At 40.0% G+C, this 143,955-nt stretch overlaps 1 protein-coding gene and 1 pseudogene across 4 annotated transcripts; both read right to left on the bottom strand.

The window, feature by feature from the left end:
* Positions 1 to 15,471: 15,471 nt before the first annotated feature.
* Positions 15,472 to 112,070, bottom strand: MELK (maternal embryonic leucine zipper kinase). Of its 4 annotated transcripts, XM_055302743.1 has the most exons (18): positions 111,960 to 112,070; positions 104,694 to 104,789; positions 101,992 to 102,077; positions 101,294 to 101,410; positions 92,549 to 92,692; positions 90,817 to 90,885; positions 88,763 to 88,855; positions 82,198 to 82,296; positions 59,976 to 60,044; positions 58,005 to 58,103; positions 47,194 to 47,280; positions 40,446 to 40,577; positions 36,692 to 36,814; positions 31,518 to 31,749; positions 27,464 to 27,560; positions 26,283 to 26,451; positions 18,294 to 18,397; positions 15,472 to 15,970 (listed from the first exon to the last, which is right to left on the bottom strand). In XM_055302743.1, the coding sequence occupies exons 2-18, from the start codon at positions 104,749 to 104,751 to the stop codon at positions 15,793 to 15,795; spliced, it is 1,956 nt and encodes a 651-aa protein (XP_055158718.1). In that variant the 5' UTR covers positions 104,752 to 104,789; positions 111,960 to 112,070; the 3' UTR covers positions 15,472 to 15,792. The 4 variants fall into 4 exon arrangements, with proteins under 4 accessions (XP_055158718.1, XP_055158719.1, XP_055158721.1 ...); XM_055302744.1 differs by lacking the exon at positions 104,694 to 104,789; XM_055302745.1 differs by lacking the exons at positions 15,472 to 15,970; positions 18,294 to 18,397 and adding an exon at positions 19,919 to 21,058.
* Positions 91,231 to 91,724, bottom strand: LOC129494922 (interleukin-1 receptor-associated kinase 1-binding protein 1-like; annotated as a pseudogene).
* Positions 112,071 to 143,955: the final 31,885 nt, after the last annotated feature.

Raw genomic sequence — 143,955 nt, forward strand, 5'->3', positions numbered from 1 at the left:
AGCAAGCTAAGAGAAGAATTGGAAGTGAACCAAAAGAAGGGGGAAAGACTCTAGAGAAGGCAGGCAAACAGCCTCTTTTTCAGAATCCCCATGTCCACCAACAAAGTGTCAGATCAAGCAGTAAATGATTTGATAGCTTCCCATTACCCGCCTACTGTGGCTATGTTTCACAGCATCTGATTCTGAGTTTAAAAACAAAAACAAAAGACACCACCTGAGCTACTGTCAGATCAGATTTTATTTTAACCTGGTCTGGCAATGTTAAGAAGGTGAAAATGTCTCCAATAGAAAAGTGGTATAATGCCTCTCAAATAAGCCTTGACGGGTCTCCCCAGCTCCTTTGAACACTTTTGGAAGCAAGAATATTCTATTCTTCCCCTCCAGGCCACACACACACACACACACACACACACACACACAGAGGGTCTAATGAAGGCAGACTGTTGAGCTGTCCCTCTACTTAATGAAGATTTAAAACATCTAGAAAAGAGCCTTTGATAGGTTCTGGTAGTCCTGGGGTCCAGTACTGACCCTGCCGCTAACTAGTCATATGACTTTGGTCAAGTCCATTCACCACACTGGGCCTTAATTTCCTTATCTATGAAATGAAAAGAAAGGGCCCAGACTTTCCAGCTCTAATATTCTATGGACTCTAATTCCATCCCTTAACTCCATCTTCATGTCCTTTCCTTGACATTTATTGAGCAGGCCAGGTTCTGTGCTTGGCACTGGAATATCAAAGTGGATAAGGTGCTGTCCCTGCTATCCAGGGGCTCAATCTACTGGAATAAGACAAACAATACAGAATTGGGAGTTCAGCAAGAAAGGGTTTAAGATAAATATGAAGTTTCTGGCACCAGCATTTAAGTGACTGGTCATGTCATTGTCCAAAATGGATAAAGTGACCTTATAATGTATCATTCAAACAGAAACATTTCTGAGGAGAAAAGAGGGATTATTAATAATTATGCTGGGACAATAGGCTTACACTGAGAATATTTCAGCAACCTGGGATGTATGGTCACCCTAAAGAAAGGGACAGTGGGGAAAAAATAGAGTGAGGGGATAAGTTTGGGCCTAGAAATGATGACTTTTGGGTTCCTATGGAACATCCAAATGGAGCTGTACAGTGAAGGTGGACTGGGTAGGACTTGGAGCTGATAAGAGAGGTCTGGGCCAGAGATGCAGATTCTGGAGCCATCACAAGGCACAGGACAGATGAGAATATCTAGAGAAATGTGAAGAGCAGGAAGAGAAGTGGCCAGAGTCAGAAGCCTGGAATTAACATCTAAGAGGCAGATAGGGGACAAGGTTGAGGCATAGTTGGAAAACCAGAAAGGAATAAAATCAAAAGCAGAGAGAATTCCAAAAGAAGGAAATGGATAATAGTGTCAGGAACCAGGTAGAGCTAATGTGGTCACTGAGTTCAGCTACAAGCACGACAGTGGTACCCTCAGAGACCTGACCTCTGGGCGCTTCTCTCCACAGCCATGCTCCAATAGCCCCTGTAAACCAAAGGATTTCTCACCTTCTCTTTAAACCTAGTCCCATCTGTATGGAGTCTATTTGTGGATCTGAGAAACAGATGCCTTCTCTCCCTTTCCCTCTCTCCCTCTCCCCTACCCAACATCCTTTCTGCTTCCAACATCAGTGTTTTCTCATGTTGCATCCCCTTTCCCTTCTGCCTTCAACCTTCACCTTCATAGGTCTTACCTATCTAGCCTCCATCCCACCACTCTTGCAGCCAAGTCCATGAGCATGGGACCTGAACCTTTTGCCTCTACTTCTCAGCAATTCTCTTGCATTCCTGAGGTCAAGTTTCTGCCCTAGCACATTCGTGAACCTATCCCTGATTCTTGCTTGACAGATCCAATGTCTCCTCATGCCTTGTCCTCCTGGTTCTCTCAGCAGCCTCCAAGACTGCTGTCTCTGCCTCCTTCAAAGGCCTCTCCTCTTAACTTTGATGACTTATTGTTTCCTCTCCTGTCTCTTCAACTCCTCCACCTATTCCTCAGATGTGCAGTTGACAATGGCAGCAGTTTGCCTGGGGCTTAGACCCACTCATATAATCCTGAGGCCAGAGATGATGCTGGGCCATTGGAAAAGTCTCCCCTTCCTAGAGTCAGATCTTAGACTTGGGCTTTCAACCAAGAAACCCCTGGGATTCCCACTCTACAATGTAGAAATGGGATCAAGGATTCTCATATCAAGAACCTCATACAGTTATTGCCCTTTGAGGTGAGAAAAGAGCCTCAAGTGATTCATTTCAGACATCACCTAATCTTTACACCCCCTCCCCAACAGTGCCATTTGGGGGACTACCCTGCTGCTGCTGGAGCACTCCAGGGATGGGACTGGCCACTTTCCGGACAAGCATGTTTTCTTCTTAGATAGCTAAGAAGAAAGGCCTACCTCATACCAAACCAAATCCAGCTTATTATACCCATGCATTTGGTCTTCTTTATACTTGACAGGTCTACCCAGAAAAGTTCAAATCCCTCTTCCACGTATCTTCAGATTTGTGAAGATGCCTGTCACATCTCCTCCTCAGTCTGATCTCCATAAAGCCTTGACACTTCCATTCCTCCTGCCGTCCCTCATATCACACAGCTTCCAATCTCCTCATGACCCTGACTCACTTATTCAAGTGTAACCATATCCAACAGTGAAGTGTGTGTGTGTGTGTATAAGTGAACAAAGGGAATTTCTTCTGGTTTTCCTTTAAGTAGTTCATTTTTGCAAACATCAGGGAACAATTTCCAAGAGGCAGCATGACATATGATGACATAGGAACAAGGTTACCCAGAGCCCAGCACATCAGACAGTCTGGAAAACCCTTAAGTGAAGAATGCTTGTCTCCATGAAACCTTGATAATTTAAAAGGGACAATGACTCTCTGAAGCAGTCAAGGTCTCCGTTAAATCCAGCAAAGCTAGGAGACTGGAAGGGGGGGCTTCTCATGCAAGGGGACCCTTTGGTCTTTAGCGACATCATTATCTGCAGGTTATTATCATTACTACAAATACTAATACACTTTTATTAAGCACTGGCAATGACCCAGGGCAAGTGAGTTTAAGTTCATATTATATCCATTTTCATTATCGAGAGAAAAGAGGAGAATGAACAAAGGACTATAATGTGAAATTCTAAAGTAGGAAAAATGAAAAAAGGTTAATTAAAAAAAAAACCCACAGAGTAAAGAGAAAGGCTCCAACTGTTCGTGGTCAGGAGCCATGATGGATGGTGGATCTTGTCACCCTAGACTTGTCCCCTATGATTTCTTTCCATCTCTCTCTCTAAAAAAAGATCCTCCTCTCAGCTAAGGACATGGCAGGGACGGGGTAGGGTGGAGAGAAGGGCAGTAGACTTTAGACTTTTATTTCAAGGGCTGTTTCCAGCTCTGAAATTGTAAAAATCATATTTCCTCATTCTAATATCCAGCCCAAAACAGAATCAAGTTTAACATTAAAAACATTAAAATATAAAAATAAAAATGTTAAATCCTGAGAGATACCCCTTTCCCCAGAGGTCATTTTTTGTACTTCTGACACTAAAATATCAAAGTGTATCACTCTCACCTCTGAGTATACCCTTCCCTTCTAGATGGTTTCGGTCTCTTAGGACAAATGCAAGAAATTTCCCATTAACCACCAAACTTCGTTGAAAGTCTCCCTTGAAATTAAATCTTTCTGCTCTATAACTCTGTGCTTGGTAATTCTAAATATTTTCCTGTGCAAGTTATTTCTCTCCATAAAGTGAATGCCTGAGGCTTCTCAAAGTGTATAAAGCAGACTGGGAATTCAGAACACCAAAAAGATCAACAGAATGAACACCTAAACATAGAGGAAGTGTGCTGTCCAAGCCAGAGCGTCCTTTTTAAGGAGTGTTGTATTTTGAGTATATACTTAAGTCACATGGTAAGGTGTCTGTAGCTACTCTGTTGGAGCTACTTATCTTAGTCAAAACTTGAAACCATCACTCCTTTAAAAAAAAAAAAAGATTTATTTATTCATGAGAGACACACACAGAGAGGCAGAGACATAGGCAGAGGGAGAAGCAGGCTCCTTGAAGGGAGCCTGATGTGGGACTCAATCCCTGGACCTGGGATCACACCCTGAGCTGAAAGCAGACGCTCAACTGCTGAGCCACCCAGGTGTCCCTGAAACCATCACTCTTAATTACACATCAAACTTCAATGCCATTTGTGGTATTAGCTAGGAGAGACCCTTAAAAGAGGTTTGTACCTGTTTGCGTGCGTGTCATGTTTATAGGAACAAATCCAGAGATGGTCAGTAACTTACCCAAGGTCATAAGCAGAATCAGCTCTAGAGTCCAAAGGCCTGAGTCCCAGAATCCAGCACTCTTCCTGCTAAAGTGCAGTCTTGTAGATAGTGATACAAAAAGACACAGCTAGTCTTAAAGAAGCTTTCATAATGCCTTAAGGTAGGAATAAGAGGTCATACCCTGGATCTTTCTTCTCATATGCTATGAGAAACAGGTGCCTCTTGGAAAGTTGGCATAGAGGATCATGCGGAAAGGTTACCCCAAAACCCCAGGTGGGAACTTCAATGCATCTTGTTGCTGCTCAATGGGTTTCTCATTGAGACTCTAAGCAACCCGATGGCAGGATAATACATGTATTCTTTCCCATATCTCACCTAGCACCAATACGAAGTTTAAATTCAACAAATGGTGACTGAGCAACTGAACTAAATGAAGTTAAAAGTGAGTCAAGAGGGACGCCTGGGTGGCTCAGTGGTTGAGCGACTGCCTTCAGCTGAGGGTGTGATCCTGGAGTTCTGGGATCGAGTCCCACCCTGGGCTCCCTGCATGGGAGCCTGCTTCTCCCTCTGTCTAAGTCTCTGCCTCTCTCCTTCTGTGTCTCTCATGAATAAATAAATAAAATCTTAAAAAAAAATGAGTAAAGAACGAATACATATTCAACAAATGGCATCAACTGGCTAATCATTTGGGAGCATTAGATTTAGTACTGGAGGGCACATGGGTAGCTCAGTGGTTGAGTGTCTGCCTTTGGCTCAGGTTGTGGACCTGGGGTCCTGGGATTGAGTCCCACATTGGGCTCCTTGCAGGGAGCCTGCTTTTCCTTCCCTCTGCCTCTCTCTCTGTGTCTCTCATGAATAAATAAATAATATCTTTTAAAAAATAATAAAAAAGATTTAGTACTGGAAGGCCTGGGAGCAAGCATAAAATATCAGATTTTTGTTTTGACAACACCACTCCACATAGAGTCCAGTTAGAAGGATACTATAAAGCTCATCCTCTGGGCTTACTTAGGACAGACCCTGTATCATGAGCACACACATATTCTGACAGTTCTTACAACTGCCCTCCCCAGAAGAGGGTACTATTTTTTCTTTTTAATAACTGAGAACCTGAAGCTTTCAGAGGCCAAGCAAGTGCCCAAAGTCCTTCTGCTCAGACATAACAGAGCTTTCACAATAACTGCCATTTCAAACACCTTAAATTTTTAAAAATCTGCCAACAATCTCCACTTAATAACATATTCCTATCAATGTGAGTGTTGCTGCTATTAGCACTACCTTACTTTCGGGCATTGTGTTTCAGACTCATTTTGCGTATTTCCTACCCCAGTCTTAGATAGAATCAGCCATTTCTCCAAGGAGTCCTGGTTCCTTTTGTTGGAGAATGGTATTAGAAACAAGATCTGGGTACTAGGTCTATTTGTTGCTACCAGAGTTGTCTTTCAGAACTTCTCAGGTGACAAAGAAATATAAGTGCTAACACTAAGCTCTGTGTGTGTGTGTGTGTGTGTGTGTGTGTGTGTATATATATATAATCTTTATTGTTTTTTAAATATTTTATTTATTTATTCATGAGAGACAGAGAGAGAGAGAGAGAGAGGCAGAGGGAGAAGCAGGTTCCATGCAGGGAGCCCAATGCAGGACTCGATCCCAGACTCCAGGATCACGGCCTGGGCTGAAGGCAGCTGTTAAACCACTGAGCCACCCAGGTGTCCCAAATAAAATCTTTAAAAACAAAACAAAAAAAACAGAATTGTTAACTTGTACTCTCATGGGAAACAATTTTATTATCTAGAGTACAATGCTTATGTGTGATTCCTTTTGTCTTGAGTCTTACATACTCTGCCCACTTCCAAAGTTACTCAGGTCAGTAGTCTCCCCCCACCCCCTTCAGTGAAGTAATTGCATACATTTTTTAATAACTAGATTTCTCTTGTCACAGTATACATTCTTCCCCAAAATATCCCAACTTCTTAAATGATTTAATTTACATACAATAATACTGCTGATGCAAAGTCTGTCTGCCCTCTACCCCCAATTCATATGTTGAAATCTAATCTCCAGTGTCATGGTATTTGGCAGTGGGGCTTTGGGAGGTGATTGGGTGGAGGGATAGAACCCTCATGCATGGGATATGTGCCCTTATAAAAGAGACCCGAGAGCTCCCTCACTTTTTCTACCATGTTAAGTCACAGAAAGAAGACCACTTCCTGAACCAGGAAGCAGGCACCTGCCAGTACCTTGATCCTGGGGATTTCCCAGACTCCAGAACTGTGAAATCTAAATGCTATGTAAGACACCCAGTCTGTGGTACCTTGCTATAACAGCCTGAAGAGAATCAGACTACCAGAGTTTACTCTTTGTGCTGTAGAGTTTTATAGGTTTTCACAAATGCAGAATATTATGTACCCACCATTACCATATCGTACAGAATAGATTCACTACCCTAAAAATTCCAGTGCTTCATTCATTCAACACTCCTTCCTATCCTACAGGCAACCACTGATTTTTTCAATGTCTCTTTAGTTTTGCCCTTTCCAGAATGCCATATAATTATAATCGTACAGGGGGTTGTCTCTTCAGACTGGCTTCTCTCACTTAGTAATATGCATTTAATGTTCCTCCAGGTCTTTTCATGGCTTGATAGCTCATTTCTTTCTTTTCTAAAAAAAATTCTATTTATTTATTCATGAGACACACAGAAAGAGAGAGGCAGAGACATAGATAGAGGGAGAAGCAGGCTCCATGCAGGGAGCCCAATGTGGGACTTGATCCCAGGACCCCAGGATCATGCCCTGAACCAAAGGCAGATGCTCAACCGCTGAGCCACCTAGGCGTCCCTAGCCCATTTCTTTTTATTGTTGAAAAATATTCAATTGTATGGATGTACCACAGTTTATCCATTCACATATTGAAGAATATTTTTGTTGCTTCCAATTTTTTATAATTATGAATAAACATTAACCTATGCGTTTGTGTCAACCTAAGTTTTCAAATCCATTGGGCAAAGACCTAGGAACACAATTACTGAATTATATAGTGACATTATGTTTAGTTTTGTAAGAAACTATCAAACTGTCATCCAAAGTGGATGTGCTGGGGTGACTGGGTGGCTCAGTTAGTTAAGTGTCTGCCTTTGGCTCAGATCAGGATCCTGGGGTCCTGGGATCAAGCCTCATGTTGGACTCCCTGCTCAGTGGGAAGTTTGCTGGTCCCTCTGCCCCTCCCACTGCTTGTGCTCACTCTTCCTCTCTCAAATAAATAAAAATTTTAACACCTCCCCCCAAAAAAACAAAAAATCCAAAGCAGATGTGCTATTTTGCATTTTTACCAGCAATGAATGAGTTCCTGTTGCACTACATCCTTGTCAGCATTTGATATTATCAGTTTCTTGGATTTTAGCCATCCTAATAGGTGTATAGTGGTATCTTGTTTTGATTTGAAATTCTCTAATGAGAAGTGATGTTGAGCATCTTGTCATACATTTATTTGCCATCTGTGTATCATCTTTGGTGAAGTAATGTGTTCAGATCTTTTGCCCATTTTTTAAAATTGTGCTGTTATCTTGTGGTTGAGTTTTAAGAATTCTTTTATATTTTGGAGACAAGTCTTTTACCAGATGTATTTAGCAAATATTTTCTCCCATTCTGTAGGCTGTCTTTCTTTTCTTTCTTTCTTTCTTTTTTTGATGGTGTCCTCTGAAACACAAAAGTTTTTTAACTTTGGTGAAGTCCAATGTATCTATTTTCCCACTTGTTGCTTATGCTTTTCATGCCATGTGTAAGTAACCATTGCCTAATCCAAGATCATATTTACTCCACACTTTTTTCTATGAATTTTTATCATTTTATCCTTTATATTTAGGTTCTGATCCATTTTAAGTTAATTTTTTAGATGTTGTGTGGGACAGGTCCAACTTCATTTTCTGCATGTGGACATCCAATTATCTAACATCATTTGATTTTTATTTTGTTTTGAATTTTTTATTGGAATTCAATTTGCCAACATATAGCAATAACACCCAGTGCTCATCCTGCCAAGTGCCCCCCTCAGTGCCCATCACCCAGTCACCCCAACCCCAACCCACTCCCCCTTCCACTACCCCTTGTTCATTTCCCAGAGTTAGGTGTCTCTCATGTTTTATCAACCTCACTGATATTCTCACTCATTTTCTCTCCTTTCCTTTTATTCCCTTTCACTAATTTTTATATTCCCCAAATGAATGAGACCATATAATGTTTGTCCTTTTCCGATTGACTTATTTCACTCAGCATAATACGCTCCAGGTCCCTCCATGTCGAAGCAAATGGTGAGTATTTGTCATTTCTAATGGCTGAGTAATATTCCATTGTATACATAAACCACATCTTCTTTATCCATTCATCTTTCTTTTTTTTAATTTTTTTTTTAATTTATTAATGATAGTCACAGAGAGAGAGAGAGGCAGAGGGAGAAGCAGGCTCCATGCACCGGAAGCCCGACGCGGGACTCAATTCCGGGTCTCCAGGATCGCGCCCCGGGCCAAAGGCAGGCGCCAAACCACTGCGCCGCCCAGGGATCCCTCCATTCATCTTTCGATGGACACCGAGGCTCCTTCCAGTTTGGCTATTGTGGACATTGCTGCTAGAAACATCGGGGTGCAGGTGTCCCGGCGTTTCACCACATCTGTATCCTTGGGGTAAATCCCCAGCAGTGCAATTGCTGGGTCGTAGGGCAGGTCTATTTTTAACTCTTTGAGGAACCTCCACACAGTTTTCCAGAGTGGCTGCACCAGGTCACATTCCCACCAAAAGTGTAAGAGTGTTCCCTTTTCTCCGCATCCTCTCCAACATTTGTTGCTTCCTGCTTGTTAATTTTCCCCATTCTCACTGGTGTGAGGTGGTATCTCATTGTGGTTTTGATTTGTATTTCCCTGATGGCAAGTGATGCGGAGCATTTTCTCATGTGCGTGTTGGCCATGTCTATGTCTTCCTCTGTGAAATTTCTGTTCATGTCTTTTGCCCATTTCATGATTGGATTGTTTGTTTCTTTGCTGTTGAGTTTAAGAAGTTCTTTATAGATCTTGGATACTAGCCCTTTATCTGATAGGTCATTTGCAAATATCTTCTCCCATTCTGTAGGGGTTTTTTTTTAGTTTTATTGACTGTTTCTTTTGCTGTGCAGAAGCTTTTTATCTTGATGAAGTCCCAATAATTCATTTTTGCTTTTGTTTCTCTTGCCTTTGTGAATGTATCTTGCAAGAAGTTGCTGTGGCTAAGTTCAAAAACGGTGTTGCCTGTGTTCTCCTCTAGGATTTTGATGGAATCTTGTCTCACATTTAGATCTTTCATCCATTTTGAGTTTATCTTTGTGTATGGTGCAAGAGAGTGGTCTAGTTTCATTCTTCTGCATGTGGATGTCCAATTTTCCCAGCACCATTTATTGAAGAGACTGTCTTTTTTCCAGTGGATAGTCTTTCCTGCTTTGTCGAATATTAGTTGACCATAAAGTTGAGGGTCCACTTCTGGATTTTGTTTTTGTTAAGATTTTATTTTTAAGAGACATCTGGGTGGCTCAGCAGTTGAGTGTCTGCCTTCGGCCCAGGGCATGATCCCAGGATCTAGAATTGTGCCCCACATTGAGCTCCTTGCGGGGAGCCTGCTTCTCCATCTGCCTATGTCTCTGCCTCTCTCTCTCTCTCTCTGCGTCTCTCATCCATAAATAAAATATTTTTTAAATTTACTTTTAAGTAATCTCCACACCCAAGGTGGGGCTCAAATTCACAACTCTTGAGAGATCAAGAGTTGCATGCTTGGGATGCCTGGGTGGCTCAGCGGTTGGGTGTCCACCTTTGGCTCAGGGTGTGATCCCAGGGTTAGGGATTGAGTCCCACACTGGGCTCCTTGCAGGGAGCCTGCTTCTCCCTCTCCTCATGTCTCTGTCTCTCTCTCCGTGTCTCTCATGAATAAACAAATAAAATCTTAAAAAAGAAAAAAAAAAAGAGTTGCATTCTCTGTCAACTGAGCCGGCTAGGGACACCATTTGAACACCATTTGTTGAAAAGCCTATTCTTTACCCCACTGCACTTGTCCTGGTATCTTTGTCAAAAATCAGTTGACCACTGTGACAAGAAGAATACCCCCACACTGGAGACATTACATCCTAATTCCTGGATCTATGAAAATGATATGTTACATGTGAAAGAAGTAAGCTTATAGATGGAATTAAGGTTGCCAAACAGCTAATTCTAAGACAAAGAAATACTCCTGCATGACATGGGCCCAATGTAATCATTACAGTCTTTAGAAGCAGAAGAGGGAAGAAGAATAGTTCAGAGTCAGAGGGAAATGCAACTGTGGAAAGAGTAATACAATGTGAAAAGAGTAATAAGATACTCAACTTGCCTTTGTGTGAAGATGGAGGAAGAGAGCCATAAACTGAGAAACGTGGGCAGTCTCCAGAAATTAGAAAAGGCAAGGGAATGGATCCTAACCCAGAGCCTACAGAAAGGCTTTTAAATATATAATTCTATAGGCCTATATTCCATAATAATCATAATCATAAAAATAAGCTCTTTAAAATGCATAAAATCACTGTGGAATCAAGCTGAAAGTCTTTCAATTCTTATTTCCTTAGTAGACTATATTCTTAGCAGAGAAAGACACTTTGAATTTCTTACTTTCACTAAGAATCACATAACAAACTCAATTGTAGTAAATTACACCGTAATAAGGTCTGAATTAGTGAAGTTTTCCTACATCTTAACCAGTTTGTGTAAGATTGCTGCTTTCAAAAAAGCAATCTTTTGATAAGTATAATATATAATCATGCTTTCCTATATGGTACAATTTCAGGAGAGAGGTATTACACCTATTTCTAGTATAGGAAAGAACATAGACTATGGAGTCTGTCATGCCTGATTCAAATCCAATACGCTTACAAGTTTTATGACCTTGAGAGAGTTATTACTTTGCCTCTCTGATACCCAGCTTTCTCCTATGTAAAAAGGGATACCACCAACCTTGCAGAGTTAAAGACTAAATGAGTTAACGTGCATGATTTGAAAACATTTATTTAAATCCAGGGTCAGCAAACTTTTTCTGTAAATACTTTATGATGGTAAATACTTGATAATAGTAAATACTTTATGCTTTTCAGATCATATAGTCTCTGTCAAATTTACTCCATTCTGCCACTAACACAAAAGCAGTCATAGATAATATGAGTACAGCTGTGTTTCAATAAAACTACCAAGAAAGGGTACAGGGCTTCAGGGGTGGCCCCGAGGCCATAGTCTGCTGATGCTTGATATAAATCATCCAGTGTAGTGTGTGGCACATAGTGGGTGTTCAATAGTAGGCAGTTACTATGATTATTACTTTATTTCTCCCTATCTCAGTCAACAAACACAATCTACTATTGCTCCCACAACTCATTCACCATTCTATCATTCCCAATTTGCAAAATATTTAAAATTACCTGAAATGCTGCTGCCAGAACTTCTGCGGTCACCTACTCCCAATAACCAAACAATTGATTATCTTCCACACTTCCACACTGGACCATAGATACTACAGCGGAGAGGAGCTTTAGGGCTACTGGTTTCAGTTCAATACTTAAAAATCCCTTCTGTGACCTTTCCTATGAAAGGCTGTCCAACATGTCTGCCTCCAATGACAGGGAAACCACTATATGCCTAGGCGCCCTCTCGTCACATAGCTTGGGAGTTCTTCTGAAAGCTCTTTACCGTGAGCTTAACTGCAATGTGGTTCAACTTTGTAAGTATACACTAAGTCCCTGCTGTATTCCAGGCACTACTAAGTGCTGGAAACACAAAGAGGAATAAGATATGACCTCTACCTCCAACTTCTCACTGGACTTTCCTTGCCTGTTACTATCACCAAAACAAGTTTCCTATTCTCCCCTCATGATAGACTTCAGGTATTCAAGGGTTAATGCCCTAAGTGTTCTCGAGGTTTCAAACTCCCAATTCCTTCAACCATTCTTCACAAGTTCCTTCATCTCTTCACACTGCCTTCCTCCAGACATAAAATTCACACACACCCTCCAAAGAAGTCCAGGTGTGGCTGGACAAGGGAAAGTGAAGCCAACTTAAAGATATGTAGATTTAGTTTAGTGTCAACAATCTAAACCATTAGCAGGACACCTGGGTGGCTCAGCAGTTGAGCATCTGCCTTCAGCTCAAGGCATGATTCCTTATCTGGGGATCAGGTCCCATATTGGGATCCCTGCAAGGAGCCTGCTTCTCCCTCTGTCTGTATCTCTGCCTCTCTGTGTCTTTCATGAATACATAAATAAAAATCTTAAAAAAAAAAAGCAAAATATATTTGCCTCTTAGGAACTAACCCAGTCTCATTTACTCAACTCACAACTATACCCCTTTAATTTTTCAAATGGTTCTATAAAATTAGAGCTAAGTGATAGATTTTAGATGATATGACAATCATTAACCTTTATTCTTCTTAAAGAAAGCAAGATTTAGCCTAAATAGCAGTCAGGGTACCTAGTTTTATTTGATCCAGTCTGATGGGTAGTAGAGTCAATAACAGCATTTCTAAGCTGAATTAATTCCCAAAAAAATATATTTAAAATTTTTCATTTTGGGGGAGCCACCTGAGTGGCTCAGTGGTTGAGCATCTGCCTTCTGCTCAGGTAGTGATCCCAGGGTCCTGGGATCGAGTCCTGTATCAGGCTTCCTGCAGGGAGCCTGCTTCTCCCTCTGCCTATGTCTCTGCCTCTCTCTCTGTTTCTTCATGAATGAATGAATGAATATTTATTTTTTTTTAATTTTTAAAGTAAATATACTAAAAACTCTAAAGTAAAGACTGCAATGACCAGACTAGATGTTTACAAAATAGAACAGAAAATAGTATCACATTTAGAGTAAGGCTAAGTAGTGTTTTATATTTATGTGTGATGCATCCCGAAGTAAAAACGGACTTCTAACTGTGTTCACAGTCAAAAGTTTTTGTTCCAGAACATGCCATCTGCCACAGGAATATAAGAATGATTCTTCTCTTATGCTTTATAAAAATAGACGGATTGGACTTCAGAAAATTTAAAATGTTTGTTTTTCAAAAGACACCATCAAGAAAGTAAAAAGACTACCTACAGAATGAGAAGAAATATTTGCGAATCATATATTTGATAAAGAACTTAGAGCTAGGGCAGCCCGGGTGGCTCCGCAGTTTAGAGCTACCTTCAGCCCAGGGCCTGATCCTGGAGACCCGGGATTGAGTCCTACATTGGGCTCCTTGCATGGAGCCTGCTTCTCCCTCTGCCTGTGTCTCTGCCTTTCTCGGTATCTCTCATGAATAAATAGATAAAATCTTAAAAAAAAAAAAAATAACTTAGAGCTAGAACTATAGAATTCTTGCAACTCAATGATGAAAAGACAAACAACCCAATTAAATATGGGCGAAGGGCCTGAATAGATATTCCTCCCAAAAGCTGTACAACCAATAAGCACATGAAAAGATGTTCAACATCATTAGTCATTAGGGAAAAGCAAATCAAAATTGTAATGAGATACCACTTCACAGAGCCAAAGTAAAAAAGACAGACAATAACAAATGTTATAAAAAAAAATAACAAATGTTATAGACAATGTGGAAAAATTAGCACCCTCATAAATCACTGGTGGGAACATAAAGTAATAAGCAGTTTGTCAGTTCCTCAAAATGTTAAATGACTCAGCAATTCCACTCCTAAGTATGTATATATAAGAGAATTGAAAACATATGTCCAAAACATATTTGTATATAAATGTTCATAGCAATGTTATTCATAATAACCAAGTGTAAACAACCCAAATGTCTATCAATTGATAAATGGATAAATAAAATGTGGTGTATACATACGATGGAATATCATTCAGCTGTAATATGGAATGAAGTGCTGACACATACTACAACATAACGAATCTTGAAAACATTAGGTTAAAAAGGTGAAAGAAGCCAGACCCAACAGGCCACATATTGTATGAGCCCATTTATATGAAATGTCCAGAATACTCAGACCCAGAGACAGAAAGTAGATTAGCGGGAGCCAGGGGCTGTGAGGTGGGCGAATTGAGAGTGACCACTAATGGACACAGGGTTTCTCTTTGAGGTGATGAAAATGTTCTAAAATTAGATTGCAGTGAGAGTTGCATAAATGTGAATATAATAAAATCCAATGAATTAAACACTTTAAAGAGGTGAATTTTATGGTATGTGAATTTTATTTCAGTAAGCTGTTATAAAAAATTTAAAACCCTTTGACAGCTTCCCTTTGCCAAAATAGTTTAGTGGAGCATTTGAGTTCTTTCAAGTTCTTTTGTCACACTTATTTCCAGCTAAGTGTTCAGCTCTCATTTCCGCCTATTTCCCCCTAGCACCACCTTCTGCTTCCACCCTAAACAAGGCATGCCATTTTATAATCCCATGCCTTTGCACATTCTCTTATGGCTGCCAAGAATGTCATGTTTCTTCTCTTTCTGATGAACACCCATCTATCCTTTAAGAACAAATACTGGTTCCTCCAAGAAATCATCCCTTACTCCTCCAGACAAAGTTGGTCACCCTGTATGCTATAAATACACCTGCCCCTAAGAGATTCTGAACTCCCTGAGTTTACTAGACAGTATCATCTTCAGCCTCAGAACCTAATGTCTGTAAGCACTTAGTAAATGTTTACTGAATAAATGAGTGACAAAACACTCCCTCACTGCTGACTACAAGTAGCGCTATTTTTCTCCAACTGTTTTAATTGGTAAAATCCATACAAATAAAACTTGAGTGCTAGCCTTTAGAGACCAATAAAATGAAATAAAAATACAAATTTGGGACCAACATTGAGATTTAAGGAAAATTACCATAAAGTAACATTTCATGGGGGTTCATAGTTCAGATACTTATCATTGTTGACCGAACATACTTACTGAAGTCAATACTCTTTTATTCAACATATTAAATGTGTTGTTTAACTCTGGTAACCACAGCTGTGACTTAGTTAACGATCTCAATAAATCCTACTTAAATCAGAGACAGGAAAAAATTATGCAAATGAATTCTTATCTGTTTTTCTGCCCAAGGCATATTTGATAACAGATAAAATATCTCCAAATAGTCTCTACTTAATAGTCAGGAAGCCCATTTGAGGTTTTATTTGGATCAAAATCAAATACAAAGAAGAGGAGAAGCCTGCCATATCCACAAATGATTTTATTTCAGAAAGAAATAACACATTAAAAGGAGACATTGTTAAGAGCTTACTTTCACATATGGAAGTGAATCTAGGAAAGTCAACAGTTATTAATATACAAAACCACATGATTAAAAAAGACAGTAATAGATAATGACAGATGGGCACGCCTTAGATTAATTTGCAAAATACCTTTGTCTAAAAACAGAAAGATATTGGTCTTTAAGACGGCTCTTTAGAAACAAGTCTGTAGTTCCAATGGACTTTAAAAATCAAACCGATCACACTCATATTCATCCAGGAGGGGGAGGAAACCATCCAACAATTACACCTTGCAGCTAGACAGGATGTCTTCCACTAATCTCTTGTAAACCCAGGCATCACCCTTAAGCCGCTGCCGCCTGATACCCACCACATCGGGTTTTTGAAGCTGGCACACTTCTAGTTCAAATTGCATTGTCACTTTACCAAAATCTGACTGTGTTTGACACTTCAGTGTATAGCTACGAAAAACAAGACAAGAAACCAGTTAATAGGAGAACCATGAATATTCTGCATAAGAGATTTCTAAGCCTCTAGGAGGCCAGTGGAGAAAATGAACCCTTATTTCATATTAAGCGATCTATTACTACTTACAGTTTCCAAATGACTTAGCTATACCCTAGTCATGGAGCATGACTGGTCTTTCCCCAGAAGCTGAACTAGGATCTTACGAAAGAATAAAAATGGAAGGCTTTATCAGAATTTTTCTCTTGTCCAAAGAAAAGCCCTTCTTTTACAGCTACCCATGCCATTCATGCTCAAGAAATCTTCTGGCCTTCTTTATGCATCTCTTTCAACAGTGTAATTCATAAACATTAGGCCATTTCCACAACGTTCACAACAAAGGAAAGTGTGGGGAAGATTAAGAATATTTTTTTATGTGCACCTTATCAGGAAATTCTTTCATATAAATAAGACTGAAGCCACCACCTTGTCAGAAGGGTGTAGGTTTTAGAGATTTTTCTAATAGTAGTAAGAGGTTATGATCATTACACTTTATTATGGCAGAGTTTTAACAGAAGGTCCATAGAGATGGTATATTCCCAAGACTGAAACACATGGTATATGTAATTAGAACTGCAACACAACAACTCTGATGATGGAAAGGCCCCCTCCAAATGAAGCCTTAAACATATCTTAAGAAACAGGTACACTCCTGCAAAGTTAGATAAATTGAATTCATTTAAATCAATTTTTTAATTAGTTTGTCTGATATTTTAATTTGTCTTACTAATCTCTAATAATAATATTGATTTTAAATATTAGTTCCCTAAATATTTAGGGGCAGATAATTCTCCACAGAAATGTGAAGAAATTACTTGTATCTGTTGTGTGTTATGAGGATTCACAAAATATCATCCTTTGGCTTGCTAATTTAGTTCTGTGTTTGGGGTCTTGATTTCTTAAAAATGGGCAGTCATTTGGATAAATGCCAAAAGGAGTACCCTATAGTTAAGGTTCCCGATGGGAATATGAAGCATAGAGGAATTCAGTCATATGGAAGAGAAAAACCAATTCTTCTGCCTTGGAAAAAGATAATAATGGAATATACCCAAGATTAGTAACATCACACCACCAAAAAACTTAGCTTTTGTTCTGCCTTGTCACAAAGAAGTTAAAAACAAACAGAGAAGTAAAAAAGAAAAAAAAGGGTCAAGGCAGAGACTTTGCAGTTGATCAGGAAGTTAGAAGAGTAAGTTATTGGTTAACAGCTAGTTGGTGATCTGAAAGAGAGATCATATGCTGAAGGAAAGATTATTGAAAGCTTTCTGATACAGATTTGGCTAGAGATTCTGGAACCATCACTCAAACCCAACCATGAAGAACAGGCCAGAGTGAGTTATTATGTGTTCTGATGACGCCTAAAGAAGAAAGCCAGGGTTCAGGTAAGGAATGCTTGCCAACATTTACAGATGAAAAATAAAATTACTTTTCCAAAAGATTATTTGTTAAACTCTTACTCTACATTGAATATTCTAGTTAAATATTTTGTTAAATCCATTAGTGGCTCTTTTTATCTGCCTCAATAGTGAAATTTTAAAGAGACATGACTGGAAATACTTATCAATAAGAACCTCTTAGGTATAAGTGCTTTGACCATTCAGACCATATGATCATAGCCATGGAGGTTTTGCTGGCAGCTCACTCAACAGTGGGAAAGAGTTCAGGTGAAATAATTTCCTACTAAAGTGCTGAAAACCCAGTCTAACAACAAGTCATAAAGGAAAGGGTTCTACATAAATCCCTAATTGGTTTGAGGTATCTCACAAATCTAGATTACAATTTATAAACATTATTGATGGGCAGCCCGGGTAGCTCAGCGGTTTAGCGCCGCCTTCAGCCCAGGGCGTGATCCTGGAGACCCGCGATCGAGTCCCACGTCGGGCTCCCTGCATGGAGCCTGCTTCTCCCTCTGCCTGTGTCCCTGCCTCACTCTCTCTCTCTGTCTCTCTCTGTGTCTCACATGAATAAATAAAATCTTTAAAAGAAAAAATATTGAAAAGCAGAACATCAAAGGAAAATAGAGTACTGAAAAAGAAAACTTGAAGAAGTTCAGATTTTTCTATTTTGAAAAGTCTAACTTTGAAAGTGGTGCCAATATGGCACTAGCTCTTATAACACCAAAGAAACAAAATTATGAACAATGACACCACCATAAAAGCTTTTTTGATGAAAATGAGGTGGGAGAAATATTTTTTAAAAAGAGAAGAATCAGTACATGTCATCTCGAAGTTCAAAAGACATCAATCAATAAATGCAACAGCCTCTAAGTGTGCTTCTTACCCCTTTTGTACAAAGTCAACGTGCTTCTTTGGAAGAATAGACATTATTTCATTCAAGAGTTGATCTGGATTCACTAATCTGGTTGTAGTCACATTATAGTGAAGCTTAAAAAAAGAAAAAGAAGGGGTAAGAAGTAAATCTTTACATTAACACAAAGACCATCCTAATTTAAAGATCTCAAATTCATTACAGTACCGGTTCAAAGGGAAACATTTCCAGAAAAAATTTACAACCAACTCTTAATAAGCTGAAGTAAGATGGCACTGGAAAGCTTGAAGAAATCGTGTCCACTAGTGACTACATTCATATCATCCTTTTTAACATTTCATCCTCCTCTCCTACCAATCTTTTTAAAGAAATACATAAATATTAATTAACAGCCATCTGTTTGAGCTGGTTTCTCCCTTCCCATTCTATGCTACAGATATTAATAGTCCTAAAATGTAAACTATAGGAAATGAAACAAATATCCTAGAAAATGTGGTTTGTATATATAGTTGACCTGTAAACAATGCAGGGGTTAGAGGCACTGACCTATAAAGACAAAAATCCACATATAACTTTGGACTCCCCCCAAACTTAATAGCCTACTGCTGACTGAAAACGTTATAATCAATTAACACATATTCTGTATGTTAATGTATTTTTTTGTTATTTTACTTTTATTTTTAGAGAGAGACAGAGCATGTGAGCAGGGGCTGGGGGCAGAAGGGGCAAAGGGAGAGAGATAATCCCAAGCAGGCTCCATACTGAGCAGGCCTCCACCTCACAGCCCCTGAGATCATGATCTGAGCCGAAATCAAGAGTTGGATGCTTAACTGAGCTGCCCAGGCGCCTCTATATGTATTATATACTATACCTCTATGATGAAGCAAGCTAAAGAAAAAAAATGTTATTTTTAGAGAATAAGGAAGAGGGTATCTGGGTGGCTCAGTGGTTGAATGTCTGCCTTTGGTTCAGGTTGTGATCCTGGGGTCCTGGGATCGAGTCCTGCATTGGGCTCCCTGCAGGGAGCCTCTTCTCCCTCTGCTTACGACTCTGCCTCTCTCCCTGTGCCTCTCATGAATAAATAAATAAAATCTTTAAAAAAATAGAGAATGAAAACACATTTACAGTACTGTACTATGTTTATCAATACCATAAATTTATATTGTTTACAAGATGAATCCTCTATTATCTATTAGTACTGACATCAATATTGTCTTATGACATAAAACACTATAGATATTATATGTATTACTAACACTAGATATCAAAAATGAAAAAGATATGAAAAAGAAAGTCGTACTTATTTAGATTCATAATGATTCATACATTGATAACAAAAAAGCAGCAATATTATTGCTTCATGGTAGCCTAGTGTAATCAATACGATTGCTTCACACTAGCTTAGCCTATACACTAATGAATAAATGGTTACATAATTTTTATGGGATATAGTAACACAGTCATATTCATAATATGGTATTAGAAACACGGTTTTATTTTTTTCAAAACCATCTGCTGGTGATGATAGGCTGATAATCACAAGAGAAGCATATTCCACAGTAACGTAATTCTTTGAAAGTAAAGTTATACAACAGTAAGAAAACTAACACATTATTAATTTTATATTAAATCACTCACCTTATGTCTAAGTAAAGATAGGCTATCCACATCTATGAGTCTGGCGCACAATGTTCTACACGATGAATACTTAGGTAATGATGATGACACAAAAATGTCTCATATGATTGTCGTACAGCTATTAGATGTTCACAAAGACACACACACATACAATAGATAAATTTATTAACTGTATGGCATGATTATTTACTGCTCATTAAGTGAAAGTGGATCATCACAAAGGCCTTCATCCCCATCTTCATGTTGAGTGGGCTGAGAAGGAGAAGGAAGAGTAGAGGTTGGTCTTGCTGTCTCAGGGGTGGAAGAGGTAGAAGAGCAGGTGGGAGGGACAGGCACATTTGGTGGAACTTTATGGAAATATATCGTAATTTCTATCTGACTTTATGCTTTTCCATTTCTCTAAAAATGGTCCCTTTATGGTACCAATCCTCCTTTAACGGTTTGCTTTCGTTTCAGTGCTCATATCATAAAGAGGTCCATGTCATAAAAGAAATCAGAAGTAGTCTCGAATCATCGAAACCCTTCTGCCAGATTGCCTAATGTCAATTTGCTTTCTGGCAGTGATTCTTCTACATCTTCTTCCTCATTATCTGTCACTGGTTCAGAAGCACTTATCTCTACTGACGCATCTTCTGTTAATTCTTCTGGTGTGGTGTCCATCAGCTCTTGAATTTCTCCAAATCCATATCTTGAAACCTTCCCCATACACACCTTTTTTTGCCATAACCACAAACCCTTTCATGATTTCCTTGCTCGGCTCTGTCATAAATCCTGTGAAATCATGCACAACATAGGGACAGTTTTCTCCAGCAGAAATTTATTGTTTCAGGGTTGATAGCTTTCATGACTTTTTCTGTTACAACAATGGCATCTTCAATGATGTAATCCTTCTAGACTTTCATGACGTTCTCTTCCATAACACTGACAATCCTTTCCAGAGAGTACTGGGTGTAATGAGCCTTAAAAGTCCTTATGACCCCCTTTTCTTGATGCTGAATTGAAGACATTGTGTTTGGGGACAAGCAGACCACTTTGATACCTTCAGTGTGAACTCATGGGGTTCTGGGAGGCCCAGCAGCATTGTCCAATATTAAAAGAACTTTAAAAGGCAGGACCTTACTGGCAAGGTACTTCTTGACCTAGGAACAAAGCACTGATGGAATCAATTCAGAGAAAGGGTTTGGAGTGCCTAGGTGGCTCAGCTGGTTAAGTGTCTACCTTTGCTCAGGTCATGATCCCAGGGTCCTAGGATTAGGCCCTACATCAGGCTCCTGGCTCAGCGAGGAGTCTGCTTCTCCCTCTCCGTCCCTTCCCCAGATTGTGCTCACTAGCTCTCTCTCAAATAAATAAATAAAATCTTTTTTAAAAACAGGAAAAGAAAAAGGGTTCTCATTGTCCAGACCTTCTTGTACAACCAAAAGATAAGCAGCTAGTGGTCACCTTTTCACTTCAAGACTCGGAAGTTAGCAGCTATATAAACAAGGGCAGTGTTGATCATAAACCCGACAACGCTGCATAAAACAACAGAGCTAGCCTATCCCTCCCTACCTTAATGCTGGTGCTCATTTTTCTTTCTTACTAATTTAGGTCTTTTGTGGCATTTTCCCCCCAGAATAGAGTATTTTTGTCTGCATTAAAAATCTGTTCAGGAAGATATCCTCCTTCCTCAATGATTTTCTTAATGGCATCTGGGAACTGGTATCTACTGCCTCTTGGTCCCTATAGAAGTTGCTTCTCATGTCATCTTGACATTTTTTAAGCCAAACCTCTTTCTAAAATTATCAAACCATCCTTTACTGGCATTAAATTCTCCAGCTTTAGATACCTCACCTTCCTTTTGCTTTAAGTTGTCATAATATGACCTCATCTTTTCTCAAATCATATTAAAGTTTATAGATATGCCTTTCTGTCTTTTATTTTATTTTTTTATTTTTATTTTTTTTTCCTTTCTGTCTTTTAATCCTGTATTTACATAAAAGCTGCATTTTCAATGAGATTTTTTTTTTTAAGTATTTTTGCAAAAAGTAAAGGTTTTTGTGCCTGTTGGTACAGCCGCAGCAAGGGCTTCATGAAGTTCCCTTTTTTTAAAAAAACAATGGTCCTTATACTGGATTCATTTATCTTGAAATGGTGGGTGACTGAAGCTGCAGACCTCAATCTATGATATATATCAAGCAATGCAAATTTTTCTTGTAATGTCATGACTTTTCTGTGCTTCCTCGGAGCACTTCCAGCACCACTAGGAGCACTTCATATGGGTCCCCTAGTGTTATTCAAGGTTTATGTCATTGCACTAAACATGATGGAAAATACGCAAGAACCACAAGAGATCATTTTTTACTGTGATAACAATTTACTGAAGAGATGAACACACACATGGAAGTGATTAGCACCACACAGCAGTTTTAGTAGGATATTATTTAACTTTATTTTTTTAATTTATTTTTAAGATTTTATTTATTTATCTGAGAGAGAGCACCAGCAAGGGGAGGACCAGAGGGAGAGTGACAAGCAGACTCCCTGCTGAACAGGGAGCTTGATGTGAGACTCAATCTCAGGACCCGAGATCATGACCTGAGTTGAAATCAAGAGCTGGACACTTAACCCACTGAGCCACCCAGGCACCCCCACAGTGTTTTTAAGCAAATATTTGCAACACAAACTCACCACAAGAGCAACATAAGGTAGCTACGAAATTATTACAGTAGTACAGCATGTATTACAGTTGATTTTATGCAGTTAATACTGCATCTTTTTTTTAATTTTTATTTATTTATGATAGTGAGAGAGAGAGAGAGAGAGAGAGAGAGAGAGAGAAAGAAAGAGAGAGAGAGAGGCAGAGACACAGGCAGAGGGAGAAGCAGGCTCCATGCACCGGGAGCCTGATATGGGATTCGATCCCGGGTCTCCAGGATCGCACCCTGGGCCAAAGGCAGGCGCTAAACCACTGCGCCACCCAGGGATCCCCTAATACTGCATCTTTAAGCTTCTTCACATTTCTTTCAACTGTGAATGGCTCCATGTACAGTATATTTGTGTGCATAGGTTTTGATAAATTTTAACTTTTTATAATATATTTGTTTATATCTTATGGTAGTAAATGATAAAATAGACTAATATCTACATATATCTTATGCATTCATGACATACCTTTTTCTTAATTTTTTTAAATATTTCTAGGCTATGCAGTTTTTGAGTTTTTCCAAAGTGTCGTAAATCCCCCCAAATTTTCCTAACCTATTTGGTTTTTTGTTTTTGTTTTTGTTTTTACCTATTTGTTGAAAAAGTACACCACACTCAAAGTGACCCACACGGTTCAAAACCATGTTGTTCAAGGGTCAACTACATTTTTATTTTAGTATTTGCATATTTGTTCCAATCTCATTTAAAAAAATATAACTAGGGCAGCCCGGGTGGCTCAGTGGTTTAGCACCACCCTCAGCCCAGGGCCTGATCCTGGAGACCCTGGGATCGAGTCCCACGTCAGGCTCCCTGCATGGAGCCTGTTTCTCCCTCTACCTGTGTCTCTGCTTCTTTGTGTCTCTCATGAATAAATAAATAAAATCTTAAAAAAAAAAAAAGAAAAAGAAAAATACAACTAGCAAAAACTAATAAATTATAGTTTCTTTAAAAATAATTCAAGGGGCTCCTGGTTGGCTCAGTCAGTCAAGCATCCAACTCTTGATTTTGGCTCAGGTCATGATCTCAGAATTGTGAGACCACACCCAGTGTCAGGCTCCACACTCAGAAGAGTCTGCTTGAAAATTCTCTCCCTCTCTCTTCCTCTCTTTTTCCCTTTCTCTCTTCTCTCCCCCTCTCCCCCCACTTGTATATACATGTTTTTATCAACCTCTCTAAAATAAATAAATAAAACTTTTAAAATTTTTTTAAAAATAAACCCAAGTTTTTAAAAACTTAGTCACCTTGATTGTGGTGATAGCTTCACAGGTGTCTATATAATGCCAAAGTATATTAATCATCCATTTCTAATATGTATAGTCTAATATGTATAGTTATGTCAATTATACCTCTATAAATTTTTTTTTTTTTAGAGAGTCACTATAAAGAAAATGCCAGTACAGATGATATGCCAACGTGAAGGTGAGTTAAATGACTGCAGTTTAGGGACACAGCTTCATGTTAAAAAAGCAATGACAGGGCTGTCTGTCTCCTGGGTCCCCATCTAGGGCTGTTTCACCAAACTAAATTGGCTTTGTCAAGATAATAATAAGAACACTTCCAAATCACAATTTTAGTAATTCTTTTTGTAAAATAATTAATCCTAGTTTATCTATTTAAATTTCAGATTTTTACAGAGTGCTTCCTACAAGAGGGCTTAGCTACATATGGTTTGCTAACTTAACAAACAAGGTATTCTTTGTACCATCCTTTTATGTTTTCTGTGAGTTTAAAATTTTTTAATATAAGAAGTAGGGAGAAAAAAATGAAACTAATTCCCTAAAGCAAGCCATGCAGTTCTCAAAAACTTAAAGCTTTATAAAGGGTTAAAGATCCAAAGTTAGGTCAAGTTTCCAGTATTAGGTGTATGCTAATTAGGACTGCGGTTCTGCTCCATTAGGGTTAAAATGCTCAACACAGGGATAGAAACAATACTACTCAACACTAGAACACCTTCTATAATATATAATAGAGTGTTTCACGTGCATCTCACAGAGACAGCTTTCTTCATATCCCAGGCCTGTGAAGTTGTTGGGGTAGAAATTATCTCCAGTTTTCACAAACAAGGAAATTGAGGCCATCACAAATAAAATGACTTATCCAAGCTACATAGGATGAAGCTGAGGCTAGAACCATCTTCTCATTCCCAACCTACATCCTGGAAGTATTAGGGAATACCTGGAAAGCCAACTAACACAGCAGTTCCTACTGGAAAATGCATTCAGGTTCCAAACAATTTATACAGGTGAACGTTTTTAGGATATTATCCATCAGTATTTGGTAACTGCTTAGCTTCTCAATAATGTACATGATTGGACATGTTTCCTTAATTTTCTTTATCTAATGTTTTTCAGGGAAATGACACTTTGGTTTTCTTAATCCCAATGTCAGGTTTGAAATATTTCATAACTGTCTCCATCTAGAGAAATCTTACAACAATAAGACAAAATATACCTAATAAATAGCCATGTGCAAAACTTCTCAGTGCATTATTCAAGTTCAACAAGCAACAAATATTAATGTACAAATAAGTCCTATCTTCTTTTTTTTCTAAAGATTTTATTTATTTATTCATGACAGACACAGAGAGAGAGAGAGAGGCAGAGACACAGGCAGAGGGAGAAGCAGCCTCCATTCAGGGAGCCCAATATGGGACTCGATTCCGGGTCTCCAGGATCACGCCCTGGGCCAAAGGCGGCGCTAAACCGCTGAGCCACCTGGGATGTCCTTCTTCTACTTTAAAACAGGACATAAATGAACATCCCCCCCGAACCACACTCCTGCCCAACAGTTCACCATTTTCCTTCCCCAAACCTGCCCAGGTTTGCTCCATAGGAGAGTCTCAGTGCAAAAACTAACCAGACGCATTCCCCAAACCACAGGGAACAGTGCCATCTGCTCTGCCTTCCTCCGTGCCCCACACCTCTTGGAACATGTTTTTATACAGCACAGAGCAACAACCCTGCCGTCTTCATGGCCACTCCACCAGATCCTTGGTGACACAGGCTGTATCTTATTCATACCTTTATCTCTTACTTCCCCCAAACAAAAATGTCATTCATTAGATGTTTGAAGAAATGCAGAGAGAATTTCAGAGAGTAAGAAGGATTTGAGACCCACTAATAACCTCTTTTTCCTTTCCTTTAAAACCTCTTTTTCCTTTCCTTGAAAATACTGTCCACACCACTGACATATTAAGGCTTTTAAAGCATAATAGGACTATCAAACGAGGTCCAAACCTGTTAGGCCTGTGAAGACCTGCCAGCCTACCTTCCTAGTCTACTGCTCACTATTTTCTTCACATACATCACACTCAAAGTTCAAATTCACTTCCCATGCATTCAAATATTTGTGAGGGCCTACAAAGGTACCCACATGTCAGGGACTCTTCTATAGGCCAGAGATATAAGAATTAAGCTAATATCTGCCCCATGTTTCCCCAACTCCATGTTGCCTTTGTGATTAATCGCTCTACCTAAGTATTTGCATTATAGTCATTTGCTCCTTGAAAGGAACAAGTATATATAATTTACCTCTGCATCCTCAAAGCCCACTGCAGTAAAACGCATGAAATAAAAAATTATCAATTCATTCAATTCAGTACTTCCTTTAGAAAAAAAAAAAAAAAAGTCCAGTTAGCAGTCAGCTTCAGAAATCCAGATTGCAGAATTCAAGTTCACTTACCTTTAGTCTTCTTGGCCCGTCTTTGGCAGAGCCCTTCTTTTTGCTCCTGGTAAGCACAGTGATAACCTTATCCAACCCCCTTTCAAGGCTCCCAAACACTTTGGTTCCTTTTCTTTTTGGAGTGTCCTCTACATGTGCTTGGTTGAGATCTAGTTCCACTGAGCGACATCTTAAAAAAAAAAAAAATTTTTTTTTAAACCCATGAGTAAAGAAGGACCTCCTGCCAGTTGGAACTTTCACAGGACACTCGAGTATACCAAGGCCAGACCACCTCAATCCTTAGGGAGCACTAAAGCCATCTCCCACTGGAATGAAGCCATCACTCTGCCTCTGGGCCACCTGTCACTTGGCAAAACTATTTTGCCCCTAGCCTTTTATTAAAAGTCAATATACAGAAAAGTTGAGTGAATAGCACACAAAACACCCACATATCCTCTTAGATTCAACAGCTGTTAATCTTTTATCACATTTGCTTTCTCTACTTATATAGACAAGTAAATATATTAAATATATATACATCTTCCCTGAACTATCTGAAAATACCTGCCTGAAGACATATGAAACTTCACCCTGAAACCAATGAATAAGGACACATAACCAATGAATAAGGACATTTTCTACATAACCAAAATACCAACACAACATCAAGAAATTTAATAATGATGCCATAGTACTGCTTAATATCTAGTTCACAATCTAATTTCCTCAATTGTCCTCAAAATGGATCCTGCTTTTAAAAATAGCTGTAAAAGACAAGGAAGGGTCACCAATGCTATAGAACTGTCCATATAAAAGGAATGAGTTTTCTTTGAAACTTTCATTGGTATCTTTACTATTTGGGCAACTGCTATCTGTGAGTGGATGCCTATATTCTACTGGCAGAAGCATGGGAAAAGATGAGCCTCAAAAATGGTATTATGTGTCTGGGCCCAGGGCCATTGTTTCCAAGCCTGCTGTATGTCAAGGTGCCTGCCAGTCCTACTCCTGATGAGTTTCAGAATTCTATCCCACAAGGAAGGCAGCAGCAACAGCTCCAGGAGTGGCCACAGACCGTCGTCATTCTGCTAAACATTCCTACATTTATACAATGGTTTGTTACTTTAATCAGGTTTATCATACATGAAAAAAGGAAATCTGGTTACATATACTGAGAATCAAAGAACAAAAAACAGAATACTTACCTCCTCTCAGGGCTAATGACACCTGTCATTAACTTCTCTGTCCCTGCTGAATTTATTGGCATTTTATTTGGGGTTTCTTTCAGGCACTGGTTTCTAGCTATTAGAAAAACAAAAAACACAAACCATATGCAGGTGACATATTATGGTTTCAAAACTTCTATCAATAACACATACATCACTTATTCATTGATTCAGAAATATTGTAATCACTTGGCCAGTGCTGTTAAGGCTCTAATTATTTAAAGAAATGTTTCATGTGATTTATAATAAAAACAAAATCATTTTGCTTTGCATGTGTGGCTCTTCTTTTCCTTCATTGCAAAATGAAGGCCATGCTTAAATTCCTATTTTAAATATTATATGACAAATTTAAATAGATCACATTAATACAGATTTTATGACTACTGATTCTCCTTTTTTTTAAAAAAAAAAAAAGATTTTATTTATTTATTCATGAGAGACACAGAGAAAGAGGCAGAGACATAGGTAGAGGGAGAAGCAGACTCCCTGCGGGGAGCCTAACGCAGGACTCAATCCTAGTACCCCAGGATCATAACCTGAGTCAAAGGCAGATGCTCAACCACTGAGCCACCCAGGTGCCCTGATACTTTCTATAAATAAAAATCAACCTGTACTTATACAAGAATCCAATTTATGCTTCTAAGTGAAATAGTATTGAGAAGTGTTAATTCAATTCCTAATCCTACTCAACTCCTGTTAGGCAAAGAAAACAGTCCCTGTGAAGGCTTGACAAAAGTTATTAAACAGCTTTGGCTATTTTTATATTCCCTATTCTAGAATTTTGTGCTTGATTCTAGTAGGGTATCTGTATCCAGTTTCTGACAAATTCACAATAACAAATCTGGTTACCAATGATTAGCTAGCTAACTTTCTGTTCATGATCTAAAAGTTACATACCCTTTAGAAATAATAATACTTTATAAGTATATGATATCAAGTTTTTTAAAAGACTTATTTTTCTTTATGACTATTCAGTACTATTTTCAGTGGTTCCACAAGAACAAGAAAAGATCACTGAAAGGGTATCTCTGAAAATAGTTTTCATCTTGGTATACAAAGAGTATCTACTACTATACATAGTTAATCTTGGATAAACTGTCACTGACTGGATTGTACAAGGTTCAGAAAAGTGATTAATGCTAATGGCAAAAATGACTCAGAGTAAAAGTCAAATGCAAAGCGCTAATGAAAACCATCAGTCGGAGCTTCAGCTACTAGCTTCCGTGGATGGCTCTTGTGTTTAAAGAAAAATAGCCAATAATTCCTTTTGACCAACACAATCTTTGTCACAGGGATAAGACATGCAAACTGATGACACTTTGAGACTAAATTCCAAACTATCCAAATGTCAAAACCTTCAGAACTACATAAAAAGTTAAAAAACACAGGGGCACTTGGGCAGCTCAGTCGGCTGAGCAGCTGATTTGATTTCAGCTCAAGTCACAATCTCGGGGTTCTGGGATTGAGTCACATGTCGGGCTCCAGGCTCAGAGAAGAGTCTGCTGGAGGATTATCTCTCCCTCTGCCCTTCTTTTTTTTTTTTTTTTAACTTTTTTTTTTTTTTTATGATAGTCACACAGAGGGAGAGAGAGAGAGAGAGAGGCAGAGACATAGGCTGAGGGAGAAGCAGGCTCCATGCACCGGGAGCCCGACGTGGGATTCGATCCCGGGTCTCCAGGATCGCGCCCTGGGCCAAAGGCAGGCGCTAAACCGCTGCGCCACCCAGGGATCCCTCCCTCTGCCCTTCTTCCTACCGCATAAACGCATGCACATGCACACACATACACATACTCTCTCTAAAAAATAAATGAATAAATCTTAAAAAAAATTTTTTTTAAGTTAAAGCATACACACACACACAAAGAGTAACAGAAGGGATTATAAACATTCAAAGGCTTAAAAAAAAAAGGCCTCAATAGCTAAAGTCCATCTTATCTTACTACCCAACTCCCTGACTCACAAAGGATGTTGTAGCTATATTAACAAATAACAGAAGAGGAACACCTCTCATTAGGAAAAAAACGCAATAGCAGCTACTACTAAGGTCCCACTATATCCAAGGTTATCTCACTGAAACCTCATAACAACACCAGGCAGCCACAAATGCTTATCACAGCAAACTAGCCTCACAATTCTGGGGAAAGCGTTGTCTGAGCTGATGAATGAGAAGGCCATTAACATAATAATAGAACTCCCAATAAATATTCTGGCAAAGTTTTTCATACTTTCTTTATAAGAAATAGAGCTCTGGGGGATCCCTAGGTGGCTCAGTGGGTTTGGCGCCTGCCTTCAGCCCAGGGCGTGATCCTGGAGTCCCGGGATGGATTCCCACGTCAGGCTCCCAGCATGGAGCCCACTTCTCCCTCTGCCTGTATCTCTGCCTCTGCCTCTCTCTTCTCTCTCTCTCTCTCTCTGTGTGTGTGTATATGTCTCTCATGAATGAACAAATGAAATCTTAAAAAAAAAAAAAAGAGAAAGAAAAGAAAAAAAAGAAAAGAAAGAAATAGAGCTCTGGAACTGGCTATCAGCCACATTAGTAAACTGAAAGCATGAGGGAAGGATGTGATTTAACAGCAGTTCACAGGGCAGTCTCAGAATTTGGGTTCATGAGGCTCTTAATATAAAACAAGTAGGTCAGGGACTCCTGGGTGGCTCAGTCAATTAAATCTCTGACTCTAGATTTTGGCTCAGGTCATGATCTCAGGGTCATGAGATCAAGCTTCATGTTGGGCTCTGTGCTGAGTGTGGGGCCTGCTTGAAATTCTCTCTCTCCCTCTCTGTCTGCTCCTCCCACTTGCACTTTCTCTCTCTCTCAAAATCAAGAGAAGGTCACAATTGCTGGAAATACGGCCAAAAGTTTAGGGGTCATTTTAATGTGACAGACTATATTACAGTAAATAAAACCCCTCAGGGGGATCCCTGGGTGGCTCAGTGGTTTAGCACCTGCCTTTGGCCCAGGGCACAATCCTGGAGTCCCAGGATCGAGTCCTGCGTTGGGCTCCCAGCATGGAGCCTGCTTCTCCCTCTGCCTGTGTCTCTGCCTCTCTCTCTCTCTCTCTCTCTATGTCTATCATGAATCAATAAATAAAATCTTTAAAAATAAATAAATACATACATACATACATACATACATACATACCCCTCAGGCTCTAATTTTTGTATTCCTTCATTCAACAGGTATAGTCCCACCACACACAAGGCAATGGGAATCTACTACGCACCAGACAATAAACACGGCTCTTCCTAGACTACACCATGCTGTCATAAACACAGCAGACACAATCTCTACTCTTGTGACACTTGCTGTCTCATCCTTGAGACTTGGTACTAGAGGAGACTTGGTACAAGAAAACTGGGTTCAGTTCTAAGCACTGTCTTAAGAGGCACAATGACAAAACAGAACATGCCCAAATAAGGCCAGGAAGAAGACAGTGAGGTGTCATAAAGGAAACAGCTTATATAACTGGTGATGACTGAGCTGACCAGGAAACCAAAGGTAATGAGAAAGTTGTAACATCCGGACACAGATCTAGATATCTAGAAGGACATCACAGGTCTCTCCTGTCCGCTGGAATATGGGCAAGAGCAGGATCAGATCCCAGAACTGGAGAGCTAGACAAGTAAGAAGGGCTCAGCAGAGACTTCAGCTTTAGCCATGATAAGTAGAGGCAAAGGAGAAAGCAAGTCTAACTCTGGATATATGACCTTGGGCAAATCAGTCTTCTGAGGTTCAGGTTCTTCAGCTGTGAAAAAGGCAGGTGGATGAAATGAGCTCTAACTTGCCTCTTGGTTTTGATATTCTATGATGCTATGATTCAATTCTATATATGTGAAAAAAAGAAAAAAATTCACTTAAGAAAAATTAGAAGTTGACTAATATGCTTTCATTTCAATCAATGCAATTAACATGATAAAGAAGCAGAAATTCCTGAGAGCAATGCTAGTCATTTCTGATCTGCTCTAAGTTTATTTAGATGGTAAGAAGAACGGAATTTGAAGTATGTTGCCACTGATTAGTCCATATAGCAAATACCTTTTGAGGGTGTAGTGTAATGATTTGGTGTACAGAGTATTTCTCTCTTATACTGGCTCTTATTAACTGGAGTCTTTGGCTCAGGAAATACAAAGCAGTCATCATCCTTTACAGCAGACTTAGGCATATATACATTCTCTTTGTTCTTTAATTTATCAGCAGATGCTCTGCATAATACTGGAGTTAATGATTTAGATTCCAGACCATTTGATTCTGTCCAATGCTTGGCAAACTGGAAAAAAAAAAAAAAAAGTTACTGGATAAGGCACACTGACAAAGAAAAAAAGTCAATTTCTCTACAACGTGCCTTAATCATTTGCAAATTACCTTGCATCATTTTTATTAAAATGAAATACTCTCAAAAGGATATTATTGGCAATACCAGGGAATTTGAAAATGTATATTCAGTTCTCTTTAGTACATGTAGATTACTTTAGTCTGTTCTATTGACAGATCATTTCAACATGTTTCAGGCTAAATGTTAAATCAAACATACCCAGATCTCAGGCAATACTGAGAATGGCCATAAATAAATCCCTAAGAACTATTTCCCATGCCTAGATTGCCATGGTTTGTCTCCAGTATGTACCAAAAAATCAAAGTTTAGTCTATGATTAGAGCAGAAAAACCGTGTTAAAATACTCTAACGGAAAAGTTGGATACTAAATATTTAATCCTTTTGAATTTATGGCTGAGCTTGCAAAAAAATAAGGAAAATCCTCAGAGGCTAAACTAAAAAGAGGAGCATGAATCCAGAGACATAATGAAGGCCAAAACTGTCCTAGCTCTAAGGGCACCTATCTACTCTATCTTGGATAACTAACAGCATGGGCTGTAACAGCCATGGAAGCCTTAGAGTATGCAAGGTGGTAAGTTACAACCAAACCTCTCAAAAAAAGCCAGACTGGGCTACAGTTAAAATGAAAGAGTGAATTAAATATGAATCTGCCCTGGAAAGGAGTTGGCGCGAAATGTGTCTGGCCTGGCCTTGGCTCTAGAGAAGCAAAAATCTTCTTTAATAATTTGTAATTTCAAATAATAATTATAATTTGTAATTTCACATAGTTTGGGTACCAAATTCATACTACCTGCATGGTCCCCCCTGCATTCAAGGAAAATATAATCCCTAGCTCTTAAAAAAACATTCCAGGAGGAGACCACCTGGGTGGCTCAGTCAGGTAAGTGTTTGCCTTTGGCTCAGGTCATGATCCCTGGGGTCCTGGGATGGAGCCCTACTTTGGACTCCCTGCTCAGTGGGAAGTCTGCTTCTCCCTCTCCCTCTGCCCCTCCACCTACTCATGCACTCTCTCACTTGCTCTCTCTCTCTCTCTCTCTCTCTCTCTCATAAATAAATAAAATCTTTTTTAAAAAAATTCCAAAGAATAAAAAAGGAACACATCCCAATTCATTTTAGAAGACTAATATAATCACAATACCAAAATCAGATAAGATTAATACAAAATGGAATGGAATACAAGGAGAGGAAAGTCTTTCATTATTCGACATTGTTCTATATTGTTTGAATGTTTTATAAGATGAATATATCTATGTATTACTTCTGTAATAACAAATAAATTTTCAAAGAAAAAAGTATAAGAAAGAAATTATAGGCCAATTTCATTTAAGAACATAGAAGCAGGGGATCCCTGGGTTGGCGCAGCGGTTTAGCGCTTGCCTTTGGCCCAGGGCGCGATCCTGGAGACCAGGGATCGAATCCCACGTCAGGCTCCCGGTGCATGGAGCCTGCTTCTCCCTCTGCCTGTGTCTCTGCCTCTCTCTCTCTGTGACTATCATAAATAAATAAAAATTTAAAAAAAAAAAAAAAAAAAGAACATAGAAGCAAAAATTCTGAACAAAATGTTAGCAAACAAAACCAAACAATGTATTAAAAAAAATAGTTGGGATCCCTGGGTGGCGCAGCGGTTTGGCGCCTGCCTTTGGCCCAGGGCGCGATCCTGGAGACCCGGGATCGAATCCCACGTCGGGCTCCCAGTGCATGAAGCCTGCTTCTCCCTCTGCCTATGTCTCTGCCTCCCTCTCTCATTCTGTGTGACTATCATAAATAAATAAAAATTTAAAAAAAATTAGCCTTTTAAAAAATAAAAAAATAAAAAATAAAATAAAATAAATAGTTAACTGGGCTTACGTAAAGAATACAAGGCTGGTTTAACATCAAAATTGTTGATATACAACAAACTACCTTAACTAATGAAAGGAACAAAAATAGATGATTATTTCAATAGGTAAACCTTAATCTGTTTTCTGCAACAGAGATTTGTGATATTTAAACAAATCTTAGCAAACCAGGACTAAATGAAAAACATGCCTTAATCTGAAAAATAAGAGATGGGGAGGTGCAGTGGGGAGAGCAGAAGAATGACAGAGGGGGAGAGGGAGAAAAAGAGTGTGGAGGGGAAGAAGGTATAAGAGGGAGAGAGAGAAAACAAACATATTTAATGATAAAAGCAGCATTTTTTTTTTAACAGTTGGGAAGAACACAGAGTATCTGCTATATTGCTAGGTCTACTGAATATAGTAATAAAAGAATATTAAAGGCATAAGAATTAAAAAGGAAGAAAAAAACTGTCATCCATAGATGACATACTTTTCTATATAGAACACTCAAAAAATATACAGACGGGAGTCTGGGTGGCTCAGCTGGTTAAACCTCTGACTGTTGTTGTTTTTTAAGATTTTATTTATTTATTTGAGAGAAAGAGAAAAAAAACAGGAGCGGGGGGTTGGGGGAGCGAGGAGAGAGAGAGAGAGAGAGAGAGAGAGAGAGAGAGAGAGAGAGGGAGAAGCAGACTCCCTACTGAGCAGGGAGCCCAATGTGGGGCTTGATCCCAGGATCATGGAATCATGACCTGATCCAAAGGTAGATGTTCAACCCACTGAGCCACCCAGGTGCCCTGACTCTTCATTTTGGCTCAGGTTGTGATCTCAGGGTTATGAAATCAAGCCCTGCATCAGGTTCCCTGCTCAGCATGGAGTCTCCTTAAGATTCTCTCCCTCTCCTTCTGCCCTTTCCCCAACCCCCACCCCGACCCCACCACCTTCCACCCCACACTAACACACTCTCAAAAAAATGAATAAGCAAACAACATAAGAACTTAAGAGTTTAGGAAAGTTGTATATAAGATCAATAAACAAAAATCAATTTTATATCTATACACCAGTAGCAGAAAATGTGATTTTAAAAAACCTACCATTTCCAATAGCAATAAAAAATAAGAGTACTTAGGAACAAATCTAATAAAAAATACAAGCCTTTTTTGGGGAAATGTATAAGACTTTATTGAAAGCAACTACCTAAAACCTAATAAATGAAGAGATTTACTGTTTATGGGTAGTGGGATCTGAGGGTCCAGATTTCAATTTCTACCAAGTTGAATCTTTTTTTTTTCAAGTTGAATCTTAAATTCAATGTAATTTCAATTTTTCAGTGTCCATGAAATTTGTCAGAATGATTCTAAAATGTATATGGAGGGGATCCCTGGGTGGCTCAGTGGTTTAGCGCCTGCCCTTGGCCCTGGAGTCCCAGGATCAAGTCCCACATCGGGCTTCCTGCATGGAGCCTGCTTCTCCCTCTGCTTGTGTCTCTGCCTCTCTCTCTCTGTGTCTCTCATGAATAAATAAATAAAATCTTTAAAAAAAAATAAATAAAATGTATATGGAAATGCAAAGGGGCAAGAGTAATAGCCAAAACATTCCTAAGGAAGAATAAGATGGGAGGAAATTGGCCCACCAACAGAAGAACAATTATAAAATTTAAGTAATTAAGAAGTATAGTATTGGTGAAAATAAACCAATAAAACAAAATATAGCCCAGAAACAGACACAACTCCTACAACAACTTGATATATGATTGAAGTATCACTGTAGACCTGGTGGTGAAAGAGTTGACTTTTCAACAGTGGAGATAGAACTTTATACTCACTAGATTAGAAACTATTTAAATATTAAATAGCTAAAAATATCAATATTAATAAATATGTGGAACAATGGGAACACTCTTCTACTGCTGGTTGAAGTAAAATTAATACAACCACTTTGGGGGAAAAAATTGGCTGGTAAAGTTGAAGATACTCATTCCACTCCTAAGTATACACACAATAGGACTCTTACACATATGTAACAGGTCTTGCTGTGCACCAGAGTTAGCATAGTAGGTCCCGGCTGGAAGCTGGGAACTCAGGTTTTAGAAAGTTCCAAATACTGTTGGGATAAGTCTGTTTGCACAGCTGGGGCACCAAACCTTGCTGTACTAGGCTGTACAGACTACAAGCAGTGTGATTAATGATGAACACCAGCTTTCCTTCTAGCAATCTAGAATTTCTGTAATTATGACTGATTACACCGACAAAGAGAGCCTGTGTAACCAGCCCCCAGTAAAAACTCCGGATTCTAAGTCTCTAGTGTGATTCTCTGAGCAGAAACATGCATACCTGCTCCTGCATTTCACTACTGTAGGAAGGAGTACACTCCTTGTGGCCCCCTCAGAGAGAGCAGAGGAGTAACATTCACTGTACATCCACTAAGTTCAACAAACACCAAGTAAGATTTAAAAAAAAAAAATCATCAGAAGGAGAAAAAAACAAATCAGTTGCTTCTCTGAGTTGGGAGGAATATGGAGTTGACCACAAAGACGCATGAGGGAATTTGAGGGTGCAACAGAACTGTTCTTGATTTTGATGAAGGTTACATGGTATGCATTTGTCAAAACACACAGAATCATACATTAAAATGGTGAATAATTAACTATATGTAAGCTATATCTTATTTTTGGAGAGGGTAGGGCAGGAGAGAGGAGAGGAGAAGAAGGGAAGGGAAGGGAGGAGGGAGGGGAGGGAGGGGAGGGGAGGGGAGGGGAGGGGAGGGGAGGGGAGGGGAGGGGAGTAAAAAGACAAGAAAAGCGAAAAGAGGAGCAGGAAAATGCTCCAAAATGGAATCTTGGCTTTCTTCAACTTGGAAATAACTGGCTTCCCTTCCATTTATATTCCAACAATTTCTCATTAATGTTTTCAATGATTTAGGAATTCATTAAATTCACAAGCACATACACAATACTGCATATTACACAGAACTACTACTATACATATCACATTAGAGTCTGAATGTTTTTATAATTAAGATAACATATACTGCTTTAAATAGTAATACAAATAACCAACCTGTGGTGTTTGTGGAGTGGCCACACCTGTTGATGAACTGTCTCCACACCAGTCATAGTCTATCAATCCAGCCACACAGTTTTCATCACTTGTTGTCATATCTTCTAGACTCAGATTCTTTGACTATTGAAAATCAGAAGAATTTAGAGACAACAGCATCATGATTCAATTTTTAAAAGAGTATGTTCAAGGCAAAGGGCAAGGCCCTGACGCAGAAACAAAGCAGAGATAATATACTTAAGGAGCTCACCATCAAAGGACTACTACTCAGCCATAAAAAAAAAAAAAAAAGAAAAGAAATCTTGCCATTTTCAATGACTGTGGATGGAACTAGAGGATATTACTTACGCTAAGTGAAATAAGTCAATCAGAGAGACAATTATTATATGATCTCACTCGTGTGTGGTATTTAAGAAACAAAACAGGATCATAGGGGAGAGAGGAAAAAATAAAACAAGATGAAATCAGAGAGGGAGACAGACAGAAAAGACACTTAATCGTAGGAAACAAATTGAGGGTCGCTGGAGGGGAGGTGGGAAGGAGATGGGATAACTGGGTGATGAATACTGGAGACAGCATATGATATAATGAGCACTGGGTATTACATAAGACTGATGAATCACTGACCTCTACCTCGGAAACAAATAGTATATGCTAATTAATTGAATTTAAATTTTAAAAAATTTAAATTATAGTCACGTCAGTGACTTATCCTATCTTGTTCAAAAATCAATGGTTCCCATTACCTATAGCATAACCCTAGTTATAACCCTAGCATACCTAGTCTAACCCTTCTGATACGACATTTCAAGGTTCTCTATAATCTAGATCTCCTGTACCCTCCCAGATCACTTCCTCCTCCTCTTCCTCTCACCTTTCCCCTACTTGACCTTTCCATCTTAACTAAAGTCTGGTGACTGCCAACAGACATATCAAGCACAGTTAGGTGCCTCAGATTTTGCTAATTTATTTACCCTGCCTTGAATACTGTGTTCCTTCTTTTCCATTTTTTTCTAGACTTGACCACAGATCCAGCTTGGATCACCTGTGGTGATCACTCCCTTCCTAAAGCCACTAGAGCACACCTCTAGGCCCTTATTGGCACCCATCAGCTACTATTCCAGTATAGTGTTAACTTATGAATGTTTTGCCTCAACTTAACTGTTACAGAGCAAGCATAGGCCTGAAAATGCTAATGGTATGTTGATGATATAGTCTTCTGTGCTTCTTGGATCAGACTGTATTATTGTTTCACTGAAAACACCATCTATTAATTAATAGCTCAGGATTACCTACTTTCTTATAAATAATACCCCAGAAAAAAAGGGATTCTATCAAGGGGGAGAAGAGTACAAAGGAACCTTGTTTCACATTTCAATGATTTGCATAAAACCAGAAAACAACCTAAAATTTGATTTCTGCTCCATTTTTTGTCATTAAAATGTCTGCCTACCGTAAAAATTGATTAAATAACATAAATGCCCAAATAATTACATGATCAGGGTCAATGCTCATTAGTGGAAAGAGAAGAGTAAGCATCTTCCCAGACTGTTTCCATTTGAGTACTTCATAAATGTTATAAGCAGATGAACTGAGATCAGACCAATCAGATATAAGAAAATTCAGTGACTTAGGAAAATGTCTCATGCCTATTAACTAAGGTATCATAAATGTAAAAATTTAGCTGAAGTTAATAAGGTTTATTATAAATTAATATATATCATTTGTATATAATTTAATATAAAATTAATTATAAGTATACACTTATCTAATTCCTTTCTGAAACTACCTTGATCAGAAACAGAGTTCATGGGGCACCTGGGTGGCTCAGTGGTTGAGCGTCTGCCTTTGGCTCAGGTCATCATCCCAGGGTCCTGGGATCCAGTCCTGCAGCAGGATCCCCATAGGGGGCCTACTTCTCCCTCTGCCTATGTCTCTGCCTCTCTCTGTGTGTCTCTAATGAATAAAATAAATAAAATCCTAAAAAAGAAAAGAACAGAGTTCATGATTTTGTATCCTCCCGGACCTAAAGGTATTCACTTCAGCCTGAGAGATTAAAGGGTCCAGCAATGTAGGCAGGGTGAGTGATAGGACAACTCATGAAGTCCATGGGTAAAAGATCTGTCTGGGCATGGGGTATTCACCAATCCAATACAACTCTTCAAGAACAGACAAGAGGGACAGACACCTGGGTGGCTCAGTGGTTGAGCATCAGCCTTTGGCTCAGGGTGTGATCCTGGAGTCCTGGGATCAAGTCCCGCATCAGGCTCCCTGCACAGGACCTGCTTCTCCTCCTTCTGCCCATGTCTCTACCTCTGTGTGTCTCTTGTTAATAAATAAAAATAAAATCTTAAAAAAAAAAAAGAACAGACAAGAAAACCCAACCCAGGAATGACATTATCTCACTTCAGAGATTCCTTTACATAACAGCTACTGACACTTTTAATGCTTAGTTTGGTCAAAAGATCAACTAGGGAAGGAAGAAGGGACTGGCAGGATCTGGGAAGAACAGAAGATCCCTTATATCTGCAGCAGAGGATTGACAAGTACCAAAAAGAGAGTTCTAAATGAAGCAGTAGGGACGCCTGGGTGACTCAGCGGTTGAGCGTCTGCCTTCGGCTCAGGGCATGATCCTGGAGTCCCAGAATCGAGTCCCACATTAGGCTTCCTGTATGGAGCCTGCTTCTCCCTCTGCCTGTGTCTCTGCCTCTCTCTCTCTCTGTGTCTCTCATGAATGAATGAATGAATGAATGAATAAAAAGAAAAATAAAATAAATGAAGCGGTAAAGCAAATCAGAGGGGTCAGAGGGAGATTAAACACAAGCTCATGAAAAAGGTGGCCTTTTTTTTCTTTTTAACAGTTTTGAGACCTAAAGGAATAAAATCGCCTCACCTATACAGTCATTTGGGCTATAATGGAATTCTGTAAAGAGAACTAATTACCTCTCTCTGAGAATAGTAAAAGTACAATTTCCTAGTGCTGGAATAACTTAAATTGCAACCTAAATTAATCAAAGGGAAGATTTACTATATTACAAAGTTCCACACCCAGCCAGCAAAGGATTTGGAAGGCAGGATTTTAGATAACAAAGAATCAGACAGAAGACAAAGACTAATCTTAGGAATGATACAGTGCTTCCAAAAATGTAAAGCTTTTGCACCATTCTAAATGCTCGTGACAAAGAAAAATGAGACAAAGGAGACAAAAATAGAAAAAAAAATAATATGGTCACCACAAATTCATACAAGGAATTTGAGTTACATAAGCTATAATTACTTCTCAAAACAAAACCTAAACAATCAACACAAATGAATATCAAAATATTCATTAAATTATTTTATGTGGTACAAAGTATAATATATCCCCCTTCAGAAATCTTAACAATTTTTAGAATTTTTATCCATGATGCAGTAATATGGTATCTTTTAAAAGCACTTGTATATACATAAATTACATAAATAAACATAATAAAAAGGACCGGAAAGATACAGTCAAATTAAACCTACAGGTAGTAGGTTCATAGATAAGTTCTATTTCCTTTAGCTCATCTGTGGCTTAAAATTTTTCTACAACAATCAGAAATTACTTTTGTGAAAAACAGAGGGGAGGAGAGGATTAGTTCAATGCCATGTAAAAACTCTTATTATTTTTAGAGTTGTATATAATAAATTTTTAAAAAGATTCTCCCTCTCCCTATTCCCCCCTTAAAAAAAAAAAAGCAGCGAGTGTTCACACAAAAGGTCTGACATTTACCTTGATGTTTGTGAATGGGGTGGTACTGGCTAGTCCACAGGAAAAAGAAGGAAGCCTTAGACGAACTGGTTTTCCCCGAGCCTTCTTGGCTAGAAGCAGAAGATAGGTAGCAGTGAGGTGATCATACTGCCACTGGAAAAAAAATAAAATCAATTTATTTAGAAGACTAAAGTTGTTTTTCGAAATAATGTTTTATTTTACTTTAATTTCTTTTTCCATTCAAAGAAATTGCAATCTCTTATACCATCTCTCTCTCTCTCTCTCTCTCTCTCTCTCACACACACACACACACACAGAGTTTCTGTTCCTCAGAGGGAACCACCTTTAAATACTTTTAGTATTTCTACTGTTTCTATGTTGTTTATATAGCTTTAAATTTTTTTTCAGCTTCACATATTATCTGTGAATTTCCTAGTATGGAAAATAAGGATTTAGTTCTACTACAACTCCTTCCTGCCCTATACATTCTTCCTCCTTGCATCCTCCTACTATAATTTTATCACAATTTTTAGTTAAATCAATATTTACACTATTATGATTATGTAAATAGTATTCACTACTGAGTAGGGGGAATGTTCAAATACTTAATTGGTACCCTGAACAGAGAACTGAGAGGTGAGTAGGGTCCCGAGGCACCTTTGCCATGACAATTATTAACCTTTTAATCACTGGGTCCCAAGGAGGTGCCCAGGGGACCTAAGGGAGGTAAGAGATAACAGGGAGGGCACTCAGAGTAGGAGTTCTTTATCAATGAGTAGATAAATATTCTAATATCTTAACAACCAGTACAGAACTGCAGCTAAACTATGCAGGGTGCTACCCTTGCATTTCTTTCCTTTGTATCTTGGTTTTTCCCAAAATTAAACATAAAAAAGAGGCAGTTACTTGTCTTACTAATTCAACTCCACACTCTCCAGCACTCTTTACCTTCTCAGCATGTCCATACACACCAGCTAATCTGTTCCCTCTTCCATTGCCCTTTTGAAGATATTCCATGTCTGCATTCCTTGCTCCACTCTGGACTGGCTTCTTTTTCAACCTGCAACTCAACTATCAGTCTAGGGATGCCCTTCACCTCTAATCTACAATGTGTCCCCAGTTTCCCTGATTCCAAATATTCCTCTCTCTTGTTTTGGTGGAATAGCTCCTCCAGTAACTTTCTGAGGGTGGATGAATGGGAGGTAAATTTGCGTGATCCTGCACATCTGATAAATGACTTCATTCCATCCTCACACTTGATTCTAGTTTGGCTGAGTACAGAATTCTGGGATGATAATAATTTTCATAGTTCTGAAAATATTATTCCATGGTCTTCTCATTTCTTTTCTTTTCTTTTCTTTTTTTTTTTTTAGATTTTATTTATTTATTCATGAGACAGAGAGAGAAGCAGAGACATAGGCAGAGGGAGGAAGTAGGCTCCCCACAGAAGATTGAGCCCTACTCAATCCTGGTACTCCAGGATCACACCCTGAGTCAAAGGGAACCACTCAACCGCTGAGCCACCCAGGTGTCCCAGGTCTTCTCACTTCTAGTACAGCTACTGAAAAATCTAGTCTTTCTGACTCCAAGCCTTTCTTTATGATCTTTTGGGTGCTTTTTTAGTCTCTGGAAACTTTTTGGATATTCTCTTTCCCCTGGTTTTCTGAAATTTCACTTCGTGTGGATCTATTTTCATTCATATCTCCAAACCCTGACTAAGCCCCTTCATTCTTAAAAACTCAGTTCTACTAACTTAGAAACCATCCGTTCTGGAATATTTTTTCTTCTTGTATTATTTCTTTGATGCTTTCTTCCCTTCCCTCCTTTCTTCTGTTTTATCTTCCTGCAACTTCTATTATTTGTATGTTGGACCTTTCTTACCCATTCTGTTCTATTTGTGCATCTCTTTGTCTTTAGATTCTACTTTTGAAAGATTTTCCTTTAATTTTATTCTCAATCATTTCTACTAAGCTTTTCATTTCTGTGGTCATATCTTAAATTTTCAAGTGCTATCTCTTGAAATGTTCCTTTTTAGTCATTTTATTCTTATTTCAAAAAAGAAATAGCTTCTCTTATCTCTGAGAATATTATCATTTCTAGGCATTTTCTTCCACTCCCTGCATTATCTTTTATTTCTGAATATCTTTGCTTTTCTTCCTTCTCCCCCCCTCACCACCCCTGCCATTTGTTTTGATCTCTGATTTTCATTTTAGAGGCTTTCCTCAAATGTCTGGTAATCTTTGGCTGCCTGTCTCTATTTAAAGGTAAAGAATTATAAAGCACAGCTAACTAAAGGCTCTATGCATAGTTTGAGGCTGCTTATCACCTTCAGGGCTTTTCTCTATGGTAAACAGACAGAAATCTTAACTCCCAATCACTGGTATAGTAGGTCCTCTCTCTTGGCTCTTCCCCAGAACTGAATCTTCCAATATTTTCCCCACTCCCACTGCAAACAGGATAAAATCCTGGGTCTAGCATTCTAAGAGTTGAATAGGGAAGGTGGTTAAGTGGTTCACTACTGAATATGAAGACCACATGTGTCCATATATCCATTTCAGAATGGCTCATCACCCCTACCCCTGAGCTGTGTATGGTGCACAAGTGCTTCTTGTTCAATGTTTCCCATCTTCTGCTAGGGTAAGGAAGAGATGGTAGTCATGCAGCATAAGGTAGAGAAAGGGACCTTGAGTCCAATTGCTTCTAATACAGACTTTCAACTGATCCTCCTGTTTTCTACCCTACTTACTTCCCTAACTTCAGAGGTTCCTAGTATTTCTGGTTCCTAAGCCTAGGGATCTAATCACTTATTTTCTTTTCCCCCTTGCAGGCACTTAGCTCTCAGCTTTCTCTAAAACGCTATGTCAGATGCCATTTATCTATTTTATAACTCCCCCAATGTTATTGACATTACTTTTTGTCTCCTCTTTTATTCTCATCATCTTTGTGAATTTTTTATCTTTTTAGCTCTTTATTATTATTTTATTGAGGTTTTAGGAAGCAGTGGATATATCTGTTCAATCCACCATGTATAACTCAAAGTTTCTAAGTATGTACTCATAAGACTAAGTAACTCTTTACCCTACTAGAGTGTTAAAGTTTAATAATATTGAATAATATTTAATACATGTATGTATCTCCTCACAAGGCACATGATCCAAAGGGGACTACTACCAAAAAGGTGTAAATAAAAACTGTTTGTTTGTTTGTTTGTTTGAAGATTTTTTTATTCATGAGAGACACAGAAAGAGGCAGAGAAATAGGTAGACGGAAAAGCAGGCTCCCCATGAGGAGCCTGATGTGAGATTTGATCCCAGGACCCTGGAATCACGACCCAAGTCAAAGGCAGGCGCTCAACCACTGAGCCACTCAGGTGTCCCAAAAACTGTTTTTATTAATACATTTCATCAGTTAATATTTTAGATGGCCACAATCATTGGGTATGCTTTGAAATTTATATAATGGACCTATCAATCTAGTGGAAGAAGTATATAATACTGTGATAAATTATCACAGAATGTGGCTTTTAATCCAAAAAGGATGAGTTGGAAGGAAGGACATAAAGTTTCTTAGAGAAAGTACTTGGGAGTGGGTAAACACCATGAGTCACAATCTCTCTCCAGTATGACAGTCCTACCCTTTTGAAAGAGATACCATAAACTGATTACAGACAATGGCTCAGAAACATGTTGCCTCTTGTTTATCAACAACGGTATGGCACAATCCAGGCATTGTAAACAATACCTGGACAGTTTTAGATGGAGTCCTCTAAAACTGCCTAAGAGTTTTATAACTCTAACCCCTCTTTATCCCTAAGCAAAAAAAGGCATCCTTTTTATGACTTTTGCCATAGCTACTGCACACTACTCATTACAAGTAGATACACGGGAGAGTTATGTTCAATAACAGATTAATCGGCATATTAGTTACGCTTTCAGTGCTGCCAACCACAAGTCTAACACAACCAATGTCTCCCTTATCTTTTAAGCAGTTCCCTGTTTTGAAAGTCAAATGTCTGAAAGTGAAGCAATAGGTTTACCTATCATAAAGAAGGTTCCATTTCTAAAAAACAAACCATTTAAAAATCCCCAGTTATTGTTCACACAGGCTACATGTTAAAGAACTACCCAGGCACCTGGGCTGAGGACAGTTACTGGTACAGAGTGTTTGAGAAATTGAGGAATGGCTCACTATCCTTCTCCTGACTTTGGTCGTGAGGTCCTCAATCTTTAAACTTCTGCCACCAGAATACATGAGGATTTGCACTGCAGTGGTGGGGAAAGGAGCTGGTGGGAATAGGTTCTCATATGCACATGTAATCCTCAGTGAAGACCCTCGACCAGATGATGGGCTGCTCCCACAATCCACAGCCACTCACAGTTGGAAGAATTGGGGGAAAATAAGGAAAGCAATCAGGTGGAAGGAAGCTCTAGTACCACTACTAGGAGTCTCAAGAGGGCTACAGTGAGATAGCTCAAAATCAAAACACATATGAAACTCTAACTTCTGCATATCAAAAGCAGTTTAAGAGTGCTCATGTATAGGGGGTGCCTAGGTGGCTCAGTCGGTTAAGTGTCTAACTTTGGCCCAGGTCATGATTACAAGGTCCTGGGATCCAGCCCTGTATCAGGCTCCGGGCTCAGTGGGCATCTGATTCTCCCTCTTCCTCTGCCCCTACTCCCATTCACGTTCTCTCTTTCTCAAATAAATAAGATCTTAAAAACAAAGGATTCCCATGTATATGATATAGAGGAGTTCTAGGACTCAAATATTTGAGAATAATATTGTTTCTGTCTCTGCACAAAGATCAACAGTATCAGTATGGATCACACTAAACTCAACTCTCTGTCCTAACTAGCCCCCAAAATAAAGGCAAAGCTCCCAAAGTGCCAGAAAAAGTGTAAGAGACCACAGCTGACCTAAAATCTTTTTCTGTATCAGAATTAAACAATTCCTATTTCCATTCCACTCTTAAGTTCGTAATTTGTACGTAAAGATCACATAAAGGATACCAATTTAAGAACTTTTTTTCAATAGTTCTTTAAATTCCAATGTGGGGCTCGAACTCATGACCCCAAGATCAAGACCTGAGCTGAGATCAAGAGCCAGACACCCAACCAAGCCACTCAGGTGCCCCACTAAGCATATTACTTTTAAGATTCAGATTTTAAGTCTGTGGATCTCACATCAAATTTTTTCTCAAAAAAACAAAAAAACAAAAAACAAAAAACAGGATGTCAGGACTAGCTTTGAAATATTGTAGTTTAAAAGGACAGATGGGAGAGGGAGCTGGAATACAGATAAAACAGCAAAACATCATTAACTGTTGAAACCTGATCTCAGCATGGAAGATCTCTGTTAAGCAATTCTACTTTTGTAGGTGTTTGAAAATTTCTAGAATCAAGTTTTTTAATTATTTTAAGATTGTTATTTATTTATTTGAGAGAAAGAGAGAGATCACAAGCAGGGGGAAGCACAGAAGGGGAAGCAGACTCCCCACTGAGCAGGGAACCCAACATGGGACTCAATCACAGGACCCTGGGATCATAACCTAAGCTAAAGGCAGACATCAACTGAACCACCCAGGTGCCCTAAAATAAAAATTTTAAAAGAAATCTTAGTATCTGAAGATTATATTTCAGATACATATTCAGAAATATAGAAGACTACATTTCAAATACATAAGATTTCTAGTCTTTCATCCTAAAAAAAAGTCTTATTTTTTTTAAAGTTACTTAAATGGAAACTTCAGACTTTCATTATAAAAGACCTTGCAGCAATTCCCAATTCTTGCTATTCCTTTAAAGGCATTATCTGGGGCTTCTCAGTGGCTCAGTTAATTATGCCTCTCCCTTTTACTCAAGTAAAAGGTAAGGGTGATCTTAAGGTCCTAGGATCGCCCCATTCATGTGGGACTCCCTGCTCAGTGGGGAGTCTGCTTCTCCCTCTCTCGCAAATAAATAAATAAAATCTTTAAAAAAATAAAATAAAGGCATTATCCATGAAAAACTAAATTATCATTCTGTTTTCCAGACACATTCCTGAACCTTTATTACATCATTCAAAATAAATCCTTTATATCTCCTCACTGAAAAGAACTGTGGTTTAGCAAAGCTTTGTTTAGTAAAAAAATATTTTCTTAAGGCCTTTACCTTGCCAATTAGAAAAGAGAAAAAACACAAATCATAGTTGATGAACAGTACTGAACCAGGAGCAAAGTTAGGCACAATCTCTGCCTATCAGGTTAGATTATACTCAAAGTCAGCTGTGAGTGCCTCTGTCTCTAGGAAAAAAATCTCGAGATTAAGCATCTGAAAGAGCTAAAACAATCTAACACAGAAATCATGATAATGATTTCATGGTATTTGGTTCATAGCTTAAGGGTGATGTGATGCTATGGGGTTGCTTTTAGGTAAGACGAAAAGTGCTTTGCGTTTACCTATTCCTACAGCAAAATCATAGTTCCATGTTAGAGAATTTCAAGGAGTAAAATAAGAACTCCGTCAATTCTCTATGGACTAGTTTCTTCTGTTGCTTCATTTTTCTCCCACTATAATATTCTGTAATCAATGTTATTTTTAAGAGGATATCTAGCAGATATGAGTAAAGAACAGAGTGAAAATCACACATAAATATAATATTTACACCCATGAAAAAATCACAGGTTTGAAAAACACTATATTATTTTTAATGTACTTTATCAATACATTTATTGTATCAATAAAGAATAAAACAAAAGATACTATTCTCAAATTCATGTTGTATTTCTTACCAGTGAAATTAAATCCTCCATTGTTTGCCTGTTATTTCTGTGATGTACAGAAAGTTCTGTTATGCAATCCTCATCGAGGTGAATAATCTACAAAAAAAATTACAAACTTTATTAACAAAAAATTACAAAAATATTTATTGCTTTCAAATCTTAAAATTAGCATAATTGCTTTGTAAAATCAATACCAATATGTCAAAATAACAAGAGTTCATCAAATTCTTTTTTTTTTGAGTTCCTCAAATTCTTAAGTAAGAATAAACATTCTTCATAATTTTTAAAGATATTAGCAGGTGAAAATAAGCAGTTCAAGAAGAGGAAGTTTTGGGCAGCCCAGGTGGCTCAGCGATTTAGCGCCACCTTCAGTCCAGGGTGTGATCCTGGAGACCTGGGATTGAGTCCCACCTCAGGCTCCCTGCATGGAGTCTGCTTCTCCTTCTGCCTGTGTCTGTGCCTCTCTCTCTGCCTCTCTCTCTCTCTCTCTCTCTCTCTCTCTCTCTCTCTCTCTCCTCTGTGTGTGTGTCTCATGAATAAATAAATAAATCTTTAAAAAAAGAAGAAGAAGAGGAAGTTTTGCTTAGCCCTTTACATTCCATCATCATATGATTGTTAAAATTATGTGATAAGCCAAGGCACTATGTCCTCCTTCCCTGCTGTAAGACCTGTAGGCATTTTCATCAAGGAACAGTCATCTAGGCACTAACATCAGTGGCTATACAAGAGACTGGTAAAAGAATGGCTCAGACTTGTAGCACAATGCGCAATGTGCCTCAAGCTACATTTGGGTTTAGCACCAATCCAAGGAGCCCTCATGATGCTGAGGGTACTAGCAAAGCACAATTTTAAAAACTAAAATAGTCTCTAGACTAACTTTATTTTGCTTAAGGAAAGAAATTATCCAAGTATCCTGATCCATTCATGAAGGATCAGAAATAAGTTCTGAGAACCGAGCACAAATCACTGAGAACCAAAAGGTCAAAGGGCTTAGACTGAACCCAGAACAGGAGTTCAGAAGATCAGTGTTCAGAAGATTACAGTGGAAGAGATTCATACAGAATGTAATTTAAAAGTTATCTTTACCATGTATGAATCCTCTTCACAACAGCCCCAATAAGCAATCTTTCACTTCTGCCCTAAGTCCCCCTCACCAGGAGCAGATCAGCTGGGAGGGCTTCTTCTCCAATCTGTCTCCTAAAATCTGTCTGCCTACAATCTCCATTCAGGGAGTCAGTACAATCTGACAGCTAACAGGCTTTGGAATTAGAAAGACCTTGGTTTGAATTGTGAAGTCACTAAATAACTGTATGACCTTACATAGATACTTCTCGGAGCCTTAGTTCCATCATCTGTAAAATAAAAATAGAACCCACCTTGCAATCCATGTTATGTTGATAGGCTTGTACAACATCTAAATAGAATAGACCCTCAAAAAATTATTAGTAACAGTTGTTTTACTTCCTCTTTGATGAAGAGCTTTTCAAAAACTTGAATATTCCTATTACAACCAACGTGTCCTTGCCAAGTTTTCTCTTTTCCAGTTTCTTTAACCACCATTCCAATGATTACCGCCCCTTACCATTCTGGCCCTTTCTTTAGTTCACACACTCGAGGTTGTCACCAACCCTCAGCATAAAGCGTTCAGAACCAAACATAATATGCCAGGAGAGGTCTGCCTAACACAAAAGTAGAGCAATATCATGAACCTTCCCTTGTTCTGGAAACCACACTTGTAATAATGGATTCAAGAGAAAGTCACACTGCCATCATTAAAATAGAGGAAAACTAGACATAACAACCTGCATGACTGGCCAGTATAAACACAACCTCATGGGTTACAGAGAATATGGAGCCCACAGAGGCTTATACTAATGGCACTATAAGAGTCCAAAACGTTAAGATAAGTTTTCACTGTGTTGCTTTGACCTTAGCAGTTCCCCCAACTGTAGATTCCTCCTTCAGAAAGGTCTCAACCTCAGAAGCCCAGACACTTTACCACCAGTTGGCATCTTCTTTGACACCGTTGATGTGACCACTGCTCAAGTAAGCAGTTTTCCCAACTGTAGATTCCCCCTTCAGAAAGGTCTCAACCTCAGAAGCCCAGACACTTTAACACCAGTTGGCATCTTCTTTGACATCAGTTGATATGACCACTGCTCAAGTAAGAAGATTTCTGGGGTTCCTTCCGTAATCTTAATGTTACTCTCCTAAAAACAGGTGTGCTTAAGTGGCTCAGTTGGTTAAGCATCCAACTCTTGATTTCAGTTCAGATCATGATCTCAAGGTCAAGAGATTGAGTCCCCTGTCAGGCTCCGTGCTTACAGAGCCTACTTAAGATTCTCCCTCTCCCTCTCCCTTTGTCCTTCCCCCTGACCTGCTCTCTTGAGAGTTTTCTCTTTAAAAAAAAAAAAAAGTTACTCTCCCCTAAAACAAACAAACAAAAAAATCCCTTTCTCTCTCTCCCTGGCCTTCTGCTTTGTACCTTTACCACAAGGTGTGCGTGGGAAAGGAGGAGAGGGTAGAAAGAAGGTGCTAGCTTCTTTTCAGGACTCCTAAACTAGAAAGGATAAAGAGGGGTGGACAAGACTCCAAAGTTTGAAAAATATGATTTATCTCAAGCTGGGTTTTCCAAAGAAACGCAATACTTTTAAGTATAGATGGTCCCAGACTTATAATAGTTCAACTTACAATTTTTCAACCTTATCCTGGTGCAAAAGCGATATACATTCAGTAAAAATCATACTTCAAATTTTGAATTTTTAATCTTTTCCCAGGCTAAGGATATACAGTATGATACTCTTTTGTGATCCTGGGCAGGGCAGCAAGCTGCAGCTCCCAGTCAGCTACGAGATCATGAGGATAAAGAGCCAACACATTTATAATCAATCTGTACCCAATTGTTTTTCACTTTCTGTACAGTAATTAATAAATTACATGAGATATTTAACATTTTATTATAAAATAGACTTTGTGTTAAATGACTCTGCCCAACTGTGAGCTAATGTAAGTGTTTTGACCATGTTTAAGGTAGGTTAGGCTAAGCCATACTGTTCAGCAGGTTAGAGGTATAAAATGCATTTTCAACTTACGATACTTTCAACTTACGATGGGTTTATTGGGACACAACCCCGTAAGTTAAGGAATATCTGTATCTGTACTCTGAATTCTCAGCCACACATACTCAAGTTAAATTAAGTACAAAAATGAGTATCAAAAGCCAGCCAATTATTTTGGATTATCCGTGCCTACTATATTTCCTGTTCAGTAGGGCAGAAAATAGAACTGAATATAACTTCTGTTTGATACAATACTTGGGTACTAGAGCTATGTGTGAAAATGACAGAAGGAGATCATGCATAGAGTTATAGAATAGCACCTATACATTAAATATCCAAGTAAATCTGAATTATTTTTTATAATACACTCTTGAAGAAACATAATACTGAGAGGAGAAAAGCAAATACTTTGAAAAGCAACAATAATTGCTAATAGTTCTGCTGTATACTACTCATTTGATCCCTGAAGTAGTGCTACAAGGCAGGCAAGACAGATGAATGACACAACACATGAAGGCACTCTATAAATGGCAAAACATAACCCAAACATACATAAGAGGCTGACATTAGAATACCCATTTTGGAGGTGAGAAAATGAAGATGCAGAAAACTGGCATGTTTCATTCCTAGCCCAGAGTTGTTCTATCACACCACAATGCCACCTCTCCACAATTCTGCTCCAGTGGCTATTTTAACAGTGACCAGACAAGCAATCCTCATCACAAAGGCCACAGCTCACAGGATGCAGGCCCTAAATTTGAATTATTTGACCCATTAGATCCATCACATTCTGGAGCCCATCTAGGTTCAAATCCTGGTTCTACACTTACTAGTTGTTTGATCTTGGGGAAGTTACTTTATGATTCTCTGTCTTAGTGGCTTCATCTGCAAAATGGAGACAATAATAGCATCTACCTCAGAGGGCTGGTATGAGGATTAGAAGAGAAGAGTTAAAACACAAAGCCCATGGAATAGCACCTGACTCTTAAAGGGAATATCCTAAGAGCTCTATATTATACTAGAATATAATATACTAGTATATTCTAGTATAATATAGGATATATTAGTATAGTATATTATACTACATATTAGTATACTATATATATCCTAAGAGCTCTATATTATACTGGAGTATATTATACTATAATAGCATACTATTTAATTATATTAACTATTCAGTAAATATTAGCAATTATTATACTAAAATATAAGGAAAACGACACTTTTTTGAACATTCAAAACTATATATTTTACTTCATACTGCACCTAAATTTAAAATAATTTTTATATTAATGAAATCAGAGACTTTCTTCATTTTGATATCTGTTCTATTGCAAGCAGTAGTGTATTCTATCCTATTAGGATCATGGCTGGGAAGACCTGCAAAGCCCTCCCACACATGGAGAAATGATGACCCCCAATGGCTGAACACAGGCATTTGTACCACCCACTCCCTCTGCCTCACAAGGGACACATCCTAGCTTCCTTGGTCCTGCTATTACACTCATCACATATCTGCACACTGCTGTTCTTAGACTCTCAATACTGATATTTGCTAGAATGAAGTTGTTGTTCAACCACCTAACCTTACAGCTAAAGGAGCTAGAAAAAGAATAATGAATGAAGCCTAAAGCCATAGAAGGAAGGAAATAATAAAGATTAGAGCAGAAATAAATATAGAAACTAAAAAAACAATAGAAATAAGGAGCTGGTTCTTTGAAAAAAAATTAATAAAATTGACAAACCTCTTGCCAGAATTGTCAAAAAGAAAAGAGACAGGACCCAAATAAATCAAATGAATAAAATCACAAATGAGAACCGAGAAATAACCAACAACACAAAAATACAATTATAAGAGAATATTATGAAAAACTCTATGTCAACAAATTGGACAACCTAGAAGAAATGGATAAATTAAAGAATCAATCCCATTTACAATTGTACCAAAAACAAAATAAATTAAAAAATGGATTAAAGACATAAATGTGAGAAACCATAAAAATCCTAGAAGAGAACATAAGCAGTAACTTCTTTGACATTAGCCATAGAACTTCTTTCTAGATATGTCTCCTAAGGTAAGGGAAACAAAATAAAAAATAAACCACTGGGATTACATCAAAATAAAAAGCTTCTGCACAGTAAACGAAACAACAAAACTAAAAGGCAAACTCTGGAATAGGAGAAGATATTTGCAAATGATATATCTGATAGTTATCCAAAATATATAAAAAACTTATACTACTCAACACCCAAAAGATGAACAATCCAGTTAAAAATGGACAGAAGACATGAATAGACATCTTTCAAAGAAGATATACAGATGGCCAACAGACACATGAAAAGATGCTCAACATCCTCATATCAGGGAAATGCAAATCAAAACTACAACAATGACCTATCACTTCACAACTTTCAGAATGGCTAAAATCAGCAACATAAGAAACAACAGGTATTGGTGAGAATGTAGAGAAAGGCGAATGAATGCTCTTGCACTGTTGGTAGGAATGCAAATATAGCCACTCTGGAAAATATTAAGGAGGTTCCCCAAAAAGTTGGAAAAGGGGGTAGGGGCACCTGGGTAGCTCAGTTGGTTAAGTGTCCAATGCTTGCTTTCGGCTCAGGTCATGATCTCAGGGTCCTGAGATCCAGCCCTGCACCAGGCTACACACTCAGTGAGGAGTCTCCCCGAGATTCTTTCCCTCTCCCCCTCCCCCTGTTCACATGCTCTCTCAGATTAATAAATCTTTTCTTAAAAAGGTTAAAAACAGAACTACTCTATGCTCCAGCAATCATAATACTAGATATTGAGCCAAAGAATACAAAAATACTAATTCAAAGAGGGGTGCCTACCTGGCTCAGTCAATGGAGCATGCAACTTTTGATCTTGGGTTGTGAGTTCAAGCCCCATGTGGTATGTGGAGATTACTTAAAAATAAAATCTTTTTTTAAATGGGGGGAATTGAATGAATGAATGAATGAATAAATAAATAAATAAATAAATAAATAAATAAATAAATAAATATTTTTTTTAAATGCGGGGATTGAAACACCTGAGTGGCTCACCAGTTGGGCATCTGCTTTCAGCTCAGGGCGTGATCCCAGATCCAGGATCAAGTCCCACATCGGGCTCCTTGCAGGGGGCATGCTTCTCCCTCTGCCTGTGTCTCTGCCTCTCTCTCATGAATAAATAAAATCTTTTTAAAAAATAAAGTAAAATAAAATGGGGGGATATATGCACCCCGATGTTTATAGCAGCACTATCTACAACAGTCAAATTATAGAAACAACTCAAATATCCATCAGTGAATGGATAGAGAAGATGTGGTGTGTATCTATACAATGGAATATTATTCAGCCATTAAAAAAGAATGAAATATTGTCATTTGCAACAACATGGATAGAATTAGAGAGCATTATCCTAAGTAAAATAAGTCAGAGAAAGACAAATACCATATGATTTCACTCATATGTGGAATTTAAGAAACAACAAAACAAGCAAAGGGAAAAAAGAGAGGAGGAGAGGCAAACCAAGAAACACACTCTTGGAGAACAAACTGATGGCTAGAAGAAGGGAGGTTGCGGGGGAAGGGGGAAGTAGGTGATGGGGATTAAGGAGTGCATGTGTTTTGATGAGCACCAGGTAATGAATAGTAGTATTGAATCACTATATTAGGGATGCCCAGGTGGCTCAGCGGTTTAGCGCCGCCTTCGGCCCGTGGTGTGATCCTGCAGTCCCCGGATCGAGTCCCACGTTGGGCTCCCTGCATGCAGCCTGCTTCTCCCTCTGCCTGTGTCTCTGCCTCTCTCTCTCTCTCTCTCTCTCTCTCTCTGTGTGTCTCTCATGAATAAATAAATAAAATTTTTAAAAAAGAATCACTATATTATGTACCCGAATATTACACTATATGTTAACTAGAATTTAAACAAAAACTTTAAAAAAAAAAAAAAAGAATTAAGTTGCTGCTCTAACTGCATTTGCTCAATAGATACTAAAGATGTCATGGAAGACCAAAGGGAATATGAAGAAGAGAAATTTTAGGAGATGACAGTCACAAGAGAATGAGAAGGGATTTCTTTTTTTTTTTTAAGATTTTATTTATTAATTCATGAGAGACACAGAGAGAGAGGCAGACACATAGGCAGAGGGAGAAGCAGGCTCCATGCAGGGAGCCCAATGTGGGACTCGATCCCAGAACCCCGGGATTAAAACAGAACTACTCTATGCTCCAGCAATCATAATACTAGATATTTAGCCAAAGAATACAAAAATATTAATTCAAAGAGGGGTGCCTACCTGGCTCAGTCAATGGAGCATGCAACTTTTGATCTTGGGATTGTGAGTTCAAGCCCCATGTTGTGTGTGGATATTACTTAAAAATAAAATCTTTTTTTAAATGGGGGGATTGAATGAATGAATGAATGAATTTATTTATTTATTTTTAAAATGGGGGTTGAAACATCTGAGTGGCTCACCAGTTGGGCATCTGCTTTCAGCTCAGGGCATGATCCCAGTCTAGGATAATGTCCTGAGCTGAAGGCAAACGCTCAATCACTGAGCCACCCAGGTGTCCTGAGAAGGTATTTCATAACAGTGGTCAGACTACTGAGAAGGAGCTAAAAACAAGAACACCCTGTTTTTCCAAGACCAGTTGGCCATTGGGAAGAGTATTTCTATTTATTAGTGTGATTATCCCAGAAAGCAAATACCTGATGGTTATACCAAGTCCACATTGTGGCATGTCTGAAAAATCACCGAGCTATTCTGTTGACCTATGCACATACCCGACTCCACTGCAGAAATTTTAGTGGATTATCAGACAATGTGCCCAATTATCTGAAAAGGCCATTAAAATACTTCTCCTTTAAAGTACTAAATTAGTGCTTGCTTCAGCAGCACATATACTAAAGTATTAAATTACTTTTCTAACCACATATCTATGTGAGGCTACATTTTTTTCACATGCTTCAGAAAAAACAACATATCAAAACAGACTGAATGCAAAAGAAGGTAAATATCTGAATGTCTTCTATTCAGCCAGATTCAAAAGTAATCTGCAAAGATGTAAAGCAATGCCAGTCTTCAAAACTAATTTTTTAAATCATTGTTTTTCATTTCTTGATTCCCTTATCCATATATTAGGGATAAAAATTGTATTGATTTAGAAGGACACACCTTTCATGTGGCTTGCTTTGATGAATGGGATATTAGCAAACATGATGCAAGCAGAGCTTGAAAAAGTAAAGATTGTTTGCCCACTTTCTTGCCTCTTTTGGAATCCAGGCAGCATTCCAAGAAGCCCAGACTAGCCAGCTGCACACAGTGTGGCCCAACAAACAGCCAGTACAAATAGCTGCTCTTTTGAGTGAGGTATAGACCATCCAGCTATAATCAAGTCACCAGATGACTATAGTTACATGAGCGACTCCAGGTAAGACCTGCACAAGAACTGCCCAGGTAAGCCAGCCCAAACTGCTGGTCCACAGAATTATGAGTTATATTATTGTTTGAAGACACTAAATTTTGAGATTTCATTTTATACAATAATAGTTAACCAATATCAAAGCATACATATCCCTTAGTAATATTTACATTTTGCCATTTGGTAAGGAAAAAAAGATTTAAATATTAATGGAAGAATATTTATTTAAATAACTGTTTAAACTCACATGGGACTCTGTGTTAAAGTTCTTTCACATAAATATATTAGACCAGTTCTCAGTTGGTAGCCCACAGAGCCCTGAGGATCTCCAAGGTCAAAAATATTTTTATAATAATACTGTTTTTCATTTTTCACAATATTAACATTTATAGTGATGATGCAAAAGTACTGATTGAGTAGTAACACTGCTGGTGCCTTAGTACAAATCAATGCAGTGACACCAAACTATATCTCTGTCATGCACTTATAGTTTAAAAAACATTTTTTAAGCCAGTTTCAATTAGGAATATCATTGATGAAGTAGTAAAAAGTATTAATTTTATTAACTCTTGGCCACTCAGTACATGTTTTTTATGTTCTGTGTGACAAAATGAGAAGTATGCATAAAGCACTTCTGCATGCGAAAATATGATGGCCGTTTGGAGGAAAAGCACTTGTGTGACAAGTTAGGAATTGAATTACCTGTTTTCTTCATAGAACACCATTTTTACTTGAAAGACAAGTTATAATTATTTACACTTGGGTATTGGGCATTTTCTCAAAAATGAACAAAATGGACTTATCACTTAAAGGAAAATAAACAACAGATAGTATTTTTTGCTAATGACATGATTTGGGCTTTTGAGCAAAAATTAGGATTTTGGGGTATGCCTGGGTGGTACAGTCAGTTAGTATCCAACTCTTGGTTTCCGCTCAGCTCATGCTCTCAAGAGTTGTGAGATTGACCATGTTGGATTCTGTGCTCAGTGTGGAGTCTGCTTAAGACGTTCTCTCTCTCTCTCTCTGCCCCTCCCCCCTCTAAAAGAAATAAATCTTTTAAAAAAAATTAGGATTTTGGAAAATTTATACCTGCCACCATTAGTTTAACAGCTTTCCAATTCTTAAATACTTTTCTGATGAGATCAATATGACTTTAAGGAATGTGAGGGGGTTTTTTCTATTGTATAATGAAAGGCGTTAATATCTGGAAGATCTGCATAACTCAGTGAACCAATATTTTCCAAATGACCAATGCATAATGTTACATGGGGAAGAGATTCAATGGGCAGATCAATGGATTTTAATGTAATAGAATACAACAACTTCATTGATTCTACAAGCAACTAACCCTTAAGAAACCATTATTTGCCAAGTTTTAATGGACTATCACAGAATATCCCTAATTATCTGAAAAAGCTTTTAAAGTGTTTACCCATTTTCCTAGTACATATCTGTGTGGGGCTGTTTTTTCTTCCCATGTTTCAATCAAAACAACAGATCAAAACAATATAGAAGTAGATGAGATCCTAGCATCTTCTGTCAAGCTAGATTTTAAAGAAATTTGCAAAGATGCTACTTCTCTTATTGAATTTATTTTTTAAATTTATTTTCCCAAAAATATTAATGAGATAAAATGTAATAGGTTTACTATTATTACTTTTAAATGAATCAATCAATAAATATTAAGAATGTAAAGGAGTCGGGGATCCCTGGGTGGCTCAGCAGTTTAGCACCTGCCTTCAGGGCAGGGTGTGATCCTGGAGTCCCAGGATCGAGTCCCGCATCAGGCTCCCTGCATGGAGCCTGCTTCTCTCTCTGCCTCTCTCTCTCTCATGAATAAATAAATAAAATCTTTAAAATAATAAAAAAAAAAGAATGTAAAGGAGTCTTCAGACTTAAAATTTTGAGAACTGCTATAACTTCATACTACTCTGGGAAGTAGATAGAAGTGGTTTAATCTACTTTTTACAAACAAATAAATAGATTTGGTAAAGTTAAGTGACTTGCCTGTGATTTCCAGAACACGATTCACAATCCTGACTACATGTGAGAAATATTTGGAAGCTTTTAAAAATATCCACTAACTCTTCTGAGATAGGCACAGGCATTTTTTTTAAGGTCCCAATGATTCTCATGTGCAGCCCAAATTAAGAGCTACTGTCCTAGAGATTAACAGGCAAATTTATAATTAGGTTAAAAACCTCACAAACACCAATCTGATAAACAAGTCTATAAAATACATTTTCTTTTATATTTAAACCATATTGCTGTAGGTCTTGAATCCACACAAAGATCAAACAAAGTTTTTTTGAAAAATTCTACCAGACTTCATTTTACTTACAGAATTCTTGCTCTGCCACTCAACAGGACAGTTGTAATCGTGCATGATCCAGGGATGGCTCAATAGATTTTTCATAGAAATCCGTTTCTTTGGGTCCACCTAGTGGCCATTGAAAAGTAGCTAGAGATTAACATTTCAAACAGGGAACACAGAACTCCTTTCCTCCTGAGAACTCAAAATTCATCAGAACAGATGTAAACTTTATCATCACAAAAATGCTGCCAAAGACCTTAAAGTGGCCTTGGAATAAATTCTTTAAAAAAGGTAATAGAGGCAAGAAAACTATAGCAACCAACACACGCTTAGAAGATAAATGTTTAACAAACATGAACTTCATTGGTATGGACATTATTCATGAAGTTCAGTCAATCTATTGTATGATGTAATAGTCTTTGCTGGAAAACCTATTCACAGGAAATATTCACCAATTTAATATTCAAGCAGCCACAATGCGGGGCATTCATAGTGAATATGCAATCTCTACCTCCGATGAGCTTACAATCACATAGAACAAGTTGAAAAGCACACCTTTCTTTTCTATTTGTAATTTTCAAATGTGAGGAAAGGAAAATTAATCAACAAAGATTAAGTTTTCTGGAGTTTAGAAGAAAGGATGAGGTGTTTTCAATCTCATTATGGAGATTTGGTGGTCTGGCCCTACTTAATCAAGGTGGGTGAGCCTGAGGTAAATTTTGAATAAAAACGAAGATGGCTTAATAGATAGAAAAACTGGAAGAGGGCAGCTCGGGTGGCTCAGTGGTTTAGCGCCGCCTTCAGCCCAGGGTGTGATCCTGGAGACCCAGGATCCAGTCCTACATCAGGCTCCCTGCATGGAGCCTGCTTCTTGCTCTGCCTGTGTCTCTGCCTCTCTCTCTCTCTGTGTGTGTCTCTCATGAATAAATAAAATCTTAAAAAAAAAAAAAAAAACTGCAAGATATTCTGAATACATAACAATGAAAAAAAACTGCACTAATAAGGTACTCATATTTTCAAAGTGTTTCCTATTTAACTCATTTTATCCTCATAACACTACAGAGCAGTGAGGCCAGGCTCAGAATCCCCATTTGACAGATTAGAACTAATTTAGGTGGCATGCCTATTGATTGGCAGGGCAGATACCTAGACTTTAGCACTCCCACCTTTAGTCCTCAGAGGCCATTCCCATAAATCAGTGGTTCTCAAAGGGTGGTTCCATGACAAGCAGCATCAACAGCATCTAGAAGCTTGTTAGAAAGGCAAATTCCTAGTCCTGCTCCAGATCTATTGAATCAGATACTCTCGAGGTGGCACCCAGCAATCTGTGTTTTAACAAGGCCATCTGGTAATCCTGAGATGTGCTAAAGTTTGAGAACCATTGCACTAGGTCATGGGGTCCACCTGATTGTACACCAGCTCATTCAAGCATATATTCCCTATCTATTACACTATACACTTAATGTATAAGAGTGGGAGCAAGAAAGTGGAAGACAGTAAAGCAAGAGCAGGTCAGAGAAAATAGACAATGCTCAAGAAAAAGGAAGGAAAACCACATCAGCAAAGATACACGGTAGAGGTCTAAAAGAAAATGCATTTGCAACACAAGTAAGAAAGCATCTAGTAGGTGATCCCTGGGTGGCGCAGCGGTTTGGCGCCTGCCTTTGGCCCAGGGCCCGATCCTGGAGACCCGGGATCGAATCCCACATCGGGCTCCCGGTGCATGGAGCCTGCTTCTCCCTCTGCCTATGTCTCTGCCTTGTCTCTGCCTCTCTCTCTCTCTCTCTGTATGACTATCATAAATAAATAATTTTTAAAAAAAATTTAAAAAAAAAGAAAGCATCTAGTGGAGAGCGGTAGACATAATGAATGAAATTTTTTTAAGCTAACAGAAAAACAGCAGTGCCCTCCAAAAATAGCAGTATCACAGACATGTTAAAGTTGGATCAAACAATTGCAGTAGACTTCTCTTATTTAAAAATAAATAACAAAGTTTACCTGTAGCATTTGTTGAAGAAGCAGAATGCTACTAGAAGAGAGCCACTTAGGAACCTCATATTTCCCTCTCTACAAAAAACAAAGAAATATTTAAGAGATTTAGGTTCAATCAGCCTTGACATAAATTTCTATGATAACAAAATGCTGTAGGTTTACTTCCAAGCTTGAAAATTTAACCCACCTATAAGATTTAGTAAATATCATTAACAACATTAGAAACATATTTCTTGCACTAAAGAAGAAAATCCAATAAATTAAATATTGTCACCTCTACAGTAGCCACATAACAGAGAAGGACTAAAACACAAAGAATATAACTGGAATACATAAATGTGGGGGGCTTTGGAATCTGTAATGTGATTTAACGGACAGCCAGCACACATCATTGTCAATTTTCTTACTGCTAAGGCAAATTTTAGTTTATAATCTCAGAACAATTATCAGTTGACAAAATGAAGTAGGAGAAAAGCATATTTGGTGGCAGGACATAGGCTGAGGTAAAAAACAAGTCACATATCATCCACAGGACATAATTCACAATCATTGAGGGAAACTGATGAAAGCTATTTTCTAAGTGCATGTTTCGGGACTGGAAGAGGCTCAGGAGACAAACGTTTACAATCTAGGATACTTAGAAATTGGAGTTACCGTGTCATCAACCAAACACAAGACCAGGGGCTTGCTAAACACTAATATGTTATAGAACATCTCTTTACACAACCTGCCACTCACTTCTTTCCCAATTCAGAGGAAATAATATAATCATTTCTCTCAGCAATGAACAAATTGTTTAATGATGCCAGGATAAAAGGTAAATTATTTGAAAAAATTAAGATTGAGCTTTAATTCAGAGTTTACACCCAATTAATTTCATCCGGATTAAAGAGGGAATGCAAATACAAAGCCATAGAGTACTTAAGTAAAAAATCGGTGATTATTTTTCGAATCTTTCTAAACATGACAGGAAAGCCAAAAACTATAAAGACTAACAGTTGACATTTCTGTATAATAAAACAGCACTAAGAAAGTTAACTAAAAAAAAACAAAAACAAAAACAAAAAAAAGTTAACTAAAGGGATGCCTGGGTGACTCAATGGTTGAGCGTCTGCCTTTGGTTCTGGGCGTGATCCCAGAGTCCTAGGACAGAGTTCCACATCGAACTCCCTGCATGGAGCCTGCTTCTTCCTCTGCCTGTGTCTCTGCCTCTCTCTCTGTGTCTATCATGAATAAATAAATATAGTCTTTAAAAAGAAAAAAAAAAGAAATCATGTTTTTTTTTTAAGAAAAAAAAGAAAGTTAACTAAAAGCAAATTGAGGAAAGAAAATTTTTTTCACCTAAATGACTAAATATTAATAAACTTCATCACATAAAAAGCTCTTACAAATTACTAAAATTTCACCACCAGCCAACCTGTTCTACCCACATTTTCCCCCATCTCTGCAAATGGCCAAAAAACAGTCATCTTTAATTCCTTTTTCTCACAGTTCACATCTGATCCACTTGTCACTACTTCCACCATGCCACTAGCAACTCCCATCTAGCATACTGCAAGATGCTCCTAACTGATGTTCCAAATTCCACTATTGCCCCTCCCACCCACCAGTCTAGTCTCCACTGACCACCATCAATGTTCTCTTAAAATATCGGGTCATGTCATGCCACTTTACCACTCAAAACTCTCCAATGCTTCCCCAGATCACTCAATAAAATCCAAATACCTTATTCTGGTTCCAAGGCCCTGCATGCATGTTCTATATCCCCCATATTCGCCCAACTCCTTGTCACCTCTCAGATTCACCTCCTAATTCTCCTTCTCATTCACCAAACTACAGTCACATGTCAAACACAGTCCAGCCTCAGGGCCTTTGCACTGTTTGTTTCTTCTGCCTTATAGTGCTTTCCCCAAACATCAGCAGAACTTTTGCCTCAATCTTCAGGTCTCTACTCACACACTAGTCATATCAGTCAGGCCTTCCACGACCCCTTTTATAACACAGCATTCTCCACAATCATTCTCTACCTCCCTTTAATGCCTACTTTTTCTTCAGTCCTTATCCCCATTCATCATATTACATATTTACTGGTTTATTTTCTGCCTCACTACAACAGAATATAAGCTCCTTAATCACAGGGATTTTGTCAGTACTATTCCCAAAGAACAGTGTCTGGCCCTAGCATATGAAAGTATTCAATTAATACTTGTTTAATAAATAAAGGAATGGGATGAAAAGCAAACACTCCAAAAGAAAATGAGCAAAGAATATTCATGGATAATTTCCAAAACAAGAACTTTTAAACAGCCAACAAACATGAAAATATGTCCAGCTAATCTAGTAATAAAAAAGTAATTAATTTAAACAAAAATACAATACCATCTGTTGTCTATCAAATTGATGAACTTAAGATGAACATTATCCAGTGTTAATAAGAGTTCAGGGACAACGGGCAGCCCGGGTGGCTCAGCAGTTTAGCGCTGCCTTCAGTCCAGGTCGTGATCCTGGAGACCCGGGATCGAGTCCCATGTCGGGCTTCCTGCGTGAAGCCTGCTTCTCCCTCTGCCTGTGTCTCTGCCTCTCTCTCTCTCTGTGTGTCTCGAATGAATGAATAAATAAAATCTTAAAAAAAAAAGAGTTCAGGGACAAGAAAGCTTATATATATATAACTAGAGAATATAAGCTTTCCTGGAGAATAATTTAGAACTACACATAAAAAACATTCTAAATCGCATATCCTTGATCCAGCAATTTCATTTCTAGTAATTTAGCCTAAGCAAATAACTTGGCATATAAAAATATACAAATAATAACATTCATAACAGAATTGTTTGTGGTAACTTTGGGAACTAAGGAACAGAGTCTGCTGGCAAATTCCAGAGGGTCCCCAAAACTACCGACTGAAGACAAAAGGTACAGAATAAGGATCCTGAATTAGATATATATATAGGTTCAGGGAGACCAGGGAGAGCACACATGGACATGTATGCACATCCATAAAACCTACAGCAATTAAATAAGGCTAGAAGGGTGGAAGCAGGTAGATGCAGAAGCCATTGATTAGCCCCAGCATTGGGATTCTCTGCTCTTAGAAACCATCTAGGACATAATCCTCACAGAAATCAGCCCAGTTCCAAGGCAAGGGGAGAAGTAGACATATATGGGTCACTTAGAGTCCTACAACTACATAGCAGATTGGATTCTGATTATGTTAAAGAAACAATCAAGGTTCCAAAGAAGCGTCATGAAGCAATAAACTTAAAAAGAAAAGGTGTCAATGCCAAAACAACTCAATCTCTGACTCAGCCTCTCTGATGAGAGCAGAAAAGCTGGCCTGCAAAGTATTTCCCAGAAAGGGCATGAGCTTTCTTTCATTTACAAATGACATTTAATATTATTAAATTTTTCAATATCCTTTATCCAGAGCACTCAAGATCATCCAGGGAGCCCACTCTTATTTACACTTTGCCAGGGGACCTTAACACTAGCCAGTGTTGGAAACTGAATTATAGTGATAAAGCCTTCAATTCACTTCTCCTCACTCCCTGCAGGCCTATCCCTAGGGAGAGGGCATTTTTAGATGCTTCAGCCAACTCTCTAGGACTGAGCAGTAAGTCACAGTTGCCGTTTGGCCCTGATCTAGTCAGCCCCACCCTCATATCTAAGCTTTTCCTTAGTCCTGCGACCAAGGCCTCTCATGATTCAAACCCTGAGTGTCTTAACTTGTTCTCTTTTTTAGCAACCTGACCCATTTGCCTGCTCTCTCAAACAATTTGGCTTGCTCTTGCCAGAGTCCTAGAGAAAGTAGAGACCTGCCTAGGACTCTCCTACCTGCTGACACTGATCAAATGGTTAAGGCCTACCTGAATCTCCAATCACAATCTGTTCCTACAGTGTCCTCTGTCATGTTTCATTCACTGGTCAGAACCCCCATGTACTCTGTTGGGTCTCCCCTCAGGCCAACTGTGGAGCCTTTTGCCGCTTACTCTCTGGATAACTATCTGCACTGGGTGTAGTCCCCAAATGCATGTCCACCCAGAACGTGTGAATGTATTCTTATTTGGAAATGGAGTTTTTTGCAGATGTAATCAAGTTAAGATGAGGTCCTACTGGGTAGGAGTGGGTCCTAAATTCAATATGACCAGTGTCCTTATAAAAGGAGCAAAATTTGGACACAGAAATACAAACATATAGGGGAAAATGCCATGTGAAGACAGAGGCAGAGGCTGCAGTGATGCATCTACAATTCAAGGCTCTCCAAGCACGGCCAGCAAACACCAGAAGCTAGAAAGAGGCAAAGAAGGGTTCTCCCCTAGAGCCTTCAAAGAGAACATGGCCCTACTGATATCCTGATTTGGACTTGTAGCCTCTAGAACTGAGAGAATGAATTTTTGTTGTTTTAAGGCACCGCCTTGTAGTACTCTATTACAACTACCCTAGCTAACTAATACACCATCCATAAGAGTTTAACTGCTCCCATACCTCTCTCCCACCAGCACCTGCCCACTCCAAGGATAAGTCTGGTTCTAGGTTCTAGCCCCTTCTAGTCTACTCTAACACAGATAATAGACCCATCACCAGAGCTATCAAAATAAAAGAAATGTTATGCCTTTAAATTCAGAAAGTACCACTCAGGGCAGCCCGGGTGGCTCAGTGGTTTAGCGCTGCCTTCAGCGTGTGACCCCGGAGACCCTTGATTGAGTCCCACGTCGGGCTCCCTGTATGGAGCCTGCTTCTCCCTCTGCCTGTGTCTCTGCCTCTCTCTCTCTCTCTCTCTCATGAATAAACAAAATCTTTAAAAAAAAAAAAAAAAGAAGTACCACTCAACACAAAAACACTCTTAACAAAAGCAGTATTCTACAGAAACTAGATGTAAAAAGAAATATTCAGAACAAAGTACTGAATAAGAAAAGCCCCACTAGGCTGATTCCAAACTTCTCTTTGTCTCTTTTTATCAGCTCTTGTAACATCCCATCTTGAATTCATGACATATATTCTAATGGATCCCCTACTATGCTGTAAGCACCACCTGAGCTATACTAGCCAGAAAGAGGCAAGAACAGGCCAATGAGAAGTATGATGTTCACCACACTGGAAACAGTGACAGACGAGAATCAACATTAGGTGTGCCTACATTATCCGAGCCTACTACTTAGTAGCTCTCTGAACTTGTACAAGTTATTTAACCTCTCTGAATGTGTTTCCTAAGAGAGTATTCTCTGGAGACAGATTTCCTAGATTCAAATCCAGAATCTACCATTTACTAATCGTGTAAATGAGCTACTGTGAATAAATCACAGTAGCCTCAGTTTCCTCATCTACACAAAGAAGCAAAATAATAGTACCTACTCAAAAAATGTTGCTAGGATTCAGTGAATTAATACAGAATTCAAGCTACATGATACATTAATGTAGCAATGTATTAATACATTAATACAAGCACTGAGCACAGTGCTAGGCACACTCCATAAGAACTCCATAAATGTTCGTTTTGACTACTGCTGCCTCTACTATCAATGCTATTACTACTACTACTATTGTTACTAAAATGTAAAACAAGTAATTCCACCTATAGGATTCCAAAAGGAATAAAAGAGAATACATGAAAGCACTCAACACAATGTCTTGCACATAGGAGACAATAAATGTTTGTTGAGTTTACAATAAACAAGAGGGAAATAGGGATGCCCAAAATAGTAACAGACCAGAGATGGGTACGTTAGCCAAAACCATACATGCCAGAGTGCTACATATTTAGTATTGAAAAAAGGCTAGAGTCATTCTGAGGAATGCCACATGTCTTCCCAGTGGAGCTATGCCCCATTGCAGCTGCTTCAGGACTGCCTGGTAAGGAACACATCATCTAGTTAAGCCCTGCTCCCACTTCATCCTGAAGTTACCTACCCACTTTCCCTGTTTAGACAGAAGAGCCCTGTAGAGTACGACTTACAGTAAGTCATGAGGCCTGTGACCCCATCACCAAGACTCAACATTCTAAGCTTCATTCTCTGCCCCGAGATACTGACAGAAATAGAATTTAGAGCTGAGTTCTGCTACCAGGCTTAACCCAACCTCTTGTTTGTACATAATACTTTAAAATACACAAAACAGGGGGATCCCTGGGTGGCTCAGCGGCTTAGCGCCTGCCTTTGGCCCAGGGCACGATCCTGGAGCCCCGGGATCGAGTCCCACGTCGGGCTCCAGGCATGGAGCCTGCTTCTCCCTCTGCCTGTATCTCTGCCTCTATCTCTCTCTCTGTGTGTCTATCATGAATAAATAAACTCTTTTAAAAATAAAAATAAATAAAATAAAATACACAAAATACTTGTACATATATTTTATCCTGTGCAGTAAGCAAGGATTATTTTTTTTTATAAATTAATTTTTATTGGTGTTCAATTTACCAACATACAGAATAACACCCAGTGCTCATCCCGTCAAGTGTCCCCCTCCGTGCCCGTCACCCATTCACCCCCACCCCCCGCCCTCCTCCCCTTCCACCACCCCTAGTTCATTTCCCAGAGTTAGAAGTCTTTATGTTCTGTGTCCCTTTCTGATATCTCCCACACATTTCTTCTCCCTTCCCTTATATTCCCCTTCACTATTATTCATATTCCCCAAATGAGTGAGAACATACACTGTTTGTCCTTCTCCGATTGACTTACTTCACTCAGCATAATACCCTCCAGTTCCATCCACGTTGAAGAAAATGGTGGGTATTTGTCGTTTCTAATGGCTGAGTAATATTCCATTGTATACATAAACCACATCTTCTTTATCCATTCATCTTTCGATGGGCACCGAGGCTCCTTCCACAGTTTGGCTATTGTGGACATGGCTGCTAGAAACATCGGGGTGCAGGTGCCCCGGCGTTTCATTGCATCTGAATCTTCGGGGTAAATCCCTAACAGTGCAATTGCTGGGTCGTAGGGCAGGTCTATTTTTAATTCTTTGAGGAACCTCCACACAGTTTTCCAGAGTGGCTGCACCAGTTCACATTCCCACCAACAGTGTAAGAGGGTTCCCTTTTCTCTGCATCCTCTCCAACATTTGTTGTTTCCTGCCTTATTAATTTTCCCCATTCTCACTGGTGTGAGGTGGTATCTCATTGTGGTTTTGATTTGTATTTCCCTGATGGCAAGTGATGCAGAGCATTTTCTCATGTGCATGTTGGCCATGTCTATGTCTTCCTCTGTGAGATTTCTCTTCATGTCTTTTGCCCATTTCATGATTGGATTGTTTGTTTCTTTGGTGTTGAGTTTAATAAGTTCTTTATAGATTTTGGAAACTAGCCCTTTATCTGATATGTTATTTGCAAATATCTTCTCCCATTCTGTAGGTTGTCTTTGAGTTTTGTTGACTGTATCCTTTGCTGTGCAAAAGCTTCTTATCTTGATGAAGTCCCAATAGTTCATTTTTGCTTTTGTTTCTTTTGTTTTCGTGGATGTATAGTAAGCAAGGATTATTAACCACATTACACAAACGAGGAAACTAAGTCTCACAGGGAAATCAAACACTTGTTTAATATTACAAGGCACTCGTTCTCAGCTGGGGTGATTTTGTTCCCCAGATGACATACAGCAATGTCTGGAGACCTTTTTATGTATGCAACATAATGATTTAATATATGTATATTAAATATTATATATCTATTATTTATTTAATAATTTAATTATTTAAATAGTATTTATTATATATTATTTCATAATGTATATTATGAAATTATTATCACAAAAAGTTTAATTCATATCCATCACTGCACATATTTACAAGTTTTGTTCATTTAGTGTTTTTCTTGTGATGATAACTTCTAAGATCAACTCTCTTAGCAACTGGAGACATGTTTTATTATCATGATTTGGGAGCTGCTAGTAGCATCTAGCAGCTCAAGGCCAGGGATGCTGCTACAACACCCTACAATGCATAGGACAGCCCCCATAACAAAGAATTATCTAGTATAAAATGTCAATAGTGCCAAAGTTAAAAAAACACTGTTATAGAGCAAAAATGGTGTGGGGATAGGACTACAAGAGACATACTGTACTTTTTCTATTGTACTGTACTGGAAAGTCTAAGGAAGCCTAGAGGTAAATAAGGAGAAAGACACCTTATTTAAATACTAGAAGTATACTGAAGATCAAATGAAAAAGACCTTGAGATGAGCAATTCTGTTGGGGAAGAGTATCTTCATAAAAGGTCCTCTGTCAACCAGGGCTGGGCAACTTAACCCTGGTTTCTGTTCAGTGTTTAGAGAATTCCTGTTTATTTAAGGGACGATTACCTTGCAAATGAGAGCAAGAATTGGGTAATAGAGAGAGAAACCAAGCGGGGGGGGGGGAGGGAAAAACCCTGTGGGCAAGCAAGATAATCCTGGGAATTCTAGAGAGCTTGAAATTGTTCATTTTTCACATGGTTCTAAGAAAGGCAGGCGATCTCTCCAACACATAATTACAGTATATAGTCAACTAAATGTAAAAAAAAAATCTCATAAAAAGATAATATGCCCATTTTCTTTAAAATTATAAATTATACTTGTTAGAAAGCAATTTTACTTGCAAGCTATTCAACTTTCATTTACTAAATTATTTATATTTCCCTAATATTTGTGTACCCAGCACTGGAGTACAGTCATGCTTGTCTTTGAATGCAGTGATAGTAAATGAGTATAGGTGACATTAATAAGATTAATACCCAATCTGTTGGTAATCATGCTAGAAACTGCGGTTGAGCATTTTGGTTAAAATAGTCAACAAATGCAAAAGATAAACACAGTCTGCCTCTTAAACAAGAGTTACATACAGTGTGTCAAATATTGCTGGGTTTTTCAATCAGACCAAGAAGAACTGAAGAAGTGTTATTCCCAAGTGAGGAATTTTAGAACATTCTAGGCAAAGATACATACTGCATGCAAGTGATACGACACCTTAATTAGATTCAACCAGCAGACTGTATTACACTGCGCCTCGGAACAATAGTTCTGAGCCAAGATTACAATAAATTTCAAAATCTATAATGTGTGAAATTAAATTCCACAATAATGCATAAAAGTCCTAATTTGAATCAATTTTCAACTTGCAGATACATGAAAAACTAAAAAATGAAATTCAGAGTAGGAGAAACAAAGAATATACAGTATTAGTAAATAATATTAATTAGGAAGGTTAAATCTCTACTGAACAAGAATTAGATATTTTCTACCATATTCATTCCACTGCATAAATATCTGATTTACCAAAAATATCATAATACCTCCCCCAAAGGATTCAAACAAACAAACAAATAAAGGTAGAGAACACTGAGGATTGCATGTTGGTACATCCACCTTGTATTGGAGAAATAATATATTAATAATCAGGGCAATGATTCCATGGCTGCCATATGAATGTGAACTTGAAGCAGCAGCAAATGAAGGTAAATAAACAGTATGGAAACTTAGGTCCAGCCAGGTAAAAAAAAAAAAAAAGAAAGAAAGAAAGAAAGAAAAAAGCTTAGAGTTAAGTCAGTAAATGAGGAACACTGTGGATCTAATGTAGTTTTCAATTTCCATAAGGCATTAACAGTCACTTGGTTCATCTTTGTGGATAAGACCACAAAACCTTGGGGAAGTGTACCCAATACAGACCAAAACCCGCTTCTCAAAACACCTATTCTATTCAGTTTTTTAAGTGACAACTTGGATTGGAGATTTTTATTTGTTTGTTTATTTTTGAAGATTTTATTTATTTATTCATGAGAGACGCAGAGAGGCAAAGACTCAGGCAGAGGGAGAAGCAGGCTCCATGCAGGGAGCCCAACGTGGGACTCGATCCTGGGATCAGGATCACGCCCTTAGCCAAAGGCAGACACTTAACCGCTAAGCCACCTAGGTGTCCCTATTTATTTTTTTTTAATATTTTATTTATTTACCTATTTATGAGAGACATAGAGAGAGAGAGGCAAAGACAGAGGCAGAGGGAGAAGCAGCTCCATGCAGGGAGCTTGATGTGCAACTCGATCTGAGACCCCAAGAATACACCCTGAGCCGAAGGCAGATGCTTAACTGCTGAGCCACCCAGGCATCCCGGATTGAAAATATTTAAAGAAACGTACGAAATGGTACAATGCTGGGCAAGACAGCTGATATTTCATGACAACACAATCAAGATTCAAAATTTCAGGGCAGCCCCGGTGGCCCAGTGGTTTAGCGCCACCTTCAGCCCGGGGTGTGATCCTGGAGACCGGGGATTGAGTCCCGCATCAGGCTCCCTTCATGGAGCCTGCTTCTCCCTCTGCCTCTGTTTCTCGAATAAATAAATAATTTCTTTAAAAAAAAAAAAGAAAAGAAAAGAAACAAGGGAAACCAAATGAGAACAGAGAGAAGTGAGACAACTTATAGCTACTCTGGGCTGGAGTGGACCTTGAAATAACTGATCACTGCAATATTCTAACACTATTAAGGAGGAAAACCCAGACCTACGTGAACTGCTCTACCAGGAGTGATGCCTAAAATGAGTAAAAGAGGTGATGCACAATAATATGAATTAAGAGAATTAACTTGTAGTCTTGGTAAATCTGACAAGTTGGGGTGTCTGATAATATTCCCAAGTGAATAGACAAAAAAAAGAAGTTTGGGGGCTCCAGGGTACTTCAGTGGTTGAGGTTTGCCTGAGGCTCAGGTTATAATCCCTGGGTCCTGGGATCAAGTTCCACTTCAGGCTCCCTCTAGAGGGCTTGGTTCTCCCTCTGCCTATGTCTCTGCCTCTCTCTGTGTCTCTCATGAATAAATAAATAAAGCCTTAAAAAAAAAAAATCAACAACAAGGGGTGACCAGCTGGCTCAGTCAGTAAAGCATCTAACTCTTGATCTCAGGGTTATGAGTTTGAGCTCCACACTGGGTGTAAAGATGACCTAAAAACACAAAATCTTTATACACACACACACACACACATACACATATATGTGTATGTGTGTGTGTGTGTGTGTATATACATATATATATAGAGAGAGATTTATTTATTTTATTGAAGTTCAATTTGCCAATATATAGTATAACACTCAGTGCTCATAAAAACACAAAATCTTTAAAAAAAATCAACAACAAAAAGACTGATGCAGATGCTCTAGGCAGAGGAGACTTCAGCACAACTCAAGTAAATATATAATTCTACTGCTACAAACTCAGACTTCATTGGAGAAGGCATCTCCCCCACTTTCCCTATCAGTTCTGGGGGTTCGAAACTCAGAACTTCATCGCTCTACTTTTAAAAACTCATTACTAACAAACTGAATTCAACAGCATATTAAAAGAATTACACATCATTACCAAGTCAGATTTATTCCTGGAATGTAAGGAAAGTTCAACATACACAAATGAATATATGTGATACACCACATTAACAGAATGAAGGATAAAATAACACATGATTGTTTCAACTGATGCAGAAAAGGTATCTGACAGAAATCAAAACCCTTTCATAATAAAAACACTCAATAAACTAGAAATAAGAGGAAACTACCTTAACATAATAAAAGCCATAAATGAAAAACCCATAGCTAACACCACACTCGATGGGGAAAGACTGAAAGCTTTCCCTCCAAGATCAGAAACAAGACAAGGATGCCCGCTCTCACTACTTTAATTCAACATAGTACTGGAAGTCCTAGCCAGAACAATTAGGCAAGAAGTAAAAACTTTACATGATTCAAAATTTATTTTTTTCCCTATTTCATTTTTTTAACCCTTTGGGGGTTTTTTTATTTTTTTAAATAATAAATTTATTTTTTATTGGTGTTCAATTTACCAACATAGAGAATAACACCCAGTGCTCATCCCGTCAAGTGCCCTGCTCAGTGCCCGTCACCCATTCACCCCCACCCCCCTCCCCTTCCACCACCCCTAGTTCGTTTCCCAGAGTTAGGAGTCTTTATGTTCTGTTTCAAAATTTAAAAGAGCATACAATGAAGTCTCCCTTCCATTCTTCTCTCCCAATTTTTCTCCCCAAAAGGAAGAGCAACTACTAACTTCTTATATCCTCTTTCAGGAGAGTAAATAATACAACTATGCCTCCCTTTCCTTCATTTTTACAAAAATGACAGTACACTATACATACTGTTCTAACCTTGCTTTTTCCCCCAACAACCCATCTTGGATATCGTTCATATCAGTATTTAAAGAGCTTCCTCATGTATTCATGTCTGTAGAATATTCGGTTATAAAGATGTACTTTAATTTAGTAACAGTTTTTCAAAAAAAAAAAAGAAAGCACTAATAACACAACACACAAAGAATTAAGAAATAAAAATGTGGACAAGCAGTAAACAAAAGTGTGTTTCTACGCTATGAAAATACAAACCCTCTGAAGAGACTGGAATTTCATAAAACTGAAAGAACATCCAAGGGGATCCCTGGGTGGCTCAGCGGCTTGGCGCCCGCCTTCCACCCAGGGCGTGATCCTGGAGTCCCAGGATCAATTTCCACGTCAGGCTCCCAGCATGGAGCCTGCTTCTCCCTCTGCCTGTGTCTGCCTCTCTCTCTCTCTCTCTCTCTCTCTGGCTCTCATAAATAAATAAATAAAAATAAAATCAAGAAAGAAAGAAAAAGAAAGAAAGAAAGAAAGAAAGAAAGAAAGAAAGAAAGAAAGAAAGAAAGAAAGAAAGAAAGAGAAAGAAAGAAAGAAAGAAAGAAAGAAAGAAAGAAAGAAAGAAAGAAAGAAAGAAAGAAAGAACGAACATCCAAGGCCAGGTCTCCAATCCTGACTCATTCATTTCCCATTATTAATACCACAGATATGTTACCAAATCATTCCTCTTTAAAATGGAATAGACTTTATTCCATCAAATTATGGACCCATTAGCTTTCCAAACATTCCATTTAAACAGCACGTCAGGGGAAAAAAACATAGCACAATAGCCAGAAAAAATTCTAGAGGAAAAATAGAGTAAGAAAAGGCTAATTCTACCAGACATATAATAAATGGTATTATAAAAAATACAGCAACTAAAACAATTATGTATCAGATAAGAATACATAAAAAGATACGTACAATAAAATAAAAAGCCCAGAAAAAGAAATATGTAAATGTAAAAATTTAATATATAATAAAACCATCCTTTCAAATCAATGGGAAAATGATGGATTATTGAATAAGCAGTCCTGGGACAAACAATTATTTATTTTAGAATAAATAAGTAACTACTTATTTAAAAATGAAAGATCCCAGGCAGCCCCTGGTGCTAAACCAGAACACGGTTTAGCACTGCCTTCAGCCCAGGGTGTGTGATCATGGAGACCCGGGGTCAGGCTCCCTGCATGGAGCCTGCTTCTCCCTCTGCCTGTGTCTCTGCCTCTCTCTCTCTCTCTCTCTCTCTCTCTCTCTCTCTCTCTCTCTCTCGGTGTCTCTCATGAATAAATGAGTAAAATCTTAAAAAAAAAAAAAAAAAGATCCCTAGATACTATCACAGATCAGAGAGGGCTAAGAAGATATGACAACTAAATATAATATGGTATCCTGATAGAATCTTAAAATTAAAAAAGGACATTAGGTAAAAACTAGTGAAACAGGAACAAGGTACAGAATTTAGTTAAAAGTACTGTACCAATGCCGGTTCTTTAGTTGTAACAAACTACCATAGTAACATGAGATGTTAAAAATGGGAAAAATTAGGTGAGGGGTATATGGGAATGCTGTACTTATTATCTTTTTTTTTTTTTGTACTTATTATCTTTGTAACTTTCCTATAAATCTAAAACTATTTTAAAATAAAAATTATAAAAATAAATAAATAAAATAAAAATTGTATTAAAAAAAGCTGGGTCTCTAGTACATCTTATACCAATATTAATTTCTAGTAGATCAAAAAATGAGTATTTAAAAGTATTGGGGTACCTGGCTCAGTTGGTGGAGCATGCCACTCCTGATCTCAGGGTTGTGAGTTCAAGCCCCATGCTGGGTGCAGATTACATAAAAATAAAATCTTAAAAAAAAAAGTTAAAAATACTAGAAAAAAAGCATGAAGAAAAAACTGAAATATATAGATTTTACCACACAGGACAAAATGTTAATTTCCTTGGGATGCTCTATAGCATGGTAGTTAGGAATACAGCCTCTGGATGCAGACCACCTGAGTTCAAATCCCAATTCTGCCAATAATTAGTTGAATAACTTCAGGCAAATTATTTTTGCACTGTTTCACTTTCCTCATCTTTAAGAAGGGTATGATCAGGGCATCTGGGTGGTTCAGTGGTTGAGCGTCTGCCTTTGGTTCAGGTCGTGATCCTGTGGTCCTGGGATCTGGTCCCACAACAGGCTCTTTGCAGGGAGCCTACTTCTTTCTCTGCCTATTTCTATGCCTCTCTCCGTGTCTCTTGTGAATAAATAAATAAAATCTTTAAAAATAAATTTTAAAATAAATAATAAATATATATATACATACATACATAAAATAAAAAAGGTATGATAACAGTACCTACCTCAGTGGACTATTGTGTGGATTAAAGGAGCTAATCCATGTAGAATGCATAAAGCAACAGGCGGCACATAGTAAATATTCAATGAATGATAGTAATTATTATTATTTTTTATTGTAGAAGCATTCTTATAATTTAATAAGAAAAAGATTTTTTTAAATGAGCAAATGCCATGAACAGTTTGCAGAGGAAAAACTTTAAAAAAATATATACACACACATACACACATACACATTTAAAATAAGTTCAAACTCTAATTATTAAAGACACATGAAGAACACATTAGATGCCATAAATTTTTTAAAAATCAGATCCCATTTGCAGATGTCATTTTCATCCATTCAATTGACCAAGATCCAAAAATTTTTTTTAAAAAATTAAACAAAAAACACACACAAAAAAAAAGATCCAAAATTTTGTATAAGTAACAATGTTAAAAGAGCGTATGAGGAGTATGGGAAGTTAAAGGAGTAAGTTAACACAACATGGATTCCTAACTACTCACACATCTGTAACCCCTGAGTTGCTCAGTGGTTAAGCGTCTGCCTTCAGCCCAGGGCATGACCCGGGATCCAGGATGGAATCCCACATCAGGCTCCTTGCAGGAAACCTGCTTCTCCCTCTGCCTATGTCTCTGCCTGCCTCTCTCTCTCTCTCTCTCTCTCTCTCTCTCTCTCTCCCTCTCTCTCCCTCCCTGTGTCTCTCATGAATAAATAAAATCTTAAAAAAAAAAAAAAGTGTGTGGGGAAACAGCCACTCTCACAGTGCTGCTGGAAGTATAATGTGGAAAAAAAATGCTGGAGCATAATTTGACAATATCTGTTAATTTTTCGAATAACATACCCTAGGATCTAGCAATTCTACTACTTGGTACATATGTCCAAGAAGATATACACAGGGAAAGAATTATGCAGAAGATATGCATTGGTGAAAAAATTAAAAAATACAAAATGTTCAACAAGAAAATGACTAGATAAACTATTTGTAAAAATGAGTTAGTATTATATGCACAATGGCACATAGTGTTGACTAAAGAAAGATACAGAGTTATATTAGTATGATACCATTATGTTAAGAAAAAAATACAAAATACTACAAATATAAAGTTCCAGAACCAAAGTGATAATAGTAATTACCTATGTGAGAGATCAAGAGGACTTCAGTTATCTGTAATGTTTTAAGTCTTTATACAAAGCATGTTTTTATGCACTACTTGTATAATTGTGTGACTACAAATTAATTTTTTAATGATGTACACAAATTTCAAATAAAAGAAATTTCACAATCAATATTATGCAGCCATTAAAAAATAAAACAATGAAAACCTATACATGCTTCTATGTACAAGATGAAACTATCTTCAAAGTAAAGCATTAAATTTTAAAAAGGGGAGGGATGCACCTGGGTGGCTCAGTCAGTTAGGCATCAGACTCTTGGCTTCTGCTCAGGTTATGATCTCAGGATTGTGAGAGCCCACATAAAGGCTCCATGCTCACTGCAGAGTCTGCTTGAGATTCTCCCTCTCCCTCTGTCCGCCCCTCTTGCAAGTACACGCGCGCTCTCCCTCTCTCAAATACATAAATAAATAGGAATTTTTTTAAAAAAAGATTTATTTTTATTTATTTATGATAGACATAGAGAAAGAGAAAGAGAGAGAGGCAGAGACACAGGCAGAGGGAGAAGCAGGCTCCACACCAGGAGCCCAACGCGGAACTCGATCCCGGGACTCCAGGATCGCAGCCCAGGCCAAAAGCAGGCAAAACCGCTGAGCCACCCAGGGATCTCCAAATAGGAATTTTAAAATAGGAATTTTAAAATATAAAATAAAGTAAAACAAAATAAAACAAAATGAAGGAAAGGAGAAGGGGAGAGAAGGGGGAGAAGGCAAAGGTCATTCACTATATGGATTATATAATCCCAAAGGATATATACAGACATATAAAGGTTTGTGTAAGTATAGATAATTTCTACAAATGTATGTAACAAATTTCTAAATAAATAGTTTTCTCTGTGGAAGAAAACAGACGGCTAGGTGAGCAGGAACGGTTTTTTTCTTTTAATTATATACCCCTTAGTAATGTTTTTTTATCATACATTCTTCGTTTTTCATTATAAAAACAATGAACTGAATGTCAGTTTCTTGATAAGCTACAAGCCTGGGCATTTCAGACCAATATTCTAGGAAAGGAGCAGGCAAGATCATTCTACTACAGATCATGAACACTAAGCCAGAAGGCAGCAAACTTTTTCTGAAAAGGAACAGAATAAATATTTTTGGTTCTGTGGGCCATGCAATCTGTCACAACTACTCAACTCCACCAACTGTCATGGAAAAGCAGCCACAGACAATACATAAATAGGTATAGCTATGTTCCAATAAAATGTCATTTAACCAAACAGGTGACGGTCCAGATTTGGCTGGTAGGCCACCATTTGCCAACCTATCACCTAGTCAAGAAGTCTAACTGAAGTTTAACAAACCTTTCTTTGCCTTTAGCATCCTAGAAAGGAGTAAATTAACACAACATGGATTCCTAGCTACTCACACATCTGTAAGAACTATATATCATTGGGACGCCTGGGTGGCTCAGTGGTTATGTGTTTGCCTTTGGCTCAGGGCATGATCCCAGACTCACAGGATCAAGTCCCACATCGGACTCCCTCCATGGAGCCTGCTTCTCCCTCTGCCTATGTCTCTGCCTCTCTCTCTCTTTCTCTCTGTGTCTCTCATGAATAAATAAATAAAATCCTTAAAAAAATATATATATATATATATATATAATGCTACTAATTCAGGAGTCAGAGTTGGTAGCAACAATTTCCTGACAAATCAACTACTACTTTCCAATAGGGTAGGATAATAATATATCCCACCCTCAACCCCTGGTCCACCTACCCCTCTGTTTAACTTGTCCCTACTGCCTCAATATTACTTGAAGAAGACCTGAATGCATGACCTCCTGCCAAGTAGTCTTCTTACAATGTGGATTACAACATTTTAACATTGCAAATCAAAGATTACAGCCTATATAATCATCACTATAAAAAAGAGATATAATTATTCTAAAATCAAAGTTTATAGTTGGTAAATCCATACAGTACCTTATTTTGTTTTACTAGGTGGATATCCATGGGATATGTGGTAGTTTGTTCAAAGTCAGATTTTTTTTTTTTAGATTTTATTTACTCATTTAATTTGAGAGAGAGAGAGCATGAGCAGGGTGAGGGGCAAAGGGAGAAGCAGACTCCCCACTGAGCAGGGAGCCTGATGCAGGGCTCAATTCCAGGACCCTGGGATCATGACCTAAGTCAAAAGCAGACACTTAACCAACTGAGCCATCCAGGGCCCTCAAAGTCAGATATCTTTATTGAGCCTTTGCATTGCCAAGGTGAATATTCAAAACTTTTCCTAGATAAAATTATTATAGTGATCCTTTATGTCATAATGTCTGACTAAAATTCCCATATACTCATCAAGAAATCAAGTATCCTTAGAAGTCTCTGTTTACAAAAGAATATCGATTCTACCTCCAGTTATACTGACAGTCACTTTTGTCCCTAGCATAGCTATAACCTCAGGAAATTTCCATTCATGTGTGTGAAAAAACTATAAATGGGAACGCCTGGGTGGCTCAGTGGTTGAGTATCTGCCTTCCACCCAGGACATGATTCTAGGGTCCTGGGATCGAGTCCTGCATCGGGCTCCCTGCAGGGAGCCTGCTTCTCTCTCTACCTGTGTCTCTGCCTCTCTCTCTCTCTGTGTGTCTCTCATGAATGAATAAATGAAATCTTAAAAAGAAAATAAAAGAAAAAAATGTAAATGGAATAGCAAAAAGATATAATATATAATTCCTTATAAATGTATAATCTGAAAAAAATACATAAAAATCTGATACATACTTAGTCCCTCATCAACAATCTTATACCAATAACTGAGAAATTAAACAAAATGGGCACATTCTTTGTGTCCAACCTGAACTCCTGATCATCCTTGCTCTACCAAGAGTCTTCCTCATCCCAGTTCATGGCAGCTCCAATTTTCCAATTACTCAGATTATTCCCCTATCCCACTCATCAGCAAATCATATTAGCTATACCTTCAAAAGACTATAGACTTGGGACACCTGGGTGGCTCAGCAGTTAAGCATCTGTCTTCAGCTCAGGGACTGATCCTGGAGTCCCAGGATGGAGTCCCACATCGGGCTCCCTGCATGGAGCCTGCCTCTCCCTCTGCCTATGTCTCTGAGCTGAGCCACCCAGGCATCCCTAAAAATTCTAATCTTAAACTCTCCCCCAAGAAACAAAAACAAATAGTAAAACGAAGAATATCCTTCAATTAACTTTATGTGGCTAGTAAAATCTTGAAACCAAAAAAAAAAAACAAAATAGTTTAAGAAAAGAAAGTCCACATTAATCTATGAGCAAATTTTAAGTTCTGGACAAAATACTGGCAAACCAAATTTAGACATATGTGTGTATAATAATAGCAAATATTTATTGAGCACTACTCTAATGCTGTGCATGGCTTAACCCATTTAATTCTAACAACCCTATATTGTAAAAACTATCATTCTATCCATTTTACAGAGAAAGAAACTAAGACTCAGAAAGGCCCAGTAATTTGCCATATTCTGCCACTAACAGAAAGCAGAGATCCCAGATTTTAAAAATACCAAACACACACACACACACACACACACACACACACACACACACACAAACCCAGTAAGACTCTGATTTAATTGCTCTGGGGGCTGAACCTAATGTATTTTAAAGCATCCCAAGTGATGGTAATGTGCAGAAAAATTACATGGACATAGCCAAGGCAAGAGATGTTTGTCATGATTTTAATATGAAACAAGAAACAGAGGTGAGGAAAAAAAAAAAAAGAAACAGAGGTGAGAAAACATGATTTGTAAGATCCTTTCCAACAGTGAATTTCCACGATTATGTATCCCCCTACTGTCTTTCTAGAATTCTAAACGATACAAGATTTCATGCTGTACCACCTAACAGATCCACTTCTAGTTCATCTTAGGAGAAATGTCAGTTATTTCTCTTGTATGAAATTCTTAAAAAAAAAAAAAGAAGGGGGTAAAATATAATAGTAGCTTACAATACTAAAATTATTTTCAGAACAAGAAACATTGCTCTACAGAAAAAAAGTAGCAAAAAGAGTGAATAATTGAAGAGGCCAACCCAATTTTTTTTTTAAAAAGCATAACTGCAAAATTATTGCCGAGCTGCCCAAAGACCAGCCTTCACCCCACTTCACTTGTTTTAGGTAAAGCTGAAGCTATGAAGTGATCCTAACTATTCTCTCCCATATTCTGTTGTTGACAGAGTAGGGTGTGGCTCTTTGGAATCAGGAACTGCTTGCTACCGCAGTGAGCTTAGCGCAGAGCCAAAGCAACAACTGCTACCCTGCAATGCTTAGGGAAAGGAGGAAATACAGGCTGTTGGTTACCTCCAGCCAGCCTCAGGGAGCCTGCCACCAGCCTACTGCCCCATCCAGCTTCCCTTCCCAAGGAGAAGCACACACATATGTTTCCCCAAAGCAGTGGTAACAGCTACTGCTAACCTACTTTCATTCGATTGCAGAATCAGAGCTACTTAGCCTTCAGAATTGGAACTACTACAACTTCATCTCTTCCCAAAACTACTCTTTGTAATTTTGGCATGGATTTTAAAAGTTTTTCTAGGGTGGGATTTAGGAAATAAATAGTAAGCCAAATAAATTTAAAAACTGAAGTCTGAACGCAGTGCCCTTAAACCTGTTCCTATAGGGTAAGAAATGAGCCACCTGGGATTACCACTTTCAACTCATGTACCACGTCCCAAAAATAAGAGTTGATTTAGATAATCTCCCTACCTAAAGGGCTTTAGAGACCCAGTGGTCCAGCATATAAAACATCAGACCATTTTCCCCCATGCTTCTCCTATCTTCTATCTTTGCTCATACTATCTACTCTATCAGCGTGCTCTCTCCCACATCCCTTTCTGAAGCACTTCTACCCTTTTTTTGAAAGCCCTGCTCAAACCTCACTTCCTCTAATATGTGTTCTCCCAAACCCTTCACCCACTCCTATATTAACTTCATTTCTATCTCTGTTATAACATGGCATCCCAGACCCTTTGCCCTCTTTAGATAGCCTTGTATCTGTCTCCAACAAAAAATCAGGCCCAGTGGACAATGATCAAGTTTCACAGATCCTTGTTCATGCCTTCCAGTATCTCATACAAAGACGACCTTCAGGAAATACTTCTTCAACAGAACTGAATTCAAAACACAGAGAGAAGCTGCTCTGCAGGTCTGACCCTGGTTTGCTAGGGACACAAAATGGTGCTTTCTTCCTTTTTAGATATCTTCTTGTGTTATCCTGCTTTGAATATTAAATCTTTTTTTTTAAAGATTTTATTTATTCATGAGAGACACAGAGAGAGAGAGGCAGAGACACAGGCAGAGAGAAGCAGGCTCCATGCAGGGAGCCCAACGTGGGACTCGATCCCAGGTCTCCAAGATCACGCCCTAGGCCAAAGGCAGGCACCAACCCCTGAGCCACCCAGGCATCCCTGAATATTAAATCTTTAAAAAGAATTTTACAATTTTGGGATCCCTGGGTGGCGCAGCGGTTTGGCGCCTGCCTTTGGCCCAGGGCGCGATCCTGGAGACCGGGGATCGAATCCCACATCAGGCTCCCAGTGCATGGAGCCTGTTTCTCCCTCTGCCTATGTCTCTGCGTCTCTCTCTCTCTCTCTCTCTCTCTGTGACTATCATAAATAAATAAAAAATAAAAAATTAAAAAAAAAAAAAAGAATTTTACAATTTTCCTTGCTATATACGATTTTGAGGATTTAACTGAAAATAATTCAGGGCAGCCCGGGTGGCTCAGCGGTTTAGCACCGCCTTCAGCCTAGGGCGTGACCCTGGAGACCAGGGATCGAGTACCACGTCAGGCTCCCTGCGTAGAACCTGCTTCTCCCTCTGCCTGTGTCTCTGCCTCTCTCTCATGAATAAATAAATAAAATCTTAAAAAAATAATAATAATAATTGAAAATAATTCACATAACCTAAAATTCACTTTTAAATGTATAGCTCAGTAGTTTTTAGTATATTCACAAAGTTGCATGATCATTACCGCTATATAATTCCAGAACGCTCTCTGCACCCCAAAAATAAACCCTGTATCCCTTAGCCGCTCCCCCACTGCCATTCCATCCCCAACCTCCACAACCACAAATCTACTTTCTGTCTCTGATAGATATGATTTTTAACAAAGCTAACAGTGCTCTTAACTGTAGTTTTAGTAAACCTTAAAGCCAAATGTTACCTTAAAAAAAAAAAAAACTTTCTCTTATTTTACCAGAATTCAATAGGAGAATGTGATTTAATCCAGTAAATTATCACGGTGTCATTTCAGGATACAAAATAAAAACTCTTAGCAGAAAAATCATCTTACCTGTTTAGTTCCTCATTTGTCTTTATCTTATTGAGATATTTACCCAAGCAGCATAATATACACAAGGACAGTATACATATTATGAGGACACACTTGGACAAGTTTTCAAAAACTGAATACACAAGTATAACCAGAACCCAAATCAAGAAACTGAACAGGACCTCCCTCATATTCCATTCATTCCTTCCTCCAAAGCATAAGCACTATCTTGACCTCTAACAGTACACATTACTTTTGCCTATTATTGTACTTTTATAGACAGAAGCAAATAGTATGCAATATAAAATCTGTACATTGAAATTCTATGTCTTGTGATACTCACCATAATCTTCTTGTACAAAGCCATAACATTATCATCATCAAATGGTAGAAAGCCACACATAAGTACATATAAGAGTATGCCCATACTCCAAACATCTGCCTGAGAGGGAGGGAGAGAGAAATAAATACATACATACATACATACATATTACAGAATGGCAGTACACTTAACAGAATCATAGAATCTTCACAGAGCTGAAAAGAGTGCAGAGACCATCCAAATCAGCATGGTTATTATAAAGACAGGGAACCTAAACCCCAGAAAGGAAGACTTGCTGAAAGTCATCCAATCAATGACAGGTCACCCAGCTCAGTCTCCTAACTTCCGGTGCAGAGCACTCTCTTCCAGTGTTGGATTCTAACACTTAATAGAAAATAATTCCCAGTTGGCTGGACTTGACTGGACGTGATAAGGAAGGAGATGAGCCCAGGTCTCTTGATTCTGAAAAACAATTCTGTAGTGTTATTGAGGGCTTATGACATGTGAGGATTAGATAAACACACATGAGGATGTCAAAACAAGTCTTAAAATTTACTTCTGATAATCTGCAAATGTGACTGAGCTGTGCTGTAAAGTCCTCTCTATGTAAAGAAACCTTAATAAAGTTCAACAATTGACTTCTCAAATATAGAGGCTAGAAATTAGCCTTCCAGCACAAACACCCCTACAAATCTCAAAATCCCAGAAAGGAGCTTAACCTTTATGTAAGATATCCATGTGTCCCGTGAGTCCTAAGTACTAACTACTTATTCAAGCGGTATTTGGCCTTAGTCAATAATGATATCACTGTTGGCTGAGGACAAGTCACAGCTCCCACCCCTGCTTGAGCCTTAGGAAAATTTTAAGAGGTGAAAAGGGCAGCATTTTTTTTTAAAGGCAAGAGGGGTTGGGCAGAGGAGAAAAACAGACTTAAAATTACTCAAGCAGCATCACATCTAGGTAGTACCTATACTAACTCTTAGTCCTGTCTACCAAATCACATCAAATTATTAAGAGGCCCCACGTGAACAATTCACTTTCAGGCAAACACCTGATTTTTTTCTTCCAAATTGCAGGAGGTCGAAAAGTAACCATTTATGCCTCAGAGATGTCAAATAATTAATCTATAAATGAAGCCCAAATAGCATGGCACTCCTGACCAGGGTGTTAAATTCAAAGCAAAGAGGAAAGAGTGAGCTAGCATGGCCTCATCAAATGTCATAAGAAGAGGTCAACAGAAAGATTATGTCTGAAGTTAAACAAAAAGATAAGAAAAAAAAGTAATATCCCCACAGAAATCTACCAAAGCCTACTAGAGAGAAAAAAGCAGAAAAAGTACTCCTCAGTTAACTCATCCAAGCACCTTCCCTTCACTATTTTGAATTGGATATGAGAATAAATTAATCAATTAAATCATAAGCCAAAGCAAATGCAAGTAAATCTATAAGCAACCAATTGCCAAGTAAGAAAAAAAAAAAATCAGAGGGAGGAGGGGCTTGAACTATTTCCTGTGAGAAATCACTGAAGGAACTAGAGATATTTACCAGGGACATTCCTTAAAGCCTGCTCTGGATCATCAACAAAAGAATTACCTAAAGTACTTATTTTAGGATGATTTTCTTTTCCTCCCTTTTTTTTTTAAAGCCCCACCTTAGAAAACAAAACCAAAATCTCTTAAGCACCCAGGATTGAACTCTAGCTCTTTTAACAAGTGCCTCAGACAATTCCTGGGACACCATCCTAGAAGGATGGAAAGTCAAACTAAAATGGACAAGAGGGACACCTATGTGGCTCAGTCAGTTAAGTGTCCAACTCTTGATTTTCAGCTCAGAATGATCTTAGGGTTGAGAGACTGAGCCCCACGTCAGTCTCTGAACTGAGCATGGAGGAGCCTGCTTGAAATTTTCTCTCTCTCTCTGCCCCTCCCCTCACTCACTTTCTCTCTCTCTCTCTCTCTAAAACAAAATTAAAGAGACAAGAAAACACCTTAAGATCCTACAGGAAAATCTCATATCCATTCAAACCAGGAGAGCCTCATAACCAGTCTCCTAGGAATCTTGTGAGCATTAGGCATAGGATTACCACTCCTCCTGGGAGACTGGATGGAACAGTGGGAAAAATACAGGTAATGGTGAGTGGAGAGATGGGTGAAATAGGTGAAGAGGCTTAAAGAGTACACTTATCATGATGAGGAGTAAGTAAATGTACAGAACTGCTGTATCGCTATATTGCACACCTGAAACTAATATGACACCATATGTTAACTATACTGTATTTAAAATTAAAAACTTTTTTAAAATGTAAAAAAAAAAAAAAAGGGACACCTGAGTGGCTCAGTGGTTGAGGGTCCGCCTTCAGCTCAGGGTGTGACCCCAGCATCCTGGGATTGAGTCCCACATCGGGCTCACATAGGGAGTCTGCTTCTCCCTTAAAAAAAAAAAGAAAAAAAAAAAAAAAGATTTTATTTATTTATTCATGAGAGACACAGAGAGAGAGGCAGAGACACAGGCAGAGGAAGAAGCAGGGTCCACGCAGGGAGCCTAACACTGGACTCGATCCCAGGTCTCCAGGATCACGCCCTGGGCTGAAGGTGGCGCGAAACCGCCGAGCCACCCGGGCTGCCCAAATAAAATCTTTTTTAAAAAATATCTAATAAAAAAAATATCTAATAAAATGAGAGAGAGAGAGTAGGGGTACACAGTAAAACCTTAGTTCAAATTTTGACCTGTAGTTACCAGCTTTGTGACTCTGAGAAGACACTTAATTTCTGAACCTCAATTTCAACATCTTTACCTTAATGAAATGAGTAATTCATTCCAAAGGATTTTTGTGTATTTAAAGATAGATTGTTTGTTTTTGAGAGAGAGAGAAGTGCCCTCATAGAATCAGGAAGGAGCAGAGTGGGAGGGAGAAGAAGAGGGAGAAACACTCTAAAGCAGACTCCACACTGCGTGGAGCCCAGAAGCAGGGCTGGATCCCACTACCGAGAGATCACTACCTAAGTGAAAACCAAGAGTCAGAAGATGAACTGACTGTCCCAACACTCAAGTGCCCCAGGATTTTTGTGGATTTAAATGAAAATTATAAAATTATCTAGCTTAAGTGATGGGGGCACAGAGGGCTAGCTGAGGACAAAACGCAAGCTGATATCCCACAAATGACCCCCACCCAGGGTGGGATATGTATGACATTCCTCAGGAAGCTTCCAGTTTTCTTTTTTCTTTTTTTTTTTTTTTTTTTTTGCTTCCAGTTTTCTTAATGTTAATAATCTTTAACTTGACCATGGCAAGGCCTCCAGTATCTTGTAGGTCCTCCTTAGCATATGAAAATCCTTTTGAAACCTCCCTTTTTCCTTAACTCCCCCACTCCCATGTATATAATCAGTCAGTCCCGCACAAGCCCAGGGCAGCAGCTCTACCTGCCGAGGGTCCTGTCTCCGTGCTTTAATAAAACCAGCATTTTGTACCAAAGACGTCTCAATTCTTCTTGGTTGTCGGCTCTGGACCTCACCTATATTCCAAAACTTCATCATTAAGAAATCCTATACACTGTTGTAGGAATATAAAATGTTGCCACTGTGGAAAACAGTATGACAGGCCCTCAAAAAATTAGATCTAGAATTACCAGGGTGCCTGGGTGGCTCAGTTTCTTAAGCCTCTGACTTCAGTTCAGATCATGATCTCAGAGTCCCGGATGGAGCCCTGTGACCAGCTCCCTGCTCAGAGGGGAGTCTGCTTCTCCCTCCCCCTCTCCCTCTGCCCCTCCCCTCGCTTGTACTCTCTTTCTCAAATAAATAAATAAAATCTTAAAAAAATAAATAAGAATTTAAAAAATAAAAATACAATTACCATATGACCTAGCAATTCGACTTTGGGGTATAATATCTAAAACTACTGAAAGCAAGGACTCAAAGAAATCTCTGTTCCTATGAACAACATTCACAATAACGAAGGGGGGGCATTTATTCATTCATTCGTTCATTCATTTGAGAGACAGGGAAAGAGCGACTGAAAGAGCAGGAATGGTGGGGGTGGGGGCAGAGAGGCAGAGGAAGAGGCAAGGAGCCTCTGAGCAAGGAGCCTACCACAGGCTCAATCTGAGACTCTAGGATTACAACCCAAGCCAAAGGCAGACATTTAACCGAGCCACCCAGGCGCCCCTAAAAATGAAAAAATTCTGACACATGCCACAATACAGATAAGCCTTGAAGACATTATGCTAAGTGAAATTAGTCACAAAAAGACAAATACTGTATGACTCCAACATATAAGGTACCTAGAGTAGTCAAGTTCATAAAAACTGTAAGTGGAAGGGTGGTTGCCAGCAGTGGGAAGAGGGAGGAATAGAGAGTAATTATTTAATGGATAGAGAGTTTCATTTTGCAAAATGAAAAGAGCTCTGGGGATTGTTTGCACAACAATATGAATGTGCCTAACATTACTGAACTGTACACTTAAAAATGGTTAAGAGAGGGGATCCCTGGGTGGCGCAGCGGTTTAGCGCCTGCCTTTGGCCCAGGGCGCGATCCTGGAGACCCGGGATCGAATCCCACGTCGGGCTCTCGGTGCATGGAGCCTGCTTCTCCCTCTGCCTATGTCTCTGCCATTCTCTCTCTCTCACTGTGTGCCTATCATAAATAAATAAAATTTTAAAAAAAATGGTTAAGATAGGGGTGCCTGGGTGGCTCAGTCAGTTATGTGTCTGCCTTCAGGTCAGGTCATGATCTTGGGATCCTGGGATAGAGCCCTGCATCGAGCTCCCTGCTCAGTGGGGAGCCTGCTTCTCTTCCCCTTCTGCTGCTCCCCCTGCTTATGCTCTTGCTCTCTGTCAAATAAATGAATAAAATCTTTTTTAAAAAATGGTTTGGTTTTAAAAAAAGATGGTAAATCTTACATTATATGTATTTTTACCACAATTGAAAAGGACCTAGTATGACTCCGGAACTACGTTAAAAGCTCAGTAAAAGTTTGTTCCTTTTCCTACAACTAACTGAGAAGGCCTCAACATTACTTTTGTGCTATATCTGCCAAAAATGCATAACCTAAATCTAATCATAGGAATCATACAAATTCAAATTGAGGGACTTTCTACAAAATAAGAGGTTACCTCAAAAATGTCAAGGTCAGGGCACCTGGGTGGCTCAGTGGCCGAGCATCTGCCTTTGGCTCAGGTCTGCCTTTGGCTCAGGTCAAGATCCCAGGGTCCTCGGGTCCTGGGATTGAGTCCCACATTGGGCTCCCCACAAGGGGGCCTGCTTTTCCTTCTGCCTATGTCTCTGCCTCTCTGTGTCCCTCGTAAATAAACAAATAAAATCTTTACCAATAAAAAAATGTCAAGGTCAAAGAAGATAAAGGAAGGTTAAGGAATTCTTCTAGATTAAAGAAGACCATTTAGACGACAACTAAATGCAATACATGATCCTCAACTGAATGCTGGACTGGAGGGAAAATACAACTAAGAACATTAGTGATATGATTATCAGCATGGGAATATGAATTATGGATTAAATAAGTTGTATCGATGTTAAACTCCCCGATTTTGAAAATTAAAGTATGGGCATAAAAGAGAAGGTCCTTGCTTTTACAAAATATACATAGTATTTAATGATAAAGGGATATGATGTCTAAAACTTACTCTTGATTGGTTCAAAAAAAGAATATGCATATATACAGAGAATGAGCAAGCAATTATAAGAAAAAATGTAAACAATTATGAATATGACTAAATGTATACAGAAGTTCCTCATTCCATATTTGCAACTATTCTATAAGTTCTATATCTAAATAGACACCAGAAAGAAGTCAGTTCCCATCTTCTCTTATAAATTAAGTAAATGGGCGTATCTCAAAGTTTCTCTAACATAACACTAGCTCCAAAAGATGCTCCACATAAAAGGTGGACTCTGTAGGCAAGGCAAATCAAGACCAGCTGCTCTCTGTGATGCTCCTCTCTCAAAGGACAACACTGTACAAGAATATATTAAAGATGTGGAGATGTCCTGAACTAAAGAAAACTGTTTAATCCAGCATTTCCTGACCTTTTGATAACTAAACCTTGTTTGCCTTAGGATAGTAGTATCAGCAAAATTAGTACTCCAGAGAATGGAAAGCACTGACTAGCTTGTAGTAGCTAACAGTAAGTAAAACAAGCAATTCCAGGCCTTCTGAGCCTGGGCCTCTGAAACAGGACTGCTAGCCTCACATAGTTAGTTGGCTATGAACAAAGTACAAGTTTTCTCAGAGCTAACCACTATCTCTAAAAACTGAGCCTACAACTCTGACTTTGCACTCTACCTGGCAGACCTAACCACCTTAAGCTATGGTACTGTTTAACACAAAAGCAACCAACACAAGGACACCAGAAAAGTATCCTTGCTTTATAAGTATTCTATGTATTATTACATTTATTGTAAGTTATTCATTTCATGCATTACTTTATATCTTACTCCCCTAATAGACTGAACTCTTTGATAAACAAGATCCTTTCTTGCCTTATTGTAATATCCCCAATGCACAATGCCTGACTCACTACAGGTCACCAATAAATATATATTGATTATATACTGAATTAATCAATGAATGATTACCTCTGATCCCAGATAGGATTTGCCTTGTATTAATTCAGGTGCTGCATAAGCAAGACTCCCACAGCACGTCTGCAAATGGTAGTCCTTGTTACCCTGCCAATAAGAAAGAACGAAAGACTTATTAATTACAGCCCTTAAGAAATTAAAACTTTGGGATGTCTGGGTGGCTCAGTGGTTGAGCATCTGCCTTCAGCTCAGGCCATGATCCTGGAGTCCGAGGATTAAGTCTCACATCAGGTTCCCTGCATGGAGGCTGCTTCTCCTGCCTCTGCCTATGTCTCTGCCTCTGTATGTGTGTCTCTTGTGAATAAATAAATAAAATCTTTTTTATAATAAATAAAATCTTTAAAAAATTAAAACCTTGATAAACATTCTTTAAGCACAAGCAAAAAGAAGCTAGACAAAGAATTAGCCCAAATAATAATAGACTCTGCAGCCAACCCAATACCCTGGCTATATGCATGCATGCACATGCAGTTCCCTCTTCTCTGGATTTCCAATACCACTACAACCTGGCATGAACAAAATCCTTTGCCCCTTAGCTTAGTCAAGTCAGGTTCATACTTTCCTAGACATCCATTCACACAGTAATCAGCTTAGCATGCATCCAAGCACCCATGTCTTCCCACCCCCAAGTACTCAAAGAAAAAGCAGTACTTCTTTCCTAGACCCTATCTCTAATACCAAATCTTTACAAATTCATAAGCTTCTCTTTCCTTAGAGAGGAGTCGGCTGCATAGAACAGAGCCTCAGGAGTCTGTTTTCTAGACCCTGCTATAACACAAATCACAGCCTGAACTTCCAGACCTGTGAAAATGAGGATTCTGCTCAACATCCTCTGCTCTCCCACAGACATACTGAGACATAATGAAAATGATACAACTTCCCAGCACATGTATAGTCTTACAACTTGCAAACGACTTGGGAAATTGTGAAAATTCATTTACAACTGCAACCACATGCCCAGAAGTGAACTCCTCAGCAGAAAGCGGAGGCAATCTTCTCCCAGCCAACCCTGCTTTTTTTAGATGGTATCTGTGTGGGTCGAATCTGTGGCAGTCATAAATAAAAGCTAATGGAGTCTGTCACAAACCTTCTCCACTGCCTCCTGTGGAGAACATGACTTAAACCAGTTTATCTGCTTAAAGTATATTTTATCTTTATATGGCTGCCGATCAAAAAAAATGCCTTATAGCATTTGGCTCCCAGACAAGAGGATCCATTGACAATCTCTGAAGAGCTAAGGGAAGGGGAGGAAAATCAGATAGAATCAAACATTCCGCTGAAGGGGCAAAATCTGCTTCCCTTTGCATTTAGCTAATTTTGATTGGGGCAGGAAATAATCCTGGGACTACAAAGGGTTGAGACAGGTCTGCAATTTCAACATTCTTAATGAGTGTAGACAGCTCATTTTAGAGACTGTGAGTGCCATCATTAGAGAACTCAGGAGGAAGCCTCCAACAGGCAGCCACACAGGAGCTCTGCAGACAGCGCAGCTGGAAAGTTCAAAGTCACCTCAAGGTATGCTGGAGAACACCAGTACTTAACTGTGGAGTGCAAATTAAGGAAATATATAACAGTATAAATTTAAAAGTGTATATGGACTTCTTCCTTCTTCTTTTATAAAGAAAGGGGATTGTCTCTCAAAATGTAACTGTAGTTATATAACCATTTGGATAAACAAAGAAAGATTTGCACTAAATTCCCAAAACTCTATTTAAATGAACAAAAGCATCATCTAGTGGCAACATACTCAAACTGCAAACACATGATCAATTCAGCATTCATGTTGTTAATGACCTCACGTCACCTCAGCACTGCAAATTCTCTCACAGCACACCCATGGAGTCATCAGCAGGACCAACCCTGGACCTAGAGCAGTGGTTCTCAATCTTGGCTACATATTAGAACCATCCAGAGAACTTCTAGAAGGGATGAAATTTAACACTCTTAATGGATACACCCAGGCTCAGTAAAGGCTAAGTCATTGCAAGATAACATACTAAGAGGTGCATTTACAAAGGAAATAAATGCATTTTGATTTCTCCACTTACCTTGGGTTTTGCACAGAGACCAAAGTCAATCAGCTTTAATTTATGATATTCATCAAACAACAAATTTTCCTGGGAAAACAAAGATATTTTCATTAACTGTGTACTGATTTCCTTATATCACATCCTACCTCTAGCCATTTCCAAAAACAATTTCTAAATAAGTAAGATTTTTTTTCACATATAGGACATTTATTTCCAGAGAATTTCCCATAGTAAGCTTTTAAATATAAAAAGTAAATGTAGGTATTCAGTAGGAACTTACTCAAAGATTGACAGATTTTGGAGGGAGAAACACTTTATATTATATACTATACAGTATATATATTCGGGACAAAAACAAACATTATACAAAGTATAAAAAAACAAAAGGATGCAAACATAATATATTTTGGTTGGAATTTCAGAGATTTTTTTTTCCTTATCTTTTCCTTTTATTTCAAGAGTTATAAATACTTTTGAAGCAGCATACATTTTTGCACTGTGATTTTTTTGTTGTACAGTTAATGAACTTGAGAATCTGGATGACTGGGATCATCTATTTGGCCTTCCCATTCTTTTGTTTCTTTTTTGATGAATAAAGACTTTCCCAGAATTTGGCCAATAAGGTTATAGACTTCTTGAGCTTTGCATCACACGTTCACAACAAAACAAGCTTGCCATCTTAGATTCTCAACAGAACCTGGAGTATAACAGAACTGGGGTTGGCTGATGACAACAGAGCTATCTAGCTTTTCAACAATAAAGTTACAAATATTTTGCATTTTTCTAAATTCAGTAAATGTACTGCAGAGCTCTGCTTCCATATGATAAGCATTTTCCACTCTCCTAAAACCCTTTGTCACAGGTACATTTTCTGTCTGCAGACCCTGCTGCTGGAGGTTGTGTGTGATGTAGTCCAGGTAGCAGCAAAACCAATAAAGATTTAAGATTGTTTATATTAAACAGCCTGGGAACAATAGAATGAAAATCATTAAAAAAGAATGAAATGACAAGAAGTATAGAAGGGGAAAGAGGAGGAATGTTGATAAATATCCTGCTTCCCCTCAAGACACTTTAGCATAAACCATTTTCTCATTGGTGCCCTGAAGTTCAACTACAAGCAAACACAATGTGTGCCAAATCAAAAGAATGAACTGAAATAAAAGGGCTGGGCATAAACAGGGGGAAGAGGATAGTAACATTGCCATATTTTGTCAATCAATTCTAGCTCCCTGACTCTAATATCAAGTAACATAAAATCCATGTTCACCATCATACATAGTAGTCAGAGCCTACAAACTTAAGAGTATTCACATTTTTATTCTGTGCTTGAAAATTAGTCTGTTTATTCCATTGAATTGTTCCCTTCTGAAGCATAATGGAAATAAAATTAAAGGCAAATGAGGTCAGGAAGAGTATTGAAGGGAAAGTATTTAATGACAATACTCTCAAAGAAAATACTCGAAACTCTTCTTTCCAAGAGATAAAATCCTGAGGTTTATATTCCCCAGCTGATTACAAAGACATTCATAATGCTGTGCATAACTGACAAATACACAGAATGCCAATAATCAAGCACATCCAAAAAAGCCTACTACAGTCAAAAGAAAAAAGGGGGAAAAAAGTGATCCATTATGAGTGAAACAAAAAAAGAAGCCAAGCTAAATCATAAACAAAAAGAACACTTGGAAAACCAGTAATTACTGGTAAATGGTGTTGAACTCTCAGGAGAGTATCTGTGACAGGCACTTACTGGTTTGAGGTCCCTATGAGCATAGCCCTGGCTGTGTACGTAAGCAACTGCAGAAAGTATCTGACGGAAGACAACTCGAGTCTCCTCCTCGGACAGGCGATCCTGGGAAATTATGTAGTCAAAGAGCTCTCCTCCAGGGCAGTACTTCAGCACCAACAAAGACACAGATATTGTTACTACCCAGGAAAATCACTTCAGAGGAATTACAACAGAAAATTATACTTAACTCAGCAATAATTCAACTAAAAGCCAAAGGGAAACCAGGGAAATATACTCTAAAGATCAAACAAATCAACAATTACTACAGGAAAGAGAACAATAGCTCTTGGTCTCAAGCAGTTTTATGACCAGTAAGTAGTAGTAGAACCAACTAACATTGTGATTTTTTTTTAAAGATTTATTTATTCCAGAAACAGTGAGAGCACGAGAGGAAAGGTGGGGGGGCAGAGAGAGAGGGAGAATCTCTATCAGACTCCCCACTGAGTGCAGATCATGACTTGAACGAAAATCAAGAATCAGATATCCAATCAACTGAGCCACCCAGAAACCCCAAAACCCATTCTTTTCTTAATGCATTCATATTTAATGTAATTCCCTAAAATGACAAACAAAAAAACCTAGTAGTATTTTCTTAAAAAATTTTTTAAGGATTTGGGGATCCCTGGGTGGCTCAGCGGTTTAGCGCCTGCCTTCAGCCCAGGGCGTGATCCTGGAGTCCCGGGATTGAGTCCCACATCGGGCTCCCTGCATGGAGCCTGCTTCTCCCTCTGCCTGTGTCTCTGCCTCTCTCTCTCCCTCTGTCTCTCATAAATAAATAAAATCTTAAAAAAAAAAAAAAGAATGTTTAAATAAATAAATAAATAAATAAATAATAAAAAAAATAATGTTTTAAGGATTTTATTTTTAAGTGATCTCTATACCTGATTGGGACTCGAATTCACAACCCTGAGATAAGAGTCATACACTACCGATAGAGGCAGCCAGGCAGCCCCCAGCAGCAATTATTGCTTTTCTACCCTGGAGACCACTAATTCTTCAGTCTGTACCTTAAGGAGCCCAGTTCTACAGAGGTTCCTAATAAGCTGCAGAAGAATAGGTAGCAGAATATAAAGCTCTAAGCTTTCCATTCCTTTTTCTCAAGACTGCCTGTGCTTTTCTGTAGACTGGGGTTTTCATTCAATATTTCATTTCAGGGATCCCTGGGTGGCGCAGCGGTTTAGCGCCTGCCTTTGGCTAAGGGCGTGATCCTGGAGACCCGGGATCGAATCCCACGTCAGGCTCCCGGTGCATGGAGCCTCCTTCTCCCTCTGCCTGTGTCTCTGCCTCTCTCTCTCTGTGTGTGACTATCATAAATAAATTTAAAAATTTTAAAAAATAGGGATCCCTGGGTGGCGCAGCGGTTTGGCGCCTGCCTTTGGCCCGGAGCGCGATCCTGGAGACCCTGGATCGAATCCCACATCGGGTTCCCGGTGCATGGAGCCTGCTTCTCCCTCTGCCTGTGTCTCTGCCTCTCTCTCTCTCTGTGACTATCATAAATAAATAAAAAATTAAAAAAAAAATTTAAAAAATAAATAAATAAAACTTTAAAAAAATATATTTCATTTCACCTTAGCAATATCAGTTATTTTTTTAAAGATCTTATTTATTTATTCATGAGATACACAGAGAGAGGCAGAGACATAGGTAGAGTTCTGGAAAAGCAGGCTCCCTCCGGGGAGCCCGATGTGGGACTCGATCCTGGGATCCCAGGATCACAACCTGAGCTGAAGGCAGATGCTCAACCACTGAGCCACCCAGGTGTCCCAGCAACATCAATTCAAATCACAGATAGCTATAGCCTTTGACCTCATAGTTCCACACTTAGAAAACATTCCTATAGATATACCCTAACGGGGATCCCTGGGTGGCGCAGCGGTTTGGCGCCTGCCTTTGGCCCAGGGCGCGATCCTGGAGACCCGGGATCGAATCCCACGTCGGGCTCCTGGTGCATGGAGCCTGCTTCTCCCTCTGCCTATGTCTCTGCCTCTCTCTCTCTCTGTGTGTGACTATCATAAATAAATAAAAATTTAAAAAAAAAATACACTTTCAAGATCATTCACTGTAACAGCATTGTTTGTAACAACAAAGCCTGGAAACAACCCAAATATGCTCACACTATTTAAATTTCATTATAAAATAGAATTCTAGGGGCTCCTGGGTGGCTCAGTCAGTTAAATATCTGCCTTTGGTTCAGGTCATGATCCCGGGGTCCTAGGATGCAGCCCCGCATGCGGCGCCTTTCTCAATGGGGAGTCTGCTTCTCCCTCTCCCTCTGACCCTCCCACTTGCTTGTATTCTTACTCCCACACTCTCTCTCAAATGAATAAATTTTTTTTTATTTTTTTTTTAATTTTTTTTATTTATTTATGATAGTCACATAGAATGAGAGAGAGAAAGGCAGAGACACAGGCAGAGGGAGAAGCAGGCTCCATGCACCGGGAGCCCGACGTGGGATTCGATCCCGGGTCTCCAGGATCGCGCCCTGGGCCAAAGGCAGGCGCCAAACCGCTGCGCCACCCAGGGATCCCTCAAATGAATAAATTAAAGAATCTTCAAAAAAATGTTTTTTTAAGGGCAGCCTGGGTGGCTCAGCAGTTTAGCACCGCCTTCAGCCCAGGGTGTGATCCTGGAGACCCGTGATCGAGTCCCATGTCGGGCTCCCTGCATGGAGCCTGCCTCTCCCTCTGCCTGTATCTGTGCCTATCTCTGTGTGTCTCTCATGAATAAATAAATAAAATCTTAAAAAAAAAAAAAAAAAGGCATCGGACTCTTGATTTCAGCTCAGGTCATGATCTCAGGGTCCTGGCACTGAGCCCCAAATCAGGCTCCTTGCTCAGCGGAGGTCTGCTTCTCCCTCTGTGCTCACGCTCTCTCTTGCTCACTCTCTTTCAAGTAAATAAATAAAATCTTTAAGAAAAAATAAAATATCATTCACCTAAAAAAATTTTTTTTAATGTCATATGCTTAAAATGTGTGGGAGGGCATGGCAGAGTGGCTGGGTGGCTCAGTCAGTTAAGCGTCTGCCTTCAGCTCAGAACATGATCCCAGGGTCCTGGGATTGAGCCCCACATCAGGCTCCCTATTCAGTGGAGAGTCTGTTTCTCCCTTTTTCTCTCCCTCTGCTTCTCCCCCTGCTTGCTCTCTTTCAAATAAATTTTTTTTAAATGTTAAAAAATAAATAAATAAAACAATCTCCAGTATTAAGTGAAAATAGCAAGGGATAAAACAGTACACTGATGTACTGACTTGTATGCTGAACAAAAGACACCAAACACAAAAATCTTCATAGGTAACATTAATTAATTAATTAATTAATTAATTAATTAATCTAGTGACAAAAATGAAACCATTAATCACTGGTAGTGGTAGTAGTGGGCAGGTGGGATTATAGGGATTAACTTCAAAGGGTCAGGAAGGGGACGCCTGGGTGGCTCAGTGGTTGAGCATCTGCCTTTGGCTCAGGGCGTGATCCTAAAGTCCCGGGATCGAGTCCCACATCAGGCTCCCTGCATGGAGCCTGCTTCTTTCTCTGCCTATGTCTCTGCCTCTCTCTGTGTCTCTCATGAATAACTAAATAAAATATTTTTTTAAATAAATAAAGTTCTACTTATTTAAATAATCTCTACACCCAGTGGAGGGCTTGACCTCACAACCTTAAGATCGAGAGTCACATGGTATAATGAGTGAGCCAGCCAGATGCCTCAATAGTTAATTTTTAAAAATGCTATCCAGTAAGATTTACACAAAGAGCCTATTTTATATTCTCAAATAAAGAAATGCAAAATAAAGTGAAATAAAAACATTAAAAACCTCTATGAATGTACATAAATGGTCTCCAAGCTAAAATATTAAGTGCCAGGGGAAATAAGGTACAGAACATTAGAGTATGTGACCATTTGTGTGACAGAAACTAATACGTCACATGCATATTTATATATATTTATACATAAATATATGCAAACATATATATACACACACAAGCATATAAGATATATGCAGGGATTAAGTACAATTGACCCTTGAACACATGGGTTAAGAGTGCCAACCACCCTGACAGTTGAAAATCTGCATATGTTTTTTTAATCTTTTTTTTTTTAATTTTTTATTTATTTATGATAGTCACACACAGAGAGAGAGAGAGGCAGAGACATAGGCAGAGGGAGAAACAGGCTCCATGCACCGGGAGCCTGACGTGGGATTCGATCCCGGGTCTCCAGGATCGCGCCCTGGGCCAAAGGCAGGCGCTAAACCGCTGCGCCACCCAGGGATCCTGTTTTTTTAATCTTAATTCCAATATAGTTAACATAGTGTTTTATTAGTTTCAGGTGTACAATATAACGATTCAATAATTCAATACATTACTCAGTGCCCATCAGGACAAGTATACTTTTTTTTTTTTTTAAGATTTTATTTGGGGATCCCTGGATGGCTCAGTGGTTTAAAGCCTGTCTTTGGCCCAGGGCATGATCCTGGAGTCCTGGGATCAAGTCCCGCATCAGGCTCCCTGCATGGAACCTGTTTCTCCCTCTGCCTGTGTCTGCCTCTCTCTCTGTGTCTCTCATGAATAAATAAATTAAATATTTTCAAAAAAAATGGTCTTGGATAAAAATCATCTTATTTATTCATGAGAAACAGAGAGAGAGAGAGAGAAAGACAAGGCAGAGGGAGAAGCAGGCTCCATGCAAGGATCCTGATGTGGGACTTGATCAGAGGACTCCGGGATCACCCTGAGCCAAAGGCAGATGCTCAACCCCTGAGCCACCCAGGCATCCCAGGAAAAGTATACTCTTAAACTCCTTTGCCTATTCCACCCATCCCCTCACCTACCTCCCTTCTGGTAACCATCAGTTTGTTCTCCATAGTTAAGAGTGTTTTTGGTTTGTCTCGTTTTTTGTTCATTTGTCTCTTAAATTCCACATATGAGTGAAATCATATGGTATTTGTCTTTCTCTGACTTACTTCACTTAGCATACTACTCTCTAGCTCCATCTATGTTGTAGCAAATGACAAGATTTCATTATATTTTATGGCTGAGTAATATTCCTCTGTGTGTGTGTGTCTTCTTTATCCAATCATTTATCAATACTGCTACCATAATTTGGCTATTGTAATTAATGTTGCAATAAACACTGGAGTACATATATCTTTTCAAATTAGTGTTTTCATATTCTTTGGGTAATCAGTAGTGGAATTACTGATCATATGGTAATTCTATTTTTAATTTTTTGAAATCTGCATATAACTTTTGACCCTCCCTGAAGTTTAACTATAAACAGCCTGTTGACCAAAAGCCTTACCAATAACATAAACTGTCAATTAACACATCTTTTGTGTGTTTTGTGTATAATATACTGTATTCATACAATAAAGTAAGCTAGAAAAAAAGAAAATCATAAGAAAAAGAAAATATAGGGGCACCTGAGTGGCTCTACCTTCTACTGGGGTCATGATCCCAGAATCCCAGGATCAGGCCCTCACATTAGACACCCTTCTCAGCAGAGAGCCTGCTTCTCCCTCTCCCCCTGCTCCTGCTTGCTCTCGCTCACTCTCTCACTCTCAAATAAATAAAATCTTTAAAGAAAATACATTTACAGTATTGCACTGCAAAAAAATCTGTGGGAGGGCACGGCTCAGTGGTTGAGTGTCTGCCTTTGGCTCAGATCATGATCCCAGGACCAAGTCCAGCATCAGGTTCCCTGTAGGAAGCCTGCTTCTTTCCCTCTGCCTATGTCTCTGTTTCTCTGTGTCTCAAATGAATGAATGAATGGATGGATGGATAGATGAATGAATGAATGAATGAATGAATGAATAAATAAATAAATAAATAAATTAATAAATAAATAAATAAATCTTTTTTTTTTTAGGGATCTGTGGGGGCTCCTGGGTGGCTCAGTCAGTGAAGCATCCCACTCTGGATTTCAGCTCAGGTCATGCTGGGTGTGGAGCCTGCTTAAGAATCTTCCTCTCCCTCTGCCTCTCCATGCCCCACCCCACCCTTGGAAGGAAGGAAGGAAGGAAGGAAGGAAGGAAGGAAGGAAGGAAGGAAAGAAGGAAGGAAGGAAAAGAAGGAATCTGTGTATAAATGGGCCCATGCAGTTCAAACCCATGTTGTTCAGGATTAACTGTACATGGAAAATCTATAAGAAACACAAGAAAAGTGACTGAGCCAGAGGAAAGGGAACTGAAGGACTGGGATATGGGAGAGAGAGAGAGTTTTCCTTTTATTATATACTCCTGGGGTGCCTAGGTGGCTCAGTCGGTTAAGCATCTGACTTTGACTCGGGTCAAGATCTCAGGGTCCTGGGATTATTCAACTAAGCCATGCAGGCACCCCAACATTACAAATTTTTAAATGTGCTTTCGAAACAGAGCTAATCTATAAAAATGATATGCAGTTACAAATTAACTGGCTGAGACTAAAGAAAATGAAACAAGAGATGAATGATGGAAGTTCTAAAGACTTTACATTTTGGGCCAAAAAGGACAGCTAAAATTTGAAAGGTCTGATTCATTTAACACATGTATTGAAGAAGACTACCTATGGACAGCGAGTTGAACTGTGTCCCCCAAAAGATATGTGTAAGACCTAACATCTGGTACCAATGAACATAACCTTATTTAGATCTTCGTATATGTGGGATGCCTGGGTGGCAGAGTGGTTGAGTGTCTGCCTTTGGCTTAGGGAGTGATACTGAAGAACCAGGATCGAGTCCCCCATTGGGCTCCCTGCATGGAGCCTACTTCTGTCTGTGTCTCTGCCTCTGTGTGTGTATGTGTGTGTGTGTGTGTGTGTGTATCTCATGAGTAAATAAAGAAAATCTTTTTAAAAATGATCTTTGTAGATGTAATCAAGTCCAGATGAAGTTGTACTGGATCAGAGTGGACCCTAATTCAAGACTATGTTATTACATGAAGATGGAAATCTGGACAAAGACACAGACACACAGATAAGAATATGTCATTTAGGGCAGCCCAGGTGGCTTAGCGGTTTAGTGCCACCGTCAGCCCAGGCTGTGATCCTGGAGACTGGAGACCTGGGATCGAGTCCCACATCAGGTTCCCTACGTGGAGCCTGTTTCTCCCTCTGCCTGTGTCTCTGCCTCTCTCTCTCTCTCTCTCTCTCTCTCTCTCTCTCTGTGTCTCAAATAAATAAATAAATAAATAAATAAATAAATAAATAAATAAATAAATCAGTCAGTCAGTCAGTCAGTCAGTCAGTCAGTCATTGAGAGACAGAGATAGGGATCCCTGGGTGGCACAGCGGTTTGGCGCCTGCCTTTGGCCCAGGGCACGATCCTGGAGACCCGGGATCGAATCCCACATCGGGCTCCCGGTGCATGGAGCCTGCTTCTCCCTCTGCCTATCCTCTCTCTCTCTCTCTGTGACTATCATAAATAAATAAAAAATTAAAAAAAAAAAAAAAAGAGAGACAGAGATAGAGACAGGAGTGCTACAAGCTAAGGAATGAGAGACTATCAATAACTGTCAGAAACTAGGTAGGAAGCACAGAACAGAGTCTCCAGAAGAAACCAACTTTACCCACACCTTGATTTCAGACTTCTAGCTTCCAGAAGTGAGATAATAAATTTCTCTGTTGTTTAAAAAAAAAAATTTTTTTTCTGTTGTTTTAAACCACCAAGTTTGTGGTAGTTTGTTCTGGCAGCCCTAGACTAATAGGCCATATAAAACTGGAGTGGATCCTTCCCTCTAGGAACAAATTCTAACATTCTGATCATTAATCCTAATCCCATTAGGAGTGTCTTAGAGGGATCCCTGGGTGGCGCAGCGGTTTGGCGCCTGCCTTTGGCCCAGGGCGTGATCCTGGAGACCCGGGATCGAGTCCCACGTCGGGCTCCCGGTGCATGGGGCCTGCTTCTCCCTCTGCCTATGTCCCTGTCTCTGCCTCTCTCTCTGTGTGACTATCATAGATAAATAAAAATTAAAAAAAAAAAAAAAGGAGTGTCTTAGAGGGATGCCTGAGTGGCTCAGTGGTTGAACATCTGCCTTTGGCTCGGGGCGTGATCCCAGGGGTCTCGGGATCAAGTCCCACATCGGGCTTTCTGTGGGGAGATGCTTCTCCCTCTGCCTATGTCTTAGTTTCATTCTATGTCTCTCATGAATAAATAGATGAAATCTTAAAAAAAAAAAAAAAGTGTCTTAGCGTGCATTTACAATGAATTTCCAACTTATATATGTCTACTCAATCTAAATTATTATAGACAGAACTCAAACATGTAAGCCACTTAATATTTATTATAATCTTTCAAGTGAAACACACTTTTCACTTAACTATTGATAGAGTATATGGAAATGGTCTGAATATTTGATTTCCCCGCAAAATTGATATGGCGAAATCCTAACCCCCAAAAGATAATGGTACTAGGAGGTGGAGCCTTTGGGAAGTGACTGGGATATGAGGGTGAAGCCCTCCTTAATGGAATTAATGCTCTTATAAATGAGATTCCAGAGAGATCCCTCGGCCCCTCTACCATGAAGGACACAGCAAGAAGGCATCAGCCATCACCCAGGAGAAGGGTCCTCACTTGACCATGCCAGCGCCTTGATCTTGGAATCCCCAGCCTCCAGAACTGTGAAAAATAAACTTCTATTGCTCCTAGGCTCCGCAGCCTGTGATATTTGTTATAGCAGCCCAGTGGACTAAGACGGAGACCAAATACGTTTAGGTCTCTAGACCATACTACTAACCTCAAGAACCATGAATATTTTGTTGGCTGTCTCTAGCACGTGGTAGAGTTGACATATATGCTGATGTCGCAGGTTCTTCAAAGCCTCAATCTCCGTTTTGATCCGAGGCAAATCACTCTGTGACAAAACACATTACATGAACAATAAACCTATTTGGGAAATGCACCAAGCATTGAGAGCAACAACTTTAATGCTGAGTAGCAAAAGCAACCAATGGCCTCAAAACAAACTGTTCAAAAGTACACAAGGATATAACAAAAATTATCTGTATGGACATTTAAAAAAAGCCTTGAAGGTTTTATGAAACCCTCTTTTATGAACTCTTTTATGAAAGAGTAATTTGATGTGGGTCAGTAGTACAAGGTCCAGAAAAATCAAAACAATCTCAGACTCCCTTAGAGGGTTAGCATTCCAAGCAAGGAAAATAACAGAGACACACCTGTGCTGCCATTTAAGCCATATCAGTGTCCCTTAGAAGCATGTGGAGCTAAAAACTGGTGATGTAAGTGAAAAACACACAGGTCTTCACTGTCTCCATCTTTCGACTTTTCCATGGGACAATTTTAAAAACAAGCCAAAAAAGAGAAAACTATAGAAAAAGTATTTTCATAAAAGTAGTAACCAGAACATTTGAGCAAATTCAGGTTTGAATTTACAAAACTAATCTATACATATTTTGAAAATAATTTTAAACTTACCCCTAGTGCATTTTTATCCATGATTTTTATAGCTACCATTTCTCCGGTAAGGATGTGGCAGGCAAGTTTGACCTTTGCAAAGCCACCTGAATATAGGAAAACGTATTATGAAGAGATAAGTAAGAGTAACCTGAAATCATCATCAGAGCAACCCAAGGACTCAGGCACAAATATCTTTCTACATGCTTTTATTTTTTTTAAGATTTTAAGTAATCTCTATACTCAACGAGAGACTAAAATTTACAATCCTGAGATCAAGAGTTTCACACTCCAGCTGAGTCAGACAGGCACCCCTGACATTTGCCTTTTTTTTTTTTTCCGCCATATGCTTTTAAGAAGCTCTATCAATCCATATCCTCCTGGAAATTTGTGGCTCTTTCTTCCTATTGCTTCTAAAGTGCTAGCCATGACCCTAACCTCTCCTGATTCAATGTCTAGCTGAAGATTTTTTTTAACTTTATTTCTTTAATTTATTTATTCATGAGAGACACAGAAACAGAGAGGCAGAGACATAGGCAGAGAGGGAGAAGCAGGCTCCATGCAGGGAGTCCGATGGGGGGTCTTGATCCCAGAACTCCAGGATCACGTCCTGAGCCGAAAGCCACCCAGGCATCCCATATCTTTAACTTCAGATTGAAGAAACAGGAAAACAATTCACTACTTAGAAATCTGCTTCATAATTAACATTGCAATTAAATTTGCTTTATAATTGGGGATCAGCAGGTGGCTCGGCGGTTTGGCACCTGCCTTCCACCTGGGGTGTGATCCTGGTCCCAGGATCGAGTCCCGCAGTCCCGCATCCCGCCATCAGGAACCCTGCATGAGTCCCGCATCCCGCCATCAGGAACCCTGCATGGAGCCTGCTTCTCCCTCTGCCTGTGTCTCTGTCTCTCTCTCTCTGTCTCTCATGAATGAATAAATAAAAATCTTTAAAAAATTTTTTTTGCTTTATAATTAACACCACTAGAATTAAAGTCGCTGAGAAAAAGATAATAGGAAACATCCACTCAGTTTTCGTTTTTGTTTTCCACTCAGTTTTAAAACTGGATCAGAAGCAGGATATTGTTTCAAAACTGTATCAAAAGGTAGATAAATGTCCACAGTCAGTATCTAAAAGAAATTGCCAACTTAACATTTCTAAAAAGAAGCTATAAAAAAAATAAAATAAATAAATAAATAAAGCTATGGTCTTCCCCATCTTAGTAAATGGCAACTCAACATTTCCCAAAAATCTGTAGCCCTTCTCCTTTGTCTCACACCCCACATCCAACCCATCAACAAATCCCATTGGTTCTGGGGCACCTGGGTGGCTCAGTAGTTAAGCGTCTGCCCTGGGCTTAGGTTGTGATCCCCGGGGTCCTGGGATGGAGTTCTGCATGGGCTCCCCACAGGGAGCCTGCTTCTCCCTCTGCCCAAGTCTCTGCCTCTGTCTTTCATAAAGAAATAAAATCTTTAAAAACAAAAACAGGGCAGCCCCGGTGACACAGCGGTTTAGTGCCTCCTGCAGCCCACGGTGTGATCCTGGAGACCCGGGATCGAGTCCCATGTCGGGCTCCCTGCATGGAGCCTGCTTCTCCCACTGCCTGTGTCTCTGCCTCCCTCCCTCTCTCTCTCTCTCTCTCTCTCTCTCTCTCTGTCTCTCATGAATAAATAAATAATAAATAAAATCTTAAAATAAATAAATAAATAAATAAATAAATAAATAAATAAATAAATAAATAAATAAATATTAAAAAAACAAACGAAAACAAAGGGATGCCTGGGTGGCTCAGCTGTTGAACGTCCTCCCTGGGCTCAAGTCGTGTTCCCGGGGTCACAGGATCAAGTCCCACATCGGGCTCTCCACAGAGAGCCTGCTTCTCCCTCTGCCTGTGTCTCTGTCTCTGTGTGTGTGTCTCTCATGAATAAATAAATAAAATTTGAAAAAATAAAAACAAAAACAAATCCCATTGGTTCTGTCTTCAAAACATATCAGTTGTTACCTTGAGGTAAAAGAGGCAGGTACTGACTGGAAAAGTTCTGTCTTGATCTGAACAGGGAACACATACATAAAACTCCATGGAGACGAGTGTACTTTGCATATTGTATTGTGTTGTACCTCAATAAGTTAAAATACACAGACACGTACAGAATCCCATTCACTATATTCACTGCTATCACCCTCATTCAAGTCACCATTATCTCCCGTATCACTCACCTGAATCATTGCAATAACCACCTAACACCTCTCTGCTCCTGCTCCTGCCTTTCCCAGCCCACGTTTTTCACAACTAAGCGGCCAGAGTGATCCTTAAAAACAAAGGTCAGATAGATCACTGCTTGGCTCAAAACTCTCTAGTGACTTTCATTCTAAATGAAATGACCTATAAGGCCTCTCCTACTACTTCCCTCTTTTTTTTTTCTTTTCTTTTTTTAAATATCTTATTTATTTATTCATGAGAGACACAGGCAGAGGGAGAAGCAGGCTCCCTGCGGGGAGCCCATGCGGGATTCGATCCCAGGATCACAACCTGAGCCAAAGACAGACTCTCAACCACTAAGCCAGCCAGGTGCCCCTACTCTCCTCTCTCTTGTTCCACTTTTTCTTTCTAAAGTAGGTTGAAGAATTTTAAAATTAAACTGAAAAGCTCATGACTTCCCAAATACACTATATTCTCAAACAGTTGATCTGTCCTCTGCTTCCAAGAAAAAAAAAAAATTACCTGTCCCAATAGTTTCATATAATTCATAGTATTTGAGAAGTTCATCATAATCTTTCATAGTCCTCCTGGAGGTTTATACAAAATTACAAAAAGAACCTATAAGACAGAAATAGTACATGATCAAAAAATGAACTACTATGAGATTATCTCCTCCACTCTCATAAGTGCACATATAAATATGTCACAGACATATAAATGATACCAAAAAAACTGATTAGCTATATAGTTAAAAAAAAAAAAAAACTGGATCCCTATCTCATACCATATGTAAAAGTCAACTTCAGATCCAGGAAAGACTTATATTTCAAAGATAAACCTTTAAAAAATTTAAAGAATAAAAAAAAATACATTACACATTAAAATTAAGAACTTTTACATGTCTAAAGATATCCTTAAAAAAAAGAAAACCATAAATGTGAGAAATATTTGTAACACTTATAAACCATGGATTTTTATCCAGAATATACTATATACAATATAGAAAGAGACAACCCAAAAGAAAAAAGCAAATGAAATTAAAAGGCATTTCATAAAGAAACACAAGTTACCAATAAAAAAATGTTCAATTTTATTAGTCATCAGGGAAATGCAAATTAAGATTTCAATGATATACAATTTTAAGAAACATACAATGAGTTACATATTTTATTACTATGCTCCACAACTTATATGTGTTACATACACAGTTGATTCTTGAACAATGCAGGGGTTAAGAGCATTGGACTCCCTTGCAGTCAAAAATCCACATAGAACTTTTGACTCCCCCAAAACTTAACAGTCTACTGTTGACAGGAAGCCTCATCAATAACATAGTCAATTAACACTTATTTTATATCCTATATGTATTATATACTTAATTCTTACAATAAAGTAAGCTAGAGAAAAAATGTTATTAAGAAAATTATAGGGATCCCTGGGTGGCACAGTGGTTTAGCGCCTGCCTTTGACCCAGGGTGCGATCCTGGAGACCCAGGATCGAGTCCCACATCGGGCTCCCGGTGCATGGAGCCTGTTTCTCCCTCTGCCTATGTCTCTGCCTCTCTCTCTCTGTGTGTGACTATCATAAAAAAAAAAGAAAAAAGAAAGAAAGAAAGAAAGAAAGAAAGAAAGAAAGAAAGAAAGAAAGAAAGAAAGAAAGAAAGAAAGAAAATTATAAGGAGGGATCCCTGGGTGGCGCAGCAATTTGGCGCCTGCCTTTGGCCCAGGGAGCGATCCTGGAGACCCGGGATCGAATCCCACGTCGGGCTCCCGGTGCATGGAGCCTGCTTCTCCCTCTGCCTATGTCTCTGCCTCTCTCTCTCTCTGTGTGACTATCATAAATAAATAAATAAATAAATAAATAAATAAATAAATAAGTAAATAAATAAATAAATAAATAAATAAATAAATTTGAAAAAAAAAGAAAATTATAGGGAAAGGGGCACCTGGGTGGCTCAGTTGACTAAGCGTCTGACCGTTGGTTTCAGCTCAGGGTTCTGGGATCAAGCCCCAAGTTGGGCTCTGTACTCAACAGGGAGTCTGCTTAAGGATTTTCTCTCTCTGCCCCTCCCCCAGATTCTGTGCACATTCTCTCTAGTAAGTAAAAAAATCTTCAATAAATAAATAAATAAATAAATAAATAAGTGAAATACATTTACAGCACTGTACCATACCCAAAAAAAAAAAATAACTATGTATAAGTGGACTCGTACATCTCAAAACCGTGTTCTTCAACAGTCAACTATATTCTTAAGTATGTATAAATATATATATAGGTGCCTGGGTGGCTCAGAGGTTGAGATCCCGGGGTTCTGGGATCAAGTCCCACATCAGGTTCCCCAGAGGGAGCCTGCTTCTGTCCCTCTGCTCTGTCTCTGCCTCTCTTTCTGTGTCTCTCATGAATAAATAAAATCTTTAAAAAGATAAAATATATATATGCATATACATATGTTAGTTGTAAAAAGGTCTTAGGAAAAAAAATAAAAAAATAAAAAGGTCTTAGGTAGATCTGGTTTGATTTTTGTCAGTTTTAAAATTAAGTAGAATTACAAAAAATCATGGGGATGGGGACACCTGGGTGGCTCAGTGTTTGGGTGTTGCCTTCGGCTCAGGACACGGTCCGGGCGTCCCAGGATCGAGTCCCGTTCAGGCTCCCTGCACGGAGCCTGCTTCTCCCTCTGCCTATGTTTCTGCCTCTCTGTGTGTGTGTGTCTCTCATGAATAAATAAAATATTTTAAAAATAATAATAATAATGGGGATGAGTAGGGCCCTGTTGTGTACATGATACATAAGATCACACAGCTTATGTATCAGCTTTATCTTTTTGTGGAGGATATGCTGTTTAACTAGAGATTAGCAGTATATAGGGCAGAAGTGCTAGTGCAATCACTGTCAATCTTGATTTTCTTTTATTCACTTATCATACAGATGTGTTTACTGAACACCTATGATGTGTCAGACCTGTGTTTTACACTAACTCTAAAACAGAGAAGAAATGCGGTCCCTGCCCTCATGAATCTCACATTCTAGCAGAGAAGACAAAAAGCAAATAAACAGATAATACATAATTAAAAGCTATCATAAATACTGGGAAAGAAATCGGCAATAGTGGTCAGAATGGGTTGCTGAGAAGATACTGTTTAAGCCAAGATCCAATTGAAAGGTTGAAAAGTGAGAAAATCAACCTCAGGTAATGAAATTGGAGGAACTGTTAAAATGATAATGATCCTGGGGCACCTGGGTGGCTCAGCGGTTGGGCATCTACCTTTGGCTCAGGTCGTGATCCCGGGGTCCTGGGATCAAGTCCCCTGTGGCTCTCCACGGGGAGCCTCCTTCTCCCCCTGCCTAGGTCTCTGCCTCTCTCTGTCTCTTATAAACAAATAAAATATTTTTTAAAAAATGATAATGATCCTTAGACTCACCACTATTTTCTCACCAATATCCTCCCACCTCCTGCTTCCTTAAGACACCCACCTGCTGAAAGGCTACAGCTTTTTGACAGTATTCATTCTAAAATTGGTCCTTGCTTCCCTAATCCTTTCTTAAAATCACCAGCACAAGCTCAAATCCTATAAGCCCCTTTTCGGTTCCTAGGGAGTATTATTTCTTAATGGTCTTTGTTCAGTAGGCCTCAACAGAAGTTGTGAGCCCATAAAGGAGAGGAAGGATATTCTAAAAAGAGGGAATTTAGGTGCAAAGATCCCAAGGGAAAAAAAGTCAACATGTACTGAACTAAAACTGCTTTTAGAGGTACCAGCAACTGGAAATGCAGATTTGAAGCTGGGACAACAGATGAGCCACATGGAAAAAAAGAATATTGGTGCTCTCTCTCTCTCATATTACACACAAAATCAATTACAGTTTGTATAAAGACTTAAAAGTGAAAGACAAATCTTTAAAATGTAGACAGCTAAAGTCTTGCCCATACCAGGCCTATAGCCAGGAGTGGAAAAAGGCAAAAAGGAAAAAGAAAAGAAAGAATTAGAAGAATATAGTTTCATGGAAGCCAAGAAGGTAGAAAAAAGTAAAACGAGTAAAAGAAAGTTTCTAGGGGGATCCCTGGGTGGCGCCGCGGTTTAGCGCCTGCCTTTGGCCCAGGGCGCGATCCTGGAGACCCGGGATCAAATCCCACATCAGGCTCCCGGTGCATGGAGCCTGCTTCTCCCTCTGCCTGTGTCTCTGCTTCTCTCTCTCTGTGTGACTATCATATAAATAAATAAAAAGAAAGTATTAAAAAAAAAAAAAGTTTCTAGGGAGTAGATTTCTAAAGTTTTCTAAAAGTGTTCATACATAGGTCAAGTCCTACAGCTTGAGTCTCAGTACTGCAAAGTGGAGCTTTCTTTATGGATAGACATGAGGTGAAAGATCTGTGACCCCACACAGAAATGGCTCCTCTAAGACGCTCTCCTTCCCAGAGGCTAGTGTGGAAGGACAGGACTGGGGGATTTCAACCTTGGGAAGAGAGGCCCCAACACCCCTTAGAAAGCCAAGCAGGAATCAGGAAGCCCAGGCAAGTGAAGGTCACTGAGTCAGGCACAAATAATCTCCCATATAATCCAGCACAGCATATCAGGACCCTAGAGTTCACAAAGGTGTTTGAGGCCAATACCTGGGTAGTAACGAAATTCTCCTTTGCCCAACCTGACCCCTGTGCACAGGTCTCCCCTGGTCACCTAGCAGCGGACTAGCTATGGCAAAGCAGGCCAGGATCCTCAGACCCCATTCTCTCTAACATTTTGAAAAATTAAGTGAGTACATGCATATCCAATTGGGGCTTCGGAAGTGAAGTTCCAGGTGGAAAGGGCAAAGCTCATACATCTTGATCACTGACTCTCAGTAGTAGAAGCCTGGTATTAGTGCTCATTTCTAGAAACCTGACAGTCTCCGTTCACCCACAGGCAGAGTTCTAGCAAGGCCGCCACAAAATGATGAGTGGCCAGCACCATGTTCACTCTGTTCCTCGTCCAGGAATTGAGTAGCCAGCAATTACAAAGCCTTAAAAACGGTCATGACTTTGGAAGATCTAAAATTCAAGTTCCACTTCACGAGTGCAGGGAGTTGGGACGCTTGGGTGGCCCAGTGGTTGAGCATCTGCGTTTGGCTTAGGTCGTGATCCCGGGGTCCTGGGATGGAGTCCCACATCGGGCTCTACACAGAAATCCTGCTTCTTCCTCTGCTTCCTCTGCCTGTGTCTCTGCCTCTGTGTGTGTGTGTCTCTCATGAATGAATAAATAAAACTTAAAAAAAGGAGTGCAATGAGTTTATAAAAAAAAAAAAAAAGACAATGTAAAAGGAGAGATCCTGAGTACAGTGAGGATGAGGTATCATCTTAAATTGAGGTAGAGAAAAAAACTGAATCTAAATGAAATAATCAAAAGTGCAAGAGCTACAAACAATATTTTTTCAAATATTCTCTTAAATCTCCTTTTAAAATGCTTAAAGCAAGCTGGGCAGCCCGGGTGGTTCAGTGGTTTGGCGCCGCCTTCACCCCAGGGCCTGATCCTGGAGACCCAGGATTGAGTCCCATGTTGGGCTCCCTGCATGGAGCCTGCTTCTCCCTGTGCCTGTGTCTGTCTGTCTGTCTGTCTCTCTCTCTCTCTCTCTCTCATGAATAAATAAATAAAATATTTTTAAAAAGTAGGCTATCAAAAAAAAAAAAAGTAGGCTATCAGGTTCATTAGAGAGCAAAGCCCCAGCTTAGGCAGTATTGGGGTATTGAGGTATTCAGAACACAGAGGCTAAAGAGAAAACACAAAGAGACATTTCAAAGCTTAAAAACCATGAGATGGAAATTGACAGAGGCCTCGCAAAATATAAGAATCCTAACTGCCAAGTGCACATGTCTAAATTCCATACAAAAGATTGAACTCTGTTGACACATTCAAAAGGAGACAACCTTTTGTATGACCTTGGAATTCACTTCCCCAGATGAGAGATACAAGAATTCACAATTAACACAAATGAGTTTTGAACTTCCAGGTCACAGCCCCAAATCAACTAACAAAGATCAACTTACACCAATATAAGACAAGCACCTTTTCTTTCTCTTTCTTCTCTTTATCTACATCCCCCCCATCCTCAAATTACACCATATTTTTGGATGAGTAATACAAATGTGGGCCTCAATCAAATCTACTGAATCCAGTAACCATCATTTTTGCTACTGTAGAAAGTTTGCATTGCAAACTGGTACAAATGACAGCAGATTTTACTTGGCTTTTGTGGAGCTAGTTCTAAATATTCTTAAGTGCTCTGTTTATCCTCTAGACTTTGGAAGTATAGAACATAGGAAGGATGGGGCTGGAGTAACCTAACTCTGTAGCTGCTTTAAAAAGATATTGAGGGCAGCCCTGGTGGCCCAGCCGTTTAGTGCCACCTTCCGCCCAGGGCTTGATCCTGGAGACCTGGGATTGACTCCCACATCAGGCTCCCTCTGCCTGTGTCTCTGCCTCTCTCTCTCTCTCTCTGTCTGTCCCTCATGAATAAATAAATAAAATCTTAAAAAAAAAAAAAAGATATATGATCATTGTGGAAGGCAGCCTCTCCACTGTGGATAATGTTGAAGAAAACTAGGCCCCACTTGGATACCTGAATGTCGTTCTCAGTGTGACCACATAGAAGAATTGGAGGCATATACATTTAGTATCTTGAACTTCTCTGGGGCAACTGCTTAGGTAACAGAAGGTTTATCACCAAATTTTATAGAAGAGCAACAAATTGGAGGCAATTTCTTACTAATGATATTATCCGGGCTATGCTATTACCTGCTGGGTAATACATTTACCTCATCGATGAGCTTGGTTAAGATACTATGCTGAGGATATTTCAAATAAGAAGAATACCGAATGGTATATAATGTGGCCTTGTAATTGATACATTTAATTAACATCCTGTCCTTCTGCCTCGCAGAGGATTCTAGGGGCACCAACGAAGAGGCATTCATTCCTAAAGGCGTTAAGGGATTCATCTGCTCATCTGGCTGGTCCACAGTAGGTAAGAAAGGCAGATCCGCTGGTGAAACAAGCCCAATGACGATGCAGTAAGGGACTTTCTGATTTCTCCCCAAACATGGGAAGCAGAAACCAAAACATGAACAAGAAAGTTGGAGCACACTGACTTCCAAGCAAAACTCCAGGTACCTCTCAAACCCGCCGCCACTCCCCCCCTCCCCATCCCACTACCAAAGAGAAACATCGGAGGTGAAGTTCAGGAACAATTACTCATCCTAGGTGCTATAGGACTGATCGCTTTCTTGGGACGCTCTCCTTTGGGAGTTTCCCTTTTCCCCGCTGGTTTCTTGGGGGTACTGCTCCTTCTACTGCTCTGGCAGTCAGGGCATGTCCCTTTTGGCGTGAGCCTTCTTAAGCCACTACTTGGGGACAGTGAAGGGGGAAGAAGGATCTGGACTCTGAAAAGGGGGCGGTAACAACATAACAGTTTCCTCTTGAACTGCACTGCCCCAGTGCCCTGGGCTGTAAGAACAGAAATAACTTGGAACCCTTCCTCCACCTTCTTCCGCGGAGACTGGGTCACGGACACGTGTAATGTGGGAACTCACGACTCTCCAAGCCCCTTAGTGGCAAACGCTTTGCCTGCGCCTCATCAATAACTCCGAGTTAGAGACGATCATTATCCCCACTCACAGAGGAGAAAACCGGGGGGCGGGAAGCCTCACTAGATCATCCGGGAAGTGGGCTCGCAAGGTGGGGCTCCGGAGAAATTCTCCAGGTCCCCCGCGCCGCGTCACAGCCGGGACCCCGGCCCTCACCTACGGCGGAGACACTGACCTGAGAGGGGCGGAGGGCCGGGAGGGGCGGGGCCGGGCAGAAGCACACCGGAGCCGGCCAGCGGTCCCGAGCGGAGAAGCCAGCGCCCAGAGCCCCTGGGAAGCTTTGGAATTGCCGGGTTCCGGCCGCTTCCGCCCGCCAAGGAAATCAAACCTTCCCGGACCGGAAGGGGCGGGGCGCGGCGGGGGCGCGCGGGGGGCGGGGCCGGGCGCGGCGGGAGCGCGCAGTGGCGCTCCGACGGGCCCCCCGCCCCCCCCGGAAGGGCTGGGCCTGGGAGGGCACCGCAGAGCGGGTCTGGGGCTCCCGAGGCCCCATGACGTAAGGGCCTCGGTTTTCCGTCTGGGTGCGCCTTCACCCGCGGGCATGGAAGGTTCTCCAGGGGCGGTGGACGTACGAAGTCTCCGCGTTAATCAGCCTGCTCACGCCCTGCTTCCTAGAATCGCTCTACAGGGCAGCCCGGGTGGCGCAGCGGTTTAGCGCCGCCTTCCGCCCGGGGCGGGATCCTGGGGACCCGGGATCGAGTCCCGCATCCCGCATCCCGCATCCGGCTCCCTGCAGGGAGCCTGCTTCTCCCTCGGCCTGTGTCTCTGCCTCTCTCTGTGTCTCTCATGAATAAATTAGTAAAAATCTTAAAAATGAAATAAAATTGATCTACAAAGAGGTTGCTCGTCTTTGCGGTTCTCCTTTCGTCCTCTCCTTGCCCAGTGGCCCTTCTCCCACCCCGTCAAATGCAAGTCTACCTCTCCTCTCGCCAAATCTTTTTTTTTTTTAAAGGACAGATTTTTTTTATTTTATTTTATTTATGATAGGCACACAGTGAGAGAGAGAGAGAGAGAGAGAGAGAGGCAGAGACACAGGCATCCTCTCGCCAAATCTTATGAAAATGTGCTGCCACCTGGAATAACACCCCGGAGACCACGTTCATGGTCCGTTAGGTAACTCAAAGGTACGAGAAACGCCAACCAGTTCTCAAAGATGGAAGTCTTTTTTTTTTTTTTTAAGATTTTATTTATTTATTCATGAGAGACAGAGAGAGGCAGAGACACAGGCAGAGGGAGAAGCAGGCCCCAGGCAGGGAACCTGATGTGGGACTCGATCCCGGGACCCCTGGATCACACCCTGGGCGGAAGGCAGGCGCTAATCCGCTGAGCCCCCGGGGAGCCCCGAATGGAAGTCTTTTTTTTTTTTTTTTTTTTTTTTATGATAGTCACAGAGAGAGAGAGAGGCAGAGACACAGGCAGAGGGAGAAGCAGGCTCCATGCACCGGGAGCCTGACGTGGGATTCGATCCCGGGTCTCCAGGATCGCGCCCTGGGCCAAAGGCAGGCGCCAAACCGCTGCGCCACCCAGGGATCCCCCGATGGAAGTCTTTCTAATACAGTTCGCTGTCTGATCATGATGTGATGTTCATCGCTGTATGAATTACAGTTGTAATGGTAACTCTGTCTGGAAGAAAAAAGAATTATAGCCACGGGAAGAAAACGTTCAGTATAAATTTGCATATGTATTTTTTAAATAGACATTACAATTTGGGGGCACCTGGGTATCTCAGTTAAGCCACTGACTCCTTTTTTTTTTTTTTTTTTTGACGATTTTATTTATTTGAGAGACACAGAGAGAGGCACTGACATAGGCAGAGGGAGAAATAGGCTCCCTGCGGGCAGCCGGATGTGGGATTCGATCCTAGGACTTGATCCCAGGACCCTAGGACAACGACCTAAGCCGAAAGTAGAGGCTCAACCACTGAACCACCCGATGTCCCAAGCCACTGACTCTTGATTTCTGCTTAGCTCATGATCTCAGGATTATAAAATGGAGGCCCCAGTCGGACTCCACCGTCAGCTTCTCTCTCTCTCCTTCTGCCCCTTCCCCACCAGCTCACACTCTCTCTGCCTCAAAAAATAATAGAGGGGCACCTGGGTGGCTCAGTTGGCTGGGCATCTGTGTTCCCCTAGGGTTGTAACCCCAAGGTCCTGGGATGCAGTCCCCACATTGGGCTTCCTACTCAGCAGGGAGTTTGCTTCGCCCTCCGCCCTTCCCCTCTGCTCCTGATATCTTTCTCTCTCAAATAAATAAATAAAATACTTTAAAAATAAAATAGACATTACTTTTTTTTTAGTTTTTTTTTTAATTTTATTTATTTATGATAGTCACAGAGAGAGAGAGAGAGGCAGAGACACAGGCAGAGGGAGAAGCAGGCTCCATGCACCGGGAGCCTGACGTGGGATTCGATCCCAGGTCTCCAGGATCGGGCCCCGAGCCAAAGGCAGGCGCCAAACCGCTGCGCCACCCAGGGATCCCTAGACATTACTTTTTTAGAGCAGTTTTAGATCCACAGCAAATTTTTTTAAAAGATTTTGTTTATTCTTGAGATACACAGAGAGAGTGAGAGAGTGGGACTCGATCCCAGATTCCGGGATCAGGTCGTGAGTTGAAGGCAGACGCTCAACCACTGAGCCATCCAGGTGCCCCAGACTCATAGCAAATTTAGGGGTAAAGTATAGACATAGCTCCTAAACACTCTGCCCCCACTCATGTACAGCCACCCCTATTATCAATATCCCTCACCAAACCACCAAAGTCGTACATATGTTACAACTGGTGAACCTACATTGATATATTATCACTCAAAGACCACATAGTTCAGGGCTGCCCCAGTGGCTCAGTGGTTTAGCACCGCCTTCCGCCCAGGGCCTGATCTGGGAGACGGGAACCGAGTCCCATGTCCGGCTAAATAAAACTTTAAAAAAGGCCTTAGTTCACATCACGATTCCCTCTTGGTGTGTACATTTTACAGTTTTAGACAAATGTATACTGACATGTATCTACCATCATAGTTCATATAGAGTAGTTTTACTGTCCTAAAAATTCTCTGCTCTACTTACCCATGAAGCAGTATAGTCCTTTTTTTTTTTAAGATTTTATTTATTTATTCATGAGAGACACAGAAAGAGGCAGAGAGAGACACAGGCAGAGGGAGAGGCAGGCTCCACACAAGAAGCCTGACGTGGGACTCGATCCCAGGTCTCCAGGATCATGCCCTGGGCTGAAGGCAGCACTAAACCTCTGAGACCCCCGGGCTGTCCCAAGCAGTATAGTCATATACTATATAATATAATATAATATAATATAATATAATATAATATAATATAATATATATATATTTTTTACTGCAATGAAGTACAATAGGGCCATGGATAAAAGATTTTCTTTTAAGATTTGGTTTATTCATGAGAGACACACAGAGAGAGAGAGAGAGAGAGAGGCGCAGAGACACAGGCAGAGGGAGAAGCAGGCTCCCTAGGATCACAACCTGAGCCAAAGGCAGATTGTACTCAACCACTGAGCCACCCAGGTGCCCCTGAAGGAGAGTAATTATGCCACAAGGCAAAACAGTCCAGTGCCAGGAGGCAGGGCTCTGACTTGTGAGGTCTGAAAGAAGTGCCTGATCCTCTGCAGGCCTATTTCCTCATATGGATAATAAAGAGGTTGGATTATGATTGTGCTGCTCCCTATTTCATGAGTCACTAACTGGGTGGGTCTGGCTATTTGGAATATAACATGTCTACCAATAATTACACCATTAGCAGCAATAATAAAACCTACTATGATTTTTTGGGCAGTTAATGTACACTTACATGCATCATCTCTATAACCAAATGCCTGCCCCTCTCATGCAGGGTAATGAGTGCTAGTCATTCTTTCATCAGTCACCAGTGCCTCCCCAAGGCAAAGCCAGAGAAAGGAAAAAAAGAGATGTGGCTTCTGCCCAAGGTAGCTCACAGACAGAAAAGCCAGATTCGGATTCATAGACAACCAACTCTAATAAAGGGCCAAACAAAAGTACTAAATACAAGGGTACACAGCCATGCTGATCAGAGCTCAAAGAGGATAGCAATCATTTCTGAACAGGGAATTGAGGTATTTTGTACTAGAGTTAGGCCTTGCGGGGGGGGGCGGGGAGACACAAGAAAAATTTGACAAGGGAAGAGCATTCCCCAGACAGGGCAAGGTATGCGTACAGAAGCACAGAGGCAAGAAAATACAAGTCTCTTCAGAGAAAGGCATGTTGGGTAGAACACAAGGAGACAGGATGTGGCAAGAAAGGAAGAGCAAGGAAGTGGAGACCCACTTCTAAGGGCCTATGTGCCAGGCTACAGTTGGGTGAGGTGCTGACCAGGAGAGGGACATGAGCAGATATACTTTTCAAAGAAAGACCAAGCAGCCCTGCCAGCAGAGGAGTATCTGGGCTTGACAAAGCAGGGTAAGAATTGTGCTTCTCCAGAGGCAGAATGGATGCCAGGATGTCAGCACTACATGTGGCTAAGTCATCAATGGGGATGGGAAGCAAAGACTTCAGTCCATTCATAGCAATGCTGCTTCCCTTACTAAGCCCAGATTAGATGACCTTGGGCTACAAACCATGTCTTGATTCCTAAATACAATCCATGAGAAATTGGAAAGCCACACAAAATTAAGTTTTTGGTCATAGTCCTGCTAGAAAAGGGGATAGCTCTAAAAAAAAAACAAAACAAAACAAAACAAAAAAATTATTAAAAATAATTCAGGGGAAAAAAATAAAATAATTCAGGGGTGCCTGGGTGGCTCAGTCAGTTAAGTGTCTGACTCTTGGTTTCAGCTCAAGTCATGATCTCAGAGTCATGAGATTGAGTCATGAGATGAGCCCCACATTGGGCTCTGTACTCAGCAGGGAGTCTGCTTGGGATTCTCTCTCTCCCTCTGCCCCTCCTCTCTCACTCTCAAAATAAATAAATAAATATTTTTTAAAATACTTAAGAAATTTGAATTTGAAAACTATTTTTGTTGGGACTCCTGGGCAGCTCAGTGGTTGAGCATCTGCCTTTGGCTCCGTGCATGATCCTAAGGGTCTGGGATCAAGTCCCACATTGGGGTCCCTGCAAGGAGCCTGCTTCTCCCTCTGCCTATGTCTCTCCCTCTCTCTCTCTCTCTCTCTCTCTCTCTCTCTCGCTCTCTCTCTCTGTGTGTCTCTCATGAATAAATAAGTAAAATCTTTAAAAAAAAGAAAGAAAGAAAACTATTTTGGGGAATTTGTTAAATTTCCTACTTTTGATCATTGAATATAGATATGTAAGAGATTGTCCTTGTTCTTTGGAAAACAGAAAGGGGGAGAGTGAGAGAATGATAATGATGATGACAGTAATGATGATGATAGGGTAAAATGTGGAATTAGTAAGTCTGGGTAAAAGGTATGTGGGAGTTCCTTGTTCTAGTCTATTTTTGCAACTCTCCAATAAGTTTGAAATTGTATCAAAGTAAAAAGTAAACAGGGGCACCTGGGTAGCTCAGTTGGTTAAGAGTGAGCCTTCAATTCAAGTCATGATCCCAGGGTCCTGGGATTCAGCACCACATTGGGCTTCCTGCTCAATGGGGAGCCTGATTCTCCCTCTCCCTCTGCCCTTCCCCCTTGCTTATGCTCTCTGGCTCTAACTCTCTGTCAAATAAATAAAATCTTTAATAGACTAAAAAGTAAAAAATGTCAGGAATAAGTTTCTTTTTTTAGGTTTATTTATTTATTTGGGAGAGTGGAGGGAGGGAGAATCTCAAGCAGACTTACACTAAGCAGAAAGCCTGTCATGAGGCTCAATCTCATGATCCTGAGACCAGGGTCCGAGCCGAAATCAAGAGTCATACGCCTAACCAACTGTGTCACACAGGTGCCCCAGCAATAGATTCTCTTCTAATCCTGCTCCTTGGGGCACCTGTGTGGCTCAGTCAGTTAAACATCTTCCTTTGGCTTAGGTCATGATCCAGGATCCTGGGATAAAGCCCCATATCAGGCTCCTCGCTCAGAGGGAGTCTGCTTCTCCCTCTCCTTCTGCTTCTCCCCTTGCTTGCCCTCTCTCTCTTTCTCTCTCTCACTCACTCACTCCCTTTATCTCAAATAAATAAATAAATAAAATCTTTTTTAAAAAAGTACATACAAGGGCAGCCCAGGTGGCTCAGTGGATTAGTGCCGCCTTCAGCCCAGGGTGTGATCCTGTGGACCCAGGATTGAGTCCCACGTCGGGCTCCCTACATGGAGCCTGCTTCTCCCTCTGCCTGTGTCTCTGCCTCTCTCTGTCTCTCTCTGTGTCTCTCATGAATAAATAAATAAAATCTTTTTTAAAAAGTATATACAGGGGATCCCTGGGTGGCGCAGCGGTTTGGCGCTTGCCTTTGGCCCAGGGCGCGATCCTGGAGACCCGGGATCGAATCCCACGTCGGGCTCCCGGTGTGTGGAGCCTGCTTCTCCCTCTGCCTATGTCTCTGCCTCTCTCTCTCTTTCTCACTATGTGACTATCATAAATAAATAAAAATTAAAAAAATTTAAAAAAAAATTTCTAAAAAAAAAAAAGTATATACAAATTTAAGAGACTTTATGAATTAATAAGAATGAATGATGATGAACACTGTGATTGAAAGAGCACTCTCATCAATAGGCAAACGCTAAATATTACACATTGGGATACTATACAACCAATTTTTTAAAAGAATTACACAAATATACTGCTTAGTGTTGCCAAGTAAAAAAGCAACATATAGAGACATATTTATACTAAAAATTTATCCAGTATGTATCCAAAATTCAAATTTCACTGGGCATCTTATATTTTTAATTGCTCAATCTGGCGACACTAAATGCCATGGGATGTCTGCCTTTTAGGTGAAAAAAATAAGCTACTTATAAAGATAAATAGTATGGCCTCATTTTTGTATAGAAAAATGTTTAAATATGGGAATTTTTTTTAATTTTTTTTTATGATAGTCACACAGAGAGCGAGAGAGAGAGGCAGAGACATAGGCAGAGGGAGAAGCAGGCTCCATGCACCGGGAGCCCGATGTGGGATTCAATCCCAGGTCTCCAGGATCGCGCCCTGGGCCAAAGGCAGGCGCTAAACCGCTGTGCCACCCAGGGATCCCTAAATATGGGAAAATTTTGAGAAGGATATGCACTGTAGTGTTAACATTCGCTCTAGTAAATGGAATTATGGACGGAGAGGAAACTCTTAGTTTTTACTTTCTATGCTACTATATTGCATGTATTTTTAATTGAAATCTTTGTTGAGATATAGATTCACATGCAGTAGTAGCAAGAGATAATGCAAAAAATCCCTTATATGCTTTGCTCAGTTTCCCTCTAAATAAGGAAGAAAACTCTTGTTCTGTATTACTACTCACACTAAACACTCTGACGTCAGCTGAATGTTCACAATTCAATTCAATTCAATTTTGACACTATCTACCTGGAGTTAGCATCAGACCACACAGGTTCAGTGCCACAGAACTGCACCCACTTCAGATACCAATCTGGAGTCCTGGCCTCCTGCAGTTCAGACCCACCAGCTATAAATCAGGAGTTCACATGACCCCTCCCCGCCTCATGTTTGATAATCTGTGGGAGCAGCTCACAGAACTCAGGAAAACAGTTTACTTACACATTACTGGTTTATTCTAAAAGGATACAACTTAAGAAGAGCGAAATGGAAGAAATACATAGGGCAAGGTAGGTGGGAAGGGGCTCATAGCTTCCATGCCCTCCCAGCACATAGACGTGTTCAGTGACCTGGAAGCTCTGTGAATGCTTGGCTTAGGGGGGCTTCACTATGTAGGTGTGGTTGACTAAATCACTGGCCACTGATGATTAACTTCCTGCCTCTCTGCCCTCCCTGGAGGTTGGGGGATGTTGTTAAAAGTTCCAGTTCTCTAATCACAATGTTGGTTCCTCTGGCCAAAACCAACCCCTCCTTCCTTAGGGGCTTTTCAGGAGACTCCAGCCAACAGTCATCTCTTTAACATACAGAAATATACTTACCCTACAGAGATCTAAGGGTTTTAGGAGCTGTGCCAGGAAAGGGGGAGGGAAGAAGGCAGAGAGCAAATATGTATTTCTTATTATGCCATATCCCCAATGGTAATATTTTGCGGAACAAATTCATCCAAGGCTCATGTATCAATAGTGCATTCCTTTTTATTGCTGAGTAGCATTCCATGATGTGTCTGTGTGTGTGTGTGTGTGTGTGTGTGTGTATACATATATATACATTCACATGTTGAAGGACATCTGGGATGATTCTGGTTTGGAGCTATTGCAAATAAAGCTGTTATGAACATTTGTTTGAGGGCTATTGCATGCATTTTAAAACTAATTTTTAGATCTAAAAATAATAGACTATATAAAAATGTTAAAACATCAACACGACAAAAAAAACACACAAATATATTGAAAAGCAAGCCACAAGCTGGGAAATATTTACAACATATTCATAGACAAAATAAACTGGTAGCTAAGATTGCCTCTGGGGGAAGTGACTGGCTGGAAGGAAAGAGGGGAAAGAGGACTTGTTTTTCACCACTTTGGCTGTGTATTGATATATTTAATTAGTGTGTCAAGACCTACAATGTGGAGGCTGCCCCAGTGGTCAGGCCCACATCACAAATCTAAGCCTAAATCGGCCTGTACTTACAGGAAACACCTGTCATGGAAACCTACCACACCCGGGCCCAGGTCCTCCAGGTCAGCTTTAGTTAGCTCACCTCACCCGAGAAAACAGGACCTGGTAGCCCTATAAGGAAGTCCCCAGCCTCCTCACCAATCCTGCCCTGTTTCAAAATTGCTGCTTCTAATGCTCACGCTCTGTAAAACTCATTCTTGCCCCAAATCCCATGGGAAGAGAGCTTGCCACTGGTTCTCCCCCTGTCCATGGATTGTTTTCCTTTGCACAAAGAAAATCGAGCTTGTTAGTTGTCTTAGTTTTGCCATTTGACAGCACCTTTGAATTTTAAGCCAAACTTGTCTTTTGCCTTTTCAAAGCTGAATTTTTTTTAAGTAATACATGCATTTAAATTTTTTTTTTTGCAACAGACATAATTACTTCAAAGGAAAACATTTACAAAATTATTTTCTGGATGAAACAAATAACTGTAAGCAGTGATTTCAGAACTATATAATCCTCTCCAGAAGGCCTGGGGACAGGGGCAGGCAGTGTTTCCCTTATGAAATTAGTGAGAATGCATAAAAATTTCAGAATCTTGCCCACCCAAGGAGCTAATGTGCACATTGCTGAGGAAATAAAGATGTTTTCCTCCTATCTTTACTGGGAGGGCAGAAACAATAACCCAAAAAACTAAAATGTGGGTGACAGAAATGGAGATGGAAAGGGACCTTCATGGAGCATAGGGGGAAAAAGGTCATCTTTTAAGAAATGGACCCTGTAGGGGAGGCTGGCTGCCTCAGTCTGCGGAGCATGTGACTTATGATCATAGGGTCATGAGTTTGAGTCTCCCATTGGTTATACAGATGAAAGAAAGAAAAAGAAAGAAAAGAAAAGAAAAGAAAGAAAGAAAGAAAGAAAGAAAGAGAAAGAAAGAAAGAAAGAAAGAAAGAAAGAAAGAAAGAAAGAAAGAAAGAGACACTGTATGCAGAGGACTTGTCACCAAGTAGGAGAGTGAGCAGGGCAGCAGGGAGCATCTCTAAGTCTGAGCCCTTAGAGCTAGCAGGAGGGGAGACCGTGCCAGGCACTTTGCCTCACCGGAAGCTTGCATTCTCTAAGCAACCTCTGGGAGCTCAGAGAGGTCAGTTCCCCAAAGTTTGTTATCCTCATATGATTTAATCCACAAACTCGGGATCCCTGGGTGGCGCAGTGGTTTAGCGCCTGCCTTTGGCCCAGGGCGCGATCCTGGAGACCCGGGATCAAATCCCACGTTGGGCTCCCGGTGGAGCCTGCTTCTCCCTCAGCCTGTGTCTCTGCCTCTCTCTCTCTCTCTCTCTCTCTCTCTCTCTCTCTCTCTCTATCATAAATAAATAAAAATTAAAAAAAAATCCACAAGCTCTGGCTTTCCCTAGTAGTCTTCTGGGAGTTTAGTGACTGTTGTGAGCACCCTAAAACTGGGGTCTTCTGAGCATGTGAAGCCTGAGCTGTAGTTCCCAGGAGAATGCACGCTTCGCCTCTGTGGTCATGCAGCCTTATGCACACACTTCCATAGTCCACTTAACACCAGGGCTCATGGCCAGCTGCTCAAATGTTGCTGGCTCAAATGTTGCTGGGAGGCTCTGTAATACTGGAGGGCAGAGACCATGTCTGTGAGCCTGCTCCCAGCCTGGCACACAGTAGGAACTCAATAAACTTTCTTCCTGAAATGTCACATGCTTGTGTGTCTGTGTGTCTCTGTGTGTGTATCTGTGTGTGTCTGGGTGTGTGTGTGGAAGCTTAGCTTAATTTTGAGTTTTACTTCACATTCTGCCAAAGGAGCTGAAACTTAATCTCAGGCTTTTGGAGTCCACTCCACAATTTCTCTTCCACTTAATTAAGATGATGGAAGTGAGCACCTGACCATTGGTCATCAGCCCATCCCAGTGACCATCAGTATGTCTCTCATTCCTGACAACCAAGACCCTTCTCACCTAGAAGTTCTCTTCCCTTCTGTGCCATCCAAGAGTGCAGGAATCAGGCTTCTCCTTCTCTGGAGCAAAAGCATCCCCAAGCTTCAACTTTGCCACATGAGGCTCTGTCCAGAAGGCAGGGCTTATCCCTCCGTACACCACCAAGGTCTCCATCCTATTACTTTGCCTTTGTCTTTTCTTTCTCCCAACTGCAGGGAAACCTCTTTTTTGTTTGAAGGTAGGGTTTGGGAAGTCCTGCGCTCTCTCATAGAGATTTTGTCTATTCTCGGAGTCTTCTCTATTTACGGAAGGGCATATATTTTTGGACACCAAAGCAAGAAAGAATCCTTTGATTTTTCTTTCATCTCTATCACATCCCTTTCCTAGGGACATAGATGACAAAAAAAGGCGGCCCCTTGAATAGGGGAGTAAGTTGAGAGGAGGGTGATAAAACATATAGTGGAAGAAATATAGTTAAACATCAAAAAAATTGTTATTCCAGCACACACAACACCTCACCACATTTTTTTAAAGATTTTATTTATTAATTCATGAGAGACTGAGAGAGAGAGGCAGAGACACAGGCAGAGGGAGAAGCAAGGCTCCCCCAAGGAGCCCACTACAGGACTTGATCCTGGACCCCAGGATCACTCCCTGAGCCAAAGGCAGACACTCAACCGCTGAGCCACCCAGGCATCCCCACCTCACTACATTTTTAATGACATGTGAGTGAATGAGCATTCACATCTGCCAAGGAAAAAGTTATCTTGCAGTGTGTCCCAGCTTCAATCCAGCTGCCATACTATGTGTGCCTGAGAACCATGACTATCAGGAGATGTGATCCAAAGGGTCATCTACAATAACCAGCCCACAGATCACCTCCTTGGGTACAAATAAATCTTGAAACAGCTTTCACTCTCAGTTCAAAAGCTATCCATGCCAGCCAGGATTCCTGGAATCCCTGAAGCTGGCTTGGGAGATGGAAAACCCAACCCATTCACTCTGAGCAATATTTCCAAGTTAAGGAGAAGCAGCAGGTCCAAGATCAGAAAGTTTTAGGCCAGAATCTTGGGAACAGATGGACCTCAGCTCAGGCACCTGTGCACCCAACTACTCCACTTCTATTGTGCATTCAGTGCCTCCGGTGACAGCTGTTGTGACCCCTCCTTGCCATGAGTTCCTCATAGCAAAGGAAGTTTGGCTCTGCATCTCCATAGCAGGGCCAGCAGAGGACTCTGTGTAGAACTGAACTGAAGGACCAACAGGAGGACTTAAGCTAAGAAATGGCCATGTCCACAGTAAGAAGGCTCACTTGCAGTTCTCTAAAACCCCCAACCCACAATCAAGATATCACCAGGTCCTTGAGAAGGACATGCAGAGCCCTCAGGGCCCTCCAGTGGGTTCACATAGCTTCAACCCCAAAGGCTGGGTGGGGCCTGCACCAGCCCTGGTGGAGCCTTCAGAATCAGGGCCTGGATTCCAAGGTTCTCCACTGAGCAAACATGTACCAAGCACTTGCTGTGTGTGGAGACAGAGATAAAAGCGATGCCACCCAATGAATATTAATGGTCTCCTGCAAGTTCCTGCTCTCACAAAGCTGACCTGCTAGGAAGAGAGACAGAACAAAGATGTAAGCAGGTAAGTGATTTCGTTTCAGAATGTGACATTTGCTGACTAAGAAAACTGAGCAGGGAGGTGAAGTGGAGAGAGAGTCGCTATTTTAGAGAAGTTGTTCTGAGAAGGGCCCTCTGAAGAGATGACAGGAGAGCAGAGGTCTGCAGGATGAAAAATAGCCACATGAAGGTAGAAAAAAAATATTCCACACAGAGGGAGCAGCAGAGACAGTTTCTGAGCAGGACCAAACTTGGCATGTACAGAAGAGGCTTGTATGGCAGGTGCAGAGGGAGCAAGAGCAGAAAGGCAGGTGGTTAGGTGGAGAGGTGGGAACGACCAGATGGTGTAGCCCCCTGCAGCCCATGGAAGCACTTCAGATTTCATTCCAGGTGTGAGATAAGGTCAACAGATGAACAGAGGAGTGACATGACCTGATTTACATTTTTAAAAGACCAGAAGGCAGCTGTGTGGAGAATTGACTGGAAGGTAAGAAGAGTTTAAGTAGTAAGACCTGTCAAGAAAGCTATTGCTGTCTTAATAGATGACAGTGGCTTGGGTGTGGGTGGCAGTGATGAACGGCAAAAAGTTGTCAGGATCTTAGGTATATTCCGAAGGCAGACCCCACAGGACTTGCTAATAGAGTGGATCTTGGGGATCTTTGTGTGTGTGTGTGTGTGTGTGTGTGTGTAGACAATCTTTATTGGCAGGTGTTAAGAGTGCAGAGTGAGTGGTCAAGGATGACTCTAGAGTGTTGAACGGGGCACGTGGTGAATGGTGATGCCATCAACTAAGTGGTAAGTAGTATATCAAGAGGAGTGAGAGGAGGTCTAGAATCAGGAATTAATTTTGCAGTGGCAGGCAGGCAATTAGATATGTGATTCTGGGGCAGCCCGGGTGGCTCAGCGGTTTAGCGCCGCCTTCAGCCCAGGGTGTGATACTGGAGACCCAGGATCTGTTCAGCGTCAGGCTACCTGCATGGAGCCTGCTTCTCCCTCTGCCTGTGTCTCTGTCTCTGTCTCTCTCTGTCTCTGTCTCTCTCTGTGTGTGTCTCTCATGAATAAATAAATAAAATCTTTTTTTTTTTAAAAAAGATACATGATTCTAGAGCTTTGGGGTAGGTCGAAACTAGAGTCATGGGGAGTCATCCATGTAGAGGTGGCATTTAAGCTCCAGGACTAGATGAGATGAAAAGGAAGAGAAGACAGATGGAGAAGAGGACTGTGAATTGAACACCAGAACATGCCACCAAGATGTGGTCAGGTCAGGAAGAGAAGGAGCGCTGAGAAGGTGCAAAGGTCAACCATGTCATGAAGGGAAACCTGGGAAGGAAGTGCTTCAAGGAGAGTGTCAGAAGCAGCTCTTGCACAATCAAATCTATAACTACAGAAAACAGCCTGATGGTTGCCAGAGGGGAGGGAGTGGAGGATGGGCAAAGAAGGTAAAGGGGAGTGGGAGGTGTACACTGTCACTCATGGAATGAGGAAGTCACAGAATAAAAGCACAGCGTAGGAAATATAGTCAATGATGTTGTAATAGCCTCAGATGGCATGAGAAGGTAGCCACACCTGGGGGGAACAGAGCATGATATAGAAGCTTGTCCAATCACTATGTTGTATATTATACACCCGAAACTAAGGTAACATTGTGTGTCAATTTTATTCAAATAAAAACAAGTTTTCTTTAAAGTCACCAGTAGATTAAAAGTAAAATCAGAGGGGCACCTGAGAGGCTCAGTTGGTCAAGTGTCTGCCTTTGGCTCAGGTCATGATCCTGGGGTCCTGGGATGGAACCCCATGTAGGGAATCCCTGCTCAGCAAGGAGTCTGCTTCTCCCTTACTCTCTGCCTCTTCCCCCCAACTCATGCTCTCTCTCACCTTTCTCTCTCGCAAATAAGTAAATAAATAAAATCTTTTTCTTTAAAGATTTTATTTATTTATTCATGAGAGACAGAGAAAGAGAGAGAGGCAGAGACCTAGGCAGAGGGAGAAGCAGGCTCCTTGCAGTGAGCCTGATGTGAGACTGGATCCTGGGACTCCAGGATCACGCCCTGAGCTGAGTCGAAGGCAGACACATAACCTCTGAGCCACCCAGGCGTCCCAAATAAAATCTTAAAAAAAAAAAAAAAAAAAGTGAGGGGATCCCTGGGTGGCTCAGTGGTTTGGCGCCTGCCTTTGGCTCAGGGCGCGATCCTGGAGTCCCAGGATTGAGTCCGGTGTCGGGCTCCCGGCATGGAGCCTGCTTCTCCCTCCTCCTGTGTCTCTGCTTTTCTCTCTCTCTCTCTCTCTCTCTCTCTCTCTGTGTGTGTGTGTGTCTATCATAAATAAATAAATAAATCCTTTTAAAAAATAAAATAAAAATTAAAAAAAAAGTGAGAGCTAACCACTAGCTAGGAAAAGTAGAAACTGGTAACTTTTCAGTAAAATGTCGGGGTGCTTGCCTCACTGAAGTGGACTAAGGAGAAAATGAGAGACAAGGAAGTCAATGAAGAACATGAGAGAATCCTCATGGGAAAGGGTCATGCACATGGGCACCCTCAGCCCAGTTGGGCTTGGTTTTCGCTCTTTCTTTGGGTTTTGTTCTGTTAAGTAGGCTCCATGCCCAGTGTGGAGCTCAATGCAGGGCTTGAACTCATTACCCTGAGATAGAGACCTGAGCTGAAAATAAAAGGGTCAGAGGCTTGAACCCACTGAGCCACCCAGGCGCCCCCTCACCTGGTTTTGTTTTTTTGTGTGTGTTTTGTTTTGTTTTGTTTTGTTTTGTTTTGTTTTGTTTTGTTTTGTTTTGTTTGAGATGTCTGAATGCAGGTACTGTTGACTGGGGTAGGTGGAGGAAGGTACTAACAGGGAAGCTGAGACTCCCAGGGAACAGAATAGTGGGAAGTTGTTAACACCCTGAGCCCTGAGGGCAAGAGGAGAAAATTGTATTAGCTGTGGCTGGGTGAGAAGCGATTGAAGAGGGCCACCTGGAGCAGAAGTTGTAGCTGGTGGGAGAAGTAGCCATTCAGAAACACCGCAAAGAATAAACTGGGCTGGACTCAGTTGGAAGCCTTTGCAAGGCACTGGGTCAGGCAGCCTGGTACAGAATCCAGAGAAGCCAGTTTCCCAGAGCAGAGGGGGATGGAGAATGGTTTGGGGGTGGAAGGAAGCAGGACAAACAAAAATTAGCACAGCTGTAAGCTGGGGGTGAGGGGACAGAGAGTCCGGGGAACTCCAAAATAGACCAAACAGGAAGGCAGCAAGGCACAGAACTGGTCAGGAGAACAAACGTAGACCTCAAATCTCAGCCTCATCACTGTTTTACCATGGACACAATGATTTAATTAATATTCTTGGGTATTGTGAGAATTAAATGAGATCACGGATATATAAGGTTTCTGGACTCAATAAATTGTAGCTATCACTTGGTGCTATAAAAGCACTACAACAGGGCAGCCCGGGTGGCTCTGCGGTTTAGCGCCGCCTTCCGCCCAGGGCCTGATCCTGGAGTCCTGGGATCGAGCCCCACGTCGAGCCCACGTCGAGCCCCACGTTAGGCTCCCTGCATGGAGCCTGCTTCTCTCTCTGTCTCTCATAAATAATTTTTTTTATTTTTTTTTATTTATTCATGAGAGACAGAGAGAGAGAGAGAGAGAAGAAGCAGAGACACAGGCAGAGGGAGAAGCAGGCTCCATGCAGGGAGCCCGACACGGGACTCGATCCGGAGACCCCAGGATGGTGCCCTGGGCCAAAGGCAGGCGCCAAACCGGTGAGCTATCCAGGGATCCCCTCTCATTAATAAATTTTTAAAATCTTTAAAAAAAGGCACTATAAAGACACAGCATTCATTTATTTTAAAAGTAGTCTTTAAATATCTAAAAACTGATAATTTCCTAAAGTTTCAACGAGGAGGACAAGTCCAGCCTTCGGGAAGAAGTTTTTCTCGTTTTACTGCTTGAACCTGTGACTATATGCGCTGTTACCACCCGGTGGCAGCATACCCCAGTCATGGATTCCATTGTTGGGAGGTTCAACTTCATTTAAAAGATTCCGGATACAAAGACACAGACATTCTGTACCTCCTGAGGAAATGCACAGCATCACCCATGAAGTAGCCTTGCCAAAACATCAAGCCTGAATCGGATTAGGGTTCTGGACTGACCTACCAATTTACAGAAAATACAAGAGACATTAAACAACTTCATGAGGTTGTGAACAGCGAGTATGGAAATCTCTACCAGACCAATACCTCAGCTTCTCTTTTTTTTTTTATTTCCTCAGCTTCTTAAAAAAAAAAAATGTTGGAAGAGAAATCTTCAGACTAAAGGGGATTGAAGAGACAAGTTAACATCACAATAAAAAAACATGGATGGGACGACAAGGGGGAAATGTGAATGCTATCTGGATATGGATGGTATTTAAAAATCACTGTCAAATTTTTTAGGGAGGTAGTATCAATATTTTGGTTATATTTTTCAATGATACAGGCATATCTTGTCTTTTTTAAAATAAAGTTGTCTTATTTTTTTAAAGATTTTTTAATTTATTCATTTGACAGAGGGCGAGCAAGAGCACAGCAGGTCATGGGGCAGAGGGAGAGGGAGAAGCAGACCCCCCACTAATAAGGGAGCCCTAAAAGGGGCTCTATCCCAGAGCCAAAGGCAGACGTTTAACGGATTGAGCCACCCAGGCACCCCCAGGCATACCTTGTCTTATTGTGCTTTGTTCTATTGCACTTTGCAGATACTGGGTTTTTTACAAATTGGACATTTGTAGCAACCCTGGGCCGAGCAAATCTATTGGCACCATTTTTCCAACAGCATTTGCTCACTTTGTGTCTTTGTGTCACATTTTAGTAATTCTCACAATATTTCGCTCTTTCTCATTAGTATTGTAGTTGTTCTGGTGATCTGTAATCAGTGATTGTGACCTGCTGAAAGCTCAGATTATAGTCAACAATTTTTAGCAATATTTTCTAATTAAGGTATGTACATTGTTTTTAGTCATAACGTTATTACACCCTTAATAGACTACAGTGTTAACATGACTTTTATATGCACTGGAAAAACTAAAAAGTTCATTTGACTCCCTTTATTGCGAGATTCACTTGCTTGCAGTGACGTGGCATACAATCTTTAACATCTCTGAGGTAGGACTATATCTCTTCTTAAAGAGATACATACTAAAATATAGGTGTAGTGAATGATAGAAACCTGAGAGTTACTTCAAAATAATGGAGTGGGGGTAGATGAAGAGAAGGCAGAAACAAAATTGGCCATGAATTAATTACTGTTGAAGTTGAATAATAGTGCTTAGAAGTACATTATACCTTGTGTTATGGACTGTATGTTTGTGCCTCCTAAAATTATTTTTTTTAAGATTTTATTTATTTACTTATGAGAGACCCAGAGAGAGAGAGAGAGAGAGGCAGAGACATAGGCAGAGGGAGGAGCAGGCTCCATGCAGGCAGCCCGATGCGGGCCTAGGATGCAGGGCTCGATCCCAGGACCCTGGGATAATGACCTGAGCTGTAGGCTGATGTTTAACTGAGCCTCCCAGACGCCAGTAATTAGGTTTAGAGGGAATCATGAGGCTAGAGCCTCCATGTTGGGATTTGTGCTCTTACAAGCACAGGAAGAGACACCTGAGCTTTCTCTCTCTGCCCTGTGAGGATACGGCAAACAGGGTTGTTCAAGCCAGTAAGAGGGCTTTCACCAGAACTTGACCATTTTGGCACCCCGATCTCAGACTTCCCAGCCTTCAGAACTGTGAGAAATCTACCTCTGTTGTTTAAGTCACCCAGTGTAATGTACTTTGTGATGGCAACACATATGTACGGTATTTTTGGTCAGCAGACCTGAGTGTCACAAGGAATCTTTTTTTAGAAATGTCGAGTCTCAGGCCCCACTGTAGAGGCCTACTGTGTTCTACTGAGTCAGAATCTGCAGTTTAACAAGCTTGCCAGGTGAATTATAGAAACACCAAAACTTGAGAAGCACCGAATTACATTATTCTTTCTGCTTTTGCGTATGTTTGCAATTTCCACTATAAACAGAAAGAAATTGTGAAAATAAAATTGATATGTATAGCAGTACTACATCAAAGATGCTCATTTTTTTAAAAAGATTTTATTTATTCATTCATAGACACAGATGAGAGAGGCAGAGACACAGGCAGAGGGAGAAGCAGGCTCCATGCAGGGAGCCCAACGTGGGACTCGATTCCGGGTCCCCAGGATCACACCCCAGGCTGCAGGCGGCGCCAAACCGCTGCGCCACCAGGGCTGCCCCAAAGATGCTCATTAAATATCAATTGGGATGAGTTTGATGCCCCCCAGATGGCAAATATTTCTAATTTTTATCAATAATAATTCATAATTATCATATCATAATTGGGGTGTATTATAATTAGAAGCATAGCATGTATCAACATATTTAATCTTTACAAAAAGCCGCTAGAGTAACCATTGTTATAGTTTTCAGATGAGTAAACCAAAGTTCAAGGAGGCCAAATGACTCATCTAAGATACCAGAGCTCTCAAGTGGAAAAACCAGACTCTAAACCTGGACCTCTAACTCCAAAACTCATCCTCTCTCCATCATTACACCATAATTCTAGGAATTAAAATGTGGCCCGGACATTTGTGGTTTATTTTTATGTAATTTGGTTTGGGTTTCAGTCTTTTATATGTCTATAAAAAAAGTTTCTTCTTATAACAGGGCTTGTTAGGCCATGCTTACCTCCTGCTTTGAGCTCTGCGAATGTTCTGCTGGGAAAACAATGCAATTCTGGCTTTCAAATCTGACTTTATTCAGAAGAAAATTATCTCAACCCTTGAATTTATCTCATTCACAGGATCTGGAAACTTTAGTACTAAAATGACTGAATCATGAGAATGGTATCAGTGGTTCATGAATTTGTACGTTGAAATCACTTGGGGGGGGATCCCTGGGTGGCGCAGCGGTTTGGCGCCTGCCTTTGGCCCAGGGCGCGATCCTGGAGACCCGGGATCGAATCCCACGTCGGGCTCCCGGTGCATGGGGCCTGCTTCTCCCTCGGCCTGTGTCTCTGCCTCTCTGCCTCTCTCTCTGTGACTATCATAAATAATTTTTTTAAAAATTAAAAAAATTAAAATTAAAATTTAAATTTAAAAAAAAGATGAAATCACTTGGGGAACTTTTAAAATCCCTGATGGCCAGGTCATATCCCAGACCAATTAAACTAGAGTCTCTGTGGAATGGACCTAGACATGGGTTCCCTAGGCAAACTCAATTGTAGTCTAGTTTGAGAACCAATGATCTAGACATATGGAGCAAGATTCTTATTTTACAGGACTAACTTTCCAACATGTGTATAAAAACTTAAACATCAAATTTCAACCACATATTCTGCATCACCCCCAAAACTCTGGCAAGTAGACCACAAAGCAAGAACTGAGTAAACTTTGCAACAAGACAGACTTAAATAGCTGAGCCATTTCCAGTGATCATGATAAACATGCAAACTGCAATTTAAAAGACCATAGAGGGATCCCGGGGTGGCACAGCGGTTTGGCACCTGCCTTTGGCCCAGGGCGCAATCCTGGAGACCCGGGATCGAATCCCACGTCAGGCTCCCGGTGCATGGAGCCTGCTTCTCCCTCTGCCTGTGTCTCTGCCTCTCTCTCTCTCTCTCTCTCTCTCTCTCTCTCTGTGTGTGTGTGTGTGTGTGACTATCATAAATAAATAAAAATTAAAAAAAATAAAAATAAAAAATAAAAGACCATAGACCTCAGCAGGCTTCCAGGCCAAGATTGGACTCCATATCAACACATCCATTCCAGCTGGAGAAACTGGATCTACAAAAGGAATTCTGGAAAAAGACTTGCCAAGCCCATTTATTCAGCCTTATGAATTCTTTTGAACACTCCCATTGGCTGTGCTTTGTACCAGACCACCCATGTGGATAACACATCTCATTGCAAGCCTGCCTAGAGACTGGAAGCAAGCCCCAGCAACATCAAGAGCACTAAAAACTAAATATACTCCTGAGTCCCCTGCAAATCACAGGTACCATTTAAGACCACAGAAGTCTGAAGGGGAACCCCTAAGTTTTCACTGCTCTGTGGTGGCTTTAGCCTAGAAAGAGAAGTGGCACCCGTAACTAAGAGATCCCCACAGTGAAGTAGGGAACTATGTGAATATGCAGGATAGATAATGCCAGAACTAACTGGGAACTGGGAAACACCACAGAGTGAATCCTGCTTGTAAGATTCCTTGTCATCAGCCCCAGTGGTTCAGCGGTTTAGCGCCGCCTTCAGCCCAGGGTGTGATCCTGGAGACCTGGCATCAAGTCCCACGTCGGGCTCCCTGCATGGAGCCTGCTTCTCCCTCTGCCTGTGTCTCTGCCTCTCTCTCTCTCTCTGTGTGTGCCTCTCATGAATAAAATCTTAAAAAAAAAAAAAAAAAAGACTCCTTGTCATCTTTACTTTGCTTGCAATGATGGTTTGCTGGTGCCTACCAGGGAGGTCTCCCCCCACCCCAATCCTCTTCCCCATTATACACTGATGATAAACAGCTAGAATCCCTAGAAAGAGGATTCTAAAAAAAGCTTTTTCCTTTTCTTTTTTTTTTTGAAGATTTATTTATTTATTCATGAGAGACACAAATATATATATATATATAAAATGGATATATATGTGTATATAAAATATATAATGGAATATTATTCAGCCATTAAAAAAAGGAAAGCCTTGCATTTTCAACAACATGGATAAACCTGGCACATTTTATGCTAAGTGAAATAAGCCAGACACAGAAAGACAAGTACTCTATTATGACCTCATTCACATGTGAAGCTAAAAAGTGCAATTCACAGAAACAAAGAGCATATTGGTAGTTTCCAGGGGATAGGAGGTGGGGAAAATGGGGAGATGTTGGTTAAAGGGTACAGACTTAGATTGTAAGATGAATAAATTCTGGGGATCTAATGTACAGCATGGTGACCACAGTTAATAATACTATAGTGTACACTTGAAATTTTCTAAGAGTAAGTCCTAACTGTTCTCACCAAAAAATTATAATAATAACAATAAAATAATAATAAGAAACCTATGTGAGGGGCACCTGGTAGCTCAGTTGGCTAAGCATCTGCCTTTGGCTCAGGTCATGATCTCAGGGTCCTGGGATTGAGCCCTGCATTGGGCTCCCTGTTCAGCAGGGAGTCTGCTTCTCCCTCTCCCTTTGTGTGCACTCCCTCTCTCAAGTAAATAAATACAATCTTAAAAAAGAAAGAAAGAGAGACACCTAACTCTGGGAAATGAACAAGGGGTGGTGGAAGGGAGGTGGGCAAGGGGTTGGGGTGACTGGGTGATGGGCACTGAGGGGGGCACTTGACAGGATGAGCACTGGGTGTTATGCTATATGTTGGGAAATCGAACTCCAATAAAAAATATACAAAAGAAAGAAAGAAGAAAGAAAGAAAGAAAGAAAGAAAGAAAGAAAGAAAGAAAGAAAGAAAGAAAGAAAGAAGAGGTATGTGAGGTAATGGATATAGTCATTTGCTTATTGTAGTAATCATCTCACAATATATGTATATATCAGATCACCCCATTGCACACCTTAAATATATATTGTTTATATTTGTCAGTTATGCCTCAATAAAGCTTGAGGGGGGGGAAAGAAGTTAAGTTTTATTTTTCCAGTACCTTAACTTCTGTGATTTCTGTAGTATGGCAAAAACCAACCTCACTCATTTGGGAATCCTGCCTCTTTCATCAGTGTGGCTTGTAAGTGTTAACATCACTGAAACGTGCTTCTCCCCAGATGGTCTTCAGGCCCTGTTCCATACTTGGCTATCACATCTTCCTTTGATCCCAATCATGTGACTTTGAGCCAAGCTCTCGTTCAGCTATTTCTGTGTCCCTGTTAAGGTTCATGGGGATCATTTGGCCCCTCCAATGCCGTGGCGAGACACAGGGACTTCAAGATGCTGTCTGAACCCCTGCGTGTCTGGCTTCTTAAACCCCTCTGTGCACTAGCACCACCAGGAGGGCCTGTTAAAACCCCAAGTGCTGGGCCCCACTCCCAAAGCTTCTGATCCAGTGGGTCTGGAGCAAGGTTGGAGAATTTATATTTCAAACAAGCATCCAGGTGATGCTGATGCTATAGGTTTAGGGACCAGGCTTTGAGAACCTGGAATGTAGATTTACCATGTAGCCCTTCTCTGGGGCTCTTGCCAGGAAGGAGGCTAACCCTCTGCATTTAGATTGCCCAAACAAATAATAAATTCTATTATATATTACTAATCTAGCCCTGCGGTCAGCTAACTTTTTCTGTAAAAGTCCAGATTGTAGATGTTTTAGGCTTTGTGGGTCTTACAGTTTCTGTTGCAACTACTCAATTCTGACACTGGAGTACAAAAGCAGCTATAAGCAATATACAAATGAATGGAACGATAAGTAAATGAATATGCAAATGAATGAATGACAGTTCCAATAAAACTTTATGGAAACTGAAATTAGATTTTCATATAATTTTTATTCTCATTTTGACTTTTTCAATCATTTAAAAATGTAAAAACCATTCCATGTTCACAGTTTTTACATTGTTTTGTAAACAATCAGTAGACTGGAATTAGCCCAAGGGAATGATTTGACCTACTGGCCAGAGTTTGCTGAACTCTAGCTTATCACTTCTGCATAACCTTTTCCAAATTTAAAATCTGGCTTTTTGGGGGGATGGAACTTGGTGATTAGTTACAAATACATGGGATGTCTCCACATCAGCTTAAGACAAGAAATAAAGATGATTCTTAGCTCTCATTTTAACTGCTGGGTGAATGTATCTATAACTGAATGTGAAATCCTCACTTATTTCAAACATGACTATTTTTTTTTTAAGATTTTATTTATTTATTCATGACAGACACAGAGAGAGAGGCAGAGACACAGGCAGAGGGAAAAGCAGGCTCCATGCAGGGAGCCCGACGTGGGACTTGATTCTGGGTCTCCAGGATCACACCCCAGGCTGAAGGCAGCACTAAACCACAGGGCCACTGGGCTTGCCCCAAACATGACTATTATATCTGAGATGAGGCCTTGAGAAAATCACAAAGCCAGTAAAGAAAAGTAATTGATCATGGTCCGTATTCTGCAGTTTGATACTTAATACTAATAAATAAATTAAAATCTCTAGCTTCTGCAAACAACTTAGCTTTGGGAAAAAGAGGCTTAAAATGTCGTGTAAATTAAATTAGCTTGATGGTTTAGCAAAAATAGCATAGCAGATGCCTGGTAATGAATGAATGTCTTTCCTTTTAGACAAGTGATTCTCAACCATGGCTGCATATTAGAATCATCAGGAAAGCTTTTAAAACTCCTAATGCCCAGACTGCACCTTTACCAGTTAAATCAGAATCTGGAACTCCCTAGGTGATTATAATTTGTATCCATGATTGAGAACCACCACTGTAGTACAATAGTCAGAATTTCTGCTCTTTGTCCGAGTGCACCCTGTCATATCCAATGCCAAATGACACAATTTGCAACACTTGCACAATCCTGTGTAGCTTAATTCCTAAATAGATTCAGATGCCTTGATTATAGACCCTGGCCTTGAATGTGTGTGCCAGGGCCAAGGTGAATTCCAGATGGGCTTCTGGATTCTGTCTCTGTAAACTTGGCAATAAAGAACGCTGCAGGTAAAAATCAATTTTAAAAAACAGCAAAAGACTTGAACAGATACTTCAAAGAAGAAAATATATGAATAAGCACATGAAAGGTTCTCAGCATCTTTAGTCATCAGGGAAATGCATATTAAAACCATAATGAGATACAATTTCACACCCACTGACAACTCCAAAAGACTAACGATACCAAATATTGGCAAGGCTAGAGCAACTGGAACTCTTATATATTGCTGGTGGGAGCATGAAATGGCATCTCTACTTAGCTAAACCGTTTAGCAGTTATTTACAAAGTTAAAAATTCATTTGTCCAATGACCCAGCAATTCCACTCCTAGGAAGTAAAAACAATGTCCACTAGAAACGTTCAAGAATGTTCATAGTCGGGCAGCCCGGGTGGCTCAGCAGTTTAGCGCAGCCTTCGGCCCAGGGCATGATCCTGTAGACCCCGAATCGAATCCCATATCAGGCTGCCAGGACAGAGCCTGTTTCTCCCTCTGCCTGTGCTCTGCCTCCCTCTGTCTCTCATGAATCAATCAATCAATCAATCAATCAATCAATCAATCTTTAAAAAAAAAAAAAAAGAATGTTCATAGTAAGCAGCCCGGCTGGCTCAGCGGGTTAGCACCGCCTTACACCAGGGTGTGATCCTGGAGACCGGGGATCTAGTCCCACATCAGGCTCCCTGCATGGTGCCTGTGTCTCTGCCTCTCTCTCTGTCTCTTGTGAATGAATAAATAAATAAATAAATCTTAAAAAAAAAAAAGAATGTTCATAGTAGCTTTACTCATAATAGTTATATACTCAAACAACTCCAGTGTCCATTAACAGGGAAATGAATAAATGAATTGTGCTATATTCATGAAATGGAATTCTCAGCAAGAAAAAGGAAGGAATGATGCATGCACACAAAAACACAGGTGAATCTCAGAAACATTATGTTGAGTAAAAGAAGTATGACACAGAATCCATATGGTATGATTCCATTTACATGAGGCTCAAAGAGGGGCAAAACTAGGGATGCCTGGCTTGCTCAGTCAATAGAGCATGCAACTCTTAATTTCAGGGTTGTGAGTTTGAACCCCACATGGGTATTTTACTTAAAAATAAAAATAGGGACACCTGGGTGGCTCAGCGGTTGAGCGTCTGCCTTCGGCTCAAGGCGTGATCCCAGGATCTGGGATCTAGTCCCATGTTCTGCTCCCTGTGGGAAGCCTGCTTCTCCTTCTGCCTATGTCTCTGCCTCTCTCTCTCTCTCTGTGTCTCTCATGAATAAATAAAATCTTTACAAATAAATAAATCTTAAATAAATACTCTTTTAAAAAACCAAAGAGAGGCAAAACTAATCTATCTTAATAGAAATCAGTAGCTGTTTTCTGGGGATGGGGGGTGAGGTACACAAGGATTGACTGGAAGAGGGCAGGGGAGGGACACCTGGGTGGCTCAGTGGTTGAGCATCTGCCTTTGGTTTAGCTTGTGATCCTGGGGTCCTGGAATTGGTCCCGCAACAGGTTCCCCACATGGAGCCTGCTTCTCCCTCTGCGTATGTGTCTGCCTCTCTTTCTGTGTCTCTCATGAGTAAATAAATAAAATCTAAAAACAAACAAACAAAACTTTATTTTAAAAAAAGGAAAGGGGGGATCCCTGGGTGGCGCAGCGGTTTGGTGCCTGTCTTTGGCCCGGGGCGCGATCCTGGAGACCCGGGATCGAGTCCCACGTGGGGCTCCCGGTGTATGGAGCCTGCTTCTCCCTCTGCCTGTGTCTCTGCCTCTCTCTCTCTCTCTCTCTCTGTGTGACTATCATAAGTAAATAAAAAAAAAAAAAAAAGGAAAGGGTGGGGGAATGAGGGAACTTTTCGAAGTGATAGAAATATTCTAAAATTTCATTAGCTTGTTAATTACTCAGATGAATAGTACTCTCAAAACTCATAGAACTATACACTTAAGATCTATGTCTTTTATTCTGCATAAATCATACTCCAATAAATAAGGTATTTCAAAATCATGTGAGAAGAAGGCTGGAGGCCCTGTGACCACACATGATTGATCCCTCTCTCCAGGAGGCTTCTTGACTTCAGCTGAGGTGAGAACGAATACAGGCTCTGAAGAACACTCTGACCACAGTTAATGCCCCCAGAGCTTCCCTTTGGGGTAAAGCCTCAGGGGTGGTAAAGTGAAGGAGACTCTGGAGAACATCAAGTAGTGCTGTTTGGTAGCACTGTGGTTCTGCTGGAGTATGGGGTACGTAAAGAGAGTTTGCATCAAGGACACCCTTGAATACCAGGTGGAAGAACTTGATCTGTATTGTGAGCAATGGAGTCTGCTGGAGGTTTTGAATAGGGAATGCTTCTCAAATAAATGCCTTCTTTCTGAGGGTTTCACTGATCTACCTGTGATTCTTTCTTTTTTTTTTTTTTTTGTTTTTTCTTTCTTTTTTTTTAATCAGGTGGGCTTTGCCATTTGGGACTCGAACTCACAAGCCTGAGATTATGACCCGAACCCAGATCAAAAGTCAGATACTTAACCGACTGAGCCACCCAGGCCCCACAAACCCGGGAGTCTTTCTTAATGCCTTGTGGAATCCAGAGGCATGCATAAAACCTGGTTGCAGAAGTTCCTCCTCCTGGATTGTATCAAACGCATAATCTTAGTCCTTTGATGAGCAGAAGCACGAAGGCAGCTGTTTGCTTTGAATTCAGACTTGTTTTATCCTTTCCTAACTCCAAGGGCATGCTTTCATGGACATTTTCCAGAATAGCTTATTTTCTGGCTCCTGTTCTTTATCTTTAATCTACTCCTCACACTCTGCAATCTTATTTCTCGTTCCACTATTCTTCTTAAACCACTCTCACACAGAACACCAATTCTATTAGTTAGAACTCTGTATTCGTTTATCTATTGCCATGGAACAAAGTATCCAAAACTTAGTTTCCATGAAAACAATGATAATCATGTATTATCTCTCATGTTTTTTTGTGGGTCAGGACATCAGAGAGGGCACCACCAAAAACTGTGATGTCTCAGGTCTTAGCTGGAAGATCTGAAGACTTGAGGCTGGAATCCTCTGAAGGCTGGGTCACCACATCTAGCCATAGATTCTGGCTCTCTGCTGATGTCTTCCCTGGGATTGTGGGTTACACCTACACATGGCTTCTCTAAATGGATTAGGTTTCCTTACAAGGTAGTGGGTGGGTTACAAAGCCAAGTGTTGAGAGAGAGGAGTGCTATGGGATCTGTACCTTTTCATGCCTGAGCTACATAAGTCACATAGCATCCCTGTGCCACCCTCCACTATTAGGGCACTCACACCCCTGGCCAGATGGGATGGGAACAAAGGATGGCCCAAGGAACAGGAACACAACCCCCACTGGTGGGAAGGGTATCAGTCACACTGCAAGAAGAACATCGGCAGTGGGATAAATATATTGATGCAGCCATCTCTGGAAAATACAATCCACTCCAGGCTCTTTTGGTTTTGTGTTACAGAAAACCAAAGATTAACTGGTTTAAATTAAGAGGAAATTTATTGACTCACATATGTGAAAACTCCAAGGGTCAGGGTGACTCCAAATAAGGCTTGAATAAATCTCAAGCTGTGTCACCAGAACCCAGTTTCTCTTTTCTTCTCTGGGCTCAGCTTCTTCCCATGCTAGCTCGAGTCTCAGATTCTCCCTTCATGGTGGCCAGGTGCTGCCACAGCTCCACCTATACATCATCTCTTGCTCAATTACTACAGGAAAAGAGAAGTCCACTTCTCTGACTGTTCCCACAAACATTCTAGAAATTGAGTTTCTTTGACTCTAATTGCCTTGACTTTGCCCTTGTGCCCATCCCTGAGCAATTTGCTGACAGCAAGGAAATGTGCTGGATGAACTGCCTTAGGCCTGAGTCATGTGGATACTTCTGGAACCAGGGGCAAGGTCAGAATCACCATAAGTCACAGGTCTTCTGCAACAGAGACTAATTCAGCTACAAGAATAGAATTTACATCGTGGTTTGTTTGTTTGTTTAAGATCTTATTTATTTATTTATTTGACAGAGAGAACACAAGTAGGCAGAGTGGCAGGCAAAGGGAGAGGGAGAAGCATATTCCCCACCCAGCAGGGAGCCCAATAAGGGGCTCAATCCTAGGACCTCAGGATTATCACCCGAGCCAAAGGCAGACACCCAACCAACTGAGCCACCCAAGTGCCCCAACATTGGGGGTTTTTATTTCTCACATCATAAAATGCCTGGAATCATATAACTATTGGTATCTGTCCCATCCTTCAGTGATTTAGGGCTGGTTGGAGCTGTGATTCTCTTGATCTTCCCACTTTTTTCAAAAGATGGATGCCCTGGTTCTAATTATCATACATGTCTAGATATCATGTCTCTTTTGTGTCATATATCAATTTGCCACTGCCTGCCGTCAGGTGGTTGAGAAAGTGAGTACAAGTGAGGCAAGCAAGGGAGAAGAGGGTTGCGAACAGTGTTAAGTAATCCAGCCCATGGTCTGCCATGGACCTGGAGAAGTGGCTGCTTCATCCAAACCACATGCTAAAATAAGAATGGATGTCTCTTTAAAAAAAAAAAAAAAAAAAAAAGAATGGATGTCTCTTTCATAGAAAAAAGGGAGAGAACTTATCATAAGAAGATTAATGAGGGGGATCCCTGGGTGGCTCAGTGGTTTAGTGCCTGCCTTTGGCCCAGGGCGTGATCCTGGAGTCCCGGGATCGAGTCCCACGTCGGGCTCCCTGCATGGAGCCTGCTTCTTCCTCTGTCTGTGTCTCTGCTTCTCTCTCTGTGTGTCTCTCGTGAATAAATTTTAAAAATATTAAAAAAAAAAAAAAGAAGAAGAAGAAGAAGACTAATGAGATGCTGAGTGGCAAGTATAATAACCACTGCCTCAATGTCCTTTCCTTGAATTCTGCAACAGCCTTCTTTTTCTGTGGGAAGTACAAAAGAAACCCTGGTGACTTCTTACTAGTAATGAGCAAATTCTAGAGTAATTTATTTTTTTAAGTCTTTTTTTAAAGATTATTGATTTATTTATTCATGAGAGACACACGAGAGAGGCAGAGACTCAGGCAGAGGGAGAAGCAGGCTCCATGCAGGGAGCCTGACGTGGGACTCGATCCTGGGACTCCAGGATCAGGACCTGGGCCAAAGGCAGGCACTCAACTGCTGAGCCACCCAGGCATCCCCAATTCTATAGTAATTTAACTAATTTTCTTATTGGATGTCTCTTTTGTATTTGACACTGTTGATCATTACTTTTATCTGCAACTCATTACTTCTTTATTAAAACTGTTTCCCTTAAAAAAAAAAATTGTTTCCCTTGCTTCTGCGACACTGACCTCTTTGGGTTGTCCTTGAACCTCTCTGACCATATGATCTGTGCATTCAAGAGGCCTTTCTTCCTCCCTCTATTCCACACCATGGACCTGCCTGCAGTCAAACACTTTATTTACTCTTTTCTGTCATGTGCCTTCCTTCCTTCCTTCCTTTCTTCTTCTTTCTTTCTTTCTTTCTTTCTTTCTTTCTTTCTTTCTTCTTTCTTTCTTTCTTTCTCTTTCTTTCTTTCTTTCTTTTTTTTTTTTTTGCCTTTCTTTCTTTTTTAAGATTTTTATTTTCTGGGAATCCCTGGGTGGCTCAGCGGTTTTGTGCCTGCCTTTGGCCCAGGGCGTGATCCTGGAGACCTGGGATCGAGTCCCACGTCTGGCTCCCTGCATGGAGCCTGCTTATCCCTCTACCTGTGTCTCTGCCTCTCTGTGTGTGTGTGTCTCTCATGAATAAATAAAATCTTAAAAAAAAGAAAAGATTTTTATTTCCTTTACTCATCAGAGACACACAGAGAGAGGCAAGATGTAGGCAGAGGGAGAGGCAAGTTCCCTGCAAGGAGCCCAATGTGGGATTTGATCCCGGGACTCCAGGACCATGACCTGAGCCAATGGCAGATGCTCAATCACTTAGCCACCCAGGCACCCCTGTCATGTTTCTTAATCTGACTGCTCAATTCAGGTATCTTCATTCTTATTTCGATAATAAGGAAATTTAAAGTTGTTAATCTTCTTGTAAGTAGAGATTTGATGTATTCTTATGAACTGTGTTATGTAGTGCTCTCCCTTTGGCAAATATCTAGAGTTTGCTTTCCTTGAGTTTATTTTGTAATATGAATAATGCATATTCTGCTTTCTTTTTGTTTGCACTTGCCTGTTGTCTTTTTCTAAAGGTTGTGTTTTTCATGTTTCTGCTCATTCATATGTTGCACACACTTGACTTAAGTACACACATGCTTGACTTCCATCTAGTACACACATGGACCCTCTTGATTCTCCATGTTTATTAGTTTAAATGCCATGGCTGCACACCCAGAGATTTCTGAGCTTGTGGCCCACTACTGAAAATACTTGGATGCCCTTGATATACTTCATGGAAGATATATTGAGGAGATTGAATCAGGCAGAGTTCTTTGGATGCAAGCAACAGAAACCAGCTCTGGGTAACTTTAAAAAAATAATAATACATGGGCTAGTTCACAGAAGAGAAAGAAAGGCTGAAGAACCAAACCCCCCATTACCCACAGGGAAACATTCAAATTCATTAAACATAGTAGAAATGTTCTTTATTTTTTCCCCCTAAGTGAAACACTCTTCTAAGCACCATGAAATCACTGGGGGGCTGGGGGGGCTGGGTCACTCAGTGGTTGAGCATCTGCCTTTGGCTCAGGACATGATCCTGGGATTCTGGGATCAAGTCCTGCATTGGGCTCCCCACAGGGAGCCTGCTTCTCCCTCAGTCTATGTCTCTGCCTCTCTCTGTGTCTCTCATGAATAAACAAATAAAATCTTAAAAAAAAAAAATCAGTGGAGAACATAATGGGCATGACCCCTGATTTCTTTTTTTTTATTTCTTTTTTTTAATAATAAATTTATTTTTTATTGGTGTTCAATTTGCCAACATACAGAATAACACCCAGTGTTCATCCCATCAAGTGCCCCCCTCAGTGCCCGCCACCCAGTCACCCTCACCCCCCCACCCACCTCCCCTTCCACCACCCCTAGTTCGTTTCCCAGAGTTAGGAGTCTTTATGTTCTGTCTCCCTTTCTGATATTTCCCACTCATTTTTTTCTCCTTTCCCCTTTATTCCCTTTCACTATTTTTTATATTCCCCAAATGAATGAGACCATGTAACGTTTGTCCTTCTCTGATTGACTCATTTCACTCAGCATAATACTCTCCAGTTCCATCCACGTCGAAGCAAATGGTGGGTATTTGTCGTTTCTAATGGCTGAGTAATATTCCATTGTATACATAAACCACATCTTCTTTATCCATTCATCTTTCGATGGACACCAAGGCTCCTTCCACAGTTTGGCTATTGTGAACATTGCTGCTATAAACATCGGGGTGCAGGTGTCCCGGCGTTTCATTGCATCTGTATCTTTGGGGTAAATCCCCAGCAGTGCAATTGCTGTGACCCCTGCTTTCAAGACACGTGTGCCTAATGTGGATCTAGATCCAAGGCTATGGTCTAATAGCCTCTTTTCCTGCCACTTTCCAGCATACACCTTAAATATTACAGTTACGCACTTCTCTGGTGCACTAGGTTCTTTCCCTAATGTTTGCATAACTTCTATTATGCTACTCTTTCTGCTACTTCATCTGCCCTCTCCCAAATCTTTACTTGATGACCTTCTATCCAGTCTTCAAAAATCAAGCAAAATGTCATAACTATTAGGAGGTCAATTAATGGCTTCTACCTTTTCCTGGCTCAGTTGAGAACTATTTTATATGTAGATAGAGGAATTGGTGGAGTGAGATCAAAATGTCATTTTTATCATTAATAAAGTCTATGTTGGAGAACACGACTTTTGTTTGAAGCCAAATGAATGTTAATATTTGGCCTTACAAGTAGGCAGACATTTTTTGTAAATATTTAAAATATTATTTTATCTATTGAAAATATTGTTTTAAACATGATTTTAAATTATTTTTTCTTATTTTATCCATTAGTTATAAAAAAATGTTTGTTACCAATGGTAATATTTTAATCAGTACCATGTAATTAAGTGAATTTCATTATGTAAACATTTTTTTAAAAATAATTCATTGGGTGCCTGGGTGGCTCAGTCAGTTAAGCATCCAACTCCTGGATTTGGCTCAGGTTCTAATCTCATGGCTCATGGAATCAAGTTTGGCTTCAGGCTCTGTGCTCAGTGGGAATCTGCTTGGATATTCTCTCCCTCTGCCCCTTCCCACCACTCGTGCTCTCTCTCTCTCTCTCTCTATCAAATAAATGAATAAGACTTTTTTTTTCTCTTTAAAGACGTTATTTATTTATTAATGAGAGACAGAGAGA

This window comes from Nyctereutes procyonoides, unplaced genomic scaffold (genome assembly GCF_905146905.1).
Source record: "Nyctereutes procyonoides isolate TBG_1078 unplaced genomic scaffold, NYPRO_anot_genome, whole genome shotgun sequence".
Taxonomy (NCBI): domain Eukaryota; kingdom Metazoa; phylum Chordata; class Mammalia; order Carnivora; family Canidae; genus Nyctereutes; species Nyctereutes procyonoides.

What these genes read in the sequence shown, in the direction of transcription:
- MELK (XM_055302743.1), bottom strand. Translation starts at nt 104,751, where the DNA reads ATGAAAGATTATGATGAACTTCTCAAATACTATGAATTATATGAAACT. An exon ending in AATCCTATCTGGGATCAGAG is followed by an intron (nt 82,297 to 88,762) that starts GTAATCATTCAT and finishes CCTCCCTCTCAG; the next exon opens with GCAGATGTTTGGAGTATGGG. An exon ending in GTTGACTTTGTACAAAAGGG is followed by an intron (nt 15,971 to 18,293) that starts GTAAGAAGCACA and finishes TGTTTTTCGTAG; the next exon opens with CTATACACTGAAGTGTCAAA.